The sequence below is a fragment of the Cyrtonyx montezumae genome, unplaced genomic scaffold (assembly GCF_038088225.1).
Source record: "Cyrtonyx montezumae isolate F1298 unplaced genomic scaffold, pur_monq_1.0 scaffold_13, whole genome shotgun sequence".
Classification (NCBI taxonomy): domain Eukaryota; kingdom Metazoa; phylum Chordata; class Aves; order Galliformes; family Odontophoridae; genus Cyrtonyx; species Cyrtonyx montezumae.
The window spans coordinates 31,400,601-31,544,779 of record NW_027071859.1 but is presented as its reverse complement, the minus strand read 5'-3'; the positions used below and the strand labels follow the sequence as shown (position 1 = coordinate 31,544,779).

At 39.6% G+C, this 144,179-nt stretch overlaps 1 protein-coding gene and 1 long non-coding RNA gene across 4 annotated transcripts; both read left to right on the top strand.

The window, feature by feature from the left end:
- Positions 1 to 70,649: 70,649 nt before the first annotated feature.
- Positions 70,650 to 102,159, top strand: LOC136045316 (uncharacterized). 2 transcript variants are annotated; one of them, XR_010621892.1, is made up of 5 exons: positions 70,650 to 70,950; positions 80,300 to 80,407; positions 94,229 to 94,293; positions 101,025 to 101,120; positions 102,002 to 102,159. It is a non-coding gene; the product is annotated as an uncharacterized LOC136045316 (long non-coding RNA). The 2 variants fall into 2 exon arrangements; XR_010621891.1 differs by having other exon boundaries at positions 101,025 to 101,125.
- Positions 102,160 to 107,353: 5,194 nt separating this feature from the next.
- On the top strand, positions 107,354 to 113,660 carry TENT5A (terminal nucleotidyltransferase 5A). Of its 2 annotated transcripts, XM_065730940.1 has the most exons (3): positions 107,354 to 107,582; positions 107,744 to 108,228; positions 109,082 to 113,660. In XM_065730940.1, exons 2-3 carry the CDS (start codon positions 107,806 to 107,808, stop codon positions 109,859 to 109,861), a joined length of 1,203 nt encoding a protein of 400 aa, XP_065587012.1. In that variant the 5' UTR covers positions 107,354 to 107,582; positions 107,744 to 107,805; the 3' UTR covers positions 109,862 to 113,660. The 2 variants fall into 2 exon arrangements, with proteins under 2 accessions (XP_065587012.1, XP_065587013.1); XM_065730941.1 differs by lacking the exon at positions 107,354 to 107,582 and having other exon boundaries at positions 107,707 to 108,228.
- Positions 113,661 to 144,179: the final 30,519 nt, after the last annotated feature.

The window sequence follows — 144,179 nt, the reverse complement described above, 5'->3', positions numbered from 1 at the left end:
GATGATGAATCACACCCTGCAGCAGCTCAATCACAAAGCTAATTCATTTCAGATGCTGAAAGAAGGTTTTGAATTTTCTTCCAAAGAAGCTAGCAACTACTGACATAGGGAATAACTTGACTCTGTGGGATTGAACATTGCTTGAATAAAAACCTAAGTTCAGATTGATTATTTTGCCATTTTTCATCCAGTTCATTAGCAAGCTAGCTAGACAAGGGGCACCCATATGCCTGGGGATGTGCCACAATCACTTTACTTGTATCTTTTAGCTATCAAAACTTGAAAGAGAGAAGAGACTTTATTCAGTATTATAAGTGGTTCTAGTAACCCTAATGAACTTCTCTGGTACTGACATCTTGGGTTAAAGTCTTCATGAACAGACAGTGTAAGCTATAATGTCCACCGGCTTTGAAATACTCAAAAGATCTGTAATGGAAATGTACTGATATCAAAGCTTCTTTAAAATCTAATTCCTACAAGCCTCTAGTATAGCTGGCTGTATGATATAAAGATAACAGAATACCACTTTGTTGCCAAAAGAAACAAAAGCTCTACAGATCTTGGGATTTTTCCTGCCCTTACACATTACTAAACCAGCTTGTAAAATTAATATTAAGGTAATACTATAAAGAGAATTCCTATGGGATGATGAGCACAGCAGAGTGAGATAAATGGAAACTGAGAGAACAATAGGGTAGAAATCAGACTTGAAAGCTTTTGCATTATCTTCTGCATGTATTCTGTGAAACCGCCAGGCAGGTATGGAGCTTTTATTATATTTTCAAATTCATTTTCTTTGGACTTCTTGAATCTGCTTTAGGTCAAAGTTTAACTGTGCTGAGAACAAACTTCAGCATTTTGCCAGGAAAAATCCTCAGAGGTGGAGAAAAAAATCTTACGTTTGTTGGTAGTTGGAGGGAGCTGTCTCCTGGTAATTTTCTTTGTGAATGGCCTTTAGAGACATTTCTGTGACAGGAACCTCTGGATTAGAGGCCAGAATACTGTGCAGTATGCATCTAGAGTAGCTGTCCTTGGAAGGAGCTTTGGATAAAGGCTTACTGTTGTGCTACAAAGGAAAACTATCCCAAGCATAAGGATTGGTTTGGTAACATAAGAAGAGAGGTCAGGTGAGCTTGGGAATAAGGGGTTCGCCATGTCCTGAAATGACGTGGTGTTTTAGAGAATGGAAGAGTTCATTCTGCAAGTTTAGGGGCAGAGCTTTAGTGTGGGGATATAATGGAGAAATTGTAGCTCTGCAACAAATGACCTCCTGGCAGAGCCAGGATTTCCAGACCTGTTTCATACAGCAGAACCATTGGAGGCTTCTCTCTTGCTGACAAGTGAAATGGCTGTCTAGAGTATGTCCCCCATTTCTATGGTGGCTTCTGATATATCACATACTGCAAACTGCATTCCATGGATGACTGCATCTTATAAAACTTCTACCAGTTTAATGTTAATGTATATATACACTACATGCAGACTAGAAATGTAATATAAGCAGAATAGGTATAGCTTTTGAGGAGTGTGAGCACTGAAAGTAGCTAATAGAAAACTAGAAGGAGTTAGCACAGTCAGAAAAAAAAAGAAACGAAGAAAATTAAGCCAAATCATCAGGCAAGACAGAAAAAGACTTCAGAAGAAATCAACATGGATAAATACATTTATCAGGAGGAAACTATTATTTTCCATTACAAATAAAGATGCTCTGAAGTAAAGCTATGAGCCAGTGATGCTTCTAGTTTTTTCTAGGATATTTGATAATCTCATGTAATGTTACCTATGAGAAACAGCAACAGTATTTTCTGCAACTAAGGCACAAGAAGCACAATAACCTCTTGCAGAGATGCTATCCAATGCTGTCCTGACTAGATTCAAACCAAGCTATCCAAGCTCAAAAGAAGAGGCTGTTTACCACTGGAAATGATAGGCAAATGTGTGCCCACCTCATGGAAGAGAATGAATGTAACCTGTGCTTCAGTACAACACGTGGCCAACAGCAACTCACTGACATCACAAGAAAACTTATTGACTGTGATTCCTATGATGATTTTTCACATTAATAGCAGTGAGTAACAAGCTCAAGACTCAGGCTTTGTAATACAAGTAAGCAAGCACTCATCATTAGACTTTTCTGTGCCTTGATTTTATCATTCTCTGGAAACTCAAGTCCTAACAGTGTTGTTGGTCTAGCTGTCAGGCAGGGGAGTTGCTGGCTTTTAGCCATGGGTGCTGGAGGGATCCAAATGACCATATGATAATGGTGATGATTTCCAAATCTGTGATGGAAAACTCCTGCTGATCTGAAAGTTCTCCTTGATGAACACCACATGTCTACACTGAACTTTCTCTTCTGTTTATCTAAATTTCCAATGAAAGCCATTTCCATGTGAAGGAATAAAGAAGGTACGTGCTTACAAAGCAAAGCAATTCCAACTGTAGTACTTAGAAGTATGTTTATTCAACTGTGAAGTCCGCTGTTGACATAGGGATTATCGGACATTAGCTGTATTTTATCACTATTCTTTTAGCAAACAAAGTTGGCTTCTTCTCTGTCCATGACAACTTTCTTTGTGGTAATGGTAAGTGGTTAGCAACAATCTCCTGCCTGAAACCTGTGAGCCAAGAGGAGAAACAATGGCCCTATGAGGACAACGAACGTGAGCACCCTGCCTCAACCTGACTTGCTTGAAGGTATTAATGTAATGGGTGATGTGAAACAGGTACATTTGCCACAAGATGGTTTCATGTGCAATGTGCAACAGAAATGGCCTATGTCCTTATGCTACTGCTGTGCCCTTTTGTTGCAACAGTACAGTGAATGCGTTGCTCGGTCTGGTTATTGGGTATCTTGTCTAATGAGTGTGAGAACTACAAAGCAAACCTGTTGCAGGACAGGAACAAGCATACTTTCTTTTACTGAATCTATGTCACTTTGCCAAGAAATAATTTAAGACTCATTTTAACAAGCAGGCAATGAGATGCTCCTTAATTTCTCTGGAAAAGCAATAACTATACAGCCTGCTAGCTTACACAAGCCTCGTGGCTTGTACAGTGTAGATCTTGGTAAGAAAAATATTTGGGAGTAGTTCCTAAAAGCGAGAGTATTTATGTCTTTTACTGACCTATCTCTTCCATCTTAACACAAACACACAATTTAATAATCTTGAAAATTCTTGAGTAAAGCAGAAACTCAGAGCAGATTTTTCACTGGTCAGTGCTACGTTCATCTGCATAGTTGTTTAAATTCTCATCATACAATGTTCTGCCTCTGAAAATAGAACAGTCACATAACCTGATTGATTAATGGGATGTAGGTGCACACAATGTCATTATAAATATGTAAAGTGAAGTACTTGTAGACAGCATTAATATCTAAGTTGCTTTTTTTCCCTTGTTTTATTTTTTCCTTGTTTTTTTTTGTTTGTTTTCCCAAGAGTTATTTACAAATAACTTCTGCTAAAACTGTTCATTTCATAGCCTCTAGGTGAAAGATTTGTTGTCAGCAAGTGCAGGAATTCATTGAAATTGTGATTTGTTTGGGTTGTTTAACTTGCTATCAGGCTTATTGGTTAACATAAATGTGTGAAAAACACAAAGGATTTTATGGAGGAGGAAAAAATAATTCAGTGGTTTATTTATTTCTTTACAAAGAGACACCAACAACAGGAACCCCAGTATAAACCTTAGAGATTGGGGAGTGGAAGAGTAGAGCTTTTATATTCTCCAGAAGCTTTTTGAGGAATGTGTCCTGATTTATGGCACCTCATAAGCATTTATAACGGATGTTAGAGAGACATTTTTTTTCTCCTTGAGAAAAGCTGAATGAGATTGCTGTGGAATCAGCTACAACTGGGTTAGAGGTGGTCTTTGCACCCAAGAAGTAAGCCTATATTCTCCACTACTCTGAACATCCTCTTGCCCTGCAGCATGAGCTTTGACCTAGAAATTATGAAAATCTGTCTCATAGCAGTGTGGAGAATGATTTGTAGAGCCATTTACAACAGCCAAAGATAATTCAGTGGTGACCTCTTCATGTTCTCATAAAACTGTTTTTCCTTCAGCATCAGGAGATGAGTCAGCAGCACCGATAACGAGAGTTAGAGAAAGCCTGGAAAAAAATGAGTGTCTCATGTACTTCAGCAGTGAAAAATTAAGCTTCAAAGTGATCTCTTCATGGATTTTTTTTTTTATCTCTCCAGGACATCACATTGACTGACTGTTAAAGAAAAAAGAATAAGAGAGAAAAGTACTTGGATGGTATTTCTTAGTGTCTGTCCATTTCTAGCATACTTTGGAAAAGCTGAGTAACAAAATCCTGCCAAGATAGCCCAGTAATAATGGAGGTTAATAACTCTTTCTGCTTGGTGGTTTGTTTGTAGTTTTGCAGAACTGACCCGCAGGGCCTAATTTTCAACTGGTGTAACAGGCTTTCTTGTTTGTTAAGCTTATAAGGATCAGGAAATTGTCCTCTGCAGCTGAACATACCATGTGCCTACCCAGAAATTCCCATCTGATTTCTGTCAGGTCTGTCCTTCCTGTAGGACACAATGGGTGATAGGAAACCTTGAATTTCCTCTTCCTTGAAGGACATTCTTGCCTCCAGTGATTAAACACACAGGTTTTAAGGGAGCTTGCAGCATGAGGTGTTATTTTACGTGGACTGTTGCAAAGTTTGTTTTCTGTTTTGCAATGTTTTCAATTCAGTTTCTTCAAATTTTTAAATCTGTTGTGCATGCTATATGAAAACAGTGTTGCATAGAGGAAAAATAATAGCTGTTAACATGAGCTATTTTTCATGGCCTTTAAATAATAGATATGAAGGAAAAAGGCAAGGAAATAAAGGAAGGAAAAAGAAGAAGAAATAAACAGATTTCTTCTCTATGAAGTGTGATGTAAAAGAAGGGGTTTTGGACATATCTGAAGGTAGGTGGGAGCTGGGAGCTGAGGTGTGGTGCTGAGATTCTAAGGTCTCTAAATCTCTGTGCGACTTAATCAAGACAGTTCAGATGCACCCTTGCTTGTATCCCTTACAGCTAGTGCAGAATTAGTAGCCTGAGTTCTTGAGAATTAGGAATATATAGTGACAAGGCAAGCTGTACGCTGCCATCTTTCCAGACACTGCCAGAATGCACGGTTGCAGATGAGCCAATAGCACCTGGAGGTGTCAACCCTCTTTTGGGATTGGTTTTGTACTTTGAGGATGTAGAACTGATTATTTTAAACAGTCTCCATACAGTGCTTGTTGCTGTGACTCTAAAAATGGTGTCCATTGTAGTTATTAATGTAAAAGGAAGAAATGTGATTCACAAGATATCTGCATTGCTACTTGAAACTAGTAAGTGAAAGAAATCACTGCTATTTTGTTTTATTGTTCTGTCTGGCCCATCCTGTGTATACTGTTTCGGAATCTGTTTCTGCAGATCAAACGATCTTTACCTTGATCCTGGTAGTCAAATTAGCTGGGACTTAGATGAAGTGCTGTGAGAGGAGTACAGCATTTCAACTTTCTTCAACACAGTTGTAAGAAATATTCACTGAAAAACCTGATACTTTTCAAGTAAGCTTAGGCTGAGTATCAGATGCAGGGAGGGATTTATTGCTGAGTGGAAATCATGTAAAATTGTACTTTGACATACTTTTGACCTGAAACTTGGCAAGGCTCAGCTATTTTGACTGAACTTATTTTGAGGCTACAAAGCCAAAAGTTAAAGAAAAAACTCAGAGAGTGAAAAGGTGACATGAAATGCTCAAACCTAGCTTCAGCCTCCAATCTGAAATGAGACACATATTGCCTAGCCTCTTTACTCCCAGGTAAACAGAAGTGTTTTACGTATTTTACTGAAATGTTGCAATCTATAGCAAGCATAAGCACACGTGGTAGAATAATGTCACACCTGAAAATAATCAAGTCAGCAATGTGTTCTCAAAAAAAACCATGTGGAAGGGAATGTTCCTGGGGACTTTTACCCAAAGATTTGCTCAAAAGCTTTGTTTAGGATCCCATCTGAGATGGAGCTTTTCTAGATTATCTAACCTGAGTTGTGCATTGCTTGGTGATGCCTCATCACTGTCAGACCACCGCAGACTTTGCTGATGAGGAACAGCAACTTGGAAATAATTTATTGCAGCGCATTTATGTTGTTCCTTATTTAAAAAAATTTTTTCTCATCTCAGATTGCATTAGTAATGACTTCAAAAAATAAACATTCACCAGCAAGTAGAAATAGCAGCGGGATTTGCTTAGTTATTTTGCCCAGACAGAATTTAATGGAAAACCACTATCAGATGGAGAGAAGGCTGTCTCACATTTCCAAAAGAAAATATTCTTGGGAGAAAAGAGCTTTTCCCTATAAAAGCATTACTGCAGAGGACCAGACAAACATTTCCAGCTCAATAGTTCAAGTTCTGAGAGCAGCAGTTCCAGCCCTTCAGGAAAGGAGTACATGTATATGTGAATTCTCTCACATGAATGCATAATAAAAGCAAAAAAACTTTACGAGTTGCCGAAACCTAACTTTTTTTTGGTCAGCATAGGATTTTCTGTCTGAAGAGAAAGAACATCTTATTCTCTCCCCTGCTGCTTCTTGCTGCTTATATTGTCTCTCTAATTGGAAACTTCAGTATAGATATGCAAAAAAAGGATATTTTTGAGCATACCTCAAGGGTGAGCTGTCTAACCAAGGAACCAATTTCATCCCCTCTATTGTAAGAGAAGCCTGGCTCAACAGAATGCCTATATCACTGCAGAGCAGAACAAAAGATGGCAAGGAGAACTTGATAACCATAACTGCAGTACATGAATATTCATATTTTCTGTGTGCAGATTTTTGCAGGCTGCTGCAGAACTGTTTGCCTTTAATTTGGATATGTGAATAGAAGTTGCAGCATTATGCTTATGTCACTGCTTCAGACAAGACAATATTTCTAGCACTGAATAAAGAAGATACAGGATTCCAGCCTAGGCTGTCGCTCGCTGCAGTGTGGGTTTTGCTTTCAAACAATTTCCATCACATGGTGCAATTTGCACTCACAGGCGAACAAATGGTACTAGCAGCTGCCAAAGGCAAGTCTGACAGAGAAGTGGCATAGCAGGGATCATGATGCATGGCCTAGCCAAAGACACCCACCTGGATGGAAGTAGCACCTGAAACCTGAGTGGCTGTGTTAGATCAGGACTGTCACATCGGTCCTGAAAGAGAATGTCCAAATTAACAAATTATTAAGCTTGTTTCACTGCCAGAAATGGCAGAGCTGCACCAGTACCAAATAACCATCATAAATGGGGCACAGCTTTAATAAGTATGATGATCTTAATCCAGCAAATGTTCATGTTAGAAATATTCAAGCTAAGGCCAGTGGAGTTATTCAATTGTTTAAAGTTAGGCATATGCATATTTTCTATGTAATGTTTTGGACGGGTGTAAGTATAACTGATCTGAGCCCCAGATGCCCTGTTTTTGTTGCCGACATTGTTTGGAAGCAGAGAGTAATATTCGTCATCAAAAACAAACAAATGGAGGATGACTCAGTCTCGTCCTTTACTCAGAGGGGAAGAATCCAAAGGGAACTGGATTTCCCTGTTCAGAGAAATTCATGCAAAGAAAAAGGAATTCACATTTGTCTAGAACAGTGAAATGCAATCCTGTTAAAAACTATTTTTCTGTAGTTACTTAAAATGGGACCTCAGCTTTTTAGGTCAGTCACAGCTGATTTTTCTTTCACTGGGAAAAACTAAAGGAAAATCTCAATACTATAGTGAACTTTTGCTTCTTGAAGAAACACACAGTAATTCTAGTTTCACATGCAATCCTTCTCAAATCAATGAAAAGTATCTTTCACATACCAGCAGAACATCACCTGCAACTTTATGTTACTTAAGTCAAGAGCAAGAGATAGGTCCCTTCAAAATTTCAGAGTAAACAAAAATCTGATATAAAGAAGTTACTTATTAGCCCTCAACATCAAACCTTCTGCTTAAATAATTGATATATTAGTTCTCATTATGGATGATGTATATGGAAATATATGGAGAAATAACACAGTGATTGAACTGATTAATGAAGATGAGTAGATCTCATCAAACGCAGTCTTAATAAGTACAAGATAAAATGTTCAAGAGCTGAGTTCACCAGAATGTCTCAAAAATATCCTTCATTATTTTTTATCAACTAAATAGTTCACCTTTCCACCTTTCCTGGTTAAAGACCAGGCCATTTTATTGACTAAGTGCATGAACAAAGCTTGATAGATAGTGATAAATCATACATAAGTGACCGCAGAAGTAGCAAAGGGACATCAATCTGGCAGAACTTGAGCTTTGTCAGAAGAATAATCAGGAGAATTTAGATGCAATTAAGGGCAAAGATCTCCTGATCACTGCTAAGTAACAGTTAGAAGGTGCATAGCTCTGAATTGTTACCTCACCAGCAGTGATTTATTTTTATTTATTTATTTTTCTGTCTACAGGAGCCCCACCTCAGACATTCAGAGTTCCTCTGAGCAGAGAAAGTGACACTGCTATTATTTCTCAGAGCTGGAATTGCCATGGGGTTTCTGCAGGAGAGAAGGGTATTACTGGGGCTGAGTGAGGAGTGAGGGACTAAATACTGAAGGCAGTAAGAGAAGCATGTTTTGGGAGTGGGGATTCTCACTTTTTCTTGGACTGTTCTAGAAACCATAAACTTCTGGCCAGCAAGTGGTAGCGAAGGAAGGTAATAGTCTGAAAGAAAACTTTGGACTCACTTTTCTGCATTACACAGCTGCTTGCGGAAGGGTAGGATTTAACTGTGGAAAACTGATGTGTGAAATAAGTCTGGACTTATTTCCAGGGGGCTGGAGAAGTGAGCACAGCTCTGACTTCAGCCATGCAAGCCCTCATGGTGGGCTCCTATTTTACAGTACAAAATTTAACTTAGAGACATTCATCCTAAATATAGAGGAAGGGGACTGAAAATAAAGTTGAGCAATGTTCAGACTGACACTAAGCAAAACACGCGTCAGCTAAGTGACATATTGGAAATATACTGGATGCTTATTCGTGGTTTTCCTAAGGGTGGTATTAATGCAGTAACAAAACATATGAGGCTGAATGATTGATTTAGGAAGGCTGGGCCTTCGAGGCTGGATTTGCTGCCCAGCCCTGCTCCCAGGCTGGTCTTCCCAGGCGCAGTGCTTCCCAGCTTGGGAACGCTGAGATGAGAGCCGTGGAGCGCAAAGCAGTCCAACAGCGGCTGAACATAAGGTCACAACCAGGAACATATGAGATGAATAAATCTTTATTGGGCAGGGCTGCAAAATATTAGGTAATGGGGCCAGTGACAAAAAAGGGAACTTTTTCAGAATTGCGCTGCAGAACACAACAATAGTTCAGGCCTCTGATGAGGGGAAAAACTCACATTTTTGATGCTGATCGGAAAAAAGGTAGAAAAATCTAGCAAAAGGTCTCTTCTGCTTGTGTAATTGCATGCATTTTACACATCTGTAACATTTTAGTCTCTTAAGAGTCAACATCAATTTCCATAGTCCAGACTGGATGCCCAGTGCTAACCTCATCCTTTTCAGTTATTTTTCAGCTTTCACAACCGTCTCTGCCTTCTGCCCTGTTCTCACCTTCTTTCTCACCTGCAAATAGAGAAACAGAGCTGAAAATAAAAATCCCACACATTCTGCTTCTGGGAAAATGTTCCAGTGCTTAATTCCATCCTGAACTGGAACAGAAAGTTAAATATCTCTTCTCCCCCCTGTCATGGGAAAAGAAGTTCTGAAAACTCTTTGTTCAGAATGAATGAAACAGTTAAACGTGAATCATTTTGGAATTCATGTTATTCATCTTTGTTTTTGTCACCTCCAGGGGGAGGTGAACACACAGCTGGGAGGGGGTTGCTGTGAGAAGCTGGACCTGTCCACATATTTGGGTCCGACAGCCAGCAGACTAGATCCAAGATTGGGGTCCTTTTTCAACTCATGTGTTGAGTCATACACCGTTAGCTGTTTCCACCCAGAGAGGCAAGAATGGACTTCCTGCATGGATGGAGAACTGCTAAGAAATGGTGAGACCATGAAGAAAAGGCCTAGGTCTGATTAGCCCAGCAGAGGTCTGATTAAATCATCCTGTAAACTGGATTCAGACTGTAGGTCCCCAGGTGATCCATTGTAATGGTTTGTATTGTGATTGCTGTTTTATCCAGGATGGAGACTCACCCAGACAGATCCCAGCTGGTTTTCTGAGAGGCCTGTGGCTGGCTATGGGATTCTTGGTCCTACTTACATCCAGTACTGGACTACTTTCAGGTTGTCTCTTCTGTATCTGAGCAACCTGGCTAGGCCTGGGAGGAATACATCCTCTCTTTCCTCCAAGTGTGGCCTCTTCTGTTCTGGGCATGCAGCATTTCATGCCCCAGAAATGCTTTGAATTAGATCATGAAATATTTTCCGTGCTCTTTTCCAAAAACTGCTGTGAGGAAATTTCATAAAATTAGAGCATTGTTTGAGCTGGAAGAGACCTTTAAAGATGATCTAGTCTAGGCCTCTGCAATGAACAGGGACACCTGCAGCTAGAATAGGTTGCCCAGAGCCCTGTCCAGCCTGACCATGAGCATCTCCAAGGATGGGGCATTCACCATACTTTGTTACAAGTGAGAAACAACAGTGAAAAACAAGAGGATAGGCCCATACAGAGTATACAAAACTCATGTATAAACTGTTATTGAGAAAAATACATTTCAAAGTAGAAACTGACAGAGAAGAAAGCAAATATTCTTTCAACCACAGTAAGGCACTCTTCCAGTCTAGTGGCCTGTCTAATAATCTGTTGTCAGAGCAGAGGCGATGTGAAACAGGTACAGACACATTTTTTTCTGTTTGTTGCAACAAGAATAATAATAAAAAAGAATAATAATTAAAATCAATGAGATTCTTTTGATAAAACTGGATGTTGCTGAAACTGAGATGGTACAGTCTGCATGGAGAAGAAACGCACCTCAGATATGAATCTCTCTTTTCTTTGTCTGTGCCTATGAGATATATTCTGGTGAATCCAGCTGAGCCTGTAATCCTTTAAAAAGCTTTAAAAACTACTGTGAATAGGAACTATAAAGAAAAGAATTGTATATGTAGAGACACGTAAGAATCTCAGAATTTACATCAGACATAGGAACAAAGGAGCATGAACTTAAAAAAGAAAGTATTGAAATAAAAGGAAATATCTTTGTGAGAGTACAGAAACTAGCTACAGAAAGATCTTGTATGTCTGCTCCCAACTGCAATGGCTATGCTATCTTTGACAGGAAATGTCCTGTCTTATCTTAATTGCTTTGCACAGTTGTTCTTCTGTTGTTCCTCTGTAGAAAGCAATTCTAGCTTTAGGAAGCTCAAAAAAAAAAAAAAAAGTCATCTGAAATGCTTTACAGTGACATATACACAATTTGCAGTAATTTTAATTCTGATGAGAGTATGATATGTTAATTTTGCATAGTGCAGTTGTCCATATAGATCGAGTTTTGCAGAATAGCTCATTTTGTCTTTGAGCACTGATCACTCCCCAACAGCCTTCTTTCTGCACTTCTGACCTGGGGGGAAGGACTGCCTGGAATCCACTCACCTGTGCAAATAATCATGTAGTCATAGAATGGCTTGGGTTGGAAGGGACCCCAAAGACCATCTGGTTCAAACGCCCTGCTCTGGGCTGCCTAGGGCCACATCCAGCCTGGCCTTGAATCGACTACCTTTCAGGATCCAGTGTAATGCCAGTGAAAAGTAAAGGCTCTGGTGGTTTTTACAGTGCTTTTTAGCATTCTGGTAAATCTGAATTCTTTGCTTAAGAGTTTAAACTCATAATTACAAACCACAGTTTAAGAAAACCATGGCACATCCATTCAGACCACAAGTCTTCAACAGTGTTTACCTTTTAATTGAGAATACTCCAGCTCATGCTTACCTCTTCTGACACCACAGAGACTTCATGTTCTTCTTTTTTTTTTTTACTTTATTTGTCTCTTAAGAAGGAATAAGGATCTTCAGGCTTGCAGACAAGACTATGTTAAGTGTTCCCAGAGCTTCTGCAGAATTAGTTTTTGCAGTTCACAGAAGTCTCCTCTTTGCTTTTGCTGATTGATCTGAGTTCTCCTGAGCTAATAAGTGGATGACAGATCAAGGTGCTACACAAAAATATCTTCTCTCTCATGTTGCCCTACCATGCATGGAATTGATTTTCTGATTCAAAGCCACTGTCCTTAGCTTGCATAATACACTACTCCCCCTTCCTGCCTCAAAGACTTACCATTAACATCATGTGTGAGAAAAAACAGCTGTCATGCTATTTTGAGAATAACTCAGTTGTGTAGTACTTGTCTGTGTGGGGACACTGGAGTCAACAGTACAGAGAAAATATGGGGAAGATGAACTGCAGGCAAGTAAGCCTGAAATCACAGAATACCATTATTGTACTGAGGTGCTGCTGTGCTGAAAGAGGCTACAATTTATATTAATATAACAAACAAACAAACAAACACAGAGGTTTCTTCAGTTTGGTGATAAAGCTGCATTTCAGTGTATAGTTAGAGTCGTTGAATGCACCCAAGACAATACAACCTGACCACCCTGCAACTCCAGGCACTTTCTCTTATTCTCATTGGCTCCACCTGAAATTTCCCATGCATACCCAGCAAATTGATTGGCTCCTCTGCAGTTTTCACAGGCAGCTGCCCTCTTTTTAGGCTGGGCTGTAGACTGAGCTGATTTCACAGTGTGCATGCAGCTCCCTGGAGGACAGGTAAAAGTTTTGTTGTGCTGGAAAAGGGATTCTCTCCTCACTGGCTGCAGTCATTCAAGATGCACAGAGGTAGAGGACCTGGAGGTGTTAGTCAATATTTAGTTCAACTTTCTTTAGAGTTAGCTGTGGTTCAAGAAGTAATCATGCAAGCATGTGTAATGCATCTTTCCTGTGCAAGCTAGCCTTGAATACTTTCACTGAAAATAATCCTATGTTGGCAAGCGGCAGCAAGTTTATGTGAAGTGGGAACATACTGGTTGGTGGATTCACTGAGCTTTCTGTGCATGCTGGCTGAGCACATAATATCCTCTTCAGATATGTTATTGATGCATTTTTTTATTTTTGGGGGGTGGGATCTGATAATTAGCTTCTTTTCAGGAGAAGAGAACGTGCAGAAGACACTGGATTTCAAAATCTGAGTAGTGTGTTATTACTTCTGGAATCTAGGAGGCTAGTCCTTTAACCCCAAATATGTGAAGAGTTTGTGGAAGGCATGGAGGGAAGGCTATGCGTGTACACAGGAGGAATGAATGGGAGAGCAGGCTTCCTTCCTGACATATGCTGCAAGGCATACTGATGAGAGCAAGGGGGAAGCTCTCTTAGGATAAAAAGACAATTTAATTTTCAGGAGTTTTCACTCCGTGTATGAGGTAGACTGATGCAACGCTGGGTGACTGTCAGTCGTGGCCCTGGTTAGCTAAGAATGTTTCACCCACACAGAAAGCAAAGCAAATTTGCTTGACTGCACAAATCCAAACAAAAAGCAGCTAGTCTCTTCCAGCTGCCCTCCATCTTTTAGAGGAATACACTCCTCTATGCTCCTATCTCCAGAAATTGTATAATAAGATGTATGAACTACGCTCCCACCACCTCTCCTATGACTCAGTGTTCAGTCCAAGAATGAGAGTCAAACTCATGCTGAAGGAAAAGTTAGAGTTGGGGGTGATGAACCCAGCTAAAACAGACAAGGTCCTGCACTGTAAGGCAGATGAAAAATAAGGAGACTGTATGTGCCATGCTGATACACCCAGTAATAGCTTCTTGGGCTCTGTCCTATGAAGTTAGTTCATATCCAATGAGGTTGTTCTCTTCATTTGGCAGAAAGAGTAGCTCTTTGACTTCAGTTATCAGGCTAACGTAGAATCTTAGAATAATAAAATCTCTAAGATAGGGAGATTGAAAACTAACTATAACTTCCTTGTATATTATGTGTGGGGGAAAAAAGCAAAACATCCTCCTTAGTTCTGTTGCAGATGTATATCACATGCAAAAAGTTTGGATTTTTTTCTAGTTCCCTCTTGCATCTAAACTGTCATAAAGCCTGTCTAAAAGGTGCTATTATTTCCCAGGTTCTAGTGCTGTTCATTTCTCCCTTTGTTTTGCTGGTGCTGTATTTAAAGCTGGAAGGCTGTGCTCATGAGATGGAATTGAGTAAGGGCTGAGATGATTGATCATAAGAGGTCTCACACAAGTGAAACTACAAGAAAAAAATGCATGTATAATTGTGCCTATGGATGCTGGAACTGGTTTTATTGAACATTACATTGAACAGTATGCACCCTTTTACCCAGATTAGGAAAACTGAGAGGTTTGTGTAAAAAGGATAGTTAGGAAGTTCTGGTATGTTGGTTCTGTGAGGCCGCTGTTGTTGCTTGACATGCAGTGCAAGTGTGAATGAAGAATTTCCAAGAAAGTGTACAGAACCCCTTTAGGAGGGTAGCTCTGTGCTGTGAAAGTTAAATAATCTGCTGGTAGAAGTCAGCATTGGTTTTCTAAAGCATGGGTCTATTGTCCTCTATCAGCTGTTTTGGCTGAGTCACAAATAATACCTGTGGAGAAAAGCTCCCAGTGAGCCTTAGTCTGGAAGGTCCAGTGTGTTTTTCAATCAGTTTACTAGACTGTCAAACTCAAGATTATCACGTTAAACAATAATGTTCACTTGAACTGGAAAGCTCTGTAATATTCTCATCTGCCAACGTTTTAATTACAGGATAGCTTTTGCTAAGGGTAACTAAATTTAGAAGTGGGTGAATGGACTTCAATCTGAAAGGGGAAGACTTTTTTTTTTTTTTTCTTTCCCGCTTCTTTTTCCTTTCCCCAAGGAAATTACATTCTTGGGAGAATTGTAAAACCAGAAAGACCAAAATGTTCTCCCTTAAGCCATAGGGTGGAGAAAACTGGGCAAACCAGAGATCAGATACAAGAAGTCATCTATTTATAAGTGAAAAAGCACAACAGTGAAAGGAAAGCGGGATGATGTGCAAATGAATAAGGGACTCAGGAGAGAGGAACAAGGAAAGAAAGGAATATTTGATATGTACTTCTGTCAGTGGTGAGTGGATGAAGCTTTATGCAAAGTAGATCCAAGGAGAAGAAAGTTACTGGAGTGGTGAAAAGTTCTGGAATGCAGTGCAGAGAAGGGTGTCTCAGTCCATAACTGATGAGACTGAGAGACACCATTGCTTCCACAGAGCCAGCTTGGACAGGAAAATCCTGGCATGCTGCAGTCTTCAGAGGCTCCTTCTGGAAGCTTTTCCTAAATGACTACTGTGTCTCACATTAACTCACAGGGTGAGGGATTAGTAACGTGTATAACATACATAACTGTAGATATTCTGTTGTGAAATATTTTTACTTCTAAACTGACAAACATTATTGTAGTATCAGTAGCATAAGTATTCTTTATGTGTGGTGAACTACTAAGAAATTACTATGAACACTCAACAAAACCTCTGTGATTCTGCTAGGGACAAATTCAGCTCCCAAGCTAGCTTTCCTATAGTGGTTTTCTCTGCAGACACTCCTTGTATCCATGCAGTCATACAAGGATTCAGTGAAAGTTTTGGGCGTGTGGAGAATGCAAGCTTGCACACTGTGTATCCACAGCAATGATCTGAAAACAGTTCAAAACATTGCTCTTGTCTGGCATCTCTCAAGTAGCTTAAACAGTAACAATTTATGCCTATGATATGGCATATTCCCCCAGACATTTAAAGCATTATTATGCCTACATTAAGAGAGGTATGAATCCAATTCCTGGGTCCATCATGCTCCCTGCAGTGAGAGAAACATGCATTGTAGAGCGTACCGAGCTTGAACATTAAATTTGCATATAACTTTGGAGTCTAAGGAGTTAATGGCATTGGCCCTTGTACTTAGTATTTCAAACTTAGACATGCCTAGCACTCTCCAAAAACAAATAGAGACAAATGTGAGAGAAGCAAATAGTTCATAGCCTGAAGAGTTTACTGTTTAAGTTTCACAGACTGTTGAATAGATTTGTGCATAAATCTGAGCAATCACTAAAGAGGGAGAGGGCAGAGAACTAAAGGGAACTGACTGTAAGTAAAAAAGTACCAAAAAGGTGGTAAAGACAGATAACGTTACGCTATCAAAACACCTAGAGTTGTGTGCAGCTTGGTGGTTTTCTTTTTTTTTTTTAATCTATTATTTTTGATAGTAAAAGACTATGATTCTAAGAGGAGAGAACAGAAGAAAGGAAAGTGTGAGGACTGTTTCTGGCATTTCTCAAGTAGATGCTCACAGGAAGTCAAATGGCACAAAGACATACAAGTTAATGAGAATTCTGTGAAAATCAGAGGAGTTCATGTGTATCAAAAGGAGGAATCATTTGCAGAGATGTGGCAGAAGTAAGAAAGGGCCTGTGTTTGATGGAATTGATGAGGGCTGCTTATGAGAAAAAATGAACTTGAATGCTAGCCAGCCATGGCTTGTGATTTATGCAAATTTGTGAAGAACACTGGAGCAACCCAAACACAGAAGCTGCCATAGAAGATGCACAGCTCTTCAAGGAAAGCAAAATATAATTCTAAAAGAACTGGGGAAAAAAAAAAGTTCAGTTCTTTTAAAGCTGACATAATTATAACAGCATTTCTGCCTGCGGTTTTACTAGAAAGCAGCATCCACAATCAAGGACTCAGATGACTGACCTGTGACGCATCTCACATGATACACACACGTGATGTGCAATGTAACAGTGGGCTGACCCATACCAGGCGTAGCTGTAGCGCTACTTTGCAAATTTCCAAGCCAGTCTGGGCTGGTGCACTGCTGCTAAATTGCACTGCTGCTAAATTGTTCAGTCTAACTTCCAGTCCATTTTTTTAATTTGTTTTTATTGTTTATAGCATTGTCAAGTAGATGGATTTCAGCTGAAGCTTTCTCTACTGAACATTCATTTTGTTAGGTCCTTTAAATTAAATCCAAGGATCTACTTACATGGTTTTCAATTACAGGAAAAGAATACCTTTTCTTTTATGATCTGCTAAGACCACTTCCGCTTTAGGGGCAGAGGAATGCATACCCATTAGGACTTGCAGATGAATAGAACCTTAGAAAGGCAATTTATTAAAGCTGTTGATGAATGTCTTTACTGCTGTATTATTTTGAGACTCCTGTAGATTTCATTCTGTTCTTATGAAGAAGAGAATGAACATTTACTGCTCCTTACTTGCATACAAATATGGGGTTGTATTGTAATACTCACTGAAATTTTTCTGTTATCAAACTTATCAATACAAGATGAATTTTGCATGTTTTTCCTTATAGAAAATTTAGCGATGTAAAATGCTCTTATAATTAAGATCTCTTTATTCTGTAATTTAATTTAATAGAAATAAAATAATTTTTCCGAATTTTTCTTCAATATTGCGCTAGCTTATTTGCAGACTTCCACTTTATAATAGATTAAAACAAATACCTGAAAAAAGACAAGGAAAGATAGATAATGAAGAACTTCCATGATTTTCTTTCTTGAAAACAGCAAGAAAGAAGGGGACAGACTCTAATAGGACAAGGGGAAACGGTTTCAAACTAAATGAGGGAGATATAAGTTAGATATAAGGAAGTATTTTACAGTGAGGATTTTGAAGCACTGGAACTGGTCACCTAGAGAGGTGGTAGATACCTTGTCCTTGGAAACATTCAAGGTCAGGCTGGATGGAGCTCTGAGCAACCTATGTAGCTGTAGGTGTCTCTGTTCATTGTAGGAGTGTTGGACTAGGTGATCTTTAAAGATTCCTTCCAACTCATACAGTTCTCTTATTCTCTGATTATCTTAGTGAACTCATGAGGTCTTATTAACCTTTCATGTAGTATCTGTATCTATAAAAGGAAAAATCAGAATTTCATATTTGCTAGTCTGGCCTGAGTGGTTTGCAGAGTACTAGAATAGTGAAAGCAAAGTCATTGAAGGTATCACAATGAAAGACAAACAATAAATGCAATCTATTTACCAAAGGAAGACTCTGACAAGCTAATCTGATATATTGATGACATAATGTTACGTCAAAAGATAAGTGAGAGTTATGGGAGATTTATCATTAATAGTGCAAATAACTTTGTCATATTGTCAATATATTGTAAAAGAATTTGGTTTGTCCCAAGGCTGAGAGTGGGATTGGTCGTGCCTCTCTAAATAGCAGGGAGGGGAGCAGCAGAGGGATTTCACGGGATACTGATGGAACGAGGAACAGTGTCATGCCCTCAACATGAATAGCTTCAGTCTGAAAGTTAGAAGAAAGTTTCTGATTATCATAGGGATAAAATTGCTTAATATTTAAGTTAGTTATGAAGACGGAATTTGATGAACAAACAGGACCACCTGACATGATTGGCAGCAGCTATAGGCAGTTGAGGCCAGTGTCATGTCCAGCATTTCCCTTCCACTCTCGATCTATTTACTGTTGCCATGTAGGATTGTCCTGTGGGTGCTTGTGTGTGTGTGCTGATAAGCGAAGCTGTTAAAGCCAACTATGCTGAAAATTATTTTACAGAAGGCCTGTGGCTGTTACAGAAGAAACTCACCTAGCAGTTTCCTAGCACATTTTATTTTATTTTTTTTAAGGAGAATGGAAAGGAGTTCTGGATGCATCTTGTTGTGATGCTGCGGGAATCTGAAAAAAAAAATACTTTTTGTATATAGACACTTTTTATTCTAATTTCTTACCATTTAAACTTGGATGAATGGTGTAAAATGATTTATTTTTGCTCTCCTTACTTTGCTTACAGTGACCACGGAGTACACAGTTTGCAACAGGAGCCTTTAAACTTCTGCGTTTATTTTTTTTCTTCTTTATTTTGTTTGTAAGTGGTCTCCTCAAAAATGAGAGAAAACCAAGGAGTGAAAACTGTGCTGAGTGCCATGGATATGATGGCCCAGCATCCTGAAAGCTATTTGGTTTTAGATTACTCATCTGAGTGCTTTCTATGGTGTGCTTGGTGCACTCCTGATCCTCTGCATACCCCCTGTATCTGGGCTTGTCTGAGACTCTCTAGAGCTCTTCCCACTGCACAGATCTCTGTGTACTGAATATACATGGGAGATTTTACACACTCACATAAGTAAGCATTTCCACTCTGTGAATGATATTATAGATATTTCCTTTGTTGGTTCATTAGCATACTTTCAAGCATCCTGTGCATAGCATTCCTGGAATATAGCAAATTGTTTGTGATTTGATTTCCAGAAGCTTTTACTTCTCTGAAGATATTCTTAGTACACAGTGAATGTGAAATACTTTATGTCACTTAGACAGATAAATATGCTTCATGAAAGGAACAGCCTTTCTTCCAATTGCAGGCTTTGCTTGTACTAGAAATAAACTGGTGCCAGAAGACAGGCACAAGCACTAGCTTCATTGTCTACACTGTTAAATTGCTAGAGCTGTCCTTGGAATGGTTTTTGCCTGGGCAGTCAGCCCAGGCCTCTTCCAAACAATTCCTGAGTGTGCTTTGAGAATTAGCATGGGCCAGGCACCATGCCCAACATGTAGTTTGGATGTGGGCACCCTTTTTGGGATGATAATAGACCTCACTAGTGCCAGATGGCCTCAGAACAAGAGGGAATAAACGTAGCCTGAGTGCCTGTGCCATGTGCAAGATCTTTTTTGCTGTAAAATGATATCTTAGTGTTATGTGTACGTGAGTGCCTTCACATTTAACAAGCTGTAACCTGAAGCACCGGAGTTTTATAAAGGGCAGCCTCCAACCAGGACTTCATGGCATCCAGAAAATCAAGGTAGATATTATAAGGTGCCTGTGTTGTTGAGGAAATCACAGCCGTGGATCAAACCCTAGTCAAAGTCCACTGGCTCAAATGAAACTTAAGTAGAAATTGGCTTTAATATTTTTTTTTGACCCCTCTGATTTTTAAGGCAAATTTATGTTCCTTTACAGTTTAGAGTGCATGAAATAATACAGGAGCTATGTAAAAGTTGTATGCTTTAGGACATGGTGTGTATTTGAAGATGCAGAATCTACGGGGCTGCTGTTACAAGACTGTAGAGCCAAAATAAATTCTTCTTTTTCTCTCCTTCCTCTCCCCTTCCTCTCCAGTTTTGAACAGTCATTGTACAGAATATAAAATCTTCCTGAAACAGACATGAAACACTGACTGAGCAAAGAACATGTGCAAATGGGAGAAGCTTGTTAATTATATAGAAGTTGCTGGCATGCATTACAGTATCACACATTAAACAGTTGTCATTGGAAATGAGAAAATCCTTTGCTGTGACAATTTTCAGTCTGATGATTTTGGTTCGTCTTAATATGTCAGTTTAGTACTACAGTAATTCAGGAGCTGATTTCTGAGGTAGATACCTATGCCTGGGGAAAGAGAAGTGGCTGGAACACTAACTTTTTCAGGCATCTGGGTTTTATTCACTGTTGCAAGGCTGCTGAAGCAGATGGTGAGGCCAGATGATGTTTACATCATTCTTGGTTATGTCAGAAAGAAATGTACTGATATAAATGCCTAGTGCTTGTTTGAGGGTCTTTACTTGTTAGCAAAAAAAAAAAAAAAAAAAAAAAGGATTAATACCTCTCCTGATAACAAAGTGGTGGTATTGTCAAGCTTTTCATTTTGGCTTGTCTGTGGTATGCAGTTTCATCTTGCTTCATATACAGAGAGATTGTGAAAAGAAAAGCCAGAAGTTCAAAGAAATGAGAATTGTTGTTAGTAAAGCAGAAAAGTGCTGGCTACCGTTATAAAAATGAATATTCAATTCAGAGGCACTTCTACAGTCCTGGACACATTAGAAATGAAAAAATCGCTGTCCTCATCCATATTTATTAACTGAAGAAAGTTTACACAATTTCAAGACAACTATTTAGCACAGTAAAAACTGCACAGCTTTTCCATGTCATACACAGGATTTGCCAAATTTTCCATCATTTCTGCTGCAGAAATGTTGGCGGTGCCTGTAAATGCCCTGGAAGTGCCTGTTATAAGTTTATGTCACTGATCAGGCCTAACACGGCATTTATTATCTTTGACTGTTTTATCATAGTTACAGACATTCATAAAAGTGCAGTCATTTCTAGAGCTACTGGGCAAAGGAATTGGCTTTATGGCCTAATATATCTAACCTGTCAAGACTCTTCCTTACAAAACCCATTTTTTTTTTCACTATATCAGACAGAGAGAAAAGCAGACTTTGCCATCCACTCCAGAGGGCTTATTGCATTTTTCACAGAATGAATGGGTATTGGAACACTGCAGGCATACAGAAGAATTTTCTTGTGTGCTCTGTGATAAATCCTTGGATAAGAAGTGGCATTAAGTGCTTCTGTAGCAAGAAAAGGCACCAACGTTTCCCAGTGAGCATGGCATGTATCATTTCAGATGCCTTTTTTACCCTATAAATGCCTGCAATCCATGGTCACCAGAAATAACTGCCCCATCTGGACAGTTGAGATGCAATCACATTATTTCCCAAGATCATGAAGAGGTAATTAGATATGCACAGCCTGCACAGTCCTTTGGAAATGTGAAAGCTACACCTAAGAGTTATTTTTCTTCTTTTCACATGCTATGAAATTACCTCTTTCACATGATCCAAAGGCAAATAAGAGCAAGCATCTTGTACTCTATCTGTCTGTTTTATCTCATTTTCTGTTTTACTCTCTATGTTTTTGTAGTGGCCGTGCATCTGCTCTCGCTGTGGTGACAGCTCGTGGGTTTCAGTCGCCTTTTGGCTTACCGCTTCCTTCTGGTCCAACAAATTGAAGTCTTTAAAAGAAAAGGCAGTTACTTAAGCAATCAAGTTGTTAAGCTTTGTGGGCCGTCTCAGCTTTTATGTTGGGAAATACTGCGGTACTCTTGTGAAAGAACAGTCTAACTGTCACAGGTACTATGGCTTATATTTGCAGTATTTCAACCAAATGGTAATACAAGTATTTTGAGAGGTATGATTGCTTTTTGACTTAAAAATTGATTTTATTTTTCTTGATGTTCTCTTTTTGCATTCAACTTCTGAAACCTTGCTACCTCCTTTTCATTTTTTAATGCCTTTTTTTTTTTTCAAGATAACCCTCTTTTTATTCTCCAAAAATGCAATAAATTTGGGTGATGAGATTATAAAATGACAGATATCAGAAAAAAAAACCCAAAAAAACCCAATGTTTCTAATGTAACCCCACTTCATTCATTAGAGTTACAAACAGGAAAAAATGATAAACTCTCCTCTGTGTTTCTATATTTACAAACAGAAAGTGTGAAATCTGTTATTTATGACTGTAGCCTCCTTACATATATTTGTTGTACTTGCTTTTGATAACTATGTTAAGGTTCAGGCAGCCTATTGTTTTTAGCTGTTTGACACCCACATACACTAAGCCCTTCTTCCTGGGTCTGCTGACAACCAGTGTGAAATATCATAACCAGTAGGGCTGTCAGCTTAGGTTTTTGTTTTTGTTTTGCTAAAAACTCTGAATAAAAATAAGAAAAGTTATTTAAAAAAAAAAAAGAATGTGCTTGTATGAAATCCTGATATTGGACAATTCCATTTTAAAATGCTGACCATGGCTAAGGCAGCATCCAGTGTTTCTCCATTGATGGAGGTGAAAACTATTTGGTATTATACAGTCAGGTGTTCATAATGTAAGACAAGACATTTCAGTCACTAAATAGACTCTGTTATTCTCTGATCTCATTTCCCCTCTTCTCCTGAAGAGTTAAAATTACCACTTTCTTTTTCTTTTTTTTTTTTTTTTTTTTGACCAGAAAACAAAGGAAAGAGCTTGACTTCTTAAGCAATTGAGGAAAAGCTATTAGATAGAGGGGGGAACATAACAGCTCTCAAGGGTTCCTATTTGTTGGGTGCTAAGGTAATCAAGAGGTTGGTAATCATAAAACTTTTACCACAAAAGGCTAGGTATAAGGTCTGAAGGATGTTGAAGTAGATTACTAAAATGAAGGAGTAGAAAAATAAAGGGAGAAAAATAAATCTACTTCAGAAAGGTATATTTTCAGAAACTGTCAGTATCAGATAGTTGCGAGTTTGGCCTAGCACTTCTCCAGGCTATTTTGATATACTGCATGCCTTTAGGGCCTGGGTCTGTATCCTATCTTTTCCTGTTTTTATTGTTTGACTGGCATCTCTAATGAGGGATGCTTATCCTTCCTCCTTCTCTTCAAGCTACTGCTAGCTCCAGCCCCTACACAGTGTTCTCTAGAGTGCTACTTAAATTGTGTGTGTGTGCGTATACATAATACAGCTTCTTACCCCTCTTGTCTTGAAGGACAAATTAGGAGCTACACCTGCCAAAAGACAGGAGTCATAATGAGTATAATAAGGATCACCAAACCCCTGACTAACAATAAAACATCTGAGAAAATTAAAGGTCCATGAAAAAGAGAATTTAAGAGGTCTATACTTCTGCCTCACTGTACTAAGATTGATTCAGGAGAGGTGTTTATGCTTTAAGACTTTATGCATAGCTCCATACAGCTTGCAGGGAATCTCAGTATTGTTTTCTCTCACTGTGTGATGGAGAAGGGGAATGTGGGAGTGCAATGCCTTCATGAGCTATTGTCTACATTTTCCCATTAAAACAGGAAAGATGTTTCTACAATTCAAAACCTCACCAAGCTGGGTGTGTGGGGCCTGGCAGGAAGGATGGACACAGAGTTTGACAATGCCTTGCCTTGGATGCAGTGCTGGATTTCCAGCTGCTTGCATCTTTCCAGACAGGTTTAAAACAGGATGACACTACCTGACATCTTGAGCTTCAGAGCAGTACAGAAAGGTAAGAGGCAGTGAGTTAGATGCGACTGCTCTCCTTTCATTCACATCTGGGGAGAGAGCTGTGTCTGACTTGCCCTTCATGTGCAAATAAGGGACCTCCCATCAAGCAAGCAAAGCATGACCGTTCCCTGTAACGTTTTTCTTACAGCCCTACACAACCTGTGGCTAACCTCTGAGCTTTAAGAGTTACAGTATTTTTATCATATGTTGCTGTGAAGCAAGCCAGGTCCCTGTGTTTGTTATGTTGCAGCTAGTTCTGTACCTTGGGCTGATTTCCTTCAGAAGGGCTTGTTGGGTTTGCCTCTCATGTGAGTTGTCATGTGAGAGCCTTTCCACAGCGAAGGAGAGAGTCCTCAGACCTGAAAATGGTCTTCTGACCACGGTGATGAGATAGCTTATGAGTGTGCAACGTGTTGGTGGAGCTTGAGCAGCCTCTGTTCCAGGATAGTAATTTCCTATCTTCATTCTAAATTGTTTATCCAAATTATATCACCCTCAGTTGCATGATTGCTGGCACAGTGCAGAGCTGCAGGTGTAGGAGGAAGGACTAGTTCAGGAACATCCACCTTAGCAGTGGACATAAAATATGGCACTGTGCTGAGTTTACATCTATTAAGTACACCTTCTTCACCTTTCTGGGACTGACTCTATTACAGTATTATCCTTTATCAATGTGAGATGCTTATTCAGTGGCAGATATTTAGACCCAAGTAATCTGTGCTCTTTTTATGTACGTACCTACACAAATGATGTGACACTGTGATTGTAACCAGTCCCACAATCCTGGAGTACTCATAATTCACTTGACTGCATGTCAGAAGACCAGAATTAGAAAGGTGGTAATGAAAATAAATTTCTGTTAATAAAGCTGAGCTAGCTTGTTGGAAACAATCTTCTGTACATAAATTGGGAGTGAGGATACTGGTCTAACAGTGACCTCACTGCAACTTGCACTTGGAGCAGAAACAATGAAGTGCTGTGAATAGTTGCCTGGCAGTATGTGAGAACTGTCACTGGGATGAGGAAAGCACAGCAGAAACCCATAGGGCCTGGATTTGCTATGGCATAAACCAGAGGTATTGAATTGGCAAAGGCTGGAACTAGTGACAATGGGTTTTGTTTGTTCTGTCCCTAAATGAAGAATCATGGCTAGGCACTTTTCATTATCTCTGTGGGAGCTCAATTTGGTGGTCCAGAACTACCAGCTCATTCCCAGGCTGTTCAAAACCAGTCCTGGTTATCAGTCTGCAAGAGAGGAGCAGCAGAACGGCATCTTCTGAAAACAGCTTAAGTGACGAATACTGTAAAACAAGGAGTATCTAGGCAGCTTGAAGTATCACTCCTCTGCTCCTGATGCTTATGTAGTTCAGGGATAGCAATCTACCAGGCTTTTGTGATGGCATAGCAGCACGTGATTTTGGTGTATTAGTCACCACCAGCTCTGCTGTGGCATCCATGAAAGATGAAAACCTGTTCAGGCTAATGCAGCACAGCAAATCTATCCCAACTTTGCCTGTGACAGAGGTGAACCAAACTCCCTAAAGACAGTATGGCAGAATGCATCTGAAATAACAGACCAAAGAGACATATAATCCCATTTTGGAAGCCACTTTTACCTTAATCTTGTTTCTAATGCATCAAGACCTTGACAGAACCATTTCAGTTCCCTTTAAGATAGTGTTGGGGTCTGTCCTTGTGTGATGGTTTTGGCCTCAGTGAGAATTAAACTCTTGATAAATCATAAAGTCAAGTCCTTCTAAAGAGGACAACGCTCTCTCTTATTAAGGATCCAGGAAGCAAAACTAAAGACAGTTTAATAGTGAATTAGATCTGCAACGCAAATGAAGCCAACATCTCATTTTCAAGATTATCCACTCCTTATCATACATCAGAAAATGTATTTCAAGATAATTACAGCTTTTTTGAAAAGGTTGTTTTTAGTGAAATATACCACCATGTCTAAATAACAAGGACATTTAAGAAAAACAAATGGATCCATTTCTTTATTTTTTGAAGTGTTTAATTTTATTGGCCTTTGTGTGTCTGTAACTACACACAATTTAAATAAGCATTTACCAAATTAGACTGCAAATTTTATCTCTGCCATCAAAGAGTTCATTTCAGGAAGTATCTGAGCCTAGAGTTTTGAGTCAGTTCACTATAACAATAAAGGGAATACACAAAACTTTTTATCAGAGTCTGATTGTAATTACTTGTACATTTTACACCTCCAGAGGAGATAAGTTAGAGCAAGCCTATCTTTAAGCTGGCTGGGTTATGTATATGACCTGCTGTAGCCCAGAGGCAAGGCAGAGTGCTAGCTCCCATTGCTAAGAGTATCAGAGGCATTGTCAGATATTTGCTCACTGCCCGCTGCATAAAACAAAGGTGCTCTATGGCTGTCCAGGAGTCTCGTTATACTCAGCCAGATCTTCTCATTCTTGATATTTTTCCCCTTTGCTTATAATGTTCAAGAACCATTGCTCTGGAATGGGTTGTGCAGAGATGTGATAGATACCTTGTTCCTGAAGACATTCAAGGTCAGGCTGGGCAGGGTTCTGGGCAACCTGATCAAGCTGTGCATATCCCTATTCATTGTAGAGGGGTGAAACTAGGTGACCTTTGAAGGTTTCTTCCAACTCAAATGATTCTATAATTCTATGATTCTATGATATGGTATTTTGCAGTCCCAACAAGCCAGGGAGGTGTGAGTTAGTATTTTCTTGGTAAAGGATCAAGAACAGTGAGCATGGGGGTGGACAGTTGATATAAAGGTGGATGTGAAGCATCCAGGAAAAAGAAATAATGCTGGTGGAGTTTGCAGGGTGGATGGCTTTATGCTCATGGTGGTGGCAAAATCTGATGTGTGCAATTATGTTGAATGGAATGTAATTTCACTTGGCTTTATCTGATTTTAATGAAACCCTAAGAATTTAAATTAGCTTTTGTTGCTGTGGGTTAGATGTGTATCCTTAGGTAGCCATTGATAACTAAGGTAAAATGCCTTATAGGCATTTGTCTGAGCTCTGGTGTGCTGTAAGAGAGTGAAAAAGAAAGTAAAATTGTTTGTGGACAGGCTGGTTCAAACATACCTCTTCTCTCCCTTAGATCTTCCAGTGGCTCCCAGTTAATGGCTATTTTTTGTTCCTGATTGTATTTATTCTCAGATTCTGTCAAAAGAGAGATGTGTGTTTGAGAAAGGGCATCTGACAAAGATGTGTCAACAGTGAGATGGCGGGAGGTAAAAGTTTATTTGGTGTGTCAGTTCATCCTGAGAAGCTGCTGAAGGTCAGATTTATAAAAATATGGCTTATTCTTGGATTGTACACCAAGAGATACCTTTACATCTTAATAAATATTCACTTCCTTAGCTGATAAGAACAAAATAAAGTTACACCCAAGGGCTGCGAAGAATTCACTCTTCCCTTCTCCATGCCTACCACTGGTTGGAAAGAAGATTTCAACTAATTCCTGGCAAGAGGCCTATGTCTACTCTGTTACAGTTAAATGGTTTAGAAAATAGGTCAAGTTAAGAATTAATTTAAAATAAGTACAATAGATGTAGTAATAAAAGTAATATTTATTGAAGCAAGTTAACATTCTTGACATCTTCATTACAGTCTCTGAGCAGTAAAATGCCTGTAGGTCCTGTAATCTACTGAGCAGGAATCATTTGTAAAGCACTGCAGACTTATTAAGCTAATGATGGTAATGGAAATATATTTAAATAATTAAAGAATAATTAAAAATAAATAAAATGATGTTTGTGTTTATATCTTAGGTTATATTTTAAAATAAATGAAAAGGATTATTCCAAGTCATAAACAGTTTGGTTGCAAATTACATAGCAAACAAAAAAATGAGATAAACTTTGGGAAAAATTACATTCCTTTTTTCTCATGAATATCACAGTTTTTAGATTGTTTCCTTTCATTAATCATTAATTCTAGACTTTTCACACAGATAATTCTGTAGGTAAATGATAATCAAGTTGAATTTCAGTTGAGAAAAAAAAAATTTCAAAGTTTGGTACATGTGTGAAGTTCTGTTTCCAAAACTGGAATTAGAATTGATGCTGTTCTACTGCAGTCCCTTCTGTAGGTTTCATGAGAATGAAAAACACTGAGAGTGAGTTCCCTTTTCTGTGTTAACTTATGAATATTTAAGATACAACTCCTGCATACTAGGAATTGTAAATCTTGCAGCAGTTTTGCATCTCTAGTACCAATATAATTTGATTCCTAAACTCATCCTCTGTTTGATTACCTGAGTGAACTGAAGTTCCATTATGAACTGGGTATATTAGCATGGGAATTGAATTAGCTGTAAATCTTGCAAATATTCATTTTTAAATCCTGATCCCCTGTAACCTTTTGCCTTCTTTCTTCAATTTTGTAGATTTCTTTGTGGCTTCAGGTTTGGAATGACATAAAACCTTGATTTACTCAGTAACTTTACTAAAGCTTTCCAGCTATTTGAACTCTCACTGGTCATTTCTGAAGAAGAGAGAGTGCTAGTAATTAATCAGTGCAACCTGGCTGTGCTGGTGTGATGGCAGTGAATGAGTTCCCAATGGGAGATTTAATTGGAAAACATTATGTTTCAAAATGAATTGGATGAAGTCAGGGGATTAGAACATAATTCTTCCAATCTTGGCAATTTAAAGAAAGAGAAAACTCTTTCAGAAGGAGGGACTGCATAATACATCAATGGGCCATCAAACACTAATTGCAGGCTATCAGTTAGAAGTGACACCTGGGGGTTTAATACTGAGTATTTGGATGCAGGCCACAGGATAAAGATGTCTTCTTAAATGTGAGTGGAAGTAAATTTAAGCCAGCAGCAACTCTTATTTGGTAACAATGATGGCCCTACTGTGTTTAATCAGAACTGAAAGATGGGCCTAAGTGTGCATTCAGGACACTCTGTCTACTCAAAAGATGTGATCGTGGTTATTTCTTCATAGAGTGGCAGCTCTTCCCAGAATTGATCATACCACTAAATATTTCCATTTTCTGTGTTCATAACTTGTTGCTCTCACCACAGTTTTGAAGACTGTACAAATATGGCAAAGACAACATCCTTAGGCAGTCATACATATTTTCAACTCTTTGCTCTTTTCCCTTTGCATAGTTCTTTTGCTTCTTGCTTCTTTCTCCTTCTGTGGGCACAGCAAGAGATAGAATTGATGAATCCCTGGTGAAACTGGGGACCATTGGTTGTGATCCTTCTAAATATAATGGACTAAAGATGTTAGCACTGACAGTAGCATGTCTCCACTAGGTTATCCAATTTAGTGTTTATATAAATGTTTTCAGCAACCCTGTATCTGCACTTTTTCCACGTTTCCTTCATCTTCTTTCTAAAGCTTATTTTCATGATGTGAATTCCAGTAGCCTGCGAGGCTGATTTGTAACACAATCACCCAGCAAAACCTCAAAGCAGGGTTCCACCTACGTCCCATCATGTAACTATTGTTTTACAGCAGTACACATTATAGACGGAAACACAGCTGCTGTGAAATAGCACTGACAGAGCAGACACTTCAGAGAAATGAAAACAAGCATTCATCCTTGACCTTTTGATTTGCATACCATAAAAATGGAAATGTCATTTTCTGCAGTATTTATAGAACACTGACTTAACTCTTGAATCTTGTTTACCCTTTTAGTTAGAAATTGTGAGCATCTGTCATTTTCCACTGAGTTCACAACCTCAAAACCAGCAAAAAAAAAAAAAAAAAAAAAGAAACGAAGCATGTACCTTTAAAATAAGCAAACATTTTGTATCTTACTTTGTCTGTTAGGCCATCCAGAGAAGTTCTGTATCTTCAGTAGTAATAAGCTAACAGTTTTTGAGAGAATACAACCTGATCTAGTTTTAATCATAAAATGATCATTTCAGAAGGGGCTTTTAGAACTCTTCTGGGGTGAACAGGCTGGGAAGACTGAGTATCTAAAAATCTTGTCCTTCTGGCTAAGCTTTGTAATCACTATTATTCTGGAGGCTAGAAAATAGAAATTGGATGTATTATGTTTCTGCAATTTAACAATATTTATAAACTGAGATTAGCCAAAAAGGTCAAACTGTAGAAATGTTCTAAAGCAATCACATGAGTGTTCAGTATAGCAGATCTTAAAAGAAGTTCTGTCATATGCTTTAACTAACCCGTCTTCATATTTTTAAATGTCCTTGTGCCAGCATTTTTGGGGTAACAGTATGGTCATTATACAAGAAGAATAATGGTGTGTTTATTCCAGATTTCTCTTTCGGTGGATATGAATGGATGATTAGAAAGTGTACAATAAGAAAACATCAGTACATCACCCAGGATATACATTTATCCTGTCCAGTAAAAAAGGGAACATCTTATATTGGATGCCAGAGAACAGGTTTATAACCTTTGACATTTTCTTTCTTTTCCCATTAGTTGGTTTAGTCCCTTTTGGTGCCTATGTAGGCCTTTGATATCCACAAATTTATGTGGCAAAAAATGCCCAGAAGACTATAGCTCTTAGTGAAACTCCTTTTGTTCCTTTGAAATTGGCTATCTGTTCATCTCACTCAGCACTGTGTTCTTTCATTGTAAAAAGGTATATAATCACAATTTCCTGTTCATCTTTTTGTAGATAAGGTGCTATCACTTTCCTAGATGAAAGTCCTAATGTTTCATGTCTTCTTACATAAAGTCTTGTGGAATGGCCAGCCTTGTCACTCTACCATGTATTTTCCAATATTGTGTTGTCATGCTGGAGAAGGCAGAAGACCAGATCTGCATGTGACATTTGTATTTTTGCAGCAGTAAGATAGAGGAATTCTGCTGTATTCTCTGTTCCCTCTGCAAGAGTTTCCAGCGTTTCATTCATCTTTTTCATGTCTGAACACTGAGATGATACCTGAATTGAAACCCTATGCAGCAGTATGGGCTTGGTAAAGAGTGGCTGGATGGCAGAAAAGTCTCTAGGGGTGCTGGTCAATTCCCATCTGAATGTAATGCAGCAATGTGCCCAGATGGCTAAGAAGACTAGAGGTCCTGGCCCACATTATAAATTATTTGGCTAGCAGAACTAGAGAAGTGATTGCCCCTCTGTACTCAGCACTGGTTAACACAATGAGTTTAGTTTGGGGACTTTCACTATGATGAGTATATTGAGATGCTGAAACTCTTCTAGAGAAGAACTACAAAACTGATGGAGGGTCTAGAAAACAAGACATATGAAGATTGGCTGAGGGAATTGGAGTTGCTCAGTTTGGAGAAGGGAAGGTTAAGGGGCGAACTCACTGTTCTCTACAGCTACCTGAAAAGCTGTTGCAGTGGGAAAGGTGTCAGTCTTTCCTCAGGTTACAAATGACAAGACAAGAGGAAGTAGCTTCAAGATGAACCAGAGGAGGTTTAGTTTGGATACAGGGAGAAATTTCTTCACTGATAAGATAACTGAGCATTGGAACAGCCAGTAGTGGAGTCCCCATGCCTGGAGTCTTTAAGAGACATGTGGAACTGGTACTAAGGGACATGGTATAATAGTGAATTTGATAGCATTGATGGTTGGACTAGATGATCCTAAAGGTCTTTTCCAACCTAAATAATTCTATGATCTCTTTCAGCAGCAATAATTAATTTAGACCTAGTCATTTGATATATATTACTTTGCTCTTATTTATACAGACTTTCATCTGCCATTTTCTTGCGCAGTCATGAAATACCACATAACTTTTATGTAAAGAAAGCTTTCATTTTTACTATCTTGGATAATTTTATATCATCTTGAAATTCACTGTTTATACAATTTATAAGTTCTAACATGAATGTATGAAACACTTCAAAAAATTTGATGGACTTCTGAGTTACTTTTTAATAATGTTTTATATTTTATTTTATAATAATTAATTATAAATACAAAAGAAATGTTTCTTCCTTCAATCAAGACTTGTCAGTTTCTTATGCTTAGATGGAGAGATGACTTGTCATAAGATTTCAGGACAATTCAAGAAACTTTATCAATACACCCGTTGACCTTCCAACAAATCCAAATAGTTATGCATGTAAGCCTTTGCTACAAAAGCTCCTCCAGTATAATTAAGACATCATGTGTTGAGCAGATCCATTATTTTCTGTAGTTTCTAACAGTATCACCTGCATAGAGTTCATATTTTCTGGTGTGAGTTACTTGCAACCTTTCATTTCCCTTTTAAAAATTATCTTTTCACTTGTTGCTCTATTTCTTTGGCACTGAGGCAGGGTTAGCAAGTACATTACAGCTCCAGTAATGATAAGGTACTTTCATAGTTTGACTGCTGTACCACATGATCTTAAATGTAGTGGAGCTCAAGTGATTCCTTTGCATTTATTTTATCAAGTTGTTCCATTTGATGGTTATCTTTTAAACTTATCTTTTATCAAGAAAATATCTGTAAATCTAGGTTCTTCTTGAATGAAAATGGATAGAGTTCAGCCTAATGTTTTTTTTTTTATTTTATCACAAGTTTAAACATTTCTATGCTCAGTTCTGTTAGCTCTACAGACTGTACGCATTTTCCACGAGGGAGCAAGAAAGATCTTATTTGCCAAAGTTAATCCTCACACTTTCTTTCTATCTGCCATTTATGGTTTTACATTTGATTTATCTGAATGAATGCTCTTTATTTTGTTTCCCTTCTCAGATACGACTTCTGCTTTTTTAACTTTTACACCTTCCTTTATTCTGTTATTTTAATGGTTCTGACTTTTTTGCATCTTTTCGGTTCAAAGGCATTATTTACAGTAAAAATTCAGTTCAGTTGTCTTTAAATAATTTCAAGATTTTCTGCAAGAATTTTATTCTTCTGTGTTCCTTTTAATTTGTTTTTAACAAGCTTCTTCATTTTTATATTCCCTTTTATGAAATTAAATATGTTTCATTCTTGCAAAGAATGCTAAATTTGAGTATATAGTAGCCACAATTACAGAGCAAGTCTTCAAAAGTAACATTGAAAACCACATCTCATCCACTCAGGATTGAGCCAAATTGGTCCTTCACTTGTGGGTTTTTCTGACTAGTAAGCTTAACAAGTAGTCATTCATGATATTTAAAACTATATAATTCCTCACTATGACATTTCTTCCGGCTACATGGTTATAATTGAATTTTCTCATTGATATTTTCTATTTTGCTCTGACAACTTCTTTGATCTCTTTCTAAAGCAGATTAAAGCCCCATTACTATCCTCCGGGAGTAGTAATACTGAATATCCTACTAAGGCAAAACAATTAGAAATACACAAATTATTTCATTCTTTCTGGATGCAGATTGTTTACTGTGTCTCCCTCATTTAAATTTTCTGTCCTAGTTTCCTCATTTAACTTTATTTTCTACCATTCTCTCATTCATGCAGCATTATAATACCACTTCTGTCAGCCAACCTACCTTACGTTCCTGTCTTATTTCTGTCAGGTAGTCACAAGTGCACCACTTGTCCATGACTAGGAGGTGTTGAAAGTGATGTCTTTCATCAACACTTTGGTCACAGTCAGACAAGGTGAGACCATGTCAGAGGGCTCAGGAATATCAGGGGTCAGGGTTGGTGACAAGATTACCTACAACATACTTACAATGGACTACTACAATGTGGGCCAGATCCTGAACTTAGCTGAATCTCAAGGCCTAAGGGCAGAGGGTGAAGATCAGTGTCCCGAGGGAGGCAGGCTGGGGCAATTAAAGTCTCTTGGTGCACTCAGAGTCATGACAGCTTGTACTCTGGCATCACACTATCACTGAGTTTAACTTTCTTCTACATAGTTTGCCTATGATCTCTTTCAAAACCAGAATTCTTTTTTTTTTTTTTCCCAGACTTTTAGCACTTGTATAAATACACATACATTCCTGGGACTTGCGCTGTAAATTTAGATATATATTTAAGTATTCTAGAAAAGGTGTGAGCACTCAGATAAAAAAAAATGTTAATAGAATATAATATTAATTAAAGTAGCATGGAAGACAGTTGACTGTGAAGAACTGAAAACAAATCCTGTGATGCTAAGGCAGTAAAACGACATAAAATTCAATGTAGATAAATCTAAAATGTTGCACACCTGCAGAATAAATGATCCTAGTTTCTCATATAGAATGATGGGCTCTGGGGACTCTCATTAGTACTCAAGTGAGCTTTCAGTACTGTGGTAAATAGTGGCAAGTGGCAGTACTTTCTCAGTCAGTTGCACGACTCTAGACCAGAGAAAGAATTTACAGCTAAGAAAGTAACATACTTCACTACACCTACACTGAGATTTGAATATCTGCTGCCCTTTTATATGGGATGACTGCCATTTATTTGGTTTGCTGATAACCAAGGAACCTTCAACTTTGGCCTCCTCCATTTCCTATTGATTTCCTTGTCGCAATCAAGGTGGCTTGGGTCAATGTGCAATACCTATTAAAATCCTTAATATCTTTCAGTTTAGTTCTTCTGTATCTTCCAGTGGACAGAAGGCTATACTTTTAACTGTGGATCATTGTTACATTAGTTATATTCATAAATGCAAAGACAACAAATCTTCCATAAAAGTTACTGTATCATTTTGATTTTTCCATATCAACTCTTAAGAGGTCAATAGAGATTTGAAAAGTGATGAACTCAAAATAGGGAGTTGGTAGAACTCAGAAGTTTAGCAAGTGCTCATAGTCCTTTGGATATATTAACTCTGAATTAATTAATAATAATTTAGATATATTTTTTATGTAAAACACTTCCTTGATCATTGATAAGGGACACAGTCTGATATGATTTTTAGAGGAACATCAACTGTACAACACATTCTAGTTATGTGAAAATAGTCTTCACTTGATTTATGTAAAAAAGGTTTTGTATTGTAAATTATCCATTTGATAAAAATATTTTCATTCAGACTTTACAAAGATCTTAGCTACTTTCTGATAACAATGCATATCAGAAAAGGAACCTCAGTGTAGTTCATGGGACTGAGGTTGTGTAAAAAGTAATGGGCTTTTTCTCTGTATTTTAGGATGCATTACTGGAAAATCAGTGGAGGTTCCCGTTCTTCTGTTTTTGGAATGTTAATAACTTTAATTGCTTTAGCTTAAACTTATTTTCTCAAATAGTATATTTGACTGTTAAGTCCTTAGTTTGAAGTTTATGATCTGAGATACCCCAGTTCTTTGCTTGCTAACTTCTCACTGCGCATTCATTCCTCCTTGAACTGCACTCTGCTGAATACCCAGAGAAGCAATGCTTTTGAGCTTGTGTTGGACAAGTATACCACAAAGATGAGTCTTCCTTTCATACCGATGTTATAGCTCACCTCACATGCCTCAACTCCTGTTATGCCATTGAGTGTTGGGTTGGGTTCACTAAATTATATAATTTATATTGACATTATTTTAAAGCAGCCTATTTAAAAGCAGTGTGGTATAGTTCTCATAGCATTTTCACTTACTAACAGCTACAGATGAAATGGATTGTTTCTTCATTTTCATAAGTGGCTTTGATTTTTCTGCTGCTGTCACAGAGCTGGTATTGTTCTCACAACATTGCAGTCACCTGTCTGATACTTTATTCTGTGCCTACAAAGAATTGTAAACAATTAATTAAACAAATTAAACAAACTGCCTAGGTAACCAGAGGGGAAGGTTATAGGCTAGTACTGCAATTTTAAATGCAAAGTGTGAGACAAAAATGAAGTGATGGAAGAGATCCCAAAATAGCTGTCTGTTGTGGTAACTTGACAGGGTATAGGATTCTTTAATATAGAGTACATTGTAAACTTTTTGAGAAAATCTTTCTTATGATTCATCATGTTGAGGTCAATATTTTACAGTAATAAGCATTAGGACAGCACCGGTTTGTGTGGGCAGAGTTAAATTTGGGTTAAAAAATGAGTAGTGAACCATATAATTGCATAGAAACAAGGTCCACTGCATGATGGGGAAGGTTTAGTCAGACCTCCTGAAATGCAGTCTTTTAGAATGTTTTGCTTCTTTCCCCTCCTCCCTTCCCCTTTCCTACAAGCCTGCTTAATTCTGCAGTGAAACGTTTTCACCCACACATTTGCAAGGCTGAAGTAATGAGTGTTTGTTGGTGAAGAAGTACTGAGCTTCATGTATAGGTGGTAGCCAGCTCCTCTGGCATTTGTTTTTGGTAATAGACTGGAAGATTGAATCCTGAAGTGATGGGGAGCTGAATGTTAATGTCTTGGCTGCAGATGAGACTGCCTGGTGGCATCACAATATGTTAAAATTGCAATTTCCTGATATAGATAGATGCTAGACATGCGGCTGAGTATTGTGGCTTAGCAAGTTATCACCATCAGAAGTGAACAGAGGCTTGCAAACTGGCAGGGTTGATGTTGTGTTTTGAAAACATTAATTCACTGACAGCACTTACTTCTGCCGTTGTTTGCCTGGCTCTGGGTAATTGCTAGTTGGGATGGTTCCACCTATGCTCATTGTGTGTTCGGTTTCAAGATGAGCATTAAAGTTTAAATCACTGACCTTGGCTCCAAATTAGAGGATGATTTTTTAAAATGTTCTGTCACTCCCCCACCCATTTAGCAAACTCTTTGACCTCTGGGGGTTTGATTTCCCTGAAATGCAGAGATAAATCTAACATTTTTTCTGATGGTGTATTTATACATTGTTTTAATATGATTTAACAAAAACTCTGAAAGCTTTTTCCTTCTTTCTCACTTCAAATTTTGCCTTGTGGTCTTTAAGTGGGAAAAACAGAAAACATTTGTTAAAACCATTAGAAAATAAGTTTGTTTTTTTTTTTTTTTTTTTTTTTTAACTCTGACACAAGGCTCAATCAGCATGAGTTATCTCCCTCAACTCCCCTGGTTAATGATAAAGAACTGCTCCCCTCTCCCCCTGAAGTTTTTCTTCCTTCTGAAACAATTTATTTTGTACTTCTGTGAACTTTTAACACTGATATATTATAAAATTAAGGAGATTACAGTGATGTGAAGGCTCCCGAGAGATAATAGTAAACATATCTGCTAAAAGTTTCCCATTCTTGGCAGTGAGAAGAAATTGAAGGTAGCAGTTCTACTGAACTGAAATGAACTGCTTGGGGTTTATTAATTTCCAGGCTCTGTTTTCATATTAACACTATAATGTTTCTCTCCCTCTATTTATTAATGCATGAATCACTTGTCATTTATGAATTGGCTTGTATTAATAGCTCCTTTTCCTTTCAATGATCTTCCTTGTGGGGGCTTTTTTTTTTCGTTTTTTTTCCCCTTTCTTTCTTAGTGATCAGAATGGAACAAATCTGATAAAGCATTACTGTTTGAGCTACCACCTCTTTTGTGATGAAATCTAGAGCAACTTGGGGCTGTTTGATTACTACCAATAAAAGCTATGCCACTTTCCGTCAACTTATATCTGCTCCTGATCATATTGTCATGCTCGTTCTTCACTTCTCAACCTTTAGTTGCTCTTAACATAAGAAAGAAAGGAAGTTGTGGCTGTGGAAAACTTCTTGAAGAGTTCTCATCTTAGAGATGGCTTTTACCACTCATATGTCTTCAACAGTACTTGATAATAAAAATAGAATACTTGGTAGAGTCTTATTAATGGCAAACATTACTGACAAGAAATGTTGTAAGTTCCTCATATTGTGGACTGCACTTTGTTCTCTGTCTATCCATAAAGCTAGCATAGGAAAAATATTACTTAATATTTTAATTTGATTGTTCTGTAATGAAATGCTAAATCTAATGTTCTTACCTGTTAAAAATGCCAAAAGTTAATTATTCCTTATCAAATGAGTTCAGTGGTATAGTTCTGTAAAAATCATAGTCATAAAATTCTTAGAATTGGAAGGGACCTCTGAAGGCCATCTAGTCCACCCCAGGTATATCAGGTTGCCCAGGGCCTTATCCAGCCTTGCCTCAAAAGTCTTCAGGAGTGGGTCATCCACTGTATCTCTGGGCAACGTGTTCCAGTGCTTCACCACCCTTACTATAAAAGATTTTTTTCCTTATGCTTTACTTAAACCTACCATCTCTGAGCTTGAATCCATTTCCCCATGTTCTATCACCACAGACCCTGCTAAAGACTGTCCCCTTGTTTCCTGTAGCTCCCCTTTAGGTATTGAAAGGCTGCTATCAGGTCACCTTGGAGCCTTCTCCAGGCTCAACAGCCCCATCTCTCTTAGACTTTCCTTTTAGGAGAGGTGTTCCATTCTGTGAATTGTTTTTGTGGTCCTCCTCTGGATGTGCTCCAACAGCTCTATGTCTCTCCTGTACTGAGGACTCCACATTTGGACACAGTACTCCAGGTAAGGCCTGGAGTAGAAAATTATGGAAAAACAATAGTAAATTATGCTCTACCATAAGATCCAGGCAAGACTTTTTTACAAGCTTTGTTATCTAATATTTGATTCTTTGCTTTGCTCCTTCTTTGTATCTGTTTAGTGTACCAATTCTAATGGTAGGCAAAGCGTAGTTCTTAAAACTGATCTCCAAAAAAGACAAATACATAGTATTATTACAATTCTACAGTCATAAGTGACAATGCATAAAGTTATGCCACACATCTACTGGAAGATGTAGCCTACAGAAATGGTTACAGGAAATAGGCAAGGTGAAGTTCAAATGTGAGATGTTCTGTACTAAGCTCTGCATAAAGAAATACAGTTTGGCAACAACAACAAAAAATAGTTCATAAAAAGTCTGGAGCCAAGTAACTGATACTGTTGCAAAAATGGCAACCCTTACTTTAGGCTGGATTAATTTTAGTTTGGATTTCAATTGACAGCCCAAGGAGAGTATTATCCTCTTCTGCTTGTAACTGCCAAAACCTCATATGAAAGACTTTTGGCTACTGTACTCTTTGAATTGGAGGAACAATTTGGATAACTTAAAGAATGAAAATCACAATTTGAAGAATGACACATGAGGAAAAATGAATTAATCAATTTCAGGAGAGAGGTGTTGGCATGAGCTTTCTGTTTGGAAGCAGCTGCTTATGTTGCAAATTAACAGTGATGGATTGTTTTCCATAGCTGGAGTTTAAGGTAGATGGTAGGAATTACTTCTTTTTAACTGTTATACAGATAGACTGTAATTTCAGAGAGTTTCTGAGGATTGGAAACACTCTTGAATATTTTTGCATATACATGTGAAAGTCTGTATTATGTAGAAAGCTGAACCTCTTACCTTGATACTTTTTTTAGTGTTCGTGAAGAACACTGCAGAAATCCTATGCAGAAATCCTTCTGTGTGATGCTAATTTCTGAGCTCCATCCCAAATTAATGTCTCCAAAAGTGCCAGGTTTAGATACCATGGTCATGGTTCCACTAATGCCTATAATACCTATAATTAAAGGTGATTTTTGTTTTTCTTTGTAGCAGTTGCATCCACATATCCATTGGGAATGAAATTTACTGTCACCTGGAATTTTAGACTTGACATACAGTCTTCCAGCTCTCAAGGAAGTAAACCTTGTGTTCGCTTTGCATCTGATTGTTAGTCCAACTGTCAGCACGACGACAGTCAGATCAAGAGAATGAAGAACAGGCAATAATGCTCTGAGATATTTTTGTAATCTTTCAACTTTTGTGAGAAGTGATTTTGCAAAGTGTTGTTGTTAACAAATTTGTAGGAATATGTCTCTAAAATGCTGCCTTTCCCATTCACTGTGTGGTTTTTGAATGTGCTCGGGAAGATACAGGCACACTTTATAATTTCTTCCTCTTGCTCCTCCAGCCATAACCCCTGCCAAGAGAAAATTAATGAAGATATGCCTCTTTGTTTCTGTAATTCCTCCCAGCAAAGCCCAATCATGTTTTTCTAACCACAAGGCAAAGCTGTTCTCTCAGCCTCTTACATGACAGTTTGTGCTGGGACAACCTTTTCTACCCAAATCTACAAATAGCTCACCAAGCTTCGGGGCACTTTCTTTGACTTTGTTGTCCTGTGGCCTTACTGTGTTTCAAAAGAATATTCTTCAAGAGTTTCTCACTATTGTCTGCTGTTTTGGTCTCGTAGCATACCTAGAAGTGGAGCTGGCATGCCATGCAGTGCAGCATAGGATAGTGTGAGAGATTGCAGTTGCCAACTGCAGTTTTTTTCCTAGATTCTTAGTAATGAATATGATGTCATTCTTTTAAACCAACCAGTCACAGACATCCATTTGACACAGATATTTTGCCGTATGTACTTGGTACAGAGAGTAGCAGTGAAATAGTTAAGTACATATACCTGGATCTAATAGCAGCAAGGGGTTAGTTAACACTTAGTAACCAGATAATCAAAATGTAGGAAGTATTGTGATGCTGATGATTAATTTTCTGTTTCTACACACCTGTCTTTTTTCCTTCCTATCCAAATAAGGATACATTCACTAATGGCTGGAATGCCCTTGTTTGTTGTACTTCACATTTGCAGTTTACAAATTCCAAGTATCTCCATCTATTCATTTCCATTCACTTGTTATGTTTTTGTCATTGTTTTTCTTTGAAAACATTGAAACAGAATGATAATCATAGAAAGAGACATGAACAGGTTGAAGAGCTGTCACCAGGTCTTACTGCAAGGTTTCCCTTAAGTGGGCTGAGCCCTGCTCAAGCTCAGCTCTCTGCCTCCATCCACCATATCTATTATGACGCTATAGTAAATAATAACAATTTTTTTTACAGGAATGAATTTGAGTAGAGACAAATCCTTGACATCACAAAGTGATAACACCCTTCTCACAGCTGATAGTGGTGAGTCTGGAAGGTATTTGCTGCAGGTTAATTGACCCTGAAATATGTTAATATGTTTATCAAAGATAAAGTTTCCCTTATCTGCCCTTAGTTCTAGATTTCTCCTCCCACATTATGCAACTGACTTTAAGGATGTTGTGCTTAGTCACATAGCCTGGTGTTATTCAAGATATTCAGTGATTCTTGCAGATAATCTTCATGAATTTACTCTTCAGCCTTATTCATGTATCATAGTATTTGCTTTACTAAAACAGTCTGGAGTTTCTAGAGTCAGAAAACAATTTCTCAGGATCTACTGTGATACATTCTATGGATTCTTCTTTCACTTCACTTCTACATCTTCTCTGAATGTATCACCTGATTTCATAGTCCATTCACTTCCATTATTTATCTTCTAATGTGTGAAGACATTTGGGACACAGAAGTGAACCTATCAAGGAGATGGAGCAAGGACTGGAGGTGGGCATATAGTGATTGTAAAAAAGCTCCATTCTGGAACTCTCCATTCAGAACACAGTGATGGTTCAAAACTACACTTTTATTAATGAAAGGCTTCCAGTTTGCCTCTCAAGCCTTCTGGTGCAGGCCATGGATATACTGTCTGACTCTACTTTCCTCTAATCTTCTGAAGTGGATGTGCCCTCTCCACAACTCCTTCATTTGAAACAGCATTCCCAAATGTCTGCAAGTTGTGAGTGCTTTTAACATGCCTTCCAAGAAATTGCCTGTGAAAAGCGTTTTTGCCTCAGTTTGGAGTGGGTGCTTTTTGCACCTTGAGTGTATTCAGTTCTCTTATGGCCATACTGTTCCTTAGCACAGAATGATGCGTGTGTGCAGCAGAGAATTAGATCGAAAGCGGTGGGCTATTCTCAGTCTAGGTGGTGTCAATCGTTGTGGAAATGCTCAATGCTCTGACTCATTCTGGCTAGGGAATGTACCTACTCTTATCCATGTCAGAAAATGGTCCAAAAAGCCATTCTAAAACATTTACAAAAAAGGCCTTGGTGTCTAGGCCATGACTGAAATACCTTGCTGAGCAATGTGGGAGTGCATTAATGTTAGGATTAGTGGGAGTTTGTATCCCTGAGGTGGTTACTGGTGTTCAGCAAGCTTGGAGCATTTTCTTCACGCAGTTATTTTGATTCAGGAGAGAAATCATACTTAGAAATGGAACGCACTACATACATAAATCAATGCGTGGGACTGAGAGCAGCAGAGGTGGTAGCAGGTTGAAGTTTGACTAATCAAGTCAGTCAGGTTAATCTGTTCTAAAGCAGCAGGGTTCAAGCCAGAGGAGAATCTACTGCTGATGCAGACTGTCATGCTGAGATTAATACAAACCAAATTCAGGGGAGAAAAGACCTGTTAACCTGTGTACTATGTGGTGTTTACACAGCTTCAACTCCTCCTACAGCTATGTTATTCCCACTTCTTGGTTTGAATAGTTTTTTGTAAGAGATTTGACATTGAATACAGTTGGAAAAGGCACTAAGTTTCAGCTTATCATGGCTAATTTCAATTGTTTGAAACCAGGGGAAATTTGTCTGCTCATGAAAATGGCTCTGCTGCTTCTGCATGATTTGCACTAATTTGGCTTGTTTTGAACTTGACATCCCTATCCTGTACTCCCTCTATATCTGTAAAAATCAAAAAGTTCACAGAATAGTAAAGCAAGATGTCCTGCTAAGACTAATCTTAAGATGGATTCAGTTCTGAGAGTGAAATCTCATAGTGTAGGAAACCTCTAAGACTGCTGTGAACTGTGTGAATCTGCCAAAAGCTACCCAAACAGCCTCAACACACTAGGAAGAAACACAGTTCACTGCAAAGACTGTACTTCTTTAGGCAGACAAAATGACCTTCCCTGGCTTAAGATAATGGGCATCAAGAGTACATATGCAACTTAACAGGTGCCTGTTTTAAGGAGATTAATAATATATCAAGAAAGACATCTTGCCTATAAATAGTTTGTTGGGTGTTTTTGTTTTTTGTTTCAAAAAAAGAGTGAAATAGTAAAGTTCAGCATGCCATTTCAGGAAAAATAAAAAGCATATTGAGGTAAAAAATTCAAAATAAAAATGAAAAAATGCTGAATGTTTCTCAATTTTCTATGCTATGGAAAAGTGTTTAATTCCTGAAACGCCCTTGGACAAAGTACCCTATACTTTTAAAGTTGAGTACACTACTGCAGTGGGAACAGAAAATGTTCCTATATGTATTTTTCTTTGAACTATGCCCTCAACTTTACTGAAAATACAGTATATGCTTCTGGTGGGGCAACTGTTCCATTTCACATTTCTTGGTAAATCAGTACCCAAGACCAATGACAAAAACTAGTGATCTTGTAGATGAAGAAAACGCCCTGTAATTTGCTACTGGCATCACAACTCTTGGGATTTTAATCTTTATTCAAAAAATATATGTATTTAAACACAGGATCTTCATAAAAAATGTTCAGACCACATGTAGACAAACACTGACTAGACAATTTACCACATCCTATGTAATTCACAACTCTAAAAAGAAATTTAGTCTTTCTTTCTCTCTCTCTCTCTCTTTTTTTTTCTTTCTTTCTTTTTTTTTTGTATATTTTTCCAAAAATGCTTTGCTTCCTGTTTTGGCAGCACTGAGTTTGTTTGGACATGAGTCTGGACATACTGTGATTTGAAGGGAACAGGTATATTCCACATAACCAGACAGAAAATCCATTGATTACCTAGTTAGTGTCACTGCTGAAAGGCACAGGCTGAACAGCACGACTCAGTAAGTGAATGCGTGGTTGGCTGTGCAGGGGAATTTAACTTTTTGGATAGGAGCTTGCTATTCAAATTAGATTAAAAAATAGCAAAATCTGCTGAAGAAAGCATTGGGGTGATTCTTTCTCGGGCCATAGCGCCTAAAGGCTGATGTTTTCATTTTGAATGCAGTGTGTATTCCAGCAGAGTTGCATATTTTGTGCTTTCCCTTGGAGTCTTTGCGTGTTTTATCAAATGACTGCTTAATTTAAAAAAAAAAAAACAACAACAAAACACAGTCACTTAGAGCAGGGTTTGGAACCCAGGTTTTCCTACTTCCCAGAGAGTGCCCTAAATGGTTTGGCTGGAAAGTAACATTCTTGGCCTACTAAATCTTGAATTCCTTTACGAAGGTGGAACAGCTCCAGTAGAAAGTACTAAAAGTGCTGCATTTTCTTCTGCCTCACATAGTCTGCACATCTGCCTGCTAGAGCATTCTCCTAGACAGTGAGAGAGAAAGGCTGAAGACATAGGAACCAGAGTTCCCAAGTCTTGTTTAAGTTTGCTGGTCATAAAACTGGTTAAAAAAAAAAGTGTAAATCTGTTAGTTAAAAAAGTATAAACAAAAAAAGACCCCCCCCCTACCAATCCCCATGTCTGTCCTGTTGTGTTTTAACAGAAAGGCATAATTGTGCTTTCTCTTTGTAAAAAGGCTCGAACACAGGCTGCTGAGGGCCTGTAGTGAGCATCTGAACATAAGTATGCTCAGCTTGGAAAACAAGTAGGAGGTAGAATATTGTACACACTTGCAGATCAGTGATATCTCTGGCATTACAGAGTTACAGTGGGATAGTTCTCAAGATTACAGAGCTGCTGTGGGTGAATGCAAGCTAGCTGGGAGGCACATACAGGACAATAAGTGTGAGGATGTACTTTGTGCAAACGAGTGACTCAAGTGTGAGGAACTCTGTGATAGAAAAAAGGAATGCACTTGGGTTTGTTTGAGGAACTATCCTAGTAAGAGCATGAGAGAGACTGTCCTGAAGAGTAAAGTATGGGTGTCCAACCTTATGGCTTGCCTAGGTCATGCTGAATGAAGATGAATTGAGGGCTCCATCTTTGAAGGCTGTCCCAAAAGTAATGCCTCCTCATTATTTCCATGGCATTGATGAACTTCACTGGGTGCAATTTTTCCTGTGTGGAGGAATTAAATCCTACACCTTTGCTCTATCCCCACTTACATATCAGATACCATTTTATCGGTCTGCACCTCTGCTGCCATCTGTCACATGAAAACAAAATGCAATGGAATATTGATGGGAAGGACTGACTTCTACTGCCATACCATCAACATCCACCCTAGGCATCATGGGCCAACATACTAAAATAGGAGGCATTACTTTCAGGGCAGCCCTCATAAAATATCTAATATGGTGAATATATATAAGCAACAGAACTTATTAATTCTTATTTTTTTATTTAAAGCATATAAAAAAGAGAGTAACAAAGCGATAAAAACAGTGGGACATTTGACCTTGTTTCTGTGAAACTAATGCATCAGGCTGGTTTGATGAGAGTAGCTGCAACTCTTAGCTCTCAAGGTGTTCATCAGAGATTTTTGATGAAATTTTACACTTCCTGTGCTTCATTCTTGAAAATAATTGTTGAGAAATTTGTGTACTGCCAAAAGCAATTATACGAATAAGGCAGATTGTGAAGTGAGAGGTATTTCTCTCTGGTAGGACAGGTTTATAAAAATCCACTAAAAGAGACATGATCAAATTTTGCATTGGAGTTCCCTGTGTTCTATTTGAAAATTTGCAAGTAATGTATTTATTTTGACTGAAAATGGAGTCAAAAATAAACCAAAACCATGGAAATATGAACTGTGTTTGAACTACAAGGTGGATGAAAACTGTCCGGACCTCTTGAGGTGTTGTGATTAGTTATTCAAAATCCAGCTGGTTACAAAGTACTGGTGACTTTCCTGAGGATTGAACCTGGTACAGATAATGTTTAGAATCCTCATCAGTGATTAGACAACGGGACTTCAAGTTCACAAAGTTTGCAGATGACACTGAACTGTGATTTAAAGGCTGCAGGTCAAGGCTAAGATGTAGCAGGACCTTTGCATTCTGGAAGTATGATCACATGACCTGCAGAGGCCCATGCCATTGTTCACTAAACTATGACTCTCTTCCATTTCAGCAACCAGGAGCCCAACAGAGAGTGGATATGAAATGAGGGCGTGAACCATCTCACATCACTGAGATTAACTTTATTTTCTTCTGTGAGGCCTGATTTTGACCAAATGACAATCTGATACTGAGGGGGCCGTGCAATTATTTACAGAAAAGGATTACAAAAAAGAAATCTAATATTTCTGTATATACTGTTAACTTATTTGATACAGCAAAATGTCTCAAAATCTATGTATGTATCCAGGATATAAAGAGAGCTAATTCAAGAATGATCTGACCAATTTTGAAATGTTTTATTTTAAATGGTATTAATAGACCATACTTAGATGCTCATAAATTGTTAGTTTGAAAGGGGAACATAAGACAGCAAAAGATACTTAATAAAAAGATTATAATGTCTTGCAAATGAATGGCTAGGTATTTAATGCCAGGATATTGCAATGTAGAAACTATTGACTATTCACTGAAATTAATGCTCATGGCCATGTGAGTATTATCAAACTTTAGTGAATAATCTTTATAGCATCTGAAACAGGCTCATTTTAGAAGACCATTATGCCTCAGTGGTTAAATGAAAATGAGGTAGTAGCTACATAATGGTAAGTACAATTGAATGAATTAACTTTAAAAAAAAACTTTCTAAATGGTTAATACTAACGCTGGGCTGAGAGAAATTGAGCTGTGAAGAATTTCATTAAGATAGAAATACTCAATGTTTCATTTGATTTTAATGGAAAATTTATGAAAGACTGCTATTAAATCTGGGCGGGGGAGAAGATTGCTATAATTCTTCTACAACTATAACCAAAGGGCTAAATTTTTATTAGCTCTTAAATTGTTCCTTTATCTTCCCTTCTAACAGCATGTGTTTCTCAAAAATAATAGATTGAAACTGGAGAACAGGTGGGTTTTAAACAGCAATGACTTTGTTTTTAAAAACAAAACCCTATTCACGTTTATGAAGGAAACAAATTAATTTCTGAGTGGTAATTTTATTACCCCATAAGAAGGATGCATGCCACTCCTACCAAGAGAGTTGAGTGGATCTTGAAGTTCTGTCTGTTGACTAGGATGTGAAGAATTTGCTGTTGGCAACCATTCAGAACCATTTAAGGGAAAGATTTGCTCATAAGTCTTGAATTTGGAAATGGTGGGTTTTGGACATCTCATTCATTAATGTTGTGAGTGATGACTCACCAAAACTTGTATTTCCCACATTTACTGAATTGTGCATTGTGTGTGTTTTTTAATGACTGTGCCAGATTTCAGGGAGACATCTGCATGGAGTGTTCTAGACACAATTTTTTCCATGCTTCAAAAGAAGTAAAAATAAAATTTAAAAGGCATTTTTGTCCACTGATGTAAAAAAAAAAAAAAAAAAAAGTTACAAAGAAAAGAACAGCAGTTATTTAGCATGAGCAAACTGTAGAAATGAGAAGAAATGAGATAGGTAGCTATACTGACTTGAATTTCTCCTGTCCAAAAAGCCAGACAGCTTAGATGCTTGAAAGGTGAACTGTGGTAGCTGAAGTCCTGCCTTGAACTGCAGCATATATGGTGTAGCAGGGGATCTCTCTGGGGCAGATTTGTGAGCTGGAGAATGCGGAAAAGACTTTCTGTTGATGTAAATAATTGGCTGAAATGACTATTACATTTGATAGCTGATAAGTATTTTGAGCAATCTGTTTTCTATGCTCTGTTAGTACTGTTTAACAGTAGGTGCTCCCTACTTCATGTGCTTTAGATGGGGAACTCTTCAGTCCTTATTGGGTTTGAATTTCCTTATCTTCTTCCAGTGCTAGCCTACAGGCCACATTTTCTTAAAAAAAAAAACAAAAAAACCCACAACTATATAGGGTTGTTGTGTGCTTTGTGATAAGCATACAGATAAGCAGACAGAAAACTGTATTCATTTGCAGTAATTTGTATTGTGTGACTAGATTGCATAACTTATGGAGTTTGTAATGCCTTGCCCTTCTTCATGGGCCTTTGCATTTCTTTTGACATTTCTGCCTTCAATAGCCTGTCTCTTCCAGAGGACCAACAGCACTGTCACAGAACTCTCTTTCTTCTAAAACAAAGACAGATTTCTGCTCAAAGAACAATATTCAAAGAACAAATAAAGCCCAAAATAATTAAAAAATAATTTTTGAGGTTTAATACAGTGGACACAAATCTTTGAGGAAAAAGGTTCACTTATATCAGCTGAAAAGTCCTCGAACTCACCATTTGTAGCTGTACATTTAGATGTCTTTCAAGTGTCAGGCGTAACTATGGGGATGAATAAGGAGAGTAACTTAAATACTGTATCTTCTCTGGAAGTCTAAGCTGTAAATATTAAATATAAATTTACAGATCTTAGATTAAATCAAGACTCTTCTACAGTTCCATCATAGCATAAATATAGATATAGATATATATGCAGTAAAACTGGATTTAAGGAGGTGCTTTTCACACTCCTTAGCTATGAACAAAAACAGGTGAATTTGCATTTATTTGGAAATATCCTTGTGATGAATATAGCTGTTAGGATGCAGTATCATCATATATCATATGAGAGACCAGGACTATTGAGTGTATGTTGTGTTGCAGACAACTGAACACATGCTCATGGGAATGACTTACAAGACTGGAGGCTCTTCAGTTGTAGTTACAGAATACATCATTTGCATTTCTGTGTGAAATTCAGAGTCCAGTCATTAATAAATCAGTTTGCTTTTCCATTTTCTTCCAGACAACCTTCAGTGAGATCACCCATATGGAGATCAACAACATATTTTCTTGCAAGTATGTTCCTCTGTTGTTGCATTGGGAATTACAAGATGACTTATTCCTGAAAGGCAACTTGAACATAGTATTTCTTCTTTATTTTCCAATGAACTATGCATTGGAAGAACTCTCAGCAGAAGCCAGAATTGAATAACAAATCATACTTTTTCCTTTATGAGATGTATATTCTGGTCATGCGCTGGTGAAGGACTGGGGATTTTTTAAAGAACATTTGGGATATTATACTTCAAAGTTTCAGAAGAGTCCATTAAGCAAATTGAGAAATTTATGTATGGAAGAAGCATTACATTCAAGGCTTCAGAGCTTACTATGATTAGAGTGTTCTTTGTGGGAGATTTGTGAAAATTTCTTTATCCTGGGAATCTGCCAAAGTTAAGGCTTCAATGCTCTGTGATTCTGAGTCAGAGAAGCAGACTGATCACACAACATGTTGACTTGCCAGGAGGTGGGTGAAAAAGAAGAGGGACAGGAACATTAGTCTCATCATTCTGTGATAAACTTTTTGATCTGTGGCTTCCATGGCTTCAAGCTTTTTATCTATTTATCAAATTTCCCAAGAAAAACAGGATGTTTTAGAGATGTGACCTTTTTCAAAGAACATGTAAGTGCTTGGTATAAAAATGCTAGAAAAATAAGGATAAACCTGGTACTGAACATAGATAGTTAAATATAGCATCAGTCCATGATAATTGTCATTTGAAACGAGTAGTTTGTGGTCAGAAAATAACTTCTTTCAATTCTTTAATTTGCTAGAAATCTTCCCTTAGTGGATCTCTGTATAACTGCTTTAAGCTTGCTGAAAATAGGCTAACTTCTCTTCATTATGTTTTTTAGATCCCAACTGTACAAGATTCATGTTTCTTTCTGAAAGTGATTAGATAAAGAGAAACTGCATATGTACCAGGAAATGACAGCATTTATAAGAACTAGTTAACCAGATCAAATCAGTGGGAACAAATATTCAAATTCTCAGATATAGTGTGTGAGGGGCTTATTACACACATGATTAAATGTTTTTTGGAGGGTCATATAAGAACCTAGTGGTTTTTGATAGCGTAGACAAAAGCTGCTGAAAATTGGGATATGGCTACAGGATTATGACCAAACATTGGATCCTGAATTTATTCGAGACAAGAAAAATGATTAGAATGTGTTCACCCTTGGTATCTTCACATTCATAGGTACTGCTTTTCATTTGGGAAATAAGGACTGAAGCCCCGGGGATCTACTTCATCAGACTCCCATCAGCTGTGACTGAAGATGCCTATACTTTCAGTGAGTTGAGAACAGAGATACACATTAGCCTAACCTGGTTTCAGTGCTGGGTTTACCCTGTCTGTACATCTAATTTGATATAATTTTGCTTGACATTTACAATGGAGGGCATGATCAAATAACTTCTCAGTGATAACTTTCTGCTTCTGTTGTCTCATATATACTTTTCTCCAATGTACAGCAACTATATGAAGTTCAGACAAAGCTTAGCTTTCTATCAAGCTTTCACCAGAATTGCTCTAGAAGGAGAGTTTATATCCATAAATAGGTTTCTATGATGCTCCTTGTGGTCTCTCATGAAGGAAGGATGAGACCATTAACATTATAAATTTTGACCCCATCCAGAATGCAGGCTAGACATCCAAGCTACCTCCATTGCTCCATAAATCAGTATGTAGACATGGAAATAAACAGCATCAATTATAATATTTTATTTTATTTTATTATTTCTTATCATTTTATTTTATTTATTTAATTCTATTTTCTTTTTATTTTTTTTTTAATTTTAAATTTTATTATTTTTTATTTTATTATTTTTTATCTATTTATTTATTTTAATTCAGTAGAGAGAGGGTTTATCTAGGCTAGAACAGGATGTCCAGAAAGAGATAGGAAATGAGCAGAAGTACTAGGCCTCAGAGCAGAAGCTGTTAACTTGCTTTCTGGTTTCCCTCCAGCTACCTCTCCTAGACCACATCTAAACATGACTGAGATGACAGTATACTATAGAGACTGTTTCCAAAGTTCAGTGCGGACACAACTGCAGTCTTCCTGTACAGTTCTCCACCTCTGTTCTAAAAGCCCATCATCATCAAACACTCTTGCAGGCCATGCAAGACAATGACCACAGCCCTTCCACCTCAGATACTTTGAAAGGAAAAAAAGAGGGAGAATGATAAATCTTTCTTAAGAAGTCATAGACTAGCAATCTAGCTCCATATTTCATAGTCCCAGCAGAGCTATGAGTAGTGTACTGTAGTGCATCATGACTGTTGGGCCTTACTCCAAGATTTCATCAACCACAAGAATCCCCCTACCAGCTGCAGATGCCTGCTGGAAGTAGAGTTGTGCTTCCTTAGTCCTGGATCAGGGATTACACAGCACAGAGAAAACACTGAGCTAGCTCTTGGACCACTGCAGAGAGTAACTTTCAGCTGCTAATGGTACAGAAGTGGCTTTGCATTGATGAAATACCGCTAAACAAGTCACATTTGCTGTTCATGACATCTGTGTGATCCACAGACCTACTTCCTGGGGAGGAAGACCCTGTGGCGGTTGTAGTAGAAGGGCTGCTGGGATAAAATGGTGCTCTTCTCTGCTGATTTTAATATTCCAGAGCCTGTTTGTGCTGGCTGGATGCCTTCGCATGTGTTTTGCACTTGAAGGAGAGAGAAGCCTCCAAAAAACCCTTCAAAGCCCAAGAGTTGTTATAATCTTTTTAATACCTCTGAACTGTAGTGCTTGCTTCTTTGCCTGCCTGCCTGCTGCTGTAAGCAACAACAACAACAAAACAAAAACAACAAAAATAGGCATTTGTTATCCTGACATTATTTCTTGTTGAGCTAGAAGTCTTAAGATAGCCTGGCATGAAGTTAAATAGTGAAAAATAAGGTTATGGAAGGATATGGGGTATTTCAGAGGTGAAGAAAGGCAGTGATGTTCAAAGATGTTATTTATTTTATAGTAATTTATTTATATATTGTGGAGAATCAAAAAAAGTAGAGCAAAAAGAACTTACTAGTTAAATAGAAAATTATATCTGCCAAACCATCTGTTTCTATACTGCTATGAGTTGCAGTGAGTCTGGAGGAATCTATTCTTTAGTGAGGCAATGAAGCAATTCAAGCTTTTCCTTTAGAAGATGAAAAATTGGGACATATTGCTTCAGCCTTTCTTATGGTGCTACCTGCACTCCCTCACCCCAAGGTAAATTTTCTTTATTCTCATTTCATTTTTGGAGACTTTATGGATAAAATGTTGCATTGCTCCTTTCTGAATTACAAGTAATTGCAGCTGATCAGCAAATACATACATTAATTCTCTCTATTTCAGTGGGGAATTTTTAGGATGAAGCTTGCACATTATAGTTTTTGATGGAACAAGGGAAAGAGAGAAAGGACAGAAACAAAATGGAGAGAGAAGACTTAAAACTTCCCTAAACACCATTATAGGATGTAGATTTATTTGAAGGCTCTATAGACAACAAAGAGGACATTTATTCCCACTTTACTTTTCACACTTTAATCTAAGATAATATTGCCCTAAAGCAGGAAAGGAAATTATTTTTCCTTTTGATGGTATTTGAGGTAATTTTTGTATCTTTTCGAAGTGTCTTTGCCTCTTATTTTACCTTTGTAAGAATGATATTTCTACCTCTCAGGCTCTTCAGGCTTTTTATTTGTCCACTGTATGAGAATGCCCCAGAGGACGTTTGAAAGGAAACTTTTTTCTGGTGTAAAGAACACAGATACTAGCAGTGGGTTTTGCAGTTTGTCATACAAATCAGATGAAAGCTTTTCTTCCAGGAATATGAAAGGCAGAAGAGAGGCTAAAATATGTATATGTGTGTGTATCTGTATGTAAACATAAACATTATATATGTATAAATATATATACACATAACATATATGTTCAAAATCTATTCCTCCCTTCACTGGAGCAAGGGCAACTCTCTCATGGATTTTATTTTGTACAACAGAGGCACTGTTACGGCAGCTTAAAAAAATACTGAATCCTTGACTGAAGCTTTTGAACATCTGATAAGCCTATTGAATTCATGGGGCTTCTTCCCATGCTTTGAGTTTGGCGTGTGTGTAAATATTTTGCTGCAGCAGGGTCATAAGACCTCAACTCAGCTCTTGTTAAACTCAGTGGAAATATTCCTTTTGATTTTAAGAACAGTTGGATGGATTTGCACTTCGTCTTTTCTATTCTAATGCAGAGTGAGCCAGCCTTAATGCAGGAACATGTGGTGTATGTTAAAAGTCGTAGAGGTTGTGAGCAGTAGCAACTTTCCACTGACAACATTTATCCAGATTGATTAAAATACATGATTTAAAATGAGTTCCTCAATGGGTAGTTCCAGACAGTGCAGTGCAGAGCTGGGCCTGGCGGGAGGGTGCCAGGGAGCCTGGGAGGATGGCTGAAGGTCATCATTTGGATTTAATGGGGAGACAGCTGTGCTGTCACACCCCGCGTACACCTGGGAGCGTGGGGGGAACTCCTGCTGTGCGGAGCTGGCGGCAGCTGGGAAGGAAGAGCAGCATTCATCCATCTTGGAGACTGGGACTTGGCACTCGCTGAGGCCAGATTTCTGGGGAAGAAACAACTTGCTGAGAGTTGCTGCAACAAATGTAAAACAATCCCGTTTGGACACGTTGACGTGAAGCTGGCTGAAAAGGCTTTGTTTACACTTGTCTTAAATTACCTTGAGCAAATTATTCTGCTCTAAATTTCTACTGTTCCAGAGCTGATGGGCATCAGAAGAGGAAGTGCAACAAAGAGGTGCATCCCTGAGAGATAGGCTGCATGCATCTTTCATATTGAGAGAACTGGATGGGATGCAGAGAAGTGAGGCAATACCATTTCACCTTATAATTCCAGCTCCTGGAATGTTGCTTCTGGGCATTTCCTTAGCAAAAATACAGGAGGCAACTAGGAGAAGGCAGTGCAATTGTAATTGTAATTGTGCTCAGTAAAAATGATAAAAATTGAAGGTAAATGACAACCCTGTAGGGAGACATAATTACTTATGGTATTTTCAGGAAATGGATTGCAATGAGTCCCGGATGAGTAACCTAAGCAGATAAAAGTTGATAATTAAGAACTGGAACTCCCTGAATATTTTCATCAATATGGGGGAATGAAGAGAGGAAAAATCATTTTGTTTTGACCCATTCTATTGGCAATGATAGAAGTAAGAAACAGGGATATTTAGTCTGGCTGATGTAGAGAATATCCATTCCAACTGATTTAATGCCATAAGTTTTTAAGTAGGAATGAATGGCAAACCCCTCACTGTATTGCGTTCAAAGTGAGACTTAGAAACGTTGAAAAATAGAATGTAGAGGTAGACAAAGAACAAGAAACGAACTGAAGTAGTCAAAAGATAGTTGGTAAATGCATTTCACCAAGGAATCATCTAAGCTTCAATGGGCTTGAGGTAAATTTTAGATATCTCTTGCTTTATATAGCAATTGAATTTCAGCCTTAGGCATTTCTTAACTCGCAGATATGTGTGGCACTCATTCAGGATAGTTATTTCCTTCATCCTGCCCATACAGGACCTCAGCTCTCTTTAGAAAAAGAAAAAAAACAAAAAACAGGTCTTCTCTTTCTCAGATCAATAACCACTCTTTTCTACTGTCTTTTATTTATAAGAATGTTCTTGGTCTTTTACCCTGCCCTTTCTGAAATTTCATCACTCATGTACTTCTGCTCTTTCTAAGTGCTTTATGACAGCCTAGCTCCAACTGATATGAAAATATAAGTTAGTTTCCTTGACAATCTTCCTAAACATTTTGTTAAAAAAAGATACAATAACATCTAATTTGATTCCTTTTTAGTTCAAGGATGAAAGTGTTCCCTCCATGAGAGTACAACACAGGAAGGTCAAAAGACAAACGGATGCTGCTCTCCTTTTCCTCCCAGCAATCTTGTAAAACAGAAAACCTTACCCAGAATGAGCCCAAATCAGAATCACAGAAGACCTGGTATGAACTGTATTTACTCCTTGCCTGTATGTTCAACTTTACCCAACCTCTTCCATCTATCATGAACCCTCAGTACCAAGAGCCAGCATCCAACTTTTGTCTCCACTTGGTGTTCCTTCCAGCCTGCTCCTATTATTTCAAGTTTCAGTTAGGTTAACTGAAACAATACAAGGTATCTGAAAGACTAACAAACTCAGATGGCAAAGTTGTGCAATGTTTGCTTAATTACTGTGGTAAAATTATGCTGTTTATTTTGTTACCCAACTAGAAATGATAGGCTGTTTAAAGTTTAGAAATTTGGTTGATAAGTGGGGAGATAAAAGTAATAGTATTGCTTGCTAGAGAGGGTAATCTAAAACTGTGTGGACTGAAGAACAACTATGCTGCTGGGTTAGAGGAGCCCAGTGCTTTTATTACCTAGATGTGATGAGGCAATGAGGTCCAGTTTCACTTTGAGAAGGGGAGATTTTGTTTCTCCCATCCTTTCTCTCCTGTGTGGATATGTAACGCATTTACATAAAGGACTTATACCAAAACTGCTCTAGGTAAAAAAAATCTCCTTAAAATGCTGTGAAGATGGCAGTACTGTTTGACTGCTTTCATGCAATGAAAGCAAACAAGGGAACACAGGACTTGTCCAAAATGAGGCACAGTAGACCACTGCAAAGGTGGGGCTGAAAAGCTTTAATCATTGATCCACAGCCTGTGCACATTTGGCAAGGGAAGGTTTCTTGCTGGATGTCATGCTTAACCTTGCCAAGTGCTTGCCATTCCTATCATAGTTACTAGTATTTAAATTATTAGCATTTGAGTTTTGTGAAAATGTTCTCTTTTGATGATGGCAAAATGATGTCTATCTTCATTGTATATAAATGAGCTTCATTATTCTAGTACAAAGTGCTAGTAAATTGTCTGTGGGACTTTCTAGCTTTTTGATAACAACACCACTGGCAAACTTGACTACCCTGAAAAGAATAACAAGCCCAATCCCCAAGTTTCTCCTATGTTTCTGAAGTCCCTAGGTAGATTTATTTATGCTTATAATGTCTAGCTCTCTCATGGGAGTGCTGATGATAAATGTGCTGCTACCAAGGTAGGATCAGCAGATTTAGAGCTATACTGTGGCTGTTCGGCAAGATTTGAGCTCCTGCAGCATTGTCCTACAAGGCAGATGGAGGCACAGTTCAGCAAGCAGAGTTATCCCTCACTCCCTCCACCTTGGTCTGTATCCTCCCACTTTGGCAAAATTTCACAGGGATAAATAAAGACAAGAAAAAAATAACAACCATTGTATATTCTGATCAGTGTTATTAGGAGTGACAAAAGTAAGATAAGGAAGTTATTTATGCTGGTTGATGTAGAGCCAGCATACTCTTGGCAAAAATCCTTCAACTCTGCCCTCAGAACAGCAGGGCAGCTATATGCTGGCTAGTGAACTAGTGAGAGCCATCAAACCCACCCTTACTTGGGAGCAGATATCTATAGAAGACATATAGAGACAGAGATCTATAGAAGCCGCACTATGATCTGCCAAAGGTGCTTCATTATGCATTTGGGTTAATGGGGCCTTTTTATTTGACTGACTTCTGTGACAATAGATCAGTTATACTACACAGGCACTGAACAAGAAAGGAGCTTCAGCTCCTGGAATAGGAGAAGGGAAGGAGGGGTGGGGGGAGAAGAAAACAGTGAGGGGAAAAGTCCATTTCCAGATAAGCATGTTGAAAGGTTGAAAACAGGGAGAAGTCTGCTTTTCTGCTCAGTTTACTTACTGATAGGGATCCAGTTCTTGGCTGGTTCTGCTTCTTGGATGCATCTGTTTAGAATTTGTGGAGCTTTGTGCTCTGCTTTTGTAAATTGTAATGTCAAGTGAAGAAAATGCTAACCTATCATGATGTTTGCAGGAGACAACATCTGTTACTAGTATCTTATATAATCTTTTATTCAATTTTGTCATCAGGAGTCCTCATGTTTGCCTGTGTTGTCAACATGCATGTACACCCATGCACAAAAAAATGCCTGTCTATCTAGTTATCTATATCACATCATTACAAAACAGTTTTTTTTCATGCTACTGACACCTGGGAGGAATCATGGTGTGCTTTTTATTTCTTCTAACAATAAATCTCACTTTACAAGATGAAATGCATGTCAAGGACCTTCCTGATTCAGCACCATCAAAATTCCTTATGTCATCATACGTCTGGAACTAAACTTGGTGAGGGATGTAAAAAATAACAGGAAGGGGTTCTAAAGATGCATTGTTCAGAAGAGTCAGGTAAAGAAGAGTGTATTCCCTCTGATAAATGAGAAGGGAAAGCAGACTACAGAAGACACAGCAAAGACTCATGTACTGAACAAGTTCTTTGCCTTGTCTTCACTGATTTACCATGCCTCTCACATCTCTGAACCTCTAGGCTAGGAGAACAAAATCCATCCCATTGTAAGAGCAGAGAAAGTATGAGACTGTCTCATGAGGCCGAATGTGTACAAGATTATTGGGCCAGATGACATGCACTCCAGGGTCCTGAAGGAACTGGCTGATGTGGTTGCTGAGCCATTCTCCATTATATCTGAAAAATCAAAGCTGTTAGGTGAAGTCCTCAGGGACTGGAAAAAGGGAAACATCACTCCCCATTTTCAAGAAAGGGAGAAAGGAAGATCAAGAAAGTACAAATTGGAGAGTTTCACTTTTGTGCCTGGGAGAATCATGGAGCAGATCCTACTGGAAGCTATGTTTAAGGCATATGTGAGATGAAGAGGTGATCTGAGACAGCCAGTAGAGCTTCATCAAGGGCAGATCATTTCTGACCAATGATGGCATTGGTGGACAAAGGAAGAGCAACTGATGTAATCTACCAGGAATTCTGCAAGGCCTTTGACATTATCCCACACCTCATCCTCATCTCTAAATTGGGTGGATATGGATTTGAAGGGTAGACTATTTGGTGGGTAAAGAATTGGTTGAGAGGTGGCAGTCAGAGGGTTATGGTGAATGACTCTATGTCCATGTAGAAGCTGGTCATGAGGTGTCCTGCAGGGTTCTTTATCAGTGATATAGACAGTAGAATCAAGTGCATCCTCAGCAAGTTTGCTGAGGACACAAAGCTAAGAATCAATAGATGGAAGGGATGCCATTCAGAAGGACATGGACATGCCTGAAAAATGGGCCAGTGAGACCCTAATGAGGTTCAACAGGGCAAAGTGCAAGTAATTGGGTTGGAACTATCACAGATATGTGTACAGACTGCCGGAAGAACTCCTTGAGAACAGCCCTGAGAAAAGCTTAGGGTAGTGGTGGAAGAAAAGCTGGACATGAGCAAGTAGCATGAGCTTGCAACTTGAGAGGCCACAGTATCCTGGGCTGCATCAAAATGGGAGCGGCCAGCAGGAAGAGGTGATCGACCCCCTTTACTCTGCTCTTGTGCTCTTGTCAGTCCCCACCTGCAGAATTGCGTCCAAGCCTGGAGCCCCCAGGACAGAAGAGATGCAGAGCTGTTGGAGCGGGTCCAGACAAGGTCCACAAAGCTGATCAGAGGGCTGGACCACCTCTCCTGTGAGGAAAGATTGAGTAAGCTGGGCTTGTTTGGCAAGGGAGACCTTACTGCAGCCTTTCAAAACTTGAGGGAAGCTTATAGGCAGGAGGGGACCAACTTGTTATACAGGCAGATAGTGACAGGACAAGGAGGAATTACTTTAAACTAAAAGGCTCAAGGCTAGACTGGGACCTTGAACAGCCTGAGCTGGTGGGGAGAGGCTCTACCCAGAGGGTAGAGGGGTTGGATCTATGTGATTTTTAAGGACTCTTCCAACCCAGGCTATTCTATGATTCTGATTCTATTATTCTGCATTGATTTTCTGTTCTAAAAATAGTCTTACATTACCAGAAAATTGTGTGTCCCTTTATTACAACTGCCCACATGCACTTATGAACTTTCAACATTTTTCTCTCTTTTTTATTTTTATTTCATGACATCACAAAACTTTGCATGATTTTCCCTGGATAGCCAATTTTTTCCTGCGCTGTTTTTTTACATAGCAACAGGAAAAAAAAAGATCTTTCATAATGGAGAGATGCAACTGTATCTACAAAACCAAGAACAACCAAGAACCATTCAGGGAGAGGTGTTATGGATGAATTTGTTCAATTCTCATTTAAACTGGAGTTAGGTAACAATTTGTATTTTTCTGACTTTGATAAAATGTGATCACAACTCTTGTTATTGGAGAAAAATACGCAAGTTCCTCTCATTGGAAGGTTATGACATTTTTCTAGACTAACAGCAGCAGACTGTAGGATGTATTTTGGTGTAGTTTCACACTGACATACATCTCCAGATTGCAGTCATAAATGCAGTGAATTTTGAAATGACTATTAAAAACACATAACAGAAAATAAGCTCTTTGGACATGACAGGTTTGACTGATTACCCTTTATTTTTTCAAATGTTGTAACAGCGTCTTTAGGTTTCAATCAGGATTTTCAGAATTATACAACACTTATAAAATCCATGCAGGTTGCCTTTATATAGGTTTCATAAGAATAGTAACATGATCCTAGATTATTTTTATTTTTTTCCTTTTTCTCTTCAGAAGAGAGATGAAAGTATCCTAACTGCTGATAAACTGCATACGATATTCATTTAGAGCCAAGGCTGAAATTTTAAAGTCTCATCCCTGAAGACAAACAGAAAAACAAGAGTCTGCTGTTTGCTTTTCCCACCATGTTTTAACTATGAAGTTTGTGTAAAAGGCAAGTTTTAATTATCCTTTGCTATACTTCTGAATAATTATTTCAGCTGCACTCTCAAGGCACTGTTAATTAATGGATATGAGGAAAAAACTTTTTCTCTGAAAGAGTGGTCAGGCACTGGAATGGCCTGCCTAGAGAAGTGGAAGACTCACCATCCCTAGCGCTGTTCAAGAAGTGTTTTGATGAGATACTAAGGGATATGATTTGGTAGCTTAGAGGGTAGGGATGGTGATAGGAGGATTGGTTGGGCTATGTGATCTCGTAGGTCCTTTCCAACCTAGTGTTTCTATGAATCTATGAATGTTCTGCTGAACTCAACGAAGCTATATGACCTAGGGGCAAGATTCTGTTTTTCACATGTGTCTGGTGCCATCTGAGATGCCCTCAAGTAGCCTTTCCAATCTCTGGCTGCTCTTGCAGAAGGGTGCCCACCTCCCCTGCCATAGGCTGTGTTAAATCTATAGCCCAAAGGACACTACATACCTATCGCCACTCAGAATTCCAGCCCTGCCAAATATATAGCCCTCTGAAACTGGAGAGAAGAAATTAAATGTCTTCTGGACAATTTTTGTGGACAATTCTTACACAGATTTTCTTTAATTAAATTCACTTGTCCCTTCAATTTATATCCATTTCTATTTGAATATTTCTTGGTCTTAGTGCTCCTTTTAAGAACACTTGGAGAGTAAGAGCTGGCAAAAAGCCTGACCTGCAATCATCAAGTAATGCCACCAAGGCTGATGCATTAACTGTCTTGGTTAACCTGTAAGGTTAATAAGACGATGCTCTTAGCTAACTATGTCATATCCTTATTAATCCATAAAGCTGTAACATAGCAAAGGCTTGGGAATATTTTTCAGTACAGTGCAGAGCATGTAGTAAGGATTTTTCAGCCTTCAGTGGAGCAAGAAGGATTAATAAGTTTTAAAATTGCTATTTATCTTCTCTCCTGCTAATATAATAGTTTGCTCCCACTCCCTGTGTAAGTTTTAATGTTAGAATTACCAAGATAAGGGGATAGCTTTTTGCATATTTTCTGAAATGGCTAGAACCAAGTGGCTAAAATAAAATATGGATAATTATAAATGCAAGAACCTCATCAAATAGACAGGATTCCTTCTGCCTCTTGGGAAATTTCGAGGATTGGGATAAATTCTGAAAAATGATTTCATATCCTTTATTTCATATACTTTCCTACACTTTTGTAATATTAATATCAGTTGCTACAGTAATTTTTCTAAAAATATGATTATTCTTTATCTAGATTTTTTGTCTCAATGACATCCTGGAGCAATGAATTCCAAGATCAAATTGCATAACTGGACTTATTTTTTACTTCCTGACACAGGTGAATGACTCCTTGTTTTTATTTCGTATCCCAGGGAATAGAAACTTAACTTCTCTGAAGCTTTTTAAGACATATAGTTGTAAACTTAGTAGTTGATCCAGTTTTGAGAATTTTTTTATTTCAATGATTGTTTTCTGTCCTTTTATTCTGAGTATTCTCTAACTGCAGACTACACTCCTATTGTGTACCTCATGAATGATAACAATTCATTATATATTTCAAAAATATATATATTATATATTTTTGACTGACCTATGATCCAACATTTTTTTGTGCTAGGTGAGTGGCTTACAGATTTCCATGAGACTTGGTTCTTGTGTTTGTTCTCAGTTAGGGTTCTGGCAGAAATGGGAAAACAGCATGCAGAATAATTGTTAGAAAATTGACACCAAATATCGTCATACGTTTATTTATTTATTTACTGTCTTTACCAGCAGATTTTTGTCAAATCCTTGGCTATGTTCAAATATTCATTTATCCAGGTTATATACAAATGCCAGTATAACTCTGAATTGTGTACAAATAGGTGCATCAGCATTTGCAAAAGAAAACTGCTTATGAAAGAGTTAACAGATGACGTATGAGTAAAGTTCTGCCCTTTACTTATAACTTTTTAAAAGGTAGAAATGGATGCTGGGTATCCACAGGAAGCACAGAGCTAACTCAGGACTGCAGAAGCATGACAGCTAATCTGGTTTACAGTGGAGTCCAACTGGATGTATTTAAACAATTGTCTAATTCAAAGAACCACACTAGAGTGCTTTATTTTCTCCATATTCTACAAAGGCTCTGTTCAGGCCTTACAAGAATAGTTCAACAAATATTAAATAGGGAGACTAAAGGAGAACTGCATTTTTTAACCCTGTTCTCTGCTATCACAGTAAGCACCTTTTCATGATAATTGATAGCTCAAGCTCAATACCAAACCAGTTTTCTGCCAGTTTTTATTAATGTTATAGAGTATCACTTTTGTGGTAAAAGATTGTTTCTACTCACCTACATCACTTTCTTCACAGCCAGTTTTAAGAGGAATTTAGGGAATTCATTAACTGAAATGCCCATTCAGGTGCATACTGGGATTGTGTGTAGATTTTTATGTGTGTTTCTTTTGTTTTATTATGTTTGCCTTATTCAATGGCACAAAGCTACCTGGAGAAAAGCAGTATATTCTTTCTCATTGCCACTTCAGGGAATCAGTTTAGGACGTAGCTTGCACTTCATTCATTTCTGCTTACTTTGCTCACTTTTCAAAAGAAAAAATTGAATTCCTTCTGTAGGATATTTCTTCAGAGCTTTTCCTAATGATGTTCCCTCAGTTTGGATAATTTATAAATTGCATTAAGTTTCCTCACCAGTGAAAACACAATAGAAAACCAATGCCTATATACATTAATTCTGAGTAATAAATAAATACCTCTCACAGCTTCTTGTGTGTTCTGGTGCTCATTAGGCGAGACAAATGCACACCGATGTGCCTAGTCAAAAAAATGCTAAAGATGTGACACTCCACACTGACACTACTGTCAGTGCAGATGGCTTACAAGTGTCAGTGATGTCTGAGTCATGAGCACCTGTTCTGAAAACCTTCAAAATCACTAAGCAGAATATTAATACTACTAATTTTCTGCTTTTCGTTCAGCGTTTGAATGAGCCCCATTGTAAATATAGGAACACTGAGGGAACCTAAGGGTATTTTTCCCAGAGCTGTAGAGCATTAAGCAGCACTGACGACTATTAGGTATGCCCATCATCCTGCCTAAGCCTTGTGACTGCAGGTGACACACACATGTATGGATTTGAACACAGCAACAACAAAAAGATTTACTAAAAATAAAACTGGTTGTTGTCTCGGGAAGAGGAGTTAAAATCACCCTAATTCAAGAGATACAGCCATGCCTCTCCCGCTTGATGAAAGATTACTTACTAGCAAGAAGGAAAACAAGTCTGCTGGTCAGAGATGATTACTTGCTCATTCAAGAATGCCAGGAAGGCAATCTTTGATTGTGTCCTCAGATAACCCTCCCTGTGCTTCAGTGTTAATCCCTGCTTCTGTGCAGCCATGGAGAGCAGTGTGCATCTTGGTGTCTCCCTGAAAGAGCTTTACCCCAGCTTTGCAGCATGGTTTTCCCAAGAACTGACTGTGCAACAGGGTGATGGCCTTCTTCACAGCCCCCCAGTCAATGTAGCATCACCAAAATGTTTTTAATATATTTTTCATAATTATTTGGAAAATAATCTGCACAAACTGTGAATTTTCTACCAGGTATTTCTATTTAGTCTTGTGAAAAGGTAAGACTTCCACACAACAGAGAAAAAGAATGTGATCTGTGAACATCGAACTATGAATATTCAAGGATATTGCTTAGGAAGATTCTGAATGATATTTTCTGCTCATTCATCTATCCACCCATTCACCAGATTACCGGGTACAAAGAATTTATAATGAATATTTGTCAGGCTTAGCCATTTTCTCCTTCCTCTGTGAATTATCTGGAAAGAAATGATAGCTTTTACAACAGATGGTCCTTTGCTCTTTCTAAGTGAAGGTTGGCATGTGTCTGAGTGCATGGATTATTTTTAAACCGCAAATTCCAAATACTACTGACAATACTACTTCAAATGTATGGGTGTTTGTATGGCAAAACCAGAGAATACGATTGGTCCTATCTATGGGAATAAAGTTGTCTTGGTTTCAGTTTCTCCTACAAATTTATCTTTCTCCTCACACAGGTGTCACACAGGTCACAACTTGGGGCTATTTTCCAGTAAATCTGAGCAGACTAAATGAAAATTTGCATTCTCCATAATGAGCAGTGTCATGCAGTGGCAATACTTTGGAAGGTGAAAGCAGATATTTGCAGAAGAGAAAGCTATCTGCAGAAAAGTTGAGATCCTAGGAAATATGGGAATGGACTCACTCCACCAGCTTCTCTTCCAAATAGAAGGGATTTTAAGAGAAAGATGTCCCTGGAAATCCCAGGATATGGGTTTTGTAATGGGGAGTTTAATGGAGAGTTTAGGGGAACACTAGATGTGGGAAAAGATCCTGCTTTGACACTGAATTGCTGTTGCATTTTGGTAGTCCAGTCCACACAAGGGTACGTACATGTCTTGGTTTTAGGAAACCCCAGAGGCACTCCTCCTGTGGGGAGGGCAGTGAGAAGTTGGAGCTGGATGTGCTGTGATCCAGCTTCAATGAGCAGTATTTATCACCTTCGTTAAGTGCTGAACTCAGTAAGAGCTTGGTAGTGCCTTGGTTGTTAATGATATGAATTGTTCCATTCAGAGAAAGAGTAGAAACATTGTAAGGAGAAAATGATGAGAAACCTTTTAACTTTAAACAGTTCTTTACTTTTTTTTCCAAAGAAAAAAATCAATATGTCATGGTATACAGAGATCCAAGCAACAAAGAGTGGACAATGTCTGGATTCCTTCCCAGATGAAAGAGGAATTAGATTTATTGCCTACTTAACAGGACTAATATTTATTTTCATCTATCCAATTGATACCATTTACATGTCTAAGCACAGGTCAGGAAAATGATCATGTGTATAATCAAACCCCTTCTATTTGTTATCTCTTGTATGAGTGGTCCACAGAGCACAGGCTGGTGTGTGTTCAAGGCTCTCTATTACTGCTGTAGGTAACAGATTCCTCATTGCTGCAGACCAGCTGAACTGAGTTTTATGTCTGCTGGTGCAATCACTCTGGGAGCCCAGTGGCAACCAAATGGGCTGAGGGATAAAGACAACCCTGCTTTTGGTTTTCCCATGATCAGTGCTATAGTCACGTGCTTCCTGCAGGCTTAACAGCATTGCGTTATGAATGGAAAAAAGAGTGTTTCTTTTCTATCTCCAGTAGTAATCTTTTATATGTTTTACAGTAAATTTCTTCCTGGTTACCATCTCATAATGGGTAGCTGATACGTCAGTGGACCAGTGAAGTCTCTCTATCACTTATCCAAGCCTAACACCACATTCCGTGTGACATCAGCAGCCCGGTGAGTCATGCACCGATACCAACAATGTGCTCCTATATCCTGGAGATCAGAAAAGCCCTACGCAGAAGACTTGGCTTGTTTTTCCTATCTTGTTATGGAAACTACAGGCACTAATAGCATTAAACAACTATAAATGAACTCTTTCTGCTTCTTATCAGAAGATAAACTGCCTGTTTAAAAAAGGAGTTGCCAAGCTCGAGAAAGCCTCTTAGAGACCACAGAGTGCTGATTGCAGCTTTCTGGGGAGAGATTTTGTACATAACATATTTTAATATCGTTGCAGCAAACACCTGTGCTCCTGTCCTGGGTGACAGTCCAACCAGTGTGAGGCATCTGAAGCTTCAGATAAGTAATGCTACAGATTCTCACACTTTTGCAAGAATAGAGCTGTAGATAATGACAAGTATCTACAGCTTATTTAGAACTGTAGTCCTTGATAAAAGGCATCACATCATTTTACTGCAGACATTTAACAAAGCACTGCTTTCCTACAATTCTCATTTATTTGAATAATTTCTTACACAGCCCACTCCAGCAAGTATGTAAGATTATGACTTTCTCCTACTTGCCTCTTTGATCTCCCTGATAACTTTTCCATCAGAGTGAAATGTAGCACTTGGTTCAGATGCTCTTCCATAGCATGCAGAAATGGAGGAGGCGTTAGGGAGTCTGCTGAGGCAGGCTGAAATAGTTCCACCCCAAAAATATTTCAGAGGATAAAACAGGGGGGAAGAGAACTTGAATGTGAGGTGTTAAGGACAATTGGCTGCCCCTCAAAATACTTGCTGGTTTACTTGAGAAAATAATTGCTTGCTTCTCCAAAAATGGGCTAAGAATCATATAAAAACAGGCTCACTCAGGAGATGTCTGGAATTTTCTATTTCACATGAGAAAAGGAAAAAGCCAAGAACCCTTCATATGGCATTTCAGTATTCCTGCTGTCACTCTCAGCTGGAATGGAGAAGGGCAGGGTAATGCACAAATAAAAAAATACAAGAGCATTATAGCAAGAGCACACTAGATCACACAGATGCAGTCATTTGAACTTCAGAAGAAGTTTCAGGATGGTAGCGACTGAATTTGGGTATTACCTGAAGGTCTGCTCCTTCTCTCTATGGCTCTGAAGCCAGGAATCACTGGACACTGTGGAAGAAGGAGGTGCTCTGTTTGTGTTGGTGTCTCCATGGCAATATGGGTAACGAGTTGTTTGGTCTCTTTTTCTCGGGAGGTCTGCCAGATCACTCCTCTTCATAGAGTGGGTTGGTAGAAGGAATTGGGCTGGCATTCCTGCAGGAAATTTAGCCTTGCTGCAACTTCATGTGCTCCATAAGCTAGCTGTAGGTGTCATTCAAGTATTTTGTTGGTATCTTTGACTGATAAACATCTAGTGAATTTTTCTAATGATGCTTTAAGCTCTCAGTTGACTCAGTTGGTTCACTGTGTTCTTAGATTGTACTTTCTAGTTCCTGTGATACACTTGATTATAGCTCTGATGTTTCAGAAATATACATTTTTAACACTGGTTACTGGGTCTGAAAATCCTTTGTAAGCCCCACAGTATTCCTGTGAGAACTGTCTCCTGTGAGACTGGGGAGGGAGACAATTGCCAGTCTCAAGTCTCAGGTGCCTTGCTAACGACAGCTACGTTTGGATCTGTGGACCTGCACATGTCCTCCCCCTAGAAAGTATATCTCAGGGACACAGAGGGATGAGGCTGGCTGTAGGTTCATACCCATCACTCAGCACAATTCTGAAGAGACAAAAAAGACGTAAGACACCTCCCAGACTCCTCCCATCTTCCAGCTGCAGGATACAATCATAAATATGATGACGATATATGGCAGCACAGTGTCCTTGCAAAAAGCAGGGTCATACTAGGGTATTTGTAGTTTATTCTTGTGCTCAGCCGGAACAGCCAATGGAGCAAGGCTACTTCCAGTGCAGCTATGCTCCTGCTGTGATCCTGTTTTGTTTCAGAGGCTGTTGAGTCTTTCTGGACTTCTAAGGTGGGTATGTGTCTGCTCCTGACATTTCAGCTCTCGGACAGGAACTGTTGGTTACACTAACGTGTGCTAAGCACAATAAATAGCTAGGATTAATAAAAAATGTTAACGTGGGAGCATGCTGGCTTTTGGAGCTGGCTTATGTAACTGAAACCCTCCTTATACATCTCTTCTTTTTCGGTAGTGAAAATAATTTGGGTCTGTCTAAAAGCCTAGTGAAATCAGCTGAAATCTTTATAGAGGTTTCAGTATCAGTGAAGTTCTGTATGGTAGAGAAGGAAAAGAATTTAAGATATTGGGAAATATTTAGCTGAGAGCCCTTAAGTGCCTGAAATCTAGAAGCTGGGTGTGTGAGTTGGCTAAGGGATAAGCAGCACCTCCTCCTCACGCTTTGAACGATGGCATTATACCCTTTGATGGCAAAGAGTTCATGAGAAACAAGGAAAGTATAATTACATCTGGTATTTATTTCTTCCTTGATGCCTGATGCCTGACACTGAATAGTACAACAAAATGCTGTACCAACTGTGAGAAAATCCTGCAGATCATTAGCTCAAAAAACCAGACTGATAAGCTAACAACCAGCTGCTTACAGAGAACATCCTAGTTTCAGCATTTTGACGTATGCTTTGGGTGCTCACAGAGAGCACATTTAATTCATTATCAGCATTTTTCCACATGAAAAGACTTTCTGCAGATTTTTTTATAGTAACTTAAAATTCCTCTCGCAGCTCTGAGGGAGTAGTAATAGATGAAATATTAGTTTATCAGGATCATGTCCATTACATTTAGATAAGTAAATCTAACTTTACTGTGTTTTTCTTTTCCAATAATTGTTTTCTACAGTCACTGTTTTTTGTTTTGTTGTTGTTGTTGTTTTCATTACAATCTAATTTTCACAAAGAAATGGTTAATAACTGGATGGTAAGAAATCCTAAATAATAAAGAGTATTAGAGACAGTTCTTCAGCCTTTTTGTCCTATTTGGACTGGAACAGGTTGCCCAGAGATGTTGTGGATGCTCCATCCCTGGAGGCATTCAAGGCAAGGCTGGATGTGGCTCTGGACATCCTGGTCTAGTGGTTGGTGACCCTGCCCATGGCAGGGGGGTTGAAACTAGATAATTTTTGAGGTCCTTTTCAACCCAGGCCATTCTATGATATGATTCTTTCACTGTGTCTTTGGGCATAAGCAGGTTCTCTTTTACTGCTATTCTATAAACAATCAGTTGTGTGCTAAACTGGAAGAAGTCTCTAATGGATGATCAGGGCATATTTGTACTACATGCATTAACATGTAGAAAAACCACATTCCCTTCCCCAAATAAACTGCAGCTAGAGATTATGCACATTTCCATAAGCTGTAACTTTATTATAGAATATAGTGCCACTGACATCAGTAGGGTCACTTGCTGCCACAATGGTTACCTGTGAAGTTATGTAAATTATTTAGGAATTACAAACACAGAAGAGGATCTAGTTTGAGTGTCCAGTTCACTGTATTTACTGAGTGGAGCCTGCTGAGTTAGGCTTGGTTTGCCCAACTTGATCTGATGAGCAAACTGCATCTCTTTTCTGGAGAACCAGTCTGTTGCCCTTCGAAATTTCATCTCTGAATTTTCAGACATGTGGCTCTTGCTCATACTGAACCTCAGCCTGGCCAGTCGCAAGATTCACTTGTTAGTGAATTGCTTTTTATCAGCTTGGCTCAGCATCAGAACAGATTACATTAATTCTTCCAAGGATCTGTGAAAGAAATGACGTTTGGCTATCTGTACCAATACTGACTATAAAATAAGGTAGCTAGACAGGTAAAACTATGCAATTAGATGCCCAAAAAGACGAAGCAATAAACTTAGAAAGCAAACAGAGTAGCACTGCCTAAATCTTTTCCCTACTCCTTTTTCAGTTTTGCAGTGCATATTATATACACATGCAATAATGTGTTCATATATGCATTTCTTTCAAAGTCTAAAATAAGGTCACTCATATCTTTCTGTAAAAGTGTCTAAGAACCAGCAAGTTAAGCTGGTATAATTATCTTGATGAAAATTTTATCAGGTGATTTCCTGGATGTATTTAGTTTAAGCATAGAGGCTGCCTCATTTTTGAAGATGTTTTGTTTGTGAGTGGTTCTCACTAAATAAGATCTGGACCAAATCTCCTCTTTTCCAATAAATGATTTTCTGGTTCAAATATATTTTTGAATCCAGAAGTTAGACATAAGATTTAATCGGATTTCTCCCTGTTAATGCAACTTGGTATTTTACAATATATTTTCTTTTAAGTTATAAGAAATTGAAATATTGAAATGAAGTTGGATATAATATAATAACATAAAAAATATAAAGTATGCTAACATAAATTTTATAGGTGGACTTAAGAAGCATAAAAGGAGAAATATATATATATTTTTAGATTAGTTTTTGGATTAGAAATAGAAGCAGCCTTTAATGCACTTGAAAGAAAGATAGCATGATAAAATATTATTTTTCTCCTACTAAATAAATCTTGCTTCACAGATGCCCATGCATAAGAGTCTATTTCTAACTCTCAGTAGAGCAGCAAAACATGTACAGTGCACTGGGATGCCCTATTCCCATGCCTGATTCTCCATATATAGCTACGGCGCTGTCCTGTTCTACTGTGGCTTCCAGTTGTAGGGTTTAACTTGCATTTTCTTGGCAGGATTGCCTTGGCAGAGAACTGTCTTGATGGTAAACACTCAGGCACTGACTTCTCAGCGGCAGCTACCTTCCCACTGAGCCTCATGGAAGGTGAACATTGATCAAACTTGGTGGAAGAAAAACCATGGGCAATGAATCTTCAGTCATTCTTTTTTTCTTTTCTTCTCTTTGCTTTTTTTTTTTTTTTCAAAATTTCCATCATAGTGTTGGTACAAAGTCTGATTTTATTTTATTTTCTTGTTATTTCTGGAAGCAACTTTCAGACTTGAAAGACTGCCATGCACAGGAGATATGTTTTGGCTCTTCTGCCCATTGCATTCTGTGGATGATTAGACCAAACTGAGCAGCTGCCAGATGACTAATCAACTTGTTGCTGAATAACAGGTCTCACTGGAGAATTAACAGTGTCTTTATAGTCTCCCCTCAATGAAGTGTCTGGAATTTTCTTAGCAAACAGATCAGTTTAAGATTTTCCATTGCTACTTGAATATGATTTAGAAGAATGTACTAAAAAAAAAAAAACCCAATACAAAACATCCCCCTTTCCCCTAACCCCCCTCAGCATTTAGGTCTTGTGATGTTACCTCAGAGTTAAAGGCCATCACTTAAAGAATATTGTGTTCTGCATTATGTGCTTTTTATGCCTGTGTGTGTTAGTTTGAAGGGGAGTGTTAGTGAAGAAGTATGATGAAGCAAAGAATGCTGGACATTGCATAGTGGGAATTCAGAGTGCTCAGGTATAATGTACAGCTAGCTGTAGATCAGATTAGATGCAATGAACTAAAAATGCTGTGGGTCTGGCCAAGGTGACATTTGGATTTCCCAAACTGTTAAGTGTTTTCTCTGCTTTCCTCTAAAGCTATCTCAGGATTTTTTGTGAAGGGATGCTCCTTCACTGTGATGCAGTTACTCTTTAAGTATTTCTAAAATATTCAAAATCTGGATTTTTTTCCCCATTTTTTAATAGTGTTGTTTTTAGTATTTTAAGTTGAAGGCATTTTCAATAATGGCGTTTGTTTTCCACTTCTGTCTATAGAGCTGGGTAAAATGATAAGATTAAATTTGACCCTAATGGGTATGCTCTCGTGGCAAAAGATGTTCAGCAGGAAAACGTTCTTCAATTTTTTAGGCACAGGCAAAACAAGATCTGGAATCTGAATCTGAATGAAGTCAATCACTGTGTAAAACATGGTATTTTAAGTGGGGTCTATTAACGGCTGTTACCTGTTACAATCTGTGAATAAAGTAAAGCCTACATTACACTTAATCTTTAAAATACATATTTTCACTTTCAAGCACAAGTCATTGCAATGGATACTGTAGTGGTTGAAGGAAATTGAATTGCCTCTAGTGAATTCTCAGAAGGCTAGGCTTTTCATTTTTGTGAATTTTGGATCTTAGATCTAAGAAAAAATAAAAGGATAACTTTACATATACTCACTGAGCATATGCAGAATTGAAAACATGATGGGGTGGGGAGGATGGTTGAAAGCATGCTGCCTGGAACAACATAGCAGTACAATCTACAGAACAGGGCCAAAACTTAAGAAAAGCTACAAACCCTGAAAAAAAGTAAGATGATGGTGTTGAGACCACACGTTGAATTTAATGGCCCAGTTAGATTTTCCTGGTGAGTGTTGCTGTCAGTGTGCTATACTCTTACCAGCCCAGGACTGGAAGGTGCAGCCTGTGTTTTTCATGCTTCATAATGACTTCAGATTGGCTTCATCACACCCAACTTCAGGAGTTAAAGATTAACTGTCTACAACCAACCTAGTCATGCAGACCTCCTGGTGCAGATAATGAAGAAGAACGAGCCACAGCAAGTTTCAATTCCTGATTCAATCACAGGCACAAGCTTTCCTGCCCTGAGTTGCCTCGAAACACCTGGTTTTCCCGGATTTCTGTGCTGCAGTGGGGTAGGTGAGTGCAGCTGATTAGGCATGATTAAGTTTCCTTATCATCCTGCTCAGAGTGTTCTCCCATACACAAACCAATCTTGCCCTAATGCCAGGGCTGGGGCTGCTGTTTCTATTGACACTTTGTGTTCCTTGCACGCTTCATCTGCGAAAGAGAGGATAGGCAAGGAAGTATGGAAAATCCCTTAACTGTTAGGAACATAAAAAGGCAAAGGCTGGCACGTTCACCCTCAAATCCAGGAAATAGCTGTATGGTTTTAGCTGCACTTGTTTTTATATTTGGGTCTATTCCAGTCATGATCTTGGACAGAAACCATGCCTGATTTTGACACATTTTTGAGTTTCTAGAGTGTAAAATGAATACTTTAACTAATGTTTATCTCTAGGATGCAGATCTCTGACCAAGATAGCATCTGCAGCAATTAAGCTTACTTAAACACTTTCAGCAACTGTGCTAATCTGTGCTAAAAACTGTGCTAAATTTTAAGTAAAATTCCATACAGAGAATCTCCACATCTAGCTAAGGCAAAATCAAGCCACTGTGCATGCATTTTTTCTCTGGCTTTTATTTCAGAAGGCTGTGGAGGAAAAGAAATGTATTTTAAGGTTTTCTTGTTAATAATTTGCATTACGTTCTGGAGAGCACTGGTTGCTAGCAATTTATTTCTGATCACCTAATACAATTACTTAATAACATCCTTAACATGAGATTAGGTAGAAAAACATGTTGTTGAATGACTGTGGAAATTGAGTTGTTTTTACTAGAACTATATGCAAAGCGTATTTGGTGTGGTGTTAAATTGTACTGCTGAGGGGAGACTTTAGTAGAGATCTGCTAAAGTGTGTGTGAAACTCAGCCAGAGGGTGCATTTGCAAAGATCTTTAACTCGTGCTGAGCTCTGACTGAACTGTGATTTTAATGTGAATGTTAGAAAAACCCCAGACATTGCTGCATGATGGTAAGGTTATTAATTTAGAACTTGAAAAAGATCTAAGCATGTTCTAAAACAAATTAAGCCCTGGAACATAGTAAACCTAGCTACTCTGGCCTTTAGTCCACAGCACATGTTCATATTACAACTCATACTCTGCCACAGAGGTGGTGATTTTTGAGCTCCCATTTTCACTTACCTCCTAATGCTGCAATGTAATTTGTCACAGTGCTTTATCATGTTTTTCATTTAATTGGTACTAGTGAATGTGAAATTGGATCAGTGGTTTGTTGCTTTGACACAGTTAATACATCTAAATTGTCTTTTTGCTATAAAAGAGAATGCTAGTACCAATATGTTACACTATAGGAGTTTAACTAAGCCTCATAAGAGGAGTGGTTAATTGTCACTTACTGCTTATTATCTGAAACAGTGTCCTGTTGAATGCTGTCTGGATTCTGTTTGTTTAGTTGGCATTGCCTTTGGTTTCAATAATGGAAAGCTGAATTCTCATTTAATGTTAGTATTAAATTTTGGGTAGATTTCTTCACAGGGTAATGAATAAGTGATTTATAGTAAATGAGTATCAGGCTCTCCACAGGATGTGTGTTACATTCATATTTGCTCTGAACACCCAATATTTACTAGTGATGCTTCTCTTTTTATTCAGTGTTATGGGTAGGTAAATGGACCGGTGATATTCAATGTTGATCTACTACTTAAAAAAAAGGGGAAAATGGTAAGTTTAAAGTAATCAGCACTCTATGAGTAATGCTTGTCTTCTTCAAAAGATGCCAGCATCTTATTCTGCACCATTTTAAAGGCACGATTTTTCTTGTCATTAGTTTGGAGGTTTGGGTGGTAAAATCTCAATTTTATGCTAACCTTTGATTTTGAATTTTAGTTTTGGGAATCAAGAGACTGTTGAAAGCTGGAGAATAAGGGCTACAAAGAATTCTTGTAAAAAAGAAAAGTGTAAATAGAAGTGGTGGTTTTGTCAATACTTCCATTTTATTAATGTATTCAATCAACATAATTCATGAACAGCAGAAAGAAATCCTGCTTTTCTCAAACACAAGTTCCAATTCATTGTTTTGAGTATTCTGTATCAACAGGAAATTTGGATAAGAGAACTGAGAGTGATCACTCGGATAATATTTGGCCTTATTTCTGGATAGAATTTCAATAAATAGTAGGCAGATGGAGATGAGATCTTAAATTCTTTTGAAAAGAATTAATTCAGTGACAGGGAAACAATTTTGTACTACATATGTTCATATTTAATTTCCTATTTAGTAATGATAACCTAGAAGCACATCATTATCTTGTGAAATCTTACTTTTGCACATTTTGGTTTCTGATATTTGGGTTTGGCTTTGGTTGCTTGTTTCTCTCACATTTTAACTCTTATATTAGTGAAAGAATATTTTCTCTGCTGCCGCTAGAAGCCATACACTGTCTCCCACCCATAACAGAGCTTGTGAACAGTCATCTGTACCACTTGATGACTGTACACGTAGAGACATCTGTACTTACAGTCTCAGATTAAAGGAGGGAAAATAGCTGTGATGATTAGCTTCTGTGTAGAGAACAGTGGGAGTGAAAATGAACTGCTGAAGAAAAATGTAAGCTGAAGGCACTGGGACTAAGATGAGATTGAGAATGTCTACATTTGACTTGGACAGGAGTCTGAGATGCAGCTTGCCAGCACAGAACAAAACATCCTGGTCTGAAAGCATGGACCCAAGGGCTTAGATGCTGTGGTTGGTTGTCTTTAAAGGAGCAGTCTGATCTGGGGGCTAGAAGAAGGCAGACTTTCCTTGTTTTCTAGCTGAGTTGAGAGGACATGTTATGTCACTTTTATTAGGTGAAGAGACCATGAGAAAATGCTTAGCCTTGAGAAAGTTGGGCTGAACCACTGTCTCCCAGGTGTTCAGGATTTCACTGTTTGAGCTTCTGCTTCCCTACTCGTTTTGTTATTGTTATGTTTAGGAGGGGAGTGATTGGTTTATCTGTAGCTCTCAACCTGACCAGAGCACCTACCTGGGATGGGTGCTGTGCCCTGGACCATGACATCTGCTGCAACAGGGACCTCTGAACAGAGTTCTGGGGCTCTTCTGTGATATTAATCCTAAAAATGGCATGTATGTGGATAAAATTAAAAAAAACAAAACAAAACAAAAAAAAAACCAGAAAAGCTGTTTCCTTGATTCTGCTTGAATTCTGCTTCCCCAGAGGTGACAGGACATTTGAAAGAGCCAACAACACATGAGAAAACAATCCTGAGAAGGAACAGAAATCTTCTCTGAAAGAAGCTTCACATTCAGCAGTTTGCTGTTTAGTTCCTGTGTGAACAATTAATCTTAAAACAAATATTTGGTGTAGGGAGATTGAGCTCCAGGAGGTTTCGTAGCTAACTAAGGTTGAATGAAAACACACACTGCCTGACATTTTCAGGCCAGTTTCTCTTTTCCATAAAAATAACTGAGAAAAACTATCTCTTACAATGACCCAGGTTTGCCTATGAAAAAATCTTTCTAAATTATAGGCCTTTTTCCTCAGAGGCCATTTACAACAGGGTATATAATGCATGGCTGTGCTACACCCTACCACTCTTTGAATTCGCTGTAACTTGTTATTACTACACTGAACTGTAATGGTCTGGTTCAAAGGCTTTTCTATAAATAAATAACCTCGTGTCTGGGCAGATGACAGCCCCTACCACCAGCTCCTGTGTTATCAGCTCTCCAGGTTTCAGCATTTCATCCATGCATGGTCTGGAGCTACTTCGAAAAACCTGTGAGTGGCTGGCAGTTGCTAAACCTGACTGGGACGGGACTGGAAACAGTGTATTACACCATTGTTTCTAGCTTTATTTTATGGGTGCACTCTTTAAATCATTATTATTATTTATTTATTGTTATCTATACTGCCAAAGTTCTATTTAGTTATTATGAAGGGGGATGGGAGGAGAAAAGGCATGGCTTTTCTACTTGGGACCCAAACGTATGCTACCTTTGTACTGTCATGAATTGGCCTATCAAAATTAATGGGGGTGTCTCATTGGCTATAGAAAGGCTAAGGCAGACGTCATCACATCTTGTTTATATTCTGGATTACCCTGTTTGTGTGTTTACACAACCCTTGGAGGATGGTTAAGTGTGTCCAAGGAGTACATAGTGTCTGTAAATGCTGTTCTGTCCTGCCTCAGGAATCAGCTGAGCCCTCTGCCTTACTCATGTACTGGCAGCTCTGTCAGGAGCAAGTGCTCTGTCAACCCCTAGGGCTTCTTCCAGGGTGAGGTGTCCATTTCTTTCTGGCTAAAATCATGCCCCTAGATGAGCATCCAGGACTGTGCTTGGATGAAATGTAATTAGTGTCCCCACACTATCAAAGATGATTGGAGAATGATGCTGTTAATTGAACTGTTTGACCCAGGCTATCAGGTACACCAAAGGATCGTTAAGGAAGAAGCTCTCTTGTGTTGTATGCAGTAACTGGTGGAACAGTTTTGTGATTACTGCAGGCTTCCTGGCAGTATAGTAGTGCATATAATAAAGGGATATAAAAATATAAGCAATATGTGGCACTTTTGGCAAGCAGTGCTTTCATTTTCAAGGCACTGTGAGAGGAAAAACAACTCAATTCCTTCTTTAAGTGCTAACTAGCAACAGTGCTCACCTCATGGGTCCAAAAACCACGAGCTGGCTCTCCACAAGACTATATGGTATGAGTATTGAGAGATTCTTTAAATAAACATGTTATGCTATCTCTGTTTTATCTTCACATTCTGATTTTTAGGCTTTATACTTTCAAGATTTTGTATGCAATGTTGAGGACAGGGAAGAGGGAATCAAAAATCCTTCTTGTAATCGTGTTCCTTCAAGGGCTGAATCTTTATTGAAGCATAAAATATTGCAATTAAATAAAGAGAAATAGATGCTGCATTGTAGTTAGGAAAAGAGTACAGTCCTGCCAGCTGTGTGAGATCAAAACTCATGAAGCATATCCTAAGAAATCATTAAACTTTAAGATTTCATGAGAATCAACATAATTTTCCCCTTTTTAATTGCCTCAAGGTTTCTACACTCACTTCTGTCTCTCATGGGTCCTTCCAAAACCTTGAAAGTTGGCAATTTGCCTCTTTATAATGAAAGATGATTCTGGTAGATGGCTCTTCCTGAAAAACACTTGTTATTGCAAAAGTAAGTGACAGTGAGATCATTGAGATTTGGTGGCTTCAGGCTGCTCACCATGGGCCTCTTTTCCCATAAATCACAGTGTCTTTAAAGTTGTTATGAAAGAATATCATGGAAAAGAACCTAGTCTTTCTTAAAAACAAGTTATTGCTTCAAAGGATGCTAAGAAAAATTTTATATATTGCAAGTCACTGGCTAGACAGAAACTGTTTGTCAGATTGATGCTGCAGTTCAACAAGAGAAACAAAAACAAACACTATGGGTGTTTTTTAATTGAACTTTGGGCACATTCCTGTATATTTCTCTTTTGGATTTTAACGAGATGGGTTTATTAAACGCAAGTAGGAGCTTATATCTAGTGACATCAACTTCTAACACAGTAACTACTGTACTTCACTGTCTTGTATTGCTCCAGTGATGTTGCATGAACTACTACAGGGGAGGCAGCTTCCAAGGACTGGGAGATTTTAGCTGCCCCTAAATTACTGGAAATGTTGTGTTTATACGCCATAATAAAAGGGTTTATATGCAGGAGATGTTTCTGCAATTGCAATCTACTGCAATTATAGCAGATATGACTACACCAGGCGACCAATTTAAGTGAATGGCATCCAAAAGAGAAAGCCAGACTGTCCGTAGGGAATTTGAGCTCTTTTCTTCTGTGAGGACTAGTTTTCCCAGATGTCTACAGCCCTCTCTCTCTCTCTCTCTGGTATTTCATTTTGATCTTGGTGAACCTGTCCCGGCTTAGATACAAAATTTAAAGTTAAGGACTTGACTACTTGTGGTCACTGAAAATCACAAGGCATTCATACTAAGAGCAGGGACATGTTTTGCTGTGAGTAGTGGTGTTTGGGGCCCCCATGGGACACCTCTGAGGGCTCTCCAGGCCACCTCTGCCCCCTGCTATGACCTTATAGACACAATTATTGACAAAAGGCTGTCTCTGTGTCCATTTGCATCCTCTGCTCACAGCCACTGACATTTCCAGTTCAGCAGGAAGAAGGAAAGAATCTCCACGTCTAACAAGCTCCTCAAAAAAACTTTAATTTCAATAACATCGACAAGAGCCTGCTTTCAATGAATCGTATGTTATTTTGTGACTAGGTTACCAGCAAAATATTTTTTCAGTACTGACGCAGCCTGAAAGCCTCAATATTTGAACATGACATTGTTTTTGAAAAGTGACTTAGTGATAGTCTTACATTTTTTACTTTAAAAATGAGGTGTGACGTGCTGGTTTTTCTGCTTATTTTACCTTCCTTTGTTTTATACATAAAGAAAAATATTTCACTGTGGCCTCTCAGAACTGATGAACCTGTGGAAAATGGATTTTTTGACATTGAAAACTTCTAAAATTACTAACTTCACGTGGTGGTCATGACCATTCTTAACACTGAATATTTCTAAAATACTTATCTGCTATACATAAAAAACTGTTTCCAAATCACTTATGAAGAGCTGATTTGTTTGCCCCTCAAAGGTCTACAGGCATAGCAGAGAACTATTTTTAAAAATGAGTTTTAGGCTGTGAATGAGAAAAAAAAAAGGAAATAAGAAAAACTTCAATGTATGTTTTGACAGACATCTACATCTAATTCAGAAATACTTGACAGCATCTTGTTCAAATTTCCAGAAATGTCTCTGGGCTGGAACCAGTTTTAAAGAATTTTAGTCCCCAAAGTGGATTGTTTTTCCAGAATGTTATGAGTATATGAAAAAATAAAATAAAATAAAAGACTATTATTACAGTAACTGTCAATAAAAAAAGCTAAAATATATTGGTCCCTTAAGGGGAAAAAATCATATACTACATGGTTTTGCTCCTGTGTTTAACAGGTGCTAGGAAGGTGTTGCAATTCCTTATATTTCTCATTCCTTCCTTACTGCTGCATTTTTTTTATTTCTTCTTCTTTTTTTTTTTTTTGTAATTATTTTTTATTGCAGGATTATGTTTTCATTACTGAAATTTCCTGCTTTTATGGTGATGCACAAGCCAGAATTTTCTTGGCAGTTACCAAATCATTTGATCTCATGTTGGAGAAGGACAGAACAAATAGCAGTTATGGGCTGGAGATGGCCAGCTCATTCATTTGCACAGCTTCCCTTATGAATTATTCTCTCTTCAATGCCGTGGTGTGAGAAGAATGTTAGACTTTTCCTACTTTGAACTGTATGGGTTTTTTTCTTGTGAAATACACAGTTTCTAGTTAAACCTCACTATGTAATTCCCTTCATTTTGTATTTGAGTTTGAATTGCTTCTTAGGGATAAAAATGATCTCCAGTGAGATCAAAGACAAGTTCAGCAGCTTAGAGAAAAAAGGTAGTGCTTCCCCTTTGTTTTCTTCCATGTTTATTTTTCTGACAGCACTCTTTGAAAATGGCCCTTTTTGACGGGGCCACAATTTTGTTAAATGACTTAGTGTTAATATTATGTCTTGTTTGTTTGTACAAGTGGAACATGAAAGGTGGGAGATACAAAAGTGAAATAAGCACAGGAGATAAAAAACAGAACAGTGTCAAGAAAAATGTGAAGAGTGGCTGAAGTATGACCACATATTTCAGCCATTCAGCAGCAAGATGGCACTCAAAAATCCTCCTGATGGGCCTGTTGAGGTGTGTAGTCACTCTGTTGTATCTTTGAAGCTTGCCCTGCTTGCTGTGTAGCTTGCACATGAGAAGTGCATGAAATACATACTGAGTATGTTGATCAGAAGCCAGTCAGCTTTGCCTCAAGTTGTGGATCAAGATATGTCTTCCTGAGAGGATGGAAAGAGAGAACTGGAATCCTGATCCAAGAATATTGTTGCAGACCTCAGGATCACCCTGCACACTCCTTGTGGTGTTCCAAACTCTAGACAGAGATTTTGAGGTCATCGATGTGATGATGCTACTATGGCTGAAGGAGACTGGGTAGTGGATCTCTTTTCTCAGGCTACACCTAGATCTTTATGAGGGAGCAGGATAGGGACCAAGTGGTGCCTGTCCTTCCATCTATTCCTCAGAGAGATGCTGAAGTGGCTGAATATCCTTCTGAAGGCGTTGATGCTAGCTCCCACTTAATGGGCTTCTGCGAGACTGTGAAAGTTACAAAAGCTTGGCCCACTAAAGACAGGTCCCCATCCTTCAGCCTGTTGCTAGTCAGAAAGTAATAGATTAGACATGGCTAATGACAAGATTAGAATTGAGTACAGGTATCCTTTAAGATCCTTTGAAAGCTGAAAATTATGCTAGTTCTTACTGAGAACTGAATAAAAGAGCTTGTCATGTTTTAAATCCTAAAAGCATGCCATATTGGCTAGCATAAACTCTTTTTCATTGTGGAAATCAGCTCAAAATCTCAGACTCATACAAAAAATGTAAGGTGGGCTAGTCCAGCCTTCTGCCCGAGGCAGAAGATGGCTCAGGGCAGTACTGAGTCCAGTTCTGAAAACCCCCAGGGATGGAGACTCCACACCCTCTCTGGGCAGCTGGCCGCTGTGCCTGGCCACCCTTGCTGTAAGGACTGTGTTCGGTCAGAATTGTTTAATAACTGGAAAATGCATTTCTCAACTGAAGAACTTTTATGTTTAAATGCCTTATTTCAAAATTTGACATTTTCTCAGAAAAGTGGGGTTTATTAGAAGAGTTGAACATAGCTGTGATTTAATCGAGTGGCCATCTCCTGGCACTAAATGTTAAATAGCTTTACACTTTCATTTTCTTCTAGACATTTTTCTCATCATGCTATATCATCCATGATGCAATTCTTACTGTATATATACTTCCCTTCTTGTCGGGGGAGAAAATGGTTTATGATGTTGAAGAACCTGACCATAAGTAGAAATGGAAATGCAAGAACTCTCTAAAAATTCTTATACAAAATTGTATTTTCTGACTACATTTTCCAAGAAGATGTATGGCATTTTTTTTAGCTCAATCTGATAAACAAATGAGCATACATAATTCCTCTTCATAGCTTTCAGCTGTTTCAACGAAAGAGCATGTGCTAGAAGTAGACACCAGTGTTAAAACCCTGTCTACCTGTAACTTGAACTCAAGCACTCCTCTTCAAACTTCGCAAAATGGAAACAAGTTCTGATTTGTCATCACTTAATAGATCACTTGGAAGTGGAAGAAATTAAATAAGGACTGCTTTAATTCTGAACAACACCGCTTTTCAGAGCCATTTGCTAGCTTATTTAAAATACTAACTTAACTGTCTTTATTTTTCCCATCTAGGTAAATCCTTTTATAAGGCTAATGGAACTTCAACCCTTGGTCTGAGCACAGTAGCATCTTTATCTCATACGACCTGCAGGTCTATAATATCATAGTATCCTATGGACGGTAAGCTGATATGTATTATTTTTTGTGGTGTTGAATAATTCTGATATACTGAAATGCTATAAGAAGTTCCTTACCTCTGCTTTAAAGGATAGAATTATTACAGATGACATGAAATAGTATTGCTACTTATCAGGGAAACTAGAAGACTTTAATTTTTGCAGTTGAAAATTATAATCCAAGGGCAAAATTCTGTGTTTCAAATGGGAATTAACTCTGTGTAACTAGGAGCATCAGGTGGTCCCTTACAACAGAATCTGGACTATTGTTTTTTCAGATTTATGTAGTGTTTTATGCCTGTCCCAACTGCTGGCTGCTAGTTGTTTCTGTTGCTGTAGTTGCTCGTGGTCCTCAATAAATGCAAAATGGTTCTCACTCGGTACTTGACAGCAGTAACCTAAGATAAATATTTTCATTTACATAAACATTGTTTTAACATTTCAGAAATTGTAATAAATAGTCTCAAATCCCAGAAGCCATCTAGACTTTGCAAGAATTACATTGGTTTTTTGAAAAAGATTGATGTATTTTATTATTTCATTGGTCATGGGCCAAGTCAAGAGGGTGGACTGATGAAAGAGATGCTTAATACCTGCAAGGTTTTTGTTGCTTCTTTTCTCCATGTTAACAGACTACTTATCTTTTTTTTTTATTTTATTTTAAATTGTTATGCGCCCTTATGCAATAAAGGATAATCTGAGTGGACGGTAGCAAAGAGTAGAGACCAACTGGCTTTTAAAAGCAAATCCAAAGCCAAGAAACTTCTTCATAATTACTATGAAGTACTGAAAAGAAACTACATTACTTTCAGCCAGCTTGCGAGCACAATTGGTACTTTCTTCAAAATGGATGCCTCGCAGAGCTCAAGAGGTTTGCATGTAAGCAGTTGCAATCTGTACTTTTTTGTATGTGCTCTTTGCAGTGGAAATTTTCTCCTGTAATCCCACTTGGACTTGGATAGATTTTTTCACCCGTGCGATACTGTAGCACAGGCCTGTGCCAAAAACAACAACACTCTACAAGTTGCAGAGAGGCTAAAGCTAACAAGGCACTTTGATTCCCAGGATTTAGTATTTTTTCAAAACAGCTCACGTATGTGATCAGACACAAAGGCCAGATGAGACCCGTGGTCACCTCCAAGACAATCCCTCCTTGCTGCATATGTAGCATGAGCCAACTGCTGTTCTTCCCAACCGGATGTAGCCATCTCCTGCTCACTGCCCAGCCTGAAGTCCTGTGGATACTGAGGTTTACCTGAAGTAGTTGTGGATTAATATGTACCCAGCACAGATTCACTGACACGTTGTCTTCCAAGGTTGCCATATGAGCCTAAGAAACCTTGTAACAAACCTGATAGAATGAATATCCCCTACCCACGTTACGAGCTTCCTAGCAGAGAAGAAATCAGCATTGAGACATCAACTGTCACTACCTCTGGATGTATTTTCCAAATCTTGTGCCCAGTGTACATTTTGCAGTCACAGCATGAATGTGTGTTGGAGTAGTGTGGTCTGAGCGGTTCCATTATTTTGGAATCTGTTTATTACAAATCTCAACAGCTAGTCCTTCTGATCCTCAAAGAATTATTTTAGCCAATACTGTAGCTGCTCAGAATTTGCAGACACCATTTGTGTAGTCCACACAATTCAAATTCCTGTTTCCTTCATGAAACTATCCCATATGGCCAAATGACTTGTATCTATATGAGCGTGTTACAAATTCTCTCTAAGAATGGGTCAGCAAATACATGCATGTGTACGCAGTTATCTGTGTGTGCGGCTGTTTCACATGTTTACATTACAATTTAGAACCAACTAATGGTGTTAGAAATTCAGCTTGGGAAGGCAGAATTTTACTTTCAGAAAGGACAGGTTGCCCTACAGAATTTAAGGTCCCCTACAAGGAATTTTACATCCAGATCTCCATTAGTCATTTCTAGGGCAGATTTCCTAATAGCCAGAGGTCCTTCTGTGCTTTGATATGGGAAATGGGATTAAGCTGGGACCTTCAGGAGCTGGAGTTGACTTGGCTTTTCTCTTCCTATTGGATGGATGTTTATTAGTTAGCGTTCATTAGTTACGGTGGAATTACAGGTCTCAGAAGACAGGACAGTCATTTTACAGATTACATATTTTACCGTCAGAAAGAAGAAAAAATGCATTTATTCCTGGTTTCTTAACCTATAATACTGAAATTATGACTACTGGCCTTAATTTCCTGCAGAATTCCCATGACAATTCTGCTGAATTTCTGCAGATCTCCTGCCTCCCAGTTATCTTTCCACTGATTTGAAGCTGCAGCTTTTTAGCTCCTGAACAGACTAGCATACAACCAGGAGCATGTAACTTCTCCCAAAGCTGCCAGACTTTCAGATTCCTTTGTTTCTATTGGGCTTTGCACACCTACAAAGACAATACAATATAATTGGGACTTTTCTGAGTATTCTTTGACTGCTGCAGGATTTTCAAGAGATTGACTGTCCAGGCTCTATATGCTTATGTCTATATTAAGTTCATAAGTTCATAAATTCATAAGGTTGGAAAGGACCTATAAGATCATCTAGTCCAACCATCCTCCTATCACTATCCCTACCCAACTACTAAATTAAATCCTTTAGCACCTCATCTAAACGCTTCTTGAACAGCACTAGGGATGGTGCCTCAACCACCTCCCTAGGCAGGCCATTCCAGTGCCTGACCACTCTTTCAGAAAAGAAATGTTTCCTCAGGTCTAATCTAAATCTTCCTTCCAATCTAAATCTTTCCTTCTAATCTAAATCTTATTTACTTATATTGAAATATAAGTAAATAAAAGATGAAGCACCCCAATGCTCTTCATCCTTGCGTTTGTCACTGTCTCCAGCTAGAGACGGAGCATACGCCCAATCACAAAGTTAGACTAGTATGACTTGGTGGTGACAACACTGTTGAGTAAACTTCATGAGGCATAATCTGTTCTTTTTACAGAGTAATTTCCATTAAATTCAATTTCTTGTTCATTATATTGTAAAGAGAGAGGAATCTACTTATTCACAAATTGCTTTGAAGTGTCTGATTGCAGATGCAGTGAATTGCACTAATTAGATTGCTAAAGCCTAGCAGATAGAGAAGGCCCTTATTTGTTCTTCAAAAATATTTTTGTTGGTTTTATTTAACGTAGTAGTCCTTCCAGGTACCTGACGTTGTGCACTGTAAACCAGTAAAACAAATATTTACACAGAACTATCTTAGGTGGGATGAGAAAAGGAACAAAGAAAGGATGAGTTGTTTCAATATAGGAATTAGGACTTACAGAGAAGGCCCTGCACTGGATTTTTGAAAGTTAAGTAACACTGTATTTCCGTGCTCGGACGTCAGTGTCTGTGTTCAGTGTGTGGACAGGGTAACAACAGTTCTCTGTGTCTGAAAGGGAGCCTAAGTAGAGAACAGCATTTTATGGCCAGCTGCGTGGCTGGCACACGCCAGCACACGCCAGCAGCCACACTGAACAGGTCCTCTGTAGATGTCTCTGTGCAGGGCAGGGCAAGGTCGGGCTGAGCAGCTTCTCCTGGTGGCTCTACTGGCCTATGGTAGTGGGAAGTGAAACTGCTCAGGGCTGCCCTGCGCTGGGGGGAGGAGGCTGCTGGGTCTCACTTTCGATTCCCGAGGTTTGCACCCAGTGTCACTGGGTGTGTGCACACCGAAGGGAGCTGGGTATGTACAAATACAGGCTGTATTTTCCCGAGCCTGTTCCTGCAGCATGCTTGCTATTACTGTTTGGTCTGACAGAGAGCTACCAAGCTTAGGAGATAGCGTGATGAAGTGTAGAAATTCATTTGGGAATGGTGAAATGCTTTTCAGCTTAAGGCTGTTGTGTTATTTCAGAGATGAGCCAGTCTCTTACATTCCCAGCATTCGTTATCTGTCAGTGTCAGACAAATATTCAGAAAGGCCTCTTGGGTCTGCTGTCTAGCTAACATACCACACATACAGCTATAGCAATACATGCTCTGCTGAAACCAGCTCTCTTCGGCCACCTATTGTACTGCTCCTGCCCAAAATACTTAAATACCAATGCAGAAGCCTCACAGCTAAACTACAATCTTGCTCAACCGGGCTACATTGCATAGATTTTTTCTGGCTATTTTAAAATCATTTGTCAGGCAGAATTATCCATTGGGTATTTTAGAATTATGTTGTCTAATATTTACAATGGAGAGAAAAAAAGGGGAGTTAATTCATGGCAGCAAAATCACTTGATAAGGGGCTCTGAGGTTCTGCATACTGAAATTGTCTATCAGTTCCAAAAGAAATTATGTCAATTAGACTCAAAATATTTGTACATTTACTGAAATGTGTGAACTTTTATTAAGACTGAATTATGTCATAGTTCTGTTTTCTACGGTGTCAGTGCGTTTCTGGAAATAAAGTGATGTGAGATATGCAGCCCCTCTGATCCCAGTCACAAACTGCAAGACTATGTCAAGGAGAAAATGCTGGAGAGGTGCTGCCTCAAGGGTATCAAAAAAGCCATTTCAAGATGAAATCAGAGCCCCGTAATATATTAAATTTTTTCTCTGCTGCTTTACTTATATAAGAAGCATCTAAGTCTTGGACAGAAGGCATGTTGCCTCCATACCAAAACCTCTTCTGTTTGTGGCAAGGAGCAGAAAACCTGTCTCCAGCACTGAAGCTCAGGGCTCCTGGTACCCAACTATTGCCAAAAATAAATTATGTATGTAGCCTTATAGTCCTACACAAATTGTCTGATCATTGTAAAAATGAAAGTTAAGAATAAAACTGAGAAAGAGTATGGAAATAGATAATCTTAATCCTAAATAGAAAAAACCAAGTGTTCAGATTTCCATTGCAAAACTGCTCTTCTTATGCTAGGATTTTCACAATGGATTGGCCTAAAGCTTGGCTCTGAATGAGAAAATGTGCCCCATCAGGCAAGAGCTTGATGTTTGCATGTTCTTTTTCGTTAAATTTAGCAAGGAGAGCCTACAGCCTTAATTAATGTCACTTGTGATATTAAGAGGCAAATAACAGAGCAACAAGTCAGATGGCAAAAGTGAAGACAAAAAAGCAATGGGGAGCACTAAAACAGTTGTGTCAGTTCTTATGGATTTTAATGAGATTCACAGGGCAAAGTTTTGAAAACTGGGGGAAGGAGAAAAGAGTTTTGGACTTCTGTTTTGTTTTGTTTGCCGAGTCTTGGGCTAATTGTCCTGTGTAAACAGTACATTTGATAGAGGAGGAAGTGAGATTTATTAAGTTGCTCAACAACTTCAGTGCTGAATTTATTGCACTATTTTAAACAGATCTGCATGTTTAACACAAAATATATAAATCCTTTCCAAACCATCCAAATGTTTCGTTACATATTTAAAATTCTGCTGAGTTTTGTTGAAATGTTTATGAGCTCTTCTGTTCTTGACTAAAGCTGAGCATTTGAGAGAGAACAAGGGTTTTCAACTTAGCCTTGGTCTGTATCCTAAAGATTTAGCTTGGTCAGTGAAGAACTATGAACCTTGGAACACAAAACTAATGAGGTTCTCATAGCACAGGGTGCTTCCTCGTTTCTGACCTCTCTCTCATTGAGTCAGACATACTATTAGCCAAGCAGGGCTTAGTTCAGGTCAAACACAGTCACGATTAGCTTTGGGAGAAACAACGACAAAGTCCAAATTTCCAGTGCAGAGGCTATTGTCTACTAGATGTCTTGTCTTCCCCTGACAAACCATATAATTTCCTTCTGTTTCCCAAAAATAAGCATGAGTACAAACAGTCTGGAATTCACTGGCTCTCTGGCTGCTTTGGAATTTGTATCTTACTGGAGGTTAATGGGATTATCTAAGTGACAAGAAGCTTACTCATGTGAGAGGAGATTTAGGAGAGCTATCCCCTAACTCGTCAATGACGTTCTGCATGTGCATCTCAAACAACGCAACTTTTATTGCTCCTTCTCAACTGTTCTACGCTGTTAGACTAAACAGACTATTCTTGGAGCAAAGAAGTGCCTAAAAAAGCAGTGGCTTTTACTCTAGCCATATATCCCTTGGCTGTGTTGGAGTGCTGATGTAGTGACAGTCTTGGAACCCTGCTAAGGAGAAGTAGTTGTCATCTTTTTGCCCCTGAACATCTGGTCACAGTGGCTACAGCTGCAGATTTGGCATCCACAGAAAATTCTCAGGCTGAAATTTATAGTGTTTATTTTAATATTTAAAAAAACAAACCTTTGTCTCTGAAATACTCCAGAAATTAAGATAAAAATGGATTTTTTTCCTCAAGAGTCAGAAGGAAACAACTTGGAAAAGAAAGGCAAAAGACTTCCATATCTGATAGATAATTATGTTTTATCAAAGAGAGAAGTAACCCTAATCAGAGCTGTATCCAGGTATTCCCATACAAAAGGATCTCCTTATCCACCAGTGTAAGAAAGAAAACAGAGGAGTGCCTGATTTGTTGTCTGAGAACAGTGTCATTATTTTCTATGGTACAAGCAATGCCATACATTTTTCTGTTAACTGTTGTTTGTTTGTTTGTTTGTTTGTTTTCCCAGATCCCTGAAGTGCTAGGTACTAGCGTGTAGAAGCAAATATTAATGGTTTAGATGGATGGATCTAGTTATTTAATGTTTCTGCAGTGAAAATATCTGTGTTTCATGGGATTTTAAGTATTTATTTTTGTTTTTTTAACATTTTATTTCCTTTCTAAAATCATGTAGTAGGAACCAAAGTAGCATCATATAAATGAAAACTAGTACAAAGCCTGCATCTCAGGCTAAAACTGCCAGGTACCTGGGCAAGGTCTGGACAGCCCATGTTTCAGGACATTTATAGTTGACTGCCATGTGTCAAACGCCACCTACAAGATAACTGTATCTCAAGAACAGCTCAGTGGCATCACTTTTCTCCACTCTGAATGTCACTCTAGATCTTCTCAGATGCAGAGGGGACAAATCTCTGCTTGAGGCTTCACTGAAGCCAGGCTCCTCACAGAAAGGCCAGGACTGCAGTTACATTCCCTGAGAGTTTACTCAAATTACTAATGGTTACTCATTATCTCATAGAACCACTTAACATTATTATTGCTGAAGTCTACAGGGAAGCAAACATGTTCTTGATTGAACTTGGGTGGCTAGAGGAGATTAAACCTCCAGCATCCTCCAAATTCACGTCTTGGCTAAAATTCTGTGGCACAGACCCAGCATCCAAGCAGTCAAACAGATGGACAACCCACGTGTCCCTTCTTTTCCACGGTTAGATACCACCTTGATCTTGGTATTTACTGCCTGCAAGCAGATTAACGCTTCCTCAGCGTGGAAGGAGAATGATTAAGAAGATACAGCAGTTGTTGGTATTACATGATCAGATTGTTACAGTTTCTCAGGTAAGATGAGGCTGAATCATTATAGAAGGAGGCAAGGCAAAAGAAGAAGGGGAGGTTTGGCTGGAACATCCTCTTGAAACAGTGAATTGTGCAGGTTTTGTATTACAGTTAGTATCTTTAAGCAGTAGTGTCCCTTTGAGAAGCTCTCTGTGTCTGATGGACGAGGTGAGGCCAACTGAGCCCTGCAGTTGGCCACCCCTGTTGGGATGGGGGCTGTCACTGGAGGTAGATCCCAGATGGGCCACTGGTGCCAGCACTGCACAGCTTGACTCTCCCCTGGATTGGAGCCATCTCTCCATTCTTTCTTCAGTCATTGCCAAGCAGCTGCTTTAAAACTGTTTCAGACAACAAAAGCAAACACTCTCTAGATTGGTTTTGTACTCCTGGATCCCAGGGAACACAGGCTGAAAGTGAAGGACTTAGCTGCGACACTCAAGTGGTAGTGCTGCTGGTCAGACACAGGCCTTGTTTCAGCCTCGAGCCCCAGTGTGCAACTGTTCGGCCTACATTTGTGACCAAGAAATCTGACAAAATCCTCTGCCAGACTCCATAGTCTGAGATGGATGAAGAATCTGTTAGTCTGGCAAAGATCTGACTACTGTACATCTCTCTCCAAGCCAAATACATCTCTGATTTTTTTATTATTATTTTTTGGAAGGGAATACTCATGCCATTAAGCAAAATACACCACAGTCCACCTATTTACATCTCATTATAGCTTTGCTTCGACAACCTGAAGCATGCAGTAATTGCCCCGATGTGCATTTCCTGATGAGCCATCTACTGCTTTTCCAAACTATAAAGGGCTTAAGAAGGAAAACAACAACTAAAAAACAAACAATCAAAAACAAAACTAAACAAAACAAAAAAACAACGAACCACTCAAAAAAAAAAAAAAGAGAAAAAAACAGCAATAAGATTCATTTTAGTGCTGGCACTCTTCAAAACAACAGTTAGCCATTCTAAGAGCCAGCCCAAGAGCTCCAATTCCAGTGAAAATCTTTGAAGGGATTTTAGTGGGTCTTTTTTGTTTGTTTGTTTCAAGACAGACCACTTTGATTTCTACTTCACAGCTCCTTTTAAATAAACAAATAAATAAATAAGATATAATGCAGACACGTGGTTCTACAATCTTCATTATGATTGTCTCTGTTTTGGCATGCAGTTTGATTCATGTGTTATCTTTCCCCATCTGTAAAGTATGTTGTTTTGCTTACACACATATGCATATTAGAAAAAGCAGAAGGATGAAGTATGGTTTGCTGAGACAGGATGTCAAGGCATTGTAAACATTCAAAAAAAAAAAAAAAAAAAAAGAAAGGAAAAAAAAGAAAGGCCTTAGCAGAATAAAGGCAAGAGGGTTTTTTTGTCTTTAGTGACAATAAAGGGTTCTGACATATGGCCTCTAGCCATGGGAACAAAAATACTCAGCTCAAAAAATCCCATAAAAGCCTGTGTGACCAATTTCAATGCAGATGAAAAAAAATTCTTCTAGAAAATAAGCAAATGAGCTGTTTGCAGTGCAACAAATGCCTACAGTACTAACATGAATTGTGAAATCACTGGCTGTGACTGATCAGAGTTCATTAAAAATAAATCTTGGCCCAGCAGTTTTAATAAACGAAATGAGCTATCAAGGCAGCAATGATTCGCTTTTTTCTCATGCAGAAAACTGTCTGATTTTGCATTTTTCACTCAGCCAAATAACTTTTGCTGAATTAAACTAACACTGGCTTAAAAAATAAAAATTCATGTCTCATCTTTCTGAGGATGAGAAGAAGCAGTCAAACCTTCAGAGCCATTCCAATTTAACTTTTTCTAAAATTCCTTCTGTCATTTCAGGCTTTGTGGGGAAAATAAATAAATCAGTCAATAAATAAATTGAGGCCATATTTTCTGCTCTGCCTGAGGAGGCAATGCTGAGAAGGTAGGCATAAAGGAGGGTTCTGCTCACACCGCTAGGAACAGCACAAGAGTTGCCAGCTCTGTGGTGCTCAGCAACGTGAGAACCATCATGCACCAGAAGATGGCTGCTAAGGGGCTCCAGCCTTTGAATAGGGCTGAGCAACTGTAATGGGTGCCCATGTTGGGCACAGGCAAGGCAGCTCCAGCACAGCCTTGACACATCACCTTCAGCAGGGCTGTGGGTCTGATTTGGCACTTGAAATTACAATCTTGTGTTCTGGTTCAGGAAAGAGAGGAAACAGTGCCTGTGCAGAACACATGGATGATACCATCACGTGTTTCCTCTGGATTTTCCCCATTGTTTTCATTTTCTTCCTCACACAGCAGCAACAGAAAATGAACAGCTTTGGTCCCAGAACACAATAATATGTCTTCATATTTATGGCCCACATAACACAAAACAAATACGTCATCTACTCATGCTTGCATTTCTCTGCCACTGGGACACACAACAGTGTGAGTGGGTGGACCTCACTGCTACAACAGAATTCCAGTTATGAAAAGAATGTCCAGAAAGCAATAAAAAATGGGGAAATAATATTTTTGCTTCCTCCTTTATCCTTCCTTCCATATTTCTCCATTGTTGCTTCCCCATAACCTCCAGTCTTGTTGCACCCCTGAGGAGCAGCAATCTTTATCTCTGTTGAGCTCCTCTGATCGTGCTGATGTTGTGTAGCTCAGAAAGCCAGCTGCTGAGACTAACACTGTTCCTGACACATTTATCAGTAAAAACCACACCAGTGGCAAGGTCTACATTTAACTGAGCATATGGAGCAAGCTGAATGTCAATGTGGCAAAATGAGTGCTTTAAGCAAACATCATCCAAGCTCCAACTGCCTGTATCAATTTCCACTTCTGGATATGATTACAGCTGAGTTCAACGGGGAGTCACAGGCAGAGGTGTGGGTGTCCTGGTCTAAAGCTCAGTGGAGTGGGTGGAAAGTCACACACCAATTTAAGTGTGCTTTGGATCATGCCTGTAAGTGGAGAAGAGCAAGCACAGAGTACTCCGAGGACCTGCTGTGGTGGCCCTGGATTTTGTGGTAATTTCTCCCAGTCTAAAAACTTAATGCACAAACTCTGGGTGCACACGGAAGAAGCGATGCTTGGAGGGTATGGGTCACTTACACCCTAAGGAAAGACACTCACTGGAATAAATGGTTTCAATAAAGTAACAGTGTTTACTTTTCCTTCACTGCAGCAAAACACCTTCCTGAAAGGTCCTAGAGGTTAAATAAACTATTCTTAGTCAAATACTTAACAGTTAAAATCCAGAGCTGCCCCTACCCATGAGATCTGATGGTTGGTGGTTGTTTTTTTTATAGTTTACTTTTTTTTTTTCTGGATACAATAACTTGTACAGTCTTTTTATGTTGCCTCTCGTATCTCTAATTAAAGAGGACCAGAAAATGAAAGAATAAAGCAAGACTGTTGCATGTTAGCAGATGTTTTAAGGCAATTTTTCTTCACTGCAGTTTCTCACGTACAAGGTATTAGGCAAGAACCGACCCCACAGTCTGGCAGAACACACCCAAGGGATCATCACATAGCTATGCCAAGATCTTCTGTTCAGAAAGTTGATTTTCTTTACTATTTCCATTCATTTTCTCATCAGTGGCAATATGGTGACTAATAAATGAGGTTATGTCTTAGTGGATTTGATAGCAGCAGCCTGTTGCAATAATTTCTGCCCTTCAAAATAGCCAACATAGGGTTGTTTTATTTTGCATACTATCCCATCAGTTATGTGGTCTACTCCCTAAAATGTTCCCTCTCGTTTTGATCTTATAAAGATTCTTGTTTTATAGGCCTTAGATGAAGGACAGTTCGGGTTTATCAAAACAGGGGGAGATTGTAGGGAGGAGAGAACAGCAGTACTGTGTTTTTCCACACAACCTGTTACGGTAACAAGCACTCCCCCGCAATGTTTGTTGACAGATGTTCAAGGCTCAGGACAGAAAAAAATGCTTTCAGCTGATGGCTGTAGCACCACTTCTGAAATAAGTGTGAGCTCCAGGCTGCTGAGCTCAGGAGATAAGGAAGCAGCAGGAGGACAAGAGATGAATGAGGCAAAGATGGGGAAGAACAAATACACAAAATAAATTCATGGTGCTGATGGAGTCCACTGATGTAGTATCTCCTGGACTGAGGAATGAAAAACAAATGGAATTAGAAGGGAAAGATCTGGATCAGTGACCTTCAAACATGCGGCTTAAACTACCATAGAAGCTGGGTTCCATGCTGAGTGTGGTCATGGACTAATGCTTTCGAGAGCTTGTGCAGATGATTGAGCACAAATGAAAGTGTCCAAGGGTGAGGCTACCACATCTTCCATTAGGTGATGTGGTTTACCAGCCCTGTTGTGGCTTGTGGTATAATCCTGACTTGGGTGATCAAAATGCAAGGCCCAGCCTGGCCATCACTGTAGCTGAACCTGCTGGTATGTACAAAACTATTAAGCTGTTTGAGTCCTCCTACTGATGTCAGGGGAAGCTAGGCAAGTGATGATTGTGAATAGAAGGCATTGCATGCATTAGGCACATCAGCAGTTTCCAGCCACTCCTGAGTTCCTGGTTCTCACTCAGGGTTGGTTTCTCTTCTTGCATGTCCTGCATTCTCTCTGAGGCAGTTTATCCAGCTGTAGCCTGAACAATTGGGGTATTCTGGGGAGGGCTATTCTAGAGTGAGACCTCTTGTTGTGGTCAAGTTTATTGATTCATACTAGGATGACAGATGTATTTGTGTAGGAACTGAAAGTCCTGGGAGTGGATCTATCTCAGCAAACCATGTGTTGGAAGGGGATTCTGGGGATTCTCTGCTCACGGAATGGCTGTAACCATGGTGTAGGATAATCTCTCTGTCTTCTCTTTCCTCTTTCCTTGAATGAAGCAGCCAGGAATCATTGGAAAGACTATTCAGAGTCTTTCTCAAAAATTCAGAATGGAAGTACTCAAGATCCTGAATATTAGCTATATTTTGAAACATTGATTTTTTTTTTTCTGAGGCATCAGAGGGTGAAGTGGGGGGGAAGGTGGATGGCAGGGGAGAGATGGAAACAGATTTTCGTGCCAAGCTGTAGTGAGGGAGAAGTTCAATTTTCAAGTGTTTTCCAAAAGAATAACAAGCTTGATTTTTCCCTGCAATAACCTGGATTCCATTCCTCCAGAAAATATTCATGGAAATGTGGGGGTAGGCTGCTAATTTTTTTTATTTCATGATCAGATCTTCCAGATCCTGGGATGTACCTTACTTAGCAAACAAGAAATATAAGATTTGCTGTGTTCATAGCAAGCAAAACTTCTTCTCTTCTCTTCTCTTCTCTTCTCTTCTCTTCTCTTCTCTTCTCTTCTCTTCTCTTCTCTTCTCTTCTCTTCTCTTCTCTTCTCTTCTCTTCTCTTCTCTTCTCTTCTCTTCTCTTCTCTTCTCTTCTCTTCTCTTCCCTTCCCTTCCCTTCCCTTCCCTTCCCTTCCCTTCCCTTCCCTTCCCTTCCCTTCCCTTCCCTTCCCTTCCCTTCCCTTCCCTTCCCTTCCCTTCCCTTCCCTTCCCTTCCCTTCCCTTCCCTTCCCTTCCCTTCCCTTCCCTTCCCTTCCCTTCCCTTCCCTTCCCTTCCCTTCCCTTCCCTTCCCTTCCCTTCCCTTCCCTTCCCTTCCCTTCCCTTCCCTTCCCTTCCCTTCCCTTCCCTTCCCTTCCCTTCCCTTCCCTTCCCTTCCCTTCCCTTCCCTTCCATTTTGCCAGCTCAGATATCTATTAAACAGTGAAAACACTTCTTTTAATCTGAGTTTCAAAGTAAACTAGCTGTGCTCTCACCTTGAACATATCCCTATCTTCTCTCACAGCGTGGGAGTACTTGTTTACTTACTGCAAATGTTTCAGTGATTGTATGTGTACTTGAAAAAAAAAAAAAAGAATAAAAGCATTAATAATTTACCACCCAGTAACACTAATTTTTGCAAAGTTGCATCCACATCCCTAAACATTGCATGAAAGTGAATTTCTGAACATGTGAGTTGCAGATATGTACTTTCTAAACTGATATGCTGGAAAATGATGGTTCAATAAGGTCCAATAAGACTTAGCAAACATTTTCCTTTTCTTTTTTTTCTTCCATATGTGCAAAGCTTTCTCCTAATAACTTTCCCTAAAAGACAAAGTTTAGATATTTTCCTTTGCTGCTGATGAATCATCTGGCCACTTGGATATACTCAGCTGATGGGAATTCCAGTAGCCTGAGCTCTGGAAGCCAGAGAGAAAGAGAGGTGTGTACCACAATGCAGAGCGCATTGTGTGCACACATGCATTCCTCCCTCCATATATATGTACAGTTTTGACATATCAAAGCAATACTAGACAGGAGAAGAAATAAGGAGCTACTCATCCCTTTGGCACTGAGGCTGTAGAGGTAATAAATACTATTAGAAAAGTTTTGAAGTTTTATGGATGCATTGTGATCCAACTTTTTTGTTGTTGTTGTTAACTGAATCCTTAGCACCTTAACAAGGCAACAATGTTTTCTCAGGGAATGCTGAGGAAGAATGTCTCAAAATGGAAAAAGTAAGTCCAATTTCCATGATTTATGCCATTTACTTTGCAAACATAATATGTAGAGCAGAAATTTGGCTGATGTTAATCAGTATATTTTTCTTTGCATCAGTAGAGCAATTTCAACATATACCAGCTGAGAATCTGGCTCCACGTATTAAATAAAAAAGTGGGTCTGGCTTCCTGATCTTTTGTAGTAGACACACAAAACTATTCGTTACTGAGCTTGAAAAGAGATCTCACTTCCCCTTATTGGCAGCAGGCTGGAGAAATGGGGACATGGTGTGCTGAGCTCCTGGGTAGAAGAAATGTTTTCTTTCAAACTATAACGACCTTTTTGGCCATCTTAAGGAATATGTTCAAGCTTCCTTGGCAAGCAGAGGTGGGACACTAGCCAGTTACTACATGAAGGCTTTGAAGATGGAGGGAATAATAAAAGAAAAAAAATTAAAGAGGAAAGTCTTTTTGTTCCCATATGGGTAGCTAAGGGGTAACTGTTCATCCCCCTGCTTTGCAATTAGAAGCACTAATAGATCTGGTACATCAAAATCAATACTTTTTTTTTTTTAACTGTTCCGTAGCTTGGATGTTGTGCCTGGTTTTTACAAAACCACAGCACTCAGAAATAGATGCATTTATCTGCTGAGAATGGCTTCAGGTGGTATTTCTGATCTGTAAATGTCTCTGAACCTACCACTTTGGAAGATGATGTACACTATAATCAACAGAAACCTTGCTTGATAATCCTGACTTTCAACATTGTGGGGAACAGACAAGACATAATTTAGTGGGAAGAAATAAGAGATTCTTGGGTGAAAACAGGAACATTGCTTTGGCAAAAATGCTATAGATTGCACGTCTATTAGTAATAGAAACTGTAATTTGCAAACAGCTGCTGTCAGAAAAAACAAGTGGAAAAGTAGGTAGAAGCTGGAGGGGAATTGGGGAACTATGGAAATACATGTACACTATTTATTTTTTCTGATCCTTAAACAAACCTCATTTAATCAAGATTATCGCTCAACATATGCACTGAGAAGTACTGATTCTTGTGCGCTGAAACATGAAATAAGATTCTCATAATGTGAAGCTCTTGTGAGATATTAAGGCCATATAAAAAAAAATGAGCTTTATATAACAAACTTAGGGGGAAAGGATACAAAAACTTGATGGGTTTGAATGTCAAAGTCTGGTGTCCACCAAATGAGTGCTTAGATGTTGCAATTGTTTGTTTTGGAATGAATAAACTTTTTGAGCATACAGAGTGCAGTATTTGAAGATTAGATCTGTCCTTAATAAGCAATATTTCCTTACCTCCAAATTTTATTCTATCAGAGTGAGCTTTAGGAGATGTTTTCTGTTATTAGAGTATGCCCTGTACTCCTAAATAGCTCCATTATGTCCGGTGACCTCATTCTTACTAGGTTTTACAGGTCAGTGGTGAATTAAGCAGCCAGCTTCCTGCTAATTAATCCTATTTCGTTAAAGAACTGTTGGACTGCATTATCTTATCTCTGTTAAAAGGAAGCTTTTACAGGATTGGCAGCAGATTACAGTTATGAATGGCAACCCTGCATCCAACTCTGACAAGCAGAATCCAAGCAGAAAAGTGGAAGAGCAGAGCACGAGGCTGGCACACAAATGCCCTCTTCTTCCTCAGCACTCCTCCACCAGATGAGCCCCCAGTCATTCCTGTAGCCAGCTGGCTTTGACGTGATATAGCACCCAAGTCTGCAATGTGTTCAGTGTGCAAGAGTCCTGACAGAATTCCAAGTCCCCACTTGGTGTGACTACACGTGGGGGAGGCAAAGCCAGCGCAGTGTTTACCTACAAAATCTTGCTTCGCTGCAAATGAGCAGTGCCCCAGCCAAACTGAAAATCATCCTGAGACAGCTTGCTCAAATTGTGAAGCTCCAGAGAGGTCCTTTGATGTCAAGTTTTGAAATCTGTGGGTTGGCTTAAATATAATGGAAGTTGAGCACCTGTGTAAAATGCCCATGAATACATAAAGGGACTCAATAACTGAGAAACACAAACGTATTTGGTTGTTCTGGTCCATGTTGGATGAGCTGTAAACCAACAGGTTTACCAATAGGTTTACAACTGCTTCCCTTTTTTTTTTTTTACTTTTTTTTTAATTTCAATTTTTTTCTTTTTGCCTTTCACTGCCCACCACCCCTATGCCCTTAATATTTCATTGTTTGGTCTGGAGCCATGAGGATTCAGCCTATAACAGGTGGGGTTCAACCAGCCAAAAGGCATATCTCTGGAGCAAGGCAGGGAGGGAGAAGAGGAAGGAGGGGATGTATTTATAAATGGCCTCATTTTTCCAGATGTTTACGTATCAGGTGAAATTTGCAGAGCTACATCTATGAAAAGCACACATTTTGTAGAACGGCCGTTGGCAGGGGGCAAGGAGATTGGCTGCTCCGCAGGCTGCTGGACAACGGAGGCATTTTCAGCTGAGCTGCCTGAAATGCTCCCCCAAGCTCCTGTGTCATGACATAGCAGGACTCCTGCTCTGCATTTTTGATCCTGGGAAGATGTTCGGGAAAGGGGGGACTGGGGCTGAGAGGAGCATTTAAATACTGAAGAATGAAAAGTAGAATCACCTATGCTAATTGTTCATGTAATATTGAACTCTTCTTTGGGACATTTGTCTGTCAGGTACCATAACCAAAACAGCTCCTTATGATTTGTGTCTCTTTTTGGTATTACAACAGTGAAACCATGATGAATGCTTCAGGTGTAGTGGCAGAAAACCTGCTGGGTATTTAATGGTGGCTGATGCATTTGTACTATTTGGGATTAATAGGAAGTTCTGCTTTAAAACCTCAGGCATCTCAGCAACCCAAACAAGATGTTAGCTAGCAAGAAGAATGAAAGAGTCAGCTGTTCAAAAGAACTAAGTTGCACATGCCTTGTGATAAATTGCTAATGTATTCTAAAGTGCACAGAATTACAGAGCCTCTTTTCAGCAGCACAAGGGATACGTGAAGTACGTTTCCTTTTGCACTGTTTGCCTCAGAAGTCTCAATTCTTTATGTGGGAATGAAAACACATCCATGTGAAAAAGAGACAATGAACAAGAGGAGTGAGCAGCTTCTGCTGTCGTGTGACTGCAGTCTGTCTGGCCTGCACTCCAGGGCAAAGCTGTTCCTCATTTGTAGGTACTGAAGAATTATGAGCTGCACTTAGATGTGTATGGCATTTGCCCAGAGATAAAAGGAAGAATTACATCTAGCCTGGAAAATGTAAGGAATAATTTGAGAAAGAAATATATACTTTTTTAATTTAAAATGATATATTTTGGAAGAAAGAATATGTATTATCACAGAATCACAGAACTGTAGGGGTTGGAAGGGACCTCTAGAGATGTATTATCTTACCTTGGAACTTTGCTTCCTTCCTTTTTGGATACCTAATTAAAATCCCCCCTTACTCAACTAATTCCCTAGCTAAAACTGATAAAAATTGAGGCATTTTACAAAAAACAAACAAACAAAAAAAAAACTGTAGAACATTAGAACATTAGGTATTTTTAATTTCACTTCTATAATTTATACAGCATTGTCTTCAATCACTTCTGCCTTCATGGATCACACGTTTGCTGTGCTGCACTGTAAGAGAGCACTGAACACATGCACAGAAGAACTGCTCTGAGCTCATCTGATCTGAGTGTCTACAAATATTGCTTGCTTTCCTCGTGTGCAGTTCAATCACCTAGCTACTTCATAACTTCATTCTAAAATCTGCCTTTTTTTTTCCTTCCCTTTTTATTTTCCCTATTTTTCTACATCGTAAACTGACTTGTGAGAGAAGTCAAATCTGTGATACACAGCTCCCTGCAGCACAGACTTATGGAGCAGCCTATTCTGGAACTCAAGTACTTGCAAATGACACATAAACCTCTAACTAAGCCTTAGATCAAGTGACTTCACAGCTACCGGTAGGGCTATTTTTAATTCTCTACCTCGTTTTGCACACTAGCAATAATCTCATGCCGGGTAAATTGGGATGATCTGGCTTAAAAGTTCAGCTGCAGCCATGTTAAAAAGACTAGAGGAAATGGATAGCTCATCTCTGGGACTTGCAGCCCTTTGGAACACAGCCAGAACTTCTTAAAAACAAATCAGCTCGGGATTACAGTTTGTTAGAGGCAGAATGGCAAAATCATTTCCCGACTATTTTTCAGTCTACTGCTTCCTTTTTGCTGTTCAGAGAGAGCAGATCTGCTCACCCTCAGCTCGGGACATTGGCTGGGTGTGGTGCTTTCAGTGGCACTGGATAACCTTGTGCCTTGGTGCGTGAGCACAGAAGCCATCAGTGGCTGGCTCCAATGTGCAGAGAAGCTGTGGGGATGTGATGTCCACATCTCTGCTTCTTTGGTCCACGAGTGCATCCAGGAGCGGTGCAGTTTGTGATAAAATGCTAAGGTACCATGGGAGCAAAGTAAAGATGATGAAGGCAGTGAGTGATGAAAAGCTGCACATGTCAGTTAATAGGGAAACAGAGCCACTTTGTCCACAGGGGTTCAGCTGCTTTAAATTTTGACCAGTTTACTTATCCAGATGACATAATCTAAGGTAAGTGCTGGAATTACATATAGAACTTGCACATTCCTAGTGAAAGGCATGTGCTCCTTGACAGCCATCAAGGTGCCATTTTTTTCAGAGCAGTAAGTGCTGTAAACTAGGCAGCAGATTCTTCCCATCCTAAAATGACAGAAATGTGCTATCTGCCTCAAGCAGGTACACTGTGTGATGTGATCGGCAGACAGGGAATAATGCTCTGCTGGTTCCTTGCAACAAAATGCCATGTTTGATGCCTGGTTGGAGCAGTGCCTCACATGGGGAGCTTTCTAATAATTAGGCACAGGATCTATCCTACCCAGAGGATACCCCAGGATGGTGGGGAAGAAACCGGTGGGGAATATCCTCCTGAACAGAGGACTTTTGCATACCACTCCAGGAACAATCCAGTGTTGTTTGCTGAACCTTCTGTTCACAAGAAAAGATCGTCTCTTCCTTAAGTTCCATGTATTCAGAGCCAAACCCTGCTCTGTTATTCTAGTCTGAATGAGAGCAGCATTTGGAACGGGAAATACAAATCTTTCTTTGAAAACCTGTATTAGGACAACAGATCTCCTGGGCAAAGTGTTCTTTGGAAATCAATGGCAAATGAAGCAAATGTTATTCTGATAAACAAGAACCTCTGGGGGTTAATCTGGACAAGTGATACTGGTCCTCAGCAGAGGAAAAAGAAATGGACTAGTAATATCGGTGAACCAATCTGTTATTTACCAGGTCACCTCACTGGCCTGTTGACACCTCTGTGCTCTCACATGCTAAGTGGCAGTGCACAGCAAAGTTGCTTAATGTCTGGGAAGGACAATAGGAGGAGAGTGGAGTGAGCTGAGGCTGTTGCTGAGGATAAGATTAGGTTTGGGTATGAGTAGGAGGCAGGGCTCTGTTTCAAAAGGATGAAATTTCACAAACTGTTCTCCATATTTTGGCTCAGCATCACGTCAGATGAGCTGTCCTAAAGATTTCCACTGTGATGGGGAACATTCAAACATCAGAGCTGGAAAGAAAGGCTCCCATCCCACTCTGGCTCCTTCCTACAATCCCCTGGTGGGCTGATTACTCCCTGGGGTGTTCCCTGCCTGGGGCTACCTGAAACTTTCCATGCCCAAGGAGCCTGTCTAGGAATAAATGAGAACTAAAAGGGCCATGAAGTCCTGTGGCTGAGAGAGTATTTTTGCGTTTGCTCCTTTATATATCTGAGGGCTTCACAGAGAAAAAGAATGGATATGTGAGGATTACCCTTATTTCAGTGTAAACGTTATTTGTGCCCTACTATTTTTATCCACGGACGAAGCCAGCTTACAGCTCAGAGCTCAGCTGGGCTACTGCTGAGCTCAGCAGGACTGAATAGCCAAGATTGCTTTGGGGAAGGGCAGGCTGCAGCTAGGCTCCAAATTCTGCCAGAGCGGGGGCAGGAGTTGCTCTGGTGCCTTCCAGTTGGGAAAGGCTCCTACCTCTTAGTTATGGCTGATTTCTGAGCTCTTCTACAGTAGTGAGAGCTCAGAGAAGACAGCTATACTCCAGCATAGCTCTGCAGGGAAACAACCTTGCCATCCTGTAGTCCCTCTGAACAAAATGTGGGCTGCAGGTGCTGCTATGCAGCTGCCCATCTCTCCCAGTAGTAAATGGTACTGTTGATGGGGAGCTTCAGTAATAAGAATGCTGAGGTACAGCTCAGCAGGGGGCTGGAGTCCTGGGGTCCCTGCCTTGCCTGACACTAAAATCAGTGGCAGCCTGCAGCTGTGTGAGGTGGAGGTCCTTGACACAGCTGGCTCCACTTGGGATCCCACAGGATATTAGGAAGAGAAGTGGCAGCACAACCTGCAGCCTTTTCCTCCCTGACCCTTCTGTGAAGTGGAGGCTGGGCACAGTGATGCATAATAATCCACTTCAGGTACTGATCTGTAGCATTTTCTTGTCCCTGGAGGAAAATTCATGAATGGGAAAGAAATGCTGTAGGTTTTTTTTTTTTTTTTCATTCCTGATCTATTTCCCCTTCTAAGAAAAATTTAGGCTTGGTGTTGTTTGTTTGTTTGTTTTTCCTTTTACAAAATGCCTAACTTCTGCATTGAAATTTAATTGATAAGTTGCCTGTTTTCTTTTATCTGTACTCTGACTAAATGCTCTTCTTAGGTAGTATTTTGTTCTTGAATCTAGCACTCTGAAGAAGCACAGGGTGTGGAGGAGCAAGGTTTCCCATGCAGGAAAAGGAGACCCATGAAAGAAAAAGGAGCGCTGTGCGTGGGTACTTTGGTAGAGTACGTCATTACATTCCTGTTTATGAGAGCAGAGAAGGTCCTTGCTGCAGCTGCTATCATCAGCACGTGGACAGCTGGAAATGATCTGTGTGGGGAGGTGGAGAAAGAAAGGATGAAGGAAACAAAACAGAAATGGGGTGTTCTTTTGATTTTGGGTGACTGGTTGGAGACTGAGGAATACACAAAACAGATTAAGAGTATAGCCCTCCTGACTACCTGCAATTACGCTGGGGGCCACCCATCTGGAGAGGCTGTGGAGCTTCCATCCTAGGAGATCTTCAAAAGCCATCTGGATGTGGGCCTGGGCATCTTACTTTGGGTGTCCTTACTTGGATAGCGATTGGGCCAGATTGGTCTCAGAATTCCCTGCTAAACTCAGCCTTGACAGGATTCTGTGAATGTTGGAAATACTAAGATACCATTAGGATCTGGGTAGGCTAGCAGTGCATATTGGCCTAGCACAGTGTCATCCCATGAGAAAAAAGAAGGACGTTTCTGGCTAGGGTGTTTGGCACACTGTGGCTTGCAAATGGTAGCACAGTGGGGCCAGTGGAAAGCCTTTGTCTCTCCTAGGATGCACAGATAAATTGTGGCACCTTCCAATTCCTTTCTTCCTTGGATCATGACTCTCACATCCTTTCAGTCAATTGCTGTTCAGTGTTTAGACTGTAGCCCTACTTGCACAGACCAAAAATGTTGGGTTTCATTCATCCATCTTCGAGACACTCTGATTCTTTGCTTCTCGCCCAAAGGTCTGGAGCATTCATACAACTCCAGATGACCAGAAGGTACTGTAATCTGGTGATAATGGTTTTGTGTTAGCTGTTGCTGCATGTGTAGCTATAAAAACACTATTTTTGGCTCCTTTTTTCATAGCAGCCCACTACCTGCAGTCATCAGCTTGGGCCAGGTATGGGATATCACCTGGAAAATTTGGCAGCTTTAAACAGAAGGAACACTGAATTTGTGAATCTCACCTTTTGATAATTGCAAAGAATTGGCTCCTTGGGAATATATGTAATTTCAATGCACACCAAAAATCAGCGTGAGCAAACCTGTTCTATATGATAAGCACACCCACCCCCCCAACTGGGAACGTCACATGCATTTGTAAAAAGTGAAGGTAACTAGATACTGGAAGACATTTTCTGCAGAAGTTTCCTGCATTTATAAACCTTTATCAAGACTGAAAGGTGTCCAAACTCCATCAGGAGTCGTGCTCTTGACCATGAAACTATCTGGTAAGACAGCTTTTGTTTTGTAGCAGGTAAAGCTAAATTATAGCTTTGAGACTGCAAAGCCAATTCTTTCTGGAGACAAAAAAAATACTAACCCCATCTCTGTTACTTCACATTGTGTTTTCATGCTGTGTCTCGCTGCTCGAAATGCAGAACTGTTTGTTTAAAACCAAAACGTGTTTCTCCATCTTTCTTGAGGAAAACACAGGATGGTGAAATCCACTAGAGTATTCCCACAAGAGCTTAATGCATTGTAGGATAAACAAAACGTGGAAAAGTAAAAGCAGTGTACAATCCTATCAGTCATATGCAACTGGGATTGTATGAATGCATGAGTCATGAAACATGGGGTTTCAGCTTTCCCATGTGGGCAGACGACTGAAGCTTTCAAGCCTCTCCCATACCAATGAAAAATGCAGCCACTTGAACAGAAGAAAGGCTTATCCTTGGTTCCCAGCTGAACAGGTGTGCCTGGATAATATCTTAATTGCATTCAGATCCAGAGGGTTGGTATTTCTAAGCAACAGGTGATCCTAACACTACTTCTTCTGGTAGTACTATGATAGAAGACATTATTTTAGGCTAATGAGCTCTTTAGGTGAGGCAGGTGACTTTTGTTAGATGAGCAGCTTGGTGCCCCGATCTCCAACTTGGCCTGTAGCTGCTGCAACAATGCATGTGTTGAATATTGCTATTCCATTTAACACACACTTTCTCAGCAGTTGCAAAAAGCTTCTGGCAGGCTCATCAGAAAAAATTCGCTAATTTGGCCTGCTCTAAACTGCACCTTTTCAAAACAACACAGCGTTTAGTCCAAACGCTGACAATTTTCCCAGGATGAGTAAAACATCTTTCCAGTAAAAACTGGCAGAAGGAAAACAAAACTAATAGGACTGTAGTACTTTCAAAGCACAAATATTTCTTCTATTTATCTTTGAAAAGATTATTTCCTAGAGATCTCTGATTTTCATTTCATTCAAAGCCCTTCAATGCTCAGTATAAAATAGTCAATGCTAACTCCAGTACTAATTCTTACTATAGGCTATTTCATTATAAAATGTAGTAATTTTTACTGGTATCGCTCATGGTAATACATTTTGGCAATAAAATACATGGAACATTAAGGTATTAAAAGATTCTTTTATACAAAGACAGTCTTTGAAAGGAGTTTTAAAATTGGGCTAGAACATTCTTCTGAGAATGAAATGAAGTAAAAACAAACCAAACCAGCCTTTGAACTCTACTCCCCACGCCCATGCTCAAGCTTTACCCAGACTAGTTTTGGGGAAAGAGATGAATGAGTAAGGGTTTGGAAAGGCTTACAAGTATGTCTAGTATAGACATCCAGGTCTTAGACCTTATTTTGAAAGTATGATGTCTTGCTCTATTTGTAAAAGCGCAATTAGTCATTTTGATAAGGAAAATCTCTTCCCAGCTAAGTTGGGAGCCCTATGAACTCCTCATCCTTGTGACTGATGCCCTCTTGGCACCACCCCACAGTCCTGCATGCTGCTGGCTGCCTACATGTGCTATGGAGGCAGACAGATGGAGGCTGCTTCCCTTGGGGATGCAGAGAAAATAGGAAGACACAATGGCCTGAACTCTCCAGAAACGTGTCTCCAGAGGTGAGCTGAGAAATCCATGTGTTGTCTGGGTGGAAGACAGCTAGGGACAATCTTCTTTCCAGCAAGGAAATTGTCACAAGTTTGCATATGTCTGCTGCTCATGTCCATCTTTCCACCTTTAGTAGGCAGAAAACAAGTCTAATTTTAATGTTTTAAGTGCCCTTGGGCTCTATACGAAATGACATTTCAAAAGTTTTTGTGACACAGTAGGGATAACATCTTGCTCTGTCTTCCTTCTAAACTTCTGAAGGAGGTTTTTAGACTTCTCTGACTCATCTTGGATGTCTTTGTTTCTGCCAAATCAACCCTGGACAGAAGGCTGCCACTTTTAATACAGAGTGGTGAGACCGATGTTTATCACATTTTTAACAAAAGCAAACACCTCTGGCTGAATTAAGAGTCATTTTGCTCCTGACGTGGCACTGTCATTCAGGAGTGAATCCCTTGACTGTCTGTGCATCCATGTGTACCTTGGCTGTGTTTGCAGAGAAGCCAGGAAGTGCAAACCCTGTTCCTTCTATTTAAACCCGTCAAGTGTGGGTATGTGCAGGATGGTGCTGCTCAGTTCCAGACAGCATAAGTTGGATGGGCCAAACCAAAGCCCCCAGGATGCAGGCAGTAGAGGTTGGGGCCTCAAAAGCAACTGCCTCCATCCCTTGACCTGCTGCCACTGAATCTGAGTTGGAGCTTTGACAGACACGGATGAACAGTCAACAGTCTTTTGCTTTTTTTTTTTTTCATCAAATGAATGTATGTTCCTGTTCTAGATAGCATGCAATAGGCAAAAGGGAGCTGGGATGATGTTATGGGCCACTTGCATGGAGTTCAATCAGGAAAATAGAATTCTTCAGTTGAGCATAATTCACTTGGAAAGCTTGTTTGGTCCTGTGCAGCAGCACTCACACTGAAGACTTTCAGCCAAGCACACACAAACACACACAGAAACACAGTGTTGTTAATCTTCCTTTGTTCTGGAGCAAGATAGAGAACACTGCTGGGGTGAAGGGATTAATTGAGCAATTTAGTGCAGACTTCCAGGAAGGCAGAGTTCATGCCACACATCTTACCTCCCCATTAACCACTCGGGCAATGCAAACTGCCTGCATGAGTAATCCCACCCAAATGCTGTCAAAGAATTTCTTCCCACATTGGCAATTAAAAGTAACAAAATCTTTTCCTTCAAAAAATACGTATTTGTCATTAAAAGGACAGTGCGTGTTCATGAGCTGAATTAATACTTTTATTAACTACAGCATCAGTCATAATTACAGCGATTTCTAAAACTCATATGAACATTCTTGAATTTCACACAACATAATGCACCCTAATTAAATTTCTTTCTACAGTTTTCAATGACTTGAAGTAAATTCCACGTTTGAGTAGAGCATAACAATAACAAATGCAGAACACACCCCTACCCTAAAGTACAGCCTACACTGGTATAGTTCAATTTCCACTTTATACACAGTATGTAGGCAGCTTAATAAAGAAAATACAGCCTCTACCTAGTGTCCATCAATTAGCAGAAGAGATGTAAAAACAATTTGACACTGATAGAAATAATTCCTAGTTTATATTTAAAAAGAGTAGATGAGTACAATGATGGACATTCTGTGTACCTTTCTGAACTGGAAAGCATTACTCCTACAATTCCTTCACCAGAGTGGTGTTCTCCAGAATAAGCTTCTGCCTGGTTTCCTTTTGAAGTTTACAAATGGTATCGACTTGAGAGAGAAGAAGGAAAGAAATAAGATGCATAAAAAATAGCAATATGTTCTGTGGCATTGCTATAATTAATACTGCTAACATTTCACTGCCACATGCTGGGAAGCCAAATTAAATGCTGCCTCTCAGTAGCCAGCCCTTGCTGGTGCTTTGGCCCCCACTGTTCCCTCAATATGAGGTTGCCTTTGGGCCCAGGGAGACCACGGCTCCACGGCCTTGGGGTGCTGGGATGCTGGAGGCTTTCAGCAGGCCTCCGCTGCCCCTCTTAGCATGTTTGTTTTAAATAAACGAATGGCTGGCAAGCCCAGCCAGCGGATATGAGATACAGCGCTCCTGCTTTCGTGTGTACACATCCCGATTTTAAAAGCTTCCTGCTTCTTTATTTTTTTGTTCTTTTCCTTTTAATAACCGCTTTGGCACAGAACTCCGCGCCGTTCTCCTGGCCTCTCAATTTCCAGCAGGCACAAGGGCACCCCAATACAACAACGGCTCCGCGCAGTCCCCCGCTGGGGAGAGAAGGAGACCGCAGGCTGCAACCCGCACCTTCCGAGTCCCCGTCGCCGCAACATCCCCGACCGCGCTCTCCGCCCGCTAGGGGGCGCCATTGTCACACGGCTGCGATCGGCGGCCGCGGGGCCTTCCCCGTGATGGCAGGGGTCAGCGGCACCGGGCGCACCCTCGGGGCTTTTTGATGGGGGGATGGGGAGGGGACCGTGCCTGCTCTCCTGGTTCTGCTCACGCGCCACGCCAGGCGAGCACAGCACCAACCCCTCCTTCCCCCGCGGGGGTGTGATGGGGAGAGCTAAAATGAGGGCACCTAGAGTTGACGGGGGAGGTGGGTCGCTGCACGCTCCGTCGGACGCCTTCAACCCCCCATCCCTCCTCCTCTGACCCCCATAGCCTTGGCGGAGCGCCCGCTCGGGGCGGCAGCGCGTCACAGCGCCGGGCGCTCCCATTGGCCCCATGCGCTGAGCGTCAGGAAGCTCCGAGCGGTGACGCAACGCCCGCACGTCCTTTTCCCCCTCTCCCCCCCCTCCAACCCTCCCTCCCCTCCCCCCCCCCCAGTCCTTTTCCCGCAGCCGCTTTCTCTCCCCGCGCAACCTGCGTCGGGGGCTGCGCGCAGCGGGGATCGGATAACGCGAGCGCTCCGAGCGCCGGAGCAGGTGAAAAACAGGAAATAACATGATACAAAACGGAACGTTTCAGCATTAAAAGAAATGTTTTACAATTATACGTACGTGCGTATCTGTTCAATATTCCCCCTCCCCTACGGCACTGCCCCGTTATAGCGCTCGGGGGGGGGGGGGGGGGGGGGGGGCGATCACCCCCTCCCAAAAGCTTTGAAAATCGCGGCAGGGAGCGCGCAGCTCCGAGCGCTCGGCGCTATGGAGCTGGCTACGCCTGCAGCGTTAAGGGAGCGCCGCGGCGGCGGAGAAGCGGGGTGAAACATTGGGAATAAAATAATAAGAAGGGAATGCCTTGCCCCGCCGCCCCGCGGAGGGGGTACGCTTTTGTCGCCTGCCAGAGCCGGGTGGGAGGGCGGCTGCGCTGCGCTTCTCCGAGCGGTGCCAAACCGAGGCGAGGCGAGCTGCGGGGCGGCCCGTGGGTGCGCACGGGGTGGGCGTGCCGGGGGCACCGGCGAGGCCGGCCATGCAGATGGAGGGGGCGGGACGCGGGCGCCGTGACTCGGAGCCCCGGAAGAGCGGAGAAACCCCGTATAAAAACTACTGGGGACCTTTCCCGGGCAGAACTACGAAAGCTCCGGAGACGGCTGCAGCGAGCTGGGCGGCGCGGGGCGGCCTCACCGACGGCGCGGGGCGGCCTCAGCCCCGGCGGGGGGCGAGGGCAGCGGCGGCCGCGGCTCCGCAGGTCGGGCGTCCCCCCCTTGCCCGCACCGCCTCTCCCGCTTTCATTTGCTTTTTATTTTTCATTTTTTTCCTTTTTAACCGAAGCCGCGGGTGCGTGTCCCCGGCGTCTCAGGGGCGGGGGGGGCTGCCGGCTCTGACCGCTCGCTTTTCCTCTCTTGCCAGGCGCGGAGGAAGGGCAGCGAGGAGCCGCAGCGGGGCCGGGCAGCCCGCGGAGGCCGCGCACCATGGCGGACGATGAGAAGGCCGGCGGGGGTTACGCGGGCGGCTGCGAGAGCGCGCACTGCAACGTGCTGAGCTGGGAGCAAGTGCAGCGGCTGGATCGCATCCTCAGCGAGACCATCCCCATCCACGGCCGCGGCAACTTCCCCACGCTGGCCATGCAGCCCCGGCAGATCGTCAAGGTGGTGCGGAGCCGGCTGGAGGAGAAGGGCATCGGGCTGCGGGACGTGCGGCTCAACGGCTCGGCCGCCAGCCACGTCCTGCACCAGGACAGCGGCCTGGGCTATAAGGACTTGGACCTCATATTCTGCGCCGACCTCAAAGGGGAAGCCGAGTTTCAGACTGTGAAGGACGTGGTCTTGGACTGCCTCTTGGATTTCTTGCCCGAGGGGGTGAATAAGGAGAAGATCACGCCGCTCACGCTCAAGGTAGGTCCGCGGAGCTGCCCACTGAGCGTGCAAAGCGCGCAGGTGTAGCGCCCGCTACGAGCAGGATGCGCGGGGCTCCACGTCCCAGCCCACGCGACACCCACGGGTGACATTGCCGCCCACCTTTGGAAGCAGAGCTTGCAGGAAGGTGCCCTGGCTGGTTCTCCTCGGCTGTCCTTCCTCGGAGCCGAGTAGTTTGAAGGGAGCATTGGTCCACTCGGCGTGCCCAGATGCTCCGGTGGTGCGGTTCGCACTGTGCCAAACCGAGGTGGTGGGAGGTGAGCAGGAGGCTGCCGCTGGCCCTACGCACTTCGCAGTGTCTCAGTGCCCCAGCGGTGCTCCCCTGCCGCTCGCACAGCCCGCTCTGGTTCATTAAGGCTGCATGCCAAATGCCTTTCAGATTTTTAGAGGTGCACTGAAGGAACGAGGGATTGAGGAGAGGATAAAGAGGGAACATTTGCCGAGTGTTTTTTTTGTTGGTTTGTTTTTGTTGTTTTTTCTTTTTTTTTCTTTTTCGTTGGGGGGCAGAAGAGTAAACTGGGTTTTGTTGGGTTTTTTTTTTTTGTTTGTTTTTTATTTTTTAAGATATAATAGCTGTGACCTTTGGTGTGCGGGTTCATGGCTGTTTGGCATGCACACCCTCGAGTTTGCATGCAGATGTATTTAGAAGCACTTGAAAGAAATGGACATGCCTGGGACTTCCCTTGCATGACAGCCCCTGCAGGACATCCCCGTGTCACCTCTGTGCGGTGACACTGTGTGTCCCCTCTCCTTTCATGCACTGCTAGGACTGGGTGGAGATGGGAAGTGGCTGCTGCAAAGGGGTTTGCTCATGTTCCCTTTCCAATTGTAGGAAGCTTACGTGCAGAAAATGGTCAAAGTATGCAACGATTCTGACCGGTGGAGTCTCATCTCCTTGTCCAACAACAGCGGCAAGAATGTGGAGCTGAAGTTCGTGGACTCTCTGAGGCGGCAGTTTGAATTCAGCGTTGATTCTTTCCAAATCAAGCTGGACTCCCTGCTGCTTTTTTATGAATGCTCAGAGAATCCGATGACTGAGACATTTCACCCGACCATCATCGGTGAGAGTGTCTATGGGGATTTCCAAGAAGCTTTTGATCACCTCTGCAACAAGATCATTGCTACCAGAAACCCTGAAGAGATCAGAGGAGGCGGTTTGCTGAAGTACTGCAACCTTTTGGTAAGGGGCTTTAGGGCTGCCTCCGAATCCGAGATTAAGTCCCTGCAGAGATACATGTGCTCGAGGTTTTTCATTGACTTCTCAGACATTGGAGAACAGCAGAGAAAGCTGGAGTCCTACTTGCAGAACCACTTTGTGGGATTAGAGGACCGCAAGTATGACTATCTCATGACCCTTCACGGTGTGGTGAACGAGAGCACAGTGTGCCTGATGGGACATGAGAGGAGACAGACACTGAATCTGATCACCATGCTGGCCATCCGGGTCCTAGCTGAGCAGAATATCATCCCCAATGTGGCCAATGTCACCTGCTATTACCAGCCAGCCCCATACGTAGCAGATGCCAACTTTAGCAATTACTATATTGCCCAGGTGCAGACGGTGTTCCCGTGCCAGCAACACACGTACTCTACCTGGCTGCCCTGTAATTAAGGATCAAAATTAGTAGACCCGGTGGGGAGAATGTTTTGTGATGCGTAGAAAGGGGCAGTGCGCCCCTCTGAAATGGGGTGTTTTGTGCAATGATGATCTGCTCTGGTTTTCAAGCTTGGTAAAAGCTTGTGGTTCTTCTAATAAACAATGGGAGCATGATCTGGAAAGAACCCCAAAATAATTGGATCCTACCCAGAGCACAAGAGGCCTGTCATTAAAAGCAACCAGCTTCCCCTGAGATAAGCGAGGGAGGAATGCTTGATGACAATATGGGTTGGCAGTATCTGCTCCCATAGCTTTGGCATAGAGAAGATGGGAAAGCCTTATTTCTTTTGTTTTTATTCTTACTCTAGAATGGGATCTGCAAAAGGGAGAATATGAATGAAACAAAAAACCAACAAAAAAAAATCTCAAAAAACAATTCTATATATATTCAGGAATTAAAAGTAGAGGCATAAAGCAGAGATAAGCTGAATTAAAATGTATATTGGAATTACTGCATTTGGGGCTTGCAGCAAGTGCCGTCTATGGATTGACAGTGTAGAATGTATAGCTTGCTTGAATAGAGAATGCTTTACCAGAAACAGCTTGCTCCAAATGAACAGTAGTAGATTGGTACAGTTATAAAAACGGAAACACGTATGATGACAAAGTCCATTATTTCCAGCTGTGTGCGTGCCTCCCATTTTTAAAATGTGAGAATGCAGGGAGAACAGCTGTGGCAAACTAAGTATGCTCAAGGACCAAAGATTTCACAAATAAGTTATCTGAGCAAAGAAGACACAGTAGAGTATATATATATAAATATATATATATAAAACAAAACAAAAAAAAAGATGTTGCTATATTTGTACACACCAATAGTAATCAAAAGTGCCTGATGCCTTCATAAAATTTGAAGTGAGAAAAATCTAGTTTTGTGGTTTAACCATGCATTTTTGTTTTATCAGGGACACAAGGATTAAAAGCAAACCAACCATAAGCTTGTGAATAAGTGGTGGAGGAAATGCCCTATTTTTTTTCTTGGCAAATACTTGTATAGAGTAAATGTTACGTCGGTGTGCTATTATCCTAGGTACGTGTGTGTATGTGTGTATATATGTTTGTGTGTGTATATATGTACATGTTATATGTGTATATCTATATATATATATACACACACAATATATATTAATGTGGTCTAGGAAAATGTAGCAATTAAGGAATGTTTAAATAAAGTACTATGTGTTTTCCAGTTTGCAACAGGATGTCATAGGACAGTGGGCACTTTGCAGTTAATTTTTAACCCACACCTGAGAAATTTGGAGTAAATGAATCAGTCAGGATTAAGGTGGGATTCAGATAATGTCTTTGGTTGCAAGAACAAGGATTACAGTAATTCAGTGGATTGCTTGTGAGCCATAATAATTCCACAAATGGAGAAACATATGACTAGCTGATTTTTTTTAAACTATTTTGTACTGTAATACCATTTTGACATTTAACCCACTAATGTTGTGACTGCATACCTCCATTATGTGTAATTCAGTGGAACGTGGATCAAAGATAGGTTTATTTAAACCCCCTGACAGCTAAAGGATATTGTATTAGTTGGAGATTTGAACACTAATTGTTAATATTTAAAGGAGTATTTTAATAGAATGCGTGATGCATTCCAGGACCACTAGAATTTAGTAAATGTGAAATGAACCCTTTTTAAGAGTTGCACGATTGCTTAAAATTATATTTTATATATATATATTATATATATATATTTTTATGCAAATATTAAACATCTTTGATCTGGTTGTCACACTGCATTTACAAGTTCAGTACTGTACTTTATTTAAATGGAATCACTTTACATTGGAACAATACCTATTCACTTTCATTTCCTCTCCCAAAAGACCAGCAGGGGGAAAATGAAACCTCTGCTGTTGTTTTCACTTCAGTGCCATCCCTGAAGGTGTTAGATTTTTGTTGGGCTTTGAAATCCCGATGACTAAATGACACTTGACTCTGATATTTTGCTATTTTTCACTATGGGTTGGGGGGGAGGGGGTTAGAGAAAGGAATTCAGGGTTTTGAGAGAAAACTCGACCTGCATCTTTGCATGGTCTTGTGTTTGTGGGAGGCAGGAGCTAGAGAGGACAGGACTCGTGTCCCGGCGGTGTTTTCCCTACGGAGCTACTAAGGTACATCTATTTTTGTCACGCTTTGTACTTTTAACTCTGAAGGCAATCTAGTGGGAACCTGATTTGTTTACAGAAGCACCTTCCCTGTGAATTCTTCAGGAAATGTACAGTCTGTTTCGTTGCCCTTAGCTGTGTTTGCTCGCAGACCTTATCCCCGCCAAGCTTTCCTCCCCCAACCCCCCCCCCGAGGCCTTCCTCTTCTCCGAGGCCAGCCCGGGGCCCGTGTTACAGGCTGGGATCGTGCTGGCTGTGTTGGCTGACGGAGCTGGAAGGTGCTGGCCAAAGTGTTGAGCTGCCGGCAGCTCGGGGAAGGTTCCTAGCGGAAGCACAGGGAGGGCTGGGGAAATAGGATCAGCTGGTAATGTGGTATGTCTTCTCTCGCCGCAACTATTTGCAGCAAATAAATGAGTCATCTGCTCTTCTGAGGGGGCTGAGAATCTATAGCAGTGCCACAAGCACGGAATGCTGATAGTCCATGAGACAATGTATTTTTTCCATTGAAGGACCCTTTTTCCATTGCTTAGGAAAAGTTTTGATTTACTTCCTTTCTGCTCAAATTTTATTGTGTTTTTATGATTGACAGCAGCTAGTTACCTTATAGTGCATGCAGCAGGGCTCTGAGCTAAACTGCACCTTTCAGCGTTTGCATTTTGATACATATATAATATGTTTTTATATATATTATATAGGTATTCTGGATCTGTTTTGCATATGTTAATGAGCATGTGGTGGAACTGGTGGAGCTTTGTTGTATTTGTGACTGGGAGTTTAAAAGGTGCCCGGTGTTAGAGGTGGGAAGAAGGCATGAGCTCAGGCCAAGAGTTAAATAAGAACCCCTTTTTCAAAGCCAGTTTATTCCTGCAGTTTGCACACCTTCCTCTCCATAAAGTCTGACTTTTTTTTTTTTACTATTTTCCCCGCTCCCGACCTTCATTACATTGATACTTTTAAAGTTAACAACTGCGTTCTTGCTTTGTAGGCTTCATTTTTCTCATCCAATCAGCTGTAAGGCTACAACTTGCTGCAAGAGACAGTGCTCCTTTTTAAAGAGCTGAACTGATTAAAAACATTGACCTGATTACAGTAAAACTGTTTGTGCCGCAGCTGAATTTATTGCTAACCAACAGGGAGCTAAACTTGGTTTAGTGGAGCTATCGTGAAACAACCGAGAGCTTTGAAATTGGATTTTTTTTTTCTTAGATGTAGCTGTCCCCCAAGTGTGAGAGTACTTATTCCAAAAATAGAAGGGCAGTTAGGAGACCTAAAAGATGATATTTTTCTAGTTTTATTGCACTTAAAATATTTTTATTTTGTCTTGCACAAAGGCCTTCACACAAATCTTCAAAACACCTCTTACTTGGTGCTTGGTTTGCATTGTGTCAGAAGCTCCTACCAGTTCAAAAAAGGTGTTTTTTTTTTTTTTAATTGAGAAAATGAAGTGTGTTAGATAAAACAGCACAGACAAGGAAAAACTGTAATTGCATATTCAGCTCCTATTTGAATATATTCTTTTGTATGGTTTTCTTTATGCAGTTTCCCTTGCAAGAAGGAAAATCAGTGTACTGTTTTGCTGTTGTAATAATGGTTTGCTAACAAAATAAATAGTAAAAAAAAAAAAAAAAAAAGCCTGCACATTTCAAGACAGCTTGGCTGAAGCGCTGCGGGCTCCTGCAGTCTGTAGGAGTCTGTGCAGATTTGCTTTCCTTCAGATTTCCTTACAACTGTTGCCTTCTGCAAGGCATCCTGTTGCAGCAAACTGCTCCTTGGATTGCTCTTTTGGAACATTTTGACTATAGGCGTTGTCAGAGAAAGAAAAAGAGCTGATGGAAAACAGACTCTAGAGGGAACAGATTGTGAATTTTGTTTACAGCATCCAATATTTGGATTTTTTTTTTTTTGTAAATAAAAAGAAGTTATTTTTTTCTATTGATTTGTGTCTTCTGTCTTCCATGTCTGAAATAGCTCTGGCTTGCTCCTGATGAATACCAACTCGCTTTCATCAAAAAAAGGATGAGGGCGGCACTTTGGGAAGAGCAGCGCTGGGCTGCTTTGTGATGGAAGCACAATCCATTTTGAGAAGACTTGCTCAACTCAGTTGGGCTTACTGAGCTGCGGAGGAACCTCCCCACCAGCACCAAAACTAGTGTAGTGCTTGTTAGACTGTGTCAGTGCTCTGAAACCTTGCTTTATTCTTGCTGCCTTTGTGGTTTAGGTAGTGTAACCAGAATTTCCTTGTATTGCCCGGTAGTTCAGGATGGTGAAGCACCCTGCTGGCAGCCACACAAGGGTCCTGATGTTTCAGTAGCTCTGTAGAGCTGCGGGTGCTGCTCCCCATATAGAAACATGGGCCCTTTTGTAGCAGAAGGCTGAGCATTGCAGCTTGGGAGCAGGGATTCGCCTACCCACTGGATACAGCTGCTGAATCGGTCTAATTCTTCCCCAGACTCGATGTTTGCTCTTTTTGCCTGCCCCACAGTGCTGTCCTTGTCAGCAGAGGTATTTGCTGTGTTTACAGGGGAGATGCTTCTGTAATGAAGGCTAATTTCCTCCGAAGGCACTTCAAGGGAATATAAAATATTAATTTACAATGCTCACGGCAACACTTTTTAAACCAGGGTGCCTCAGTCTGGCCCAAATTTGACAAACATCAACTAAGGCTCCGCAGTGTGCAGCTTTTACTGGCCTCATTCATTCACGGCTCTGGGCTTGGAAGACTTAGCGCCAGCTAAGTGCTCGCTTGAATGTGCTTATTGTAATGATGAGTGAACCTGTATTCCCCTAGAAAAAACAAACAAACAAACAAGCTGCTAGACTGCTCGTTTTTCCAGGCGCAGGAGCAGCCCCCTCACCCAGCACTGGGCACTCGCACAGTGCCTCCTTTGAGAGGGCAGCCGGAGGAGGACGCGCTCGGTATCCCTGCAGCCCTGTCCTTCCATGGTGCTGCCAGGAAAGACGGGGATGTGGCCCAGTGTTTCCTCCTGCTAGCTTGCTCAGTTCTGAAGTATTTTAGGCAGTCTGGCAATGCCTGAAAACGCAAGTGGAAGTTGGAGGACTGGAAACTGTCTAAATCCAAACGTCTTTTGACATTTGCCTCTCAAAAGCCAAGCCCAAACGGATACTCTTACCTGTGGAGTTTCACCATGGCTTTTTTTTGGGGGGGGAGACGGGGAGAGGAATGCCAATTGAGTATTGGGAAAGTGGAGACTCTCCCCTTTCCAAACAGGAGGAATATGATATACAATGGGGCAGAGCCAGCTGAATGCTGTGCTTTAGTAGTCTGGATTTTTTTGAGGGAGGAGCACTGAGGACTGCAGAAGAGGGAAATCAAAATGAAGGTGTGAGACCCTAAGTCACCTGACCAGCCACATCAACGGGAGACCATGTTAATAGATTAAATTAGGAGCTGAGAAAAGGCTCAAATCTTTGTGCTCTGCTAAGATGAACACAATCAGAGAAGCTGTCACTTTGAAAGATAAGCAGCAGTCTGCAGTTTTTCCTTGGCTGCAGCAGCATGTTTTTATTTTATTGCTTCTAAAAAAGAAAAATCCCCAGGAACCTCTTTGCCCAGGAATGAAAATGAGCGTAGTCTAAATCAACCCTGCATACTCTAGTCAATGTATGTGGAATCCCTGAAAGGCAATAAGTAGATAGTACTGAATTCAGTATTATAAACCTGCTCTTGGGAAACCCCCATGAAACCTCTGCTGAGATTTTCATAGCACAGCCGCATACGCTTTGTTCCCAAGTGTCTGTGTGGATCTAGTCATACCTTCCTGAAACTGCCACAACTTCCTCCCGTTATATTACTTATTTTTAGTAGAATTCAATGCAAATTGCTTCACGTTCTTAGATAGAGCACAGTCTATAGCTATGAGCCATTGCACTGGGATAGTGGCATCCCCCCTTGGAAATCTACAAAAGCTGCCTCAACATATTTCTTGACAACCTGCTCCAGGTGTCCCTGCTTGAGCACAAATTGGAGCAGGTGGACCCAGAGGACCATTTGAACCCAGTCCATTCTGTCATTCTGTGATTACGGATAGTGTGTTTTTGCAGGAAAACCTTAAACTTCTATAGAAGCATGTTAAAAGCAACTATGTGTGGGAATTTAATCCTTACATTAAGGAGAGAAGGACAAAATCAAAATCGGTGCCTTTAGACAAGAAATGCTAACCCTTCAAAGGCCTACTAAAACACGAGGAACAGACTCATCTCCACTATAGCCTTCGGCTACTCAGAATTATTGCTTTGTGGATGTGCAGTTCCAACATTTCATGCTGGGCTATTCCATGAGGATATGCAATGCAGGTATACACCAGAAAGTTTTCCTTTTTGGTTGTTTTTGCTGAAAAACTTCATCCTAAATGCATACCTAAATATTGTGCACAAAACTCAGTTATTCTTTGGGGTTAAAAGATCCCTTAGATTCCTATAACAGATTGATAGACATAAATCTCTTCTTTTCAAGAGGGTAGTAGACCTAAACATGCTCACTCTTCTTTTGGATTTGAAGGTTGACAATTCTTTTGGATGAACTGTTCTCCTGGTTAAGTTTGCCTTCCTGAGCATGGAAAAGTAGAGGATGGCCAAAGCTTTAAGAAAGTAGAAGTCTCAATCTGTAAACCTACACAGGCCTGCCTTCTTCTCTTCAGCTTCTCCCATGCGAGGTGCAGAACTGAGTCCTTTCTAAAATCACACTAAAGCAAAGGTAGATGCTTAATATGATTATGTTTTGAAGGCATCTAGTTATTCTCCTGCCATTTGAACAAAGGTGATGAGAGGTGCCTGCAACAGGAAGTCAGAGGCAACTGATGGAGATTTACACGACTCTGCCACAGTCTTCTCTTGTTTATATTCATTAGCGAAGGAGTACTTAAGAGCACTCCTGTGTCTGCAGTAGCCGTGTGGCCTTCGCTTTCGTTGTAATTCCCTTGGTCGAATCGTTCCCTCAGACCAAGGCATCCACGGAGTTCCTGCAGTGCTTTCTGACCTGGAAAAGTAATTGCAAGGTAATTTTTCTATGATTTCAACTGTTCTTAATTCAACTCATTCTCTGAGAAAGAAGTAAAAATACAGTGTTTTTTTTTTTTAACCTTTTGTTCTTGAGTGTTTTCTCTCGCTCTTCCATCTATATTACTGTTCTTTGCGTGTTTCTATGTTGCTTTTTCATTCTGATTGCTGCACCAGAAGTGGAGGGACCAGCAGCACGTGCTCTTCAGTCTAGCAGTAATTCAGCTGCTGCCTGGAATTTGAGAGAATAACATCCATGCTAGATGGTGTGTTAGCTGAGATTCAGTAACAGTTGTGGAACATACACCTGTAGGTACGGCTCCTGGGTGTCCTGCAAATTGTTATTCAGACATATTTGAAATGAAGTTTTCAACTTCCTCATGACATGGGGAGTTATGCATGCAAGTTTGTACAAGCAGTTCCTCAGTCATCTCAAGAAGTGCAGTGTAACAGTTAGATGAATTAAAGCTTTAGCAGATTAACAATTACAATTTTTGAGGGAAGTAGTACACTGCAAGGTACTTATTAAAAATATCTATATACAAACTAGAAGAGAGGAGAGCTCTCAGCTTTGAAGATTTTCTCTGGATTGTAGGAGGTTTTCATGCTCTGCAAAGCAAACACTTGGCTTTGGGCTGAAGTACACACTGGAAAAGCATATATGTTTCATTCTCTTCACCCCGTGCTTTTTTCATATGGAAAACAGTGGATAATGCTCTGCTTTGTGATAGTGATGTGAACTACAACTTGACTGATTTTCATAAAGGCTGTTTATAAATAATACCATAAATGTCAGCCAGTGGTGGAAGTGAAACTTAAGAGCTTGGGCCTTCCTTCTTGCCAGCTGTGAAATGCTCTCTTGCCTTTTTTTATGGAACTGTAAAACTGAATTGCACATTTATTTTTTATTTTTTTAGCTTTCCGACATGCTTTTCATTTCTTCCCAGCCCTCTGCCACCAGTGATGTCAATTATTCAAGGCTGGGTTTTCTCATCTGCCAGATTCATTCTGTGCCTGTGTGAGTTGAACTACAGTCCCCTGTGGGAATTTGCAGAGACATTTGTCCTGTGTACCAGGAACATGGGGAGTCGCGTCTGCTTTCTTGCAGTCAGCATGCGTCTTCATGTCTGTCACATTGCTTAAATTTATACAAAAATCAAGTTAATTCCATGAACTTGAAACTTCAAATTTCATCCAAAACAGAGACAACCCCATATTTGTCTCCATGGTCTTAGAGATGTCAGTTGTCTCGTGCCATTCTCTGACTCCAGGGAGAATATCTTTATTTTATATCTGAAAGAAGAATACAGCATCTGCCTTGGATTGTGTCATTACTGTCATTTGTATAAAGACAGCTCATTTGCAGGCCTGGACTGGTGGCTACTCCAGTGGTGGCTTCTTCTCCTACGAAGAGAGGAAAAAGGGCTTTGGGTACTGAAGAGAAACTACTGACAAACCTTCATAGTATTGGAGAGGCTTAACACTGATCAGGGTATATTCATTTTTTTCTGGAGATTTTGGAGTAGTTACAATGACTGCTGCAGGTCTCTTGATCTATTCCTCATATTTTAGTTAGTTACAATACTCGTTACTGACCGATACATGTGTAAGTATTGTTTCAAATGAATCCTCTATGATCAGAGGATATCTTGTATAAGAAGCAGAAAGGTGTCCAACAGATACTCTGCACTGCCTAAAGCTTGCTTTTCAAGCTCCAAGCCTTTCATATTGGGTGAAAGTGTTCTGTCCTCTCAAAAATACCTTCCCACAGCAATAAGAACATCCAGGAATTATGGGAATTATCTGATGGAATTATGGGTGCAACAGGCTCCTGAGCTAAAGCTGCTGGGACCAGCAGGAGAGTTTTGCTGCATCCACCCCAGTGCTTGTAGAGGCAAGCAGGGAGCACACAGTGCAGATTCGGTAGCTGCGCTTGACCCTAGCACTACTTGCTACTTCTTTGTTATTGAATGTTTGCACTGCAATAGCAACTAAAGAGCATAGCCAGGTTAGGACCCATTGTACCAGGCACTGTGCAAACAGCTGTGTGCAAGTCCCTTTCCATATGGGGAATTTCTCCATATGGGGATTTCAACATGCTCTGTCTTTTTCTTTACATTCCTCACTGTAAGTCAACTTATTTGCTTAAAGTAAGCCCTTACTTCTCTAAGAAATGGAACACACATTACAAAAAAAAAAAAATGTTTCTGAAGGAGTCAGTTTTTATGAAATACTATTGATTTCTGTAAGAAATGTCAACGGTTTATGGGCAGGTTCGGCCCAGTTCTGTGACGATTGGTGTGGGGGACCCATGGCCCAGGAAGGGGAAAAGGGAAAGAGGAGATGGGCCTAGAAATAAAACAGCTGCAAAAATCCTAGGAGGAAAGCTAATTTACTAAATAAGATATCGGAAAGCAAAATAACACAATATAATTGGAATTAAAGCTAATAAATCAAATAAAATGAGCGAGAGGGTGTCCGATAAACCGAAGGCCTTATGCTAACGCTGAAGGTGGGCGGCAGCGAGCACCCACTGCTGAGTCCATCCCAAAGGAAAGAGAGTGTCTCGTGACCACAGACAGTTTTTATATTTCCCTCTGAGTGTAAATACATAAAATGCAAAGCATCACAAAGTCCTCTGGGGAATGTAGTTCTTCTCTTCTGAGACAGGTGCACCCAAAACTATCAATGATCCACGGAGCTGGAGCATTGACTCATTGACTCCCAATACACCACATGATGTTATGATGTGGAATATCAATAATACAACAAAAATCATAAAACCATAACATTCCACCCCTTATTCAACATCATTACATCATATATATATAATATAATAATATTATATGTCTTATATATATATACAGAAACAATGATTAAAAAGCATTAAATATAAACACATACAACATACATATATACATACATAGAATTACTGAGGGCACTCTCCCCACATAAAATTCCCTTGTGGTACACAGTGAACATCCCCATTCTTCTGCATCACCCACCAGGTAGACCTGTAAGAAATCTATATAAACACTATTGATTTCTTCTTCACTTGCTAAGAATGTTGTATCAAAATCTCATCTTGCCTTCATTAATGGCTGAAATAATTTGCTTTTTTTAAAAGCCGTGTTCTTGATGGAACGTGTCTGTATCACTGAGGTCTGAAATCAGCCCTGTTTCCATATAGTCAGTGCTGAAACAGATACATTTTTTTCTTCTCTATTGAATAGCAGTTGCTTCAGGAGATGAAATGAAACAACTGTTGAGTAACAGCAGTATTGTATGACTTCAGAGCCGTGAATTACAAACATACCGAAGAAACAGAGCACAAACACTGTACCTCTTGAAGCTGAGCTTCCCAAAAGTGAGTGGGTGTTCTGGCAGGGTTTATTGATTTTTTTATTTCTATGAAGGTATTACCAAATTTCTTTTTCATTATTATTATTATTTTTTTTTCCCATTAGGCTATCTACCAGAAAAATGCTTCAGACTCAGGGATTTTCTTAACAAGCAAGGTCTAACTCCTCCCTCCACTAGTTAAAATGCATATGACACAAACCAAAGAGCCTCAGCCCTAAACTGACAGCAGGAAATCATTATCCTGGGACATGCAGTCTTACTCAAACTGTATTACCTCCTTAATATATCAAATTGCAACATTCAGAAAAATCTTGATATACTAAGCAGTTCATAGACAAAAGTTGTCAGAAAGTGGGTTTAATGGCAGCAAACCACTGTATATGATGAGGTTGAGCCTAATTACAGCTCTTTCTGTAATTCAATAAAATAATTTGAAACTCAGCTGTAGGCCTGTGACTGTAGTGGTGCCCACAAGAGCCATGTGCTGTGGTTACTGGGCAGTCTATGTTTCCATCTTCTTTGCCTATTCTCAGGGTTTAAAACTTGGCTGTAAATCATCCATCAGAGGCTGGGTGAGTCCACATGTGGTTCTGACCCACAAAAGGCAGGAAAGTCAGAATTACAGTTGGAGTACCTCATTCTGCCTCCCCACCAGGCTCTCTCATCTTGCTAGCAGGAAGGTCTCTGGACTGTGGTGATCTCCTTCATGCAAACTACAAGTCTTCACAATATGATTGTTGGTTAATATGAGGTACTTCTGTGAGATATTTTGGACGTTGAAGGGGAATTATAATGTGTAATGTAGTGAATGCACTGGCAAAAGTTTGGCTTATGTCTCCGATGTGATAAACGTTAGTGGATATTTTTTCCTGAGATCTTGGCAACAAATATAGGAACATATTCAAATAAGAACTTTATTTACTTTCTGAAAGACATATGTATTTCTAAATGAATCCATTTGGTAGGTGTAGTTTAAATAACATGCCAGGAAAGGCCAGAATGATAACTTTTTCAAAAAGTGTTTCAGAAGTTGCTTACTTTGATTATGCAGTAATCAGAAACATTCAAATTTATGAAGACTGGGGTTGTATATAGTTAGTTTGCACCAAGATCTAGTTTTCTTCTAAACATAGTAAAAACAAGAATTGGCAAATCTAACCAAAACCCACTAATTTTCTGGGAAGCAACTGCTTTGCTAATCAGTAACGTGGCTAGTTCACCACAATGTCCTTCTCACACTGGTGTGAACTGACTTCCCCAAAGGACAGGAATAGGGTTTGGTTCAGATTCTTTCCTCTGTTTCATAGAATCGGTGTCATTTCTACTTTCTTTTTGTGAACAGATGAGAGTGAAAATTGTGCAGGCTGGGGGATGTTGTCTATCATTCCTTTTGGTCTGAAGGATGTCTGCAGTACAGATCAGTTGGTTGATTGGTTATTTTCTTCTGAGACCCCCATGCTATGTGGGCAGAATCCATCCTTGGTGCCAACAGCCTTAGCAGAACACTTGCAAGCAGTGCCTTGAGTGAGCGTGTCCAGGCAAAAGGAGACCATGTGGCTGGCCTTGACCTGTTCAGTATCTTTGTTGCACAACTAACATGCTAGACATGCACTGGGGAAAATAAATTATGAAACCTTACTTACAATAGAGCTGAGTTATGCCAACCTTTTGCTTACAAAGGAGAGCTGAATTTCAGTAGAGCTGTAGGAAGAAATTGTTTGTTACTTGGTGGAAGTATGGGATATGGAACTCTATACACTGTTAGTGATGAGACATAAGGTGGCCAGGGATTTTAATAAGCCTGCCCGGGCTCTTCTGTTGTAATGTATATATCAGAAATTTGTGATGGTCTTTGAAATTCCAAAACCTGCACTGAAGGGAAACTAGGACGTGTTCTAAGGATAAGGTCAGGGACTGAGAAAATCAAAGGTTGCATCACATCTCCTCTTTGTTCCATGTTCTTGCAGATACCCAGGATGCTCTGTAGCTTTATCTTGGTGTTTTCAGTTCAGCAACCATGCCCTAGATCGTGTCAGGTGTAGTCCCAGGGACAGCCGTCCATCTAGCGGTTTGTTTTCCACGTTCTTCTTGGTGATTTCTGAAATAGCTCCTTTTTCTCCCTCAAACTCCACTCCTTCATGCCTGGCCCACCCTGCACTCTAGCAGCTGTCCTCATTTTTCAGCTCTTGAATAGCCCAGGGAGGAGCTCCCCTTTCTTTCAGATACAGTGACCAGAGCAACCTGAGTATCTGACCTCCCCCTGTGGCATCCAGCTAGGGCCTTCAAAAGAATTGGAATGTACCCTAACATGCAGGGAAAGACAGTGACCAAGGGAAGCAGAGATAGCCTGCCATGCTGCAGAGCCTAGGGTTGTACAGTCAGGGGGAGATAGAGATGGATAGGTCTAGAGCTCAGCCACAAAAGCCTTTTTGGATTCTGGACAAAACATGTAGAAGTGGATGGGAAAAGGAACTGGTTTGGATGAACACACTTGAAAATGAAAAGGGGGGGTTAGTGATGGGGGGGGGGGGAAATAGTACTGAAACTGAGGATTTCATTATAATTACACTGCTAATTTTGTTTTAGTTTTGTTTGAGATAGTTTATTCTATCTGAAGTAGAGGTAATTATTTTAAATGTACTTCAACATTTTTTTTTAAACATGAAGCAAATGTAGAAATAAAAAGTGTTTCCCACCATTATAGTTCTATTGAGTATTTTGACATTTCAACATCCAAATATTTATCTGAAGCCATGTGGTAAATTTGTTTTGAAATGGCAAATTTTTCTGGTCTGCTTGAGAGCATACATGTTTGTGTATGTGTGTGTGCTTGTGGCTGAATGCACATAAAAACTGGATAATGCATTTTAAGCTTTAATTCCCTGTTTTTAATCATGTGATTCCAAAGACCGCTTAGTGAAAGCCTATACGCTGGCAGTTCAGTGGCTTCTGCACAAAACCAAGTCATCTGTACTGATTGTCTCATGCTCAAAGGAGGGAAGCATGTGCCAATGAAGCTGTATGCAGGCACTTTCCCCATTCATCGCAAAAATCTGCAGATTCAGCAGCTTGTCTGGATATCTAGGTTTCTGAGGGGAAAGTCCCGGGAGGGCTATGAGTGAAAACTCTTGGGAAGTTTCTTTGCTATTCTGGTGCTTTCCATTTACAGAAAGTACAGTTTGGCTCATTTGTCTTGGTCAAAGCAAGAGCAAGTTTATAATCCTTATTAATCTCTTATGCCCCAAACTTCCTCAGTTTTTACTCTTCATATATTAATCCTGTTTATTTCCTCCTTAATCTTCAGTGGCTTTTTTTTTTTTTTTTCAGTAGGATGCCTGCTTGAAAAGTACTTTTCTCCTTGTAAACTAAATCCAAGCATTTTGGCACCAAAACTCAATTTTTTGTGTCAAATTGATTTTTTTTTTCCAGTCTACCTTTCATTCATAAGCACTTAATTATCTATTTATAAGAAAAAAAAACCAAAACACCAACACACAAATAGGAAAACCACATGAATAATCTGGCACTGTTGCTCTAAGAGAAAGTTGGTTTTCACAGCCACTCCTGCATCTTCAGGTTTTTCTCTCCTACATTTATTAACTTCTTGTGAAAGGCATGGAGATTTCTTTCCCCAGTGGGCACTTCCTATGTTTCTTTTCTGATGTCTGATTTTTGGCAACTACCCTCTAAATGGTGACTACTGTCAGAGCCCTGCTGTCACAAAGACCATGTAGAGAGCTCTAGTTTCCCAGCAAAAGCCCATCATGTCACAGAGCCCTCCATTCCTGGGTGAACATTGTTTACTGTACAATGCTGTTCTGATGTCTTCCTCTGGGTTTATCTCCTCTTTCTCCTTCCTGAGCTCCTGTCTTCCTCCCTAATATGTATTGAGAAAACTGAAATTTTGTCAGGAAAGTTAATAAAGCTTTGGACCCTTCCTGTGCATTGCTGCTGACTGTGCAAAGCCCATGAAAACAAGATTGTCTCCTTGTGCTGCTGTGAGTAGCTGGTGCAGTGTCCACGCAGCTCAGGTCCTCCTCACACAGAGCCCAAAAACCCATTGTTGTAAATATCCAACCCTGGGGTAGCATGTTGGGATGGGGAGTAGATTAAGTGGTGAAAAGCTTTTCAAGCTGTTTCTGGGGATGGAAGGTGTGTCAGTACTTTTAATACTGTCAGTCTGCAGAATCCCTTTATTATCCATAGTCTTGTTCCTTTTCTAACAGGATTGATGGAGACTGTCTTCCAATGTCCACTTTCCATTGCTTCTGTTAGTGAATGGCAGTTTGTATTTTACCTGAACTGGTCATGTTCCCATCCTGTTAGCCTAGTAGGAAGTGTGATACAGCTGATAATGGCCATGTGTCACGTAACAAAGAGAAGTGTGAAAAACAAACTAAGCTGTAAATACAAGCAGTGAGATATCTGAAAGATAATCAACACAAAACTGAATGTAACACTGAAGCTAACATTTGATGCTGTAAATTGTACCATACAAGATTGTAGAATTGTCTAGATATGACAAGTAACAGTATCATGTTGATGAGGAATTAGAATGTTGCTAAAAGGAGTGCCCATTTTCTGGAAAGCAGGGAGAAGTAACTGGTAAGAAAAGTAGATCTGAGGGGCCAAACCCAATGATTTACCATTGGCCTCAGCAGGACCTGTTTTTTTTTTCCTTGTTTTGTAGTTGGAGCAATTAAAACCAGTTGTGGTAAAAGCACAGTGCCTTTGGCTTCTTCCACTTCTTCTACATTAATGTTTGGCCTCTAGTGTTCCAGGGCACAATTATGTGCAGACTCTTAGTAATTTCAGCCTCTCCAAGATGCCCACAGTTTCTATTGTGAGAGAGAAATTGCAAGCACCCTTGCAATCCAGATCTCACTGTATTTTGGGCAGAATTGTTTCTGTTTGGTTGCCACAATATTTTTGTGTACTTCTAGATCCTGGAGAAGTATGCATTTAATTTCACTACTGTTGCTAACTAAGAGTTGTCACAGTCCACAGGACACAACCTGTTGAAGTCAATTGGTTTTGTCTGATGGATTTCTAATTGGACTCTAGGTCTTATTTGTGATGCTCGTGCCCTGCAGAGCACATACTCCCTTACATAAGGTCAGAATGTCTTGCATTTCTTCTGAGATTTCTTAGGGTGTACAGTCAGAGCATTATATGAATCTGTGGACTTTCTTCCTGCTATTCATTGAGTGAGACATTTGACCATCACCTGCCTCATAGATTGACTGAGGGAGGTTTGGATTGTACTTGTCATCTCAAAGTCTGGATCTTTATCTAGGAATTATCCTGGCTATGCTCACTTTCTTTATAATCTCACTAACCTTGCAATCATGCCAGGAAGAAAGGTAGAAAGAAAAAATAAAATAAAATGAGAAAGCAGGCTTCATATGTTTCCCTAGGATATTCTCTTTAAACAGTAGCATTTTTAGGCTGGATTTTCCAGATATGTGCTCTACTTGGGTACCTAAAGTTCCACAATCTGAGAAGCTGAAATAAAAAGCTGAAGAGTGCTCGTATAGACATTATTTTTACCCGTTAGTCACTGTTTTTTCCACATTAATCACAGGGTAAAGATATCGGGCTTCATTTCAGATTATGACAATATCTAATGTCTTTTCCACATACAACTTCAAATTAGGAGAAGACTTCCTCTCTTGTTTTCACGGGAATTTTGTGAATTCCAGTATGTATATTTTTCCAGCTGTAATATTTTATTTGCAATTGAAAATTGCCAGTTGAAATATCACCTTTCCTATGAAAAAGTTGGTAATACTAAACCTTAGAAATGTAAGCTTATTTCAAGTACTCAAGTTAGTCAGTCTGTATGCACAAAATGGTGTCCTGTAATGACCTGGTGTCATTCTCTATAGGTGTCAGCAGCTGGATCTCAGCTTGATTACTCATATAGAAATCTGCTGCTACAAAGCTGATGGGCAGGAGATAGGGGGTTACATCTTCAGTCGAAGGTCATTTGAGGTAAATCTTTCCTTTGTAAATCTGTCTTCTGACAGAAAGTAGTCTTGTTGAAGAAGCTACTTGGTATGTACCCTTGGGAGGAACTGAATAAGAACAGATACTGTTTCATTCATGTGGATGACTTACTATTCTCAGGCCCCAGACTGCAACTGAGGATTCAGTGGATAACAAAAAATAATGCACTGTATGATACTCCATTTACTATCTACATCTACACGCACTACATTTCCTGTTGCAGAAGAAGGTTGTTATAGACCCACATGAATAACCTAACAAATAAATTTGTATTAGCCATTCTCCTACTCTAGAGACTCTAAAAGCATTAGATTTGTGACACTGGTTCTTTCCTGTACTCCCTTCATGAGGATTGCTCATTCTCCAGCTACTATTGTCTCACAGCAGTAATCCAGCTGAGCCATCTGTCCTTGCCCAAAGTCCCTGGCTAGGTTGGTAAAGAGGTGGGAGACGTTTTCTCCTGCTTGCCAGTAAGCTGAAGATAAAGGATAGGCTTGGTTTATTCAAGAGGATTTCAGCTATTGAGCATTTGGTAGACTGCTCCAAAAGACTATGCTTTGCTCTGGGTCACAGCTGGGCCCAAAAGAATGGCTGCTCTCTCTGAGAGGTGGAAACTTTATGAAGCTGAGGGCCTCAAATCTAGGATGTCTTCTCAACACTAAAACATTCTCAACAAAAGACACATTGACAAACTCCCCTGCCAAAGGTAGGAAAAATAATGTCAGATTTCCTATTTTATGGCCATTTCAGCACACAAACGCTTTCCATCTATGACTTCTCCAGATGACACATATATTTTGTGCATTCAGCATAGCATGTATGTGCAGTGTGTATATATACAGCATTTTTTTATTCTTGCTGGCCATTTCTAACCATTCAAGCTTCATATTTGCTAAGCATATGCAGTGTGGACTCTCCAAATGATCTCATGATTATTACTTAAGTGTTGCAGAATGCAGATACAAAGAAGTCACAGAAAACTCCTGACAAAATTTTGTTGTAGCTTTCTGTAGCTGCTACACACAACATCAAGTAAGTAATCATAATTACTAGTTTTTAATGATTACAGCAACAACAGAAGAAATCCTGAAGAGGGTTGATCTGGTAAATCTTTGAAAATTCACAATCGTTTATTCTTCCCCCTCTCAGTTTCCTCACTGAAGAACCATTTATGATAAAAGTTGCAATTCCACCAGTCGTTTTTGGTGAGGATAATCAACTTTCATTTTTTTCCCCTCCTTTTGTTTACATAAGAAAAAGAAGTACTCAGATGGGCACTTTGCTTTGCCATAAAGCTGGGCAGTCATATTTTGTTTATTAATTCTTGCACTGTTTCTGGCTTCTTTTTGAATATTTTGGAATTTTACATGATCAGCAACTTGGACAAGATCTATTGACCACCAAAAGAATTATATTAAATGTTAAGAATAAGATAATGTCTCATTTAAATAAACAAAGAAGACACTTTTTAGGGACTGTTTTGTATGATATAAAGCATCTTTGACTATTTTGGAATGAAAAGCAATCCCTGAATATAAGACATTAAAAACAGATAATTTAAAACTCCAAAATAAACTCACCCCTTCTATTGGAAACAATATCTGTCTTTACTCAAGCTAGACAATTTCGTAAGTTGTCTTCATTTTTTAAAAAAGACATCCTAGAACGGCTGGCAAATCCAAGGATGGGATGGAAAGAATTTCTGGATGTTCAGCCAGTCTGATCCATGTTTTGACATTTTATGCGAGAGAATAAAAGCTGTTTTTCCCCCCATTTCTCCAGGCTGCTTCTACCCATCATTTCATGCAGATCTGGTTACACACGCACAGAAAAGTCATCAATGTATTGGAAGAAGACAAAGAGAGAAACTGTTCCTGTTTATGCAGAACTTCTGGAGATGCAATACAGGTGATGCTTCATTTCGTAACAGTTTTCCATGGATCCAAGTTAGCAGTATGGGTCTGTGCAGCAAAGCCTTTACTAATGGCTGTGAGCTGGAAGTCGAAATAGCACCAGATCTATCAAATTTGTCCATAGAATATTAGTAACATGTATTCCCCATATTAGCCAGCTCAGGCAACATGTTGGAGAGTCTGACTGAGAATAAGTATAAAAAATGTCTTCTACAGACATTTCAGAATCCTTTTCTTTAAGTGAGCTCTTAAGAAGTCCATTTTGTGTGAAACTAGAGGTCTGAAGAGTGTTTTGCTTAAGCAGTATTTAATTGTGTTCTCGTGTCTGGACATATATGCCATTATTATTTCTTTTTTCTTCTGACGACTTCATAACAGCAAAACCCACGATTCAATATGTTCACTTGAAATTTCTGGGAATATCACCGTTAGTGACTCTCTTGGTACCTTCTCTAATAGCTTCTGACTTATCTTGCTGTAAAGCCTGTGAACTGGCTTCAGTGAGATGTGAAAAAACTCATCTACACATAACCAACAGCAAATTTTCATGGGGGAAAAAACCCTTTGTTGTCTTACTTCCTCCCCACAGATCTTTGAGGTGAAATTGTGAGTTGGAAGTAGAGGATCCAATGAAACTTAAAATCCAGTCTTTTATTCACAGCTTGGTGGCATAAAGAACAGCTTGGCCTTCTTGGCCTACAAACTGGATGTGGAGAAACAGTCTAGTCTAGCAGGTCTTAGATTATGATGCCTCCACTTTATTGGTATTGCCTGCCCCAGGAAGGCTGTGGATGAGGGCAAACAGTTGTACATTCATTCCCCACTGCAGAGTGTTTTATATTTGTATTCTGTGCTTGGAACTCTCTCATACTCAAGATTAAAATGCTGCTGAATGGCCTGAGTTGAAAGGGACATTTAACGATCATCTAGTTCCAACCCCTTGCCATGGACAAAGACATCTCTCACTGGGCTAGGTTGCTTGGAGTACCATCCAATGTGGCCTTGGACATTTCCAGGGATGGGGCAGCCACAGTTTCTCCATACTCAATACTTTCTCCATGCCTCGACACCCTTAGAATTAACCAAAATCCAGCCATACCAGAAGACAGAATTAACCAAAATCCAGCCATACCAGAAGACACTTAAACCTCATCCAAGTCCTTATGCTGAATGAGAGAGATTGCTAACTAATCAAAACATTTTTTATGTGTACTAGTATTTCTTTGGTTAAAATTTTAAAAACTATCTTCTCTAAGATTTTCTGTTTTCACAAATAATTTAAAAGTAGCATTACTAAAACTATATATTTTTTAATTTTAGAGTACTAATTTTTTTGAAACAAGAATTTGGTTATTCCCATGGTTTACAAGGCCCCTGGCTACATTAAAAGGTTTTAGTGTGACAGAGGCAGAAAGGCATTTGGACGTCTTTGATAACATGTATTCACTTACAGTGTTTTTTGTGTCTGTTAATGAAAGGAACATTTGCCAGATTAGATAACTGAGGTAGTTCAGATTGGCTGAGGTAAAGGTAGCCATATATTACATGCAAACATACTACTCAGTTGAGTTGATAATCAGACCTTTTATAGAAATATGACTTTTGAAGTAAGATTCTGCTTAATTATAAAACATATATCAAAGAAATATTGGCTCATTGTTTTTCTAAGTGCTGCTATGTAGACCAGAGAGAAAAATAATAAAGTTTGTCTTTGATAAATTTCAGTATTTCCTATGTTCTTTGTGCAACTCAATACAATTTCTTCATCCTTGGTAACTAGAGAATTACAAATAGAAGCTAATTCTTGGAATTCTGGTGTATTTACATGTTGGGAAAAGGGGATTCTGACACATCTTCTATGTGAAATGTGATTTTCACATGTTCCAGTGGGTGTGGGAAGGATACAGAGATGCACTGTTGGTCTGCAAAAGAGCTGAAAATCAACTCCAAGTGCTGTAGGTTCAAGATATCCTGGATATACAACACCTAGTGATAAGTGCAGTGATTTGTGCAGACTAAAGGTAATATCTAGGAAATTTGGTACTCAAAATCACAGTCCTCTCTATCTGGGAGAAATGTCTAGGTGACACAAAAGATACAGGTGAGAGAATCTTAATAAGCATCTGCCTGAGGTAGAGAGTTGTCTATGTAAAATACCAGTAAAGCAGCCAGACATAAACCTTTGGTTTTGATTTTCACACAGATACACTCTGGAGCTGAACCTTAGTCATCACCTATCTTGGAAGCATGGCTCTTCTAGGCAAAAATGACAAAAGCCATTTCAATAATGTGCAAACAATTTTTTCATAGCCTTTTGCCCACTGTTTCTTCTTTGCGTCAGTATGCCCAAATTGTTTTTGCAGACTTTCCTGACTTTGCTTCATGCAGTCTTTGCAGGGGATCCCAGAGTAAGTTTATTTCTGGTTTGGAATTAAGAATTGAAATATAGAAATGCAGTCTCCTTTACAGTTACACTGCCTTCCCAATGGATTCTCTTGTGCCTTCACACTTCATTTGTAGTCCTACATGTCCACAGAGACCAGGAGCATGAGCAGATTACATGTTACTTGTTTTACTGAAGGACTGTTCTTGTCAGCTGTGAGACTGTTAATGAGGGTTCCTTAGGCTTCAGAGGGGCAACTTGGATTTCAGAGTGAAAGCTGTGATTGCTGATGCCTTGCATTTGACCACAACACGTCATGGTACAACTCATTGACATTATAGCAAGATGGGCCCTGGAAGAAAAGACCAAGTTCCTCAAGCATTATCAGGCACTGTGCTACCTCCTAGCATTTTCAGTTACCTCCTTGAAATCTGCATAACATCTTCCAATTAACTGCAACATAGCTAAAATGAGAGTACAGCTGTAATTGTGGCCCTGGCCTTCCTGACCAGTGTGGCTCCAAAAGCATACACTAAACAATAATGTTGAAGATGTGGCCCATCCTTGCAGACATCTTCATAACATAGCCAAACACAGCAGTTTTCTTGTCCCTTTGCCCCTGAGAGCAGTGTGAGAAGATGGCATAGGACTTCTGGTTCTCTGTCTGGAAACAGACAGGAAGGACTGGATCTATGGAGGTAATTACAGGGAGTGACAGCAAGTTTGTGATTTTGTCTGACAAAGGGATAAATTTGATTTCCTTTCTCCTTTAAGCACTCTTGTTGGTTACTATTTTGGCTTCAGCCCTAATTTCTGTTCCTTCCTTTCATTTATTCATTTTACATTTATTTCTTTGCTGATTTGGTACAGTGTGACTAACCATCTCTGGCTTTACTTTTAGGCATTAATGGTTTAGGCCTATTTTGAAAGGACATTTACAAGCCTGAACATATTTGGTGGTATTTTCAAAAGCGTTTAGATGGTTTTGAGAATCTCCTGAGGCTCTGACAGTCTTCAGTCACCCAAATCCTAAGGGAAATTTGGCCTTTTTATGACAAATGGTAGGGTAAGATAAAGCAGTGTGTTAGTCTTGATTAAATTATGAGATAAATTACATGCTCTGGAAAAATAGGAACTTCAGGTTTTCACCGTTGACCTCTATTCTTGATTAAAGATACAAAGTCAGCCTTCAGGCAAGGCCTCCCTCAATTACTCAGTTCAGTGGCAAAGTGGTGGACTATATAATAATAATCTGCCTTCTCTCATGCCAGTGTTTATCTGTTTTAGGGCAAAAAGGAAGCGGGAGAAGAATTCCACCTGATTCCCCATGAATGTAGAGCTGGGTTGAAATTTTTGCAAGCGTTACACTGGAAAGGAATTGAGTGTGCTTGACTTCTATGGGAATAAAATGACTGGTAATAAACTGCACACTGGGGAAGACATTCTGGATGTGTGCAGGTATCAGAGAGTGTATTGTAATGGGAAATGTGTTCCAATTGCAACTACAGTGTCCACAGGTAGAAATCCTTGCCCTGGTTCAGGATTTCTCCTGGAGGTTTCTGCCTCACTGTGTAGCCCAGCTGCATGCTGACGCTGAGCATTGGACTTTGGGATAGCTGAAATAAATTGAGATAAACATAGGCCTCTGAAGTTTTTCAGATTTTAATCTTGAGACTATATAAGCCTTAAGTAGTTCTTTAGTAGTGCTTACACGAGCAATGATTCACGTTGCACAGAATCTTAATTTCTGCTTCACACAGATGATTCCTCTTCTGCTTTTTTAATTTTATAGATTATTTTATTTCATTTTAGTTTCTTTTTAGAGTGAAGTTAGGCTTCTTTATTTGCTGGATTGAAAGACTACTTTCAGTTCTTATGTTACCTTGCTCTCTCTACCTTCAGGCTGAATTTATGTACCCAGCTATTGCACATCATCACAACACCTCCACACAGCTGCTTGGGTACAACGATAACCACCTCCAGCCCTATTTAGGCAGCTGTAATGATACTTGAGTACATGTATTAATGTTCATATAATTAGAGATGATTTCCTAAACTGGGATAGAAAAAAGAGGAGGTTGTAATGGATGCAGTGAGCATTTGATCCTGGCAGGCAATAATCAGAAGAGCAGTGCAGATCAGGAGTTGGGCTGCCAGATTAGTTGTGTGGGTATGTTATCTGTCTTCCCCCTACACACTTGAATTAGCCCTTGTCAGACTCTCATGGGTGTCTGAAGGGGATTTACGCCTGTGAAGACAAGCTGGCTCTGTCTGTCTAAGTTGTGGGAGAAGACACGGGGGAGCCATGCAGTGCAAGGTGGGTATGCTGCTCTGTGTGTCATTTACTTTGTGGATTTGTGACTAGTACAGCATTTTTAAAGTCTTCATCTCTTTTCCCAAGTGCTGTGAAAGCACAATTCAAGGACAAGTATAACAGAAGTCTTCACATGTATCTCCTACAGGAGTAAAATCAGCTAAACAGTATTGCACTTGTAAGGAATAAATAGCAGCCTGTGTCTTGCATTTGCCTCTCCTGTAAGCAATATTTGCCATGAAAATGAGTAGATACAAGATAGTACAGCTCAAAGAAGTGGGGTAAATTGCAAAGCCAAGGGGCTGTCATAGCTTCATGATGGCAGGTCATTTTATTTTAGGCTGTGAGAACTTCAGTTCCCATGGAAGAGGTAACCAGTAGCCAAGCCACGCAATATGTGGAGAACAAAAGTGAAGTTCATGTTGCTGGACACTGGGAAATCAAAGCATATGATAAACACCAGTATTACCAGTGACTTCCACTTTTCCAAGTTGAATTGGACTGCCACCAACTGACCCCGGTCAGGCTTGTAGTGTAACAGCCCAGCAGCAAGCAAGTACTGTAGGCTGAGTCAAGGTAGCATGCTTCTTTGTTAGTCTGATCTGGTGTTTGAGTAGGAGTAAGTCTCAGTAAGTGAGGAGTTTTAAAAGTCTTCTATGGAACGCAAACAGTATAGCAGGGAAAATGTCAGAGGAAGAAAGGCCATAATAAACATGACAAATCTGCTTGTGGAGGTGTCAACTAGGAAAAACATGACTGGTCTTTTAGTTTCTGTAAATAGAGGTTTGCTATAGAAGAACTGAATGAGGTTGAAAAGACAGGACTGAACATAACAGATTCTCATTATTTTTTCAATGAACATTGGCTCAGATGCAGGCATAATCCACTAGCTTTTGTTAAAAATCCCAGTTTTTCATAGAAAAACACGAGACAGTCTTCTCTAGCAGTTGTTGCTTCCATAAAGAGCAATAAGCATTATCAGAGTGCAACTGGTTTTGTATCTTTTGGGCTCAATAGCCATTGATGGGAAGCTGCCATCAGTGAGTCAGATGGCTCACAAAGATACAGCTTGATGCTTATGTACAAGTGTAATGTTTATCATGCTATAGTTCATTATACTAAATGCATGAATACACACATTCATCATGGATGCGACTGAAATAATTAAATAGCTCAAATGGGAGGATATGTGCCTATGCCACGATGTTTTGCAACATCCTGGGAAAGTCCCTGTCCTCTACAGAGCACAGCCTGCCTGTTGGAGCCCACAGCTGAGCTCTGTCCGAAAGGGCCAATTGCCCAAGGGCATGGCAAGGCCTCTGCCAAAGAGAAAGAAGCTTGTCTAGAGAGTCCTTGCATGGAGTTCTGGGTCTGGCAGCAGTCCTGCTCCAGCAGACAGCAGTGGGAATGGAAGCTGGAGTGCAGGATCCTGAGAATGGAGCCTGTGAGCCCAGGCCAGAGACGGACAGCAGTCCCACTGCAGCCAAACTCAACAGTCCCTGAGACGATGCATTGTATTGACAACAGAAGGATATGCATGTTTGCCCTCAGTCTGAAGTCTGGTCATGGTCCTTGTCAAATCCCCAAAAATGTTTCCTTCTGCCAGCAAGCATTACTACTGTTTTATCTGGATCAAACCAGAGTATCAGACTTTCATCCAGACACTGGGGGCCACTCTGGAGTTACACTGGAATTGCACCAAAGTTACTGAGATCAGAGTCTGGCAGTGGTTGAACAAAACCAGAAATAGCTGCGTATCATGAAAAGGAGACAAGGAGACAAATGCCTTTGTCAATGACTGTGATGTGACAAATTAAGAAGGTTCATGAGAGCGGACAGGCTTAAGATATGTTATATTTTTGTAAAGGCATTTATGACTGCTGTAATTTAATGCATGAAATATACATTTGTAACTATCATTGAATTGTTACATAGAATAAAAAAGGGAGGGCAAGCTTCCTAGATTTAAAACCTGTATAAACCAAGGATACATGCTAGGTATTCTTTAGAGAAATGTTACAACACCAGCATTATTCTTACACTTTCCTGAAGTCCAAACACAGTGAAAGTGTGGCATGGTCCAGCTGATATGTGTTTGAGAGTAGAACTAGTAGACTGACCATCTCAGAGACTGTATACATCAAACCACAGCAAGAAATACATCTTATCATTTCTGCAAGATACAGCAGATGAACCTATGGATTGGCAAGGATTTCTCAGTTTAGCTCCAGGTCTTTTACAGTAAGAAATTTTCCCCCAGGAGGAAATTAGGAAAGAAATTAGCCCAATTTTTAAAGTTTATTTTTAAAAAGGGGAATTGCATGTGAAAGTTTAAGCTCTCAAATGCAGAGACAGCTTTTGAAATTAATCCAGAAATAAAACATTAGATTGTATTATTGTGCCAAAGGGACAAGTTTATTTATTGTTGGACAAAGGATTCAATTCATTAAAAATTACTTAGGCAGATGCTGGTATTTTTGATTTTTCATCCTTTACTCTGGAGTGAAGATGAAGATTTTCTTCCTGATTTAAAAATGAAAATGGTGCTTTAATGACTGCATAGAAGAGAAGCAAGAAGTTTAAATTAGAACATAAAGGCTGTAGCCCTTTTTGGTTTTTTTGTTTTGTTTTTTTGCTGCATTAGGCTGCCTTATCCAGATGCTTAGAGCATGTTCAGTGACAGAGCTTGAGTGGGAACGGCTCTGGGCCTGATGTAATTTTTTCATCCACATTCTTGTAATTGCAAGTAACTACTGTCCTTGCATTTACAAACAAAGGCAGAAGAATTGTGAGAATCAGTAACCTATGCCTGCTTCTGAAAATGTTTCTTTTACAGAACCTCTCATGAACCCAGCAGTTCAGCATGGCTGTTTTATCAGTATAGATTTTGGAAGATATTGTAGTGGTAACAGGAGGCAGCATAAAGATTTTTTCTGACTGTAGCACCTCTGCAGGCTTCATTGTGGCTGGCTGCACTGGTAAAGGTGTTTGCTAAGGAGTTTGTTTCTGCCATCCATGAGTAGAATGGAGATCAGTGAGCACTGGTGTGAATTATACTCAGGAGGAATGCTAGAAGTACTTCTAGTGGTGCAACTGCACTTCAGGGTGCTGTAAAGCCCTTTGTAACTGCCCACCTTCCATATCTTCAGTCATTTCTGATGATAAGAACAGTGTCAGATGCAACAAATCCTTCCTTCTTCTCATTAATAGCAAAAATGTAAAAGGAAACCCAGTGCTTGCCCTACATTTGAAAGTATCTTAAGCAAAAGCATAGCAAAACCAGTGGAAACCAACAAGATCTTAAAGGAGTTTTCATAACCAAAGCAATCTGTGTAACCTGCTGCTGTGTCACTTTTGTGCCTTTGTTCTTCCTGTGAATTACCACTAACATTTACACTGTATGTGATAACACTCAGATAAAGTTCTCATAACCATTTCTGCACTGCTATTAGTTCATACTAGCTTGTTACTGTAAAAATATTGTCTTACAGAAACAGTTGTTGAGCATGGATTTTCTAGCTCTACCCCTTTAAATTTGGTGGCATCACCTGATAAGCCTCAAATAGCAAATTATAGTTTTCTGCTTTCACCTTTGACAGCTGCCTGCCCTCACTGCTCTTCTCTTCCTCTCCATCTCTTTCCTGTGTCTTTGTGGATTACTCCTGTAAGTCTTCTTACAGCAGCGTTCTATAATATGTGCCTATGTCTGTTTTCTGTTGATTTAGAGAACTTAATATCTCTATAACTTTGTGAGCTGAGAGAATTTAATATCTAGTTAACTTCATGTCTGAAAACGTGGGTATTAACAAGCTTTCCCTCATCTGTAGTACTCAAGGTGAGTTAACTGCTGGGCTCCATAAACTGGTCATATCTTTCACCTATGGGCAAAGAAATAAGAATGTTCTGTGAAATCACAGAGTGGTTTATCTTGGAAGAGTCACCTCTGTCCTATCCCTGATAAAGAGGCAGGAATGGGGGGACTGAAGTTTCTTAAGATAGTTGAAGAGGAGTTGTAACTATTTATGTAGATGCGGAGGGAAGTTCCAATTTTCCTTCAGGTTGGTGGGAGAAATTACTGTTTCTCTTCCTAATTCACCTTGAACTGTTTTGTTGTGATTTCTGTTCCAGGCTATGTGAAAATATAACCTCTTCTCAATATTAAATTGACAAGGATAGTGAAAGGTAGAAAACAATTACATGAGGAAAATGATTTTTAAGCAGTCAGAATTCTTATAATGATTTTTAGATAAGGTGATCATTTCAAGAAATACAAAACCACTAAAAATATTTTCCAAATGTATGGATAAGTGATTGGAAAACTGTGAATATAATGAAAAAATATCCATTTCTGATGGACAAGAAGCTAACAAATGAGAAAGAAGTCTGTCATTCCAGTTAGTGTTCTGAAATTTCTCTAATCAATGTCTGAGCCAGATAGTCTATGAAGTAATGGGTATCTCTTGTTTGCCAGAATGAATGGCTGATGAGACTTTGGCAGCAGGATATGTGGCCAAATGAGTATCCCTGCTCAGTTGTACTATGAAGGTTTATGCAACTCAATCTTCAGAATGGGGTATCTGCCTGGTAAAAGACCTGAGAGATCACAATCAAAACTTCAAGTTTTACTATGCCAGATAGAGCTAATTATTCCTTTGCAACTAGTCTCTCACACTGTAGAAATTAATCACTACTTCCAAGAATCAGGCCCTATGTTGTCTTGTGGTAGATAAAACTATAACAGAAAAATGTTGTTCCTGTTCTGAGAAAAATAAAAGTAATCCAGCTGAGAACAGCTATGGCCTTGGAGTCAGCAGCTCTCAGAAAAGATGAATTAGCTTTGTAGCTTTCATGGTACATCAAATATCCTAGGCAGTTCGGCAGACTACCTTGGATCAGAAGTTCTAAGAAGTACAGACGCTCCTCAGTCCCAGCCCTACTCATTACACCAAAACCCAACCAGTTCCATTAGTTTTAGGTCTGAAAAATATTATTCTAGTAGCTTAAGGCTTAAGCAGGTGAAGGAGATAAACTGAAGAAAAAAATGTTTTTAATTAAGGAAAATGTGCCCAAAATTGTTGTTATCCATCCATTACTTGCTAAGTAGTAATAACATCTGTGGTAGCAATGTACTGTTTCTTGCAGTTTCTAGTGGCAGTGATAAGTTTTTTCCTGATTCTTAGTGCTAATTCTGCAATTCAAATTTTTAGATACTGCACTGAAAAAGGTCACATCTCAGGCCTTACTTTTTTTATGTGTGTATAGCAACTGCAGCCAAATGTGACATTATTACGTGTGTTGACAGGAAGGAGAAATATGTCTAAATGAAAACTTCGGATTCTTATAGTTACTGATTTTGGAGGTGAAAAGCACACACTGAGTCCAAATAGAGTCTCCAGTATATCCTATCAGTGACTTTGTGTGTTTGTTTTTCTTTTATGTAATACTTCCCCTGCTAAACCAGAGTGCTGGTTAGGGATGCATGGTTTTCACTTTTTGTATAATATGAAGTGCTGATTGAATCATCTCATAATTCAGGGGTATTCAGGGGTGCTGGGATAGAGGTCTGTAAACTATCAGTCTCATTTTCTAAGTTTTGTAACAATATTAGATGAATTCAGTGTAGTGCAGGTTGCAGAACATGAATACACAATACAGGGACGTACTACTTAATGGGGGACTTATGAGTCTGGTTGGAAGATTTGTTCTGGAGAAGAATTCAACGCATGCAATTCAGTTCCCAGCTGAGCTGGTATGATGTGTTTATGTTATACAGGATATCAGAACAAATGACCAAAACCATCCTTGGATGTGAAAGACATGAAGTTGTAGCTAAATAGAATTGCTGAAGGGCTTAAAGGAAATGATCCTGCTGGGACATCTGAGTCAAAAAGAGTAAGTTGCTATTAAATTTCTACTTCATGCATGTTTTTAGACAGGGATAAGTTTATGATCTCTAGAAACTTTGTAGAGGTCCAACTGGCTATCTCTTCAAGATTTAATGTAACTGGCGTCGAGTGGATCCGGAACTACACTGAGTGAAGTGATGTTATAAATACTCCATAGTGTGCACTCTTCCATAACATGTTTTTCTGTGACAACCCTTCTCCCTGTAGATACTCACGTATGTTCTCACTTTGCAATTTTTACTCATGTGGGTGTCTTTCATCTCAATGGCTTTCTCTAAAATAATCACGTTGCTGGTTGCACTGAAAGCAAAGATCTTTGCTACTCTGTGCTCAATGTGTGACCTAGTGCTGTTTAGCTGTTTAAATTATATGCTGTTGTTTAAAGTTTTCGGGCTACATAATTACTTTTCCTGATTTCCTTCAGACTTTCTAAAAATAATGTTAGTTATATTTGCCAAGTAAATGAGGTGTGGCTAGTGAGACAGGAAAACCTGAGTCAGTCTTGTCCACTTAAAAAAAACACAAAGAAAATTGTATGAAATGTGGATTATTTCAAACCAGACCTCCCTGTCTGAGGAGAGGGACAGCAGGTGTGTGAAGAAATGTTCATATTCATTTTACATCAATATAATTTCACAGCGGTGACTGCAGAGTACACCTTTGCACCACACATTCCTTTCTACTCCATATTAAACTTCTAATAGTTAAATAGTCCTGTGTGTGGAGTATGTTCACATCTCTCACCAAATTTTTGTGTGAAGTGCTGAAAAGGTTGGGAAGTTCTTACTTTCTTTGTTCACACATGTATTGTTTTATATGTGATATTTATTCTCGTCTGGATACTCTAGATATTGCTTCTGGGAAGATCCTTCGTCACATCTATGTACATCTTAATTCTTTCATATTGCTTAAGCAGATCCTATTAGAAATCAGAGGTGAGAAAGATCATCAAACAGTTACAGATATGAGTAAGAATTTAACTTTATGCAAATGCCTTTCCATTTCCTTCCCTGCCTTTCTTGCATATTAATGAAAAATATTACTAGGAATCTAAGGAATGGGATGTCTGCCTTAAAATGAATTATTATTAGATGCAGAAGTTGGATCCACATAATAAAATTCTGAGATCCTGTGGTGCTCCTGCCCCTGATTTCTGTTACATTTAAGTAAAATTTATGAGACTATCAAAAGGAAATGGTTACTACTGTGACACAGGCTAAGAGATGATTAACCTAGCAAGGATGAAAGATCGACTGCTAAAAAAAAAAAAAAGATTTACTGATAAAATATCACATATGCTAGTGAACTTCATTCATGAGTCTGACATATCTAATATTCTGGACCTGTGACACTCCTTCCAATAAAAGTTACGGTTCTATAAACAATACTATTTGAATCAAGCTTATCTTTGCGGTTTTGTATTTGATCCAAGATCTGAGAAGATGGAGCAAAAGGGTACTAGAAACTCAAATGCCAAATTGGTAATTACTGTATTTCTTCTTGAAAAGAGTGCCAAATTCTTCCATCATGCAACCTTTCTGTATTGCTTTCTACACCGTTGCTTGTAGCCTGTATATGCTGTGGCAGAGATCCAAGTGACTTCAGTAGAAGTAGGCCCAAGAGAGAGAGGGTGGAGTGAAAGGTTACAAGTTCAACAAGAATCGATTCAAATCAAATTGAATCATAGTATCTTAAAATAGTCACTTAACATAACCATGTTGTCTTAAATGAGTCACCCTGAGTAATAATGCATTGATTCCCATGCTGACTTTCTCATTCCCTATCTTGATGGGAGTTTTAATCTCTTAAAATCTGATGTGTAGAGTACATGAGAAGTTTCAGCTGAATAGTGTCTCTGAGAGGGTTGGGTGAAAGATGAGGGGAAAGGCTATGTTCAAGCCACAGGAAGGAGAAGCCTGCTGTTGATGCTGGAATAGACTACAAAATATGTTGTTTATTCCCCTTAGTACTGCCTGCATCTTTTCCCCATCTAACATTTTGGCACTTTGGAGACCAGCTCATTGTACGTATATTTCACAAATGACAGGGTTCACTCGCCATTTTCTGCCTTTCTCCATCATCAGTGAATAGATTAAATACCTTTGCAAAAACCTCAACTGTCTGTTAAACATATGAGAAAAGAAAATCTGCACCACAGAATAAATGAAGCAGGAAAAGTCTGAAGTTCAAATCTTACATAGATGTTGAATAGCGTCAAGCATTGTGTCTGTTGCTGCAAAGATCATACTTTCTTCTTGATCCTGGAAGGGCAAATGAATGAATCAGCCTCCTGAAAGTTGTAGTGTGCTTCTATTATCTAAAAGAAATAATAATAATAAAAAAACCTCTACCACTTTTCTATTTGATCTCTTATGAAGATATAAACAACTCTGTTCTTGAAGAAGGCATTTTCATTGGAGCAGACTGGCAATGCTAAGCTCTTGCTGATCACAAAATATGTTGTGGGTCATTGTGCCATGCTGTAGATCTTGCCTTTGTTTGTGTCTCCTGCTCAGTGGATTAGAGTGTTTGCCTTCAGATAAATATTTTCTTATGTTGCTTTTGTTCATTTACTTAGAAATGTTTGACAAGGAAGATGTAGTAAAAACCTGAGACTACATCAGTGTTTTGTGTTACTTTTTTGTTTTGTTGACTGCAACCTTACTGTAGCTTGTTTGAGCATTGTCACTGTGACAGCAGTGCTATTATTCATTTATTATGGCAAAGGGGACGGTGATAGTTGTGGTCATACTCCACTGATGTGATAAAGAGCAAATTTTAGTACAGGGTAGAAAATTCCCAGAACTCTTTTGGGAACGTTTTGCTCATACAGCTTGGGCATAGGAAAGAGGAAAAAAGTTGATGAGCTTTATAACTTTGAGATCAGTGGATGTAAAATGTAGTCTGTTAGGCTGTAAAGGGCCTCTTACTAGCACTAGGTCAGAGACAGGCAGAAAGGAAAAGTGAAAATTTAATTTAAACTGGGAAAGAAACTGGGACCCTACGCAATTCCACTTGGTGTACTCTGGAATCAGGAGTTCTCATCCTTCCCCACTTGTGCATTATGCAGACACCAAGCTTTAGTATTGGCAATAAGAACCGTACCTCATAAGGTGTGACATATGAGCAGACATCAGCCTGCAGCATGAGAGATCTGAGGCCAGGGCTTTTCAGAGAAATGTTCACACTGGGGTAAAGTAAATGGTAAAAGGACAATATTTGTTCAGTTAGCCAGAGTTGAGATTGCTGCTAAGAAGGAATTAAACTTAAAAGCCCATGAAAGTTTTGAAACCATTTGTGTAAAAAAAAATATATACTTTGTACTTAATTATCTTCCTTTTTTTTTTCTTTAATGTTCCTGCCTATAATTTCAGGCATTTTGTATATTTTTGAGCATGGATCTCAATAAAATATACATGTATTGAGTATTTTCTTGCCAAATGTTTCAGCTAATATCTTGAGCTGTGCTATCAAACTGAATCCCGTTTGCTGATTCTGGTGCAAAAAAGGGTCTAAAGGCAAATAGCATTAAAAATGTTTATTACTATTTTAACTGATTTTCACAAAACCTAATTGAGAGCTTATTAATAACAAGTTAATAATTAGTTGGAAGTAAAAAGTGCCCTCAATATGGAATACTTAACTATTTCCATTATTAAATTTGACAGCACTTCAAACTTCATTAAAATCCTTAGGCAAATTCTACTGAAGTTGATTTAAAGTCTTACAAAGAATAATTAAAAAAAATACTTATATGTTATATGCTAAGGTGATGGCATAATCCATCCAAATTTATACAAATATTATGAATGGTACTTTAGAATTACTTTTCTAGATGTCAGAATTTGTACATAGAGATGTCATAATGCATGCTTTAATGTTTGGTTACAGAGACAGAAATTTAATAATAACATGTGCCAAAAATGTATTCTGATACTAAGGACTATTTCTTTCTATATCTGGTACTCATTTATTATTTCATTTTTATTATTAATCCCAATTTTTTTGTAGAGTCTGGACATGCAGGTACTTATTATTTCTTTGCTTACCCTGAAATTCTGTGATGCTATTTATTTATTTGATCAAGAAACATGAACTGAGATGAATTTAGTGGAGCAGTTTAAATATCAATTTGATTTGTATGTTAGAACTATAATTGATAATACTAACATAATACTAACAAGCCTTTTTTTCAACAATTTCTTTGTCGTCTGTTTTTAGAATCTCAGTGTTATTCTTTCTGTTATTTTGGCTCTTGGTGAGGAAAAATAAATGATTCTCTTTTTCTCAAGTAAGCCTTTAGGGAATCCCATAGTATATTTGGCAAGATTTTAGGGGATTTGTTTTATTCCTGGATTTCTTGATCTCTTCACTTATTAACTCACCAAACATAAAGTCATGAATGCTTGGAAAGGAGATTTGCCTGTTAATGTCAATTTTAGTAAAGACTGTAATGGGCACTGGAGCCCATTTAGGAATTCTGCCAGTACCGTGGCTATTGCATGTGGTTTAAAGAGTGAGGAGACAAAGAGCCTATCATTCCTAGAGAATTTATCTTGAAGTGGTAGAAAAAATACATATTGTTCTCTGCCAGATTCAAGTAATACCAAGTATCTGATTGGATGAAACCATCGTTTTCAGACTTGAATACCTAAAAAATACTTTTATTTTCAGAGGTTAGGTGTCTTGAAGCTTCTTGCAGCTTTACACTGTACACAAAAGAATTATATTTCTTCATAGAGTTCCCAGTGCCCCGGAAAGGAAGGGAAGTTATAGCAAATGCTACCATTTGACAATATTCTCCTGAATATTCATGCATGATTCCTGTTCTTCTATAACGTTTCTTTGGTTGATGCCAGCATGGGCTGGAGTTCAGTGCATTTTTGCTATTCAAGGCTTGCACCTCTGTTCTTTTTCAAACCACAGAACTTCTTCTCATATCTGTTTTGATCTAGTAGTTGAGAAATGATGTTTCTTTCTCAGTGGTTGCAACATCTTTAACCTTGAAACTGTAGACTAAATTTAAAAAAAACTCAAAGCAAAATCCACACTGTATTAGCTTAGCAGAGGTTTTTGGTGAGGGTTTAGGTCAACTATTTGGTGCTGGAGACAGATGGATCAGATATATAGCACTCGGGATTGGAGGACCAATCAGGGCTACAGCCATCAATGATACTCAATTCTTGCTAACTTTGGCAACTGTACTTCAGAGCCCTGTGCTCACAGGAGTGTCCCAGGCATATTGC

Excerpts from the sequence above, each read along its gene's own strand:
- TENT5A (XM_065730940.1), top strand. The coding sequence starts at position 107,806 with ATGGCGGACGATGAGAAGGCCGGCGGGGGTTACGCGGGCGGCTGCGAG. Across the intron at positions 108,229-109,081 it reads TCACGCCGCTCACGCTCAAG|GAAGCTTACGTGCAGAAAAT; the intron begins GTAGGTCCGCGG and ends TTCCAATTGTAG.